This window comes from Callithrix jacchus, chromosome 9 (genome assembly GCF_049354715.1).
Source record: "Callithrix jacchus isolate 240 chromosome 9, calJac240_pri, whole genome shotgun sequence".
Taxonomy (NCBI): domain Eukaryota; kingdom Metazoa; phylum Chordata; class Mammalia; order Primates; family Cebidae; genus Callithrix; species Callithrix jacchus.
In genome coordinates, this window is record NC_133510.1 from 43,814,966 (window position 1) to 43,959,144 (window position 144,179).

At 38.4% G+C, this 144,179-nt stretch overlaps 2 protein-coding genes across 12 annotated transcripts in view; both read right to left on the reverse strand.

Annotated features, from left to right (window-relative positions):
• Positions 1–1,467: 1,467 nt before the first annotated feature.
• BMAL2 (basic helix-loop-helix ARNT like 2) lies at positions 1,468–86,974 on the reverse strand. 10 transcript variants are annotated; one of them, XM_078339057.1, is made up of 17 exons: positions 86,721–86,974; positions 52,117–52,267; positions 50,994–51,035; positions 48,948–49,049; positions 33,463–33,620; positions 27,959–28,038; positions 26,156–26,248; positions 24,228–24,345; positions 23,269–23,412; positions 16,051–16,291; positions 15,465–15,571; positions 15,153–15,303; positions 14,163–14,221; positions 13,288–13,396; positions 8,778–8,856; positions 6,851–6,959; positions 1,468–4,987 (listed from the first exon to the last, which is right to left on the reverse strand). In XM_078339057.1, exons 1-17 carry the CDS (start codon positions 86,749–86,751, stop codon positions 4,851–4,853), a joined length of 1,911 nt encoding a protein of 636 aa, XP_078195183.1. In that variant the 5' UTR covers positions 86,752–86,974; the 3' UTR covers positions 1,468–4,850. The 10 variants fall into 10 exon arrangements, with proteins under 10 accessions (XP_078195183.1, XP_078195185.1, XP_078195182.1 ...); XM_078339059.1 differs by having other exon boundaries at positions 86,541–86,766; XM_078339056.1 differs by lacking the exon at positions 86,721–86,974 and adding an exon at positions 61,151–61,292.
• An 8,400-nt stretch (positions 86,975–95,374) lies between these two features.
• The window catches only part of STK38L (serine/threonine kinase 38 like), a 79,570-nt gene continuing 30,765 nt past the window's right edge, over positions 95,375–144,179 (reverse strand). The window contains exons 1-14 of one of the 2 annotated variants that reach the window (XM_054238244.2): positions 124,447–124,594; positions 121,661–121,708; positions 120,398–120,449; positions 114,106–114,228; positions 113,523–113,606; positions 110,164–110,287; positions 106,305–106,459; positions 105,850–105,952; positions 105,644–105,705; positions 103,260–103,377; positions 102,703–102,826; positions 101,638–101,733; positions 98,227–98,318; positions 95,375–98,135 (exon numbers count right to left, since the gene is read on the reverse strand). In XM_054238244.2, the coding sequence (XP_054094219.1) occupies positions 98,008–98,135; positions 98,227–98,318; positions 101,638–101,733; positions 102,703–102,826; positions 103,260–103,377; positions 105,644–105,705; positions 105,850–105,952; positions 106,305–106,459; positions 110,164–110,287; positions 113,523–113,606; positions 114,106–114,228; positions 120,398–120,427 (1,239 nt within the window). In that variant the 5' untranslated portion in view covers positions 120,428–120,449; positions 121,661–121,708; positions 124,447–124,594 and the 3' untranslated portion in view covers positions 95,375–98,007. Of the gene's footprint in view, positions 98,136–98,226; positions 98,319–101,637; positions 101,734–102,702; positions 102,827–103,259; positions 103,378–105,643; positions 105,706–105,849; positions 105,953–106,304; positions 106,460–110,163; positions 110,288–113,522; positions 113,607–114,105; positions 114,229–120,397; positions 120,450–121,660; positions 121,709–124,446; positions 124,595–144,179 lie in introns of those variants that run through there. The other variant, XM_035255999.3, reaches the window with a different exon arrangement.

Consider the following 144,179-nt stretch of genomic DNA (forward strand, 5'->3'; position numbering starts at 1 on the left):
AGAAGGAACAACAGAACCTTGTAATCCATGATGGGTGACTCCCTAGAATTGGTGTAGGTACTGCAATCACACAACGGAAAGTCCAGGTAGACCAAGTTGATCCCGAGGCCCAATCAATGCATATTTTGTGTGAATTACTAGGAAAAAGAGGCTCTCTTTCCACTGAAATTGTCGGGTATAAGAACAATATATGCTTGGAACTTCTGAGTGCCATGATGGGGAGAGGGTCCACCAGAAGATAAAACCAGCTCAGAGGAAAGCAAAGCTGAGAGATGGAAAGAGGAAGAGGCAGGAAGGGAGGGAGGGAGGGAGGGAGAGGCAGAGGGACAGATAAGGCAAATGACGTTGGAGTCTGATGTGAGCAGAAGGAAACCTTTACTGGTTAAACCACTGAGACTTTGCAGTTGTTACAGCAGTTAGTATACCCTGGTGAACACGCCAAGAAACATAAATAGTAACAGAGTTCAATGAACCTCTCTGCCCAGTGGTTTGAGGGCCCTGTATAGTTTCCTTAATCTATGTTTCCACATAGATGAAAAAGTAGGGAAGGGCACACTTTTTGAAGGAGATTCATTAAATTAGAAAAAACTACAAATGAGTAATTATAAAATATAATTTCACTCTTATTTACCACAGAATTTTAAAAATACCAATATACAGGAAAGTGCAAGTGAAATGGAAAAGAGCTAAAAGTATAAAAGATAAATCTAAACTCAAGAATACATGAGAAGTGACGTACACCATACATTCTCAAGTGAGTTCAGAAAGCATATCCCGTGCTGGACAGGTTTTCTTTCCAGGTCAGTTTTTATTGGCACCGCACCTAGAAAGCTCCCTACACCAAAGTTCTTACATGTCAGGATCTTCCTAGACCTTCCTTGGAAAGCATTTCTCATAAAACAACTCACATCAGACAGGCTGACTTACTGTAGGCACAAAAATCACAAATGCCTCTTGTAGGTGCCATGGAGCTTGGAAAAAAATGATCTGCTAATGAAAACAAAACATTCTAAAAATGGAAAAGTGGCACCTAGTGGCCACTTAGCAGTTTCTCTTTATGGCTTCTAGCTAATCCTAGATGTCAGCCTCTCTGTCCACAACATTGTGCTGGGCAAGTACGAGTCTCCCATTCCAGAGCCCAGCAATGACCTACCTGATGGGCAGATACCTCTTTGCAGCATGACCTGAAACTGGACACTACTAAACATGGTCTGGTAACTAAATATTGGCTATTTCTTGTACCTGTGCCCCACGTTTTACAGAGATCCCTCAAAGACTATGATGACAAAGACATCCTTTCCTGTTGTGACACTGTAAATAAACACTTCCCTTTTAATTCCATTTATTTACTAAAAATCTCTATTCTGTACTTTCCTGTTTGTCTTTGTTTCACAATAGATTTCCAAATTTAATGATGACCATATAACTCATGTCATTTGATTCCAAGTATCATCCTGCAATAAAATATCTGATATTTTAAAGTTTATTATTTTTAAAAGTTTAAATTTGGTAACATGGATAGAGACTCATAGTTATTTGATCTTACAGATTCAAGGATCAATAAATAATTGTTCTTTAAACACGGTATTTAAAGAAAAATATCCTTATGGTATAAACTTTGGTCTACTTCAATTACTACTTAATATAATGTTCTAGAGCAGCACTGTCCAATAGAAATATAATCTGAGCCACATGTGTAATTTTAAGTTTTCTTCTAGCCACATTAAAAAAGTGAAAAGATACAAGTAGAATTTTAATGTTTTATTTAACTCAGTATATCCAAAATATCATTTGAACATGTAATTAATATAAAATTATTAATGTGATATTTTATATTCTTTTGGTAATACTAGTCTTCAAAATCTGGTATGTATCTTACATTGACAGCACACCTCACTTTGTAGTAGCTGCACTGCAAGTGCTCAGTAGCCACTTGTGGCTAGTGGCTACCACACTGGACAGCACAGTTCTGGGTTCCACACTAATGCCTGAGTCCTGTGGATCAGAATCCCAGAATCAGAGCTACAAGTAAACACAGAGATCAAACCTTCTTCTAAAAATGAGGAAGCTGAGGCACAGAGAGTTTAAATGGCTTGAAGTCACACAACTAAATTCAGCCTCGACAGGGTTTTCTGATTCTAGGCACTCTTCCACTCCACTACATGAATGTAGTGGTAATTCTTAGAGTTAAAAAAAAGTCTAGAGTGCTGTTTTTATGATACTTTCATGCAATTTGTTGATACATTCTTTCTCACCAAAATTCAAAAAATTGATTTGTAGGAGAAAAAAGTAACATAGTGTATACCATAAAAGTATGTCACTTCCAACAGCAAAAATCAAATTTAGCTGAAGAAAACTAAAACATTTTGAAGGAAACTCTGAACGTGGGAGAGCTATGGTATCATACAATGCATGGATTAGATTCTGAGTCCAGGATGAAAGGATCTACAGAAAAATATTAGAGTGAATCAGTAAAGGATCAAACCATGCACAGAGGATTCAACTGGCTATCTGCCCACCTGATCTATGGAATAGAACAGCCTTCTCTTGCAAAGAGAAAAAACTGCCACTGTGTGAGGCAGCACTGGTCTGCCTCCAGAAACTCTGCACTTCAAATCCTGGCATCACAGGGTCTGCCCCTTCTTTTGAGGCCATCCAGCCATGATGGCCTATCCTGCTACCCCTGGTTTAGGCTGACTCTTTGGAAGCCAAGTCCAACCTGCAATGGTTCAGTCCCCTAAAAAGTGATATTGGTACACAGGCCCCTCTGCCCAATTTGGAGAACACATGGGATCTTTCATACTTCTTTAGACTTAACTATAATGCTTAGGCTGCTGCACACCAATTCTCCCCATCTTGTAGGATTTCTTTGACTTATTTTAAACCTGATGTCTCTCAGGTCCTCAAGTGTCGGACAAGGAATGGTGCTGACCCTCCATCATTGCTGGGACACCATATACCAATACACCCTTGCCCACACAGCCCCTCAACATTTTACACTTGAAGGAAACATTTGCTTGTGGTTATTGTCTATTGATATGTTTGTCATTAACATGTCTGACAGAAGTTCTAATCTATCACCTACAGCTAAAGAAATAGCATGCAGGGTCAAAATAATACTTTGTTTTGGTGAGGGGCTCTAAGGGAAATTTGTTGGAAAGATGGAGCACCATATAGAACAGGAAACTGGATTTGAACCCCACATTGAAGTCTGAGGGCTGTCCCATTAGTTCCCATCCTATCTGACTTTCATTTGTGAGGCACAAAAAATAATATATGGGAGCACACTTGGTAAGCTATGAAGTACTACCGAAGCAGAAAGTATTATAAAGTATGATCCCCAAGGTAGACATGCAGTATTTTAAATAATATTAATTCTTATACTCAATTTGAGCCACCTCTGGATTAATTACTGTTAAAAATGCTCTACAAATTTTAAATTATAATTAGAAAATTGGGTTTAAAATTATTTCTCATTGTCTCATAATTTAAAAAGTGTACTTGTCATTTGTTTAATTACCTTTGGTTACAGGCAATAACTGTAATTGCCTATTACCAAGAAAGCTACAACTAGTTCCCGGGTCCGTTAGTTAATCATTTAACCAGTGAGACCAATGTTTTCCCAAATGTGTATAAAGAAACTGGTTTATATACATTAAACATGTAAAACTCTAGGAATTTAATGTGTAACTTTACACAAGACATTTAACCTGCCCAGATCAATTTTTTTCCTTTAGGACGAATCTATCCTTAAGTATGTTTTCAATGTCAAAAACCTATTCTATCTATAATAGAAATCTTCAGTGGTTATATTAAAAGTAAAAAAATTTTTTTGAAACAAAGTCTCACTCTGTTGCCCAGACTGGAGTGCAGTGGTAAGGCTCACTGCAACCTCTGTCGCCAGGTTCAAGTGATCCTCTCACCTTAGCCTCCCAAGTAGCTGGGATTACAGGTATGTGCCACCATGCCTGGGTAATTTTTTTTTTAATTTATATTTTTAGCAGAGATAGTGTTTCACCATATTGGCCAGGCTGGTCTTGAACTCCTGACCTCAAGTGATCTGCCTGCCTCAGACTCCCAAAGTGCTGGGATTACAGGTGTGAGCCACCACGTCCGGCCTATTAAATCTTATATGCAAAGGTTAATCCCCAAGATCTAGGGCCCAAGATCCTTCCTTTTCTGTAAGTAAAGCTGAAACTCTTTTGACCTTCTCTAAGTTTTAAGTAAAAAAATCATCTCACTTTTAATTCATCTTAGAGCACTCAAGTGAGCATAAATATCCCGGTTCTGTGCTTGCCTAAGTCTCCAAAGACCAAATACAGTATTTAATGTGATTAGGACTATAAATTGCACTGTCCCTTTAAATGTTCAAGTACTCACTGTTTTCTTAAAGTGTGTAAGCCCTATCCTCCATTAAGGAAATTCGCAAGGAACGGAAAATGTTCCAAATCATACAAACCGACTATTATAAATGAATCTTAGACACAAAGGAAACATATCAATATATTACATTATCTTGACTCAAAAAAATTGCATCAAAAATAAAACAAAGCCAAAACAATATGTAAGTAGTATTCTTGGTTAGAAACGTTTTAGCAAAAATATGGCAACTAGTGGATTATAAGCCATTTCACTGAATAAAGGAGTCTATAATAAACTCTGGTTCTCTTTGGAGGAAAACATTTTTCCCCACATCCCTGTGACAGTAAGATTGCAAATCTATAAAAATTGGTAGATAGTTAATAAAAGATATAAATAATATCAATACAGTACTGAGGAATAGTTCAGACAGTTTTTCATAAATGAAATGCTTTAAAATGTTTTTCATTTTTGGAATCAAAAATCAAATGTTAGAGGGTCCACTGAATGTCACTGAAGTCCCCAGGGTCTCCAAGGCCCCCTTCTGCTTCTAAGTAATTCATAAATGCAGCCATGGCTGTGTCATCATTGTCACATAGGGCATCAAAATCCAACTGTGCACCATCACCTATGAATTAAAATAGAGGCCTGTGTAAGTAAAGGTAATCAGTAAAGTCATACATTTCACACATTTAGAGGTTAAAGAATGATTGTTATAAAAAATGGCAAAGCAAGGCTAGAATACCATACAACGTATTTTTGAAGGCAAAGTGTATATCTTAAGCTGCAGAAGGCTGATATATTTTTAAATGGGTTACCTAGTTTTATAACAATCTCTGTCAGATAAATTGCACCTAATTCATCTGCTACAAAGAAGTAAGCTATCTTTGAGTTCTCTAACAGGAAATTACACTGCTAAAGGGTAGAGATTCTCAGAGACTTGGAAGGAAGCTAGGGGACTGAGTGTATGTGTGTGTGTAACCCTTGGAAAGAGAGAATTTAATCCGCTTGTTAAAAAAACCCTATTTGTTTAATACTAAAATGAGAAGCCAGGGACAAAAGCATCTTCTAAAAATTTAAAATTTTCTTATAAAAGGGAGGTAAATCAGATTTCTATTGAAAAAAGAAATACGTAGGAACCATGGAGATGATAATTAATTTAGAGATAAGAGGTTTTAGAAATTAAGGGTTAAAATGCAGATAAAGAAGGACCAAAGGTTTTATATATGTGTCAAAGTACAATGGAACCTCAGATAACAAATATATTGTTCTATGTGTGTTTAAAGTGGATATCCAAGTTCCTTCAAGTCCTTTGCTTCTCTTTAGTGTATGCTTTAGCAGAGCAATGTCAGTCATGGAAGATATGAAACTATATACAATGGTTTGAATTTGTCCACTCAAATTCATGTGCTGGAAACTTAATCCCCAATGCAATAATGTTGAGAATTGAGGCCTGATACGAGGTAATTAGGTCATGAGGACTTGAAGGAACTTGGATATCCTCATAAATGAACTGTCATTATAATGGGAGTGGGTTAGTTATCTCAAGAGTGGGTTTGTTATAAAAGTGAGTTTGGCCATGTCTTGCTTTCTTGCTCTCACACTCTCTTGCCCTTCTGCCTTCCACCATGGTAAGATGAAGCATGAAGGTCCTCACAAGATGCCTGCACTATGCTCTTGGACTTCCCAGTACCAAGAACTGTGAACCAAATAATTTGTGTTATTACAAATTACCCCATCTGTGGTATTCTGTTATAGAAACATAAAACAGACTAAAATACCATGTCACTCAATTTACTTGATCTGGACTTTGCATAAACATTGTTAAAATGAATGATTACATCTTAAACATTTTATGACTTGTATCCTTTATAAATTCTTCGTCATTCTGGAGAATAAACCTTTTTTTTCTAGATAGAAATACCTTGGTTTTATTTAAATTGTATATTTACCAATACTCATAGCTGATTCCATTGATAACTGAATTCTTAATGACAGGACCATTAAGTGGCATCCATTTTAAGATCCAGTATAATTATTGTTATTTAGAATTTTGAAAGAAAAAATATTTATTCATTTACTTATTCTTTTTGAGACAGGGTCTCACTCTGTCATGCAGGCTGGAGTGTTGTGGCACAATTACAGCTCACTACAGCCTTGACTCCTAGGCTCAAGCAATCCTCCTGCCTCAGCCTCCTGAGTCGCTAGTTTTATAGGCATGAGCCACCATGCCTAGCTAATTAAAACAATTTTTTTTTGTAGAGATGTGTTGCTATGTGTGCCAGGCTGGTTTGAACTTTTGACCTCAAGCAATCCTCCTGCCTTGGCCTCCCAAAGTGCTGGGATTACAGGTGTGAGTCACTGTGCTCAACTGAGAAAAATCTTAGTTTTAAAACTATCTGCTTCTCTAGAAAATTCCTATGCCCAAAAACATGATTATGAAGGCGGTTTTGAAAAACAAAATGTTCAGCAGTTCCTAAAGAAAACTCACTGAGAAGTGGCTCATGGCTGTGGATAGCAACAGTACTCTGGTTTCGCCTGGTAGCCTCTAGCTCTCCCATTTCAGAACGACTTGGTGGAAACAACTCCTTATTTGACATCTGAAAAGACAGCCAGAGTAATAAACAGTGAGGTTCCTACTAGAATAAGATAAATACCTTTTTGCAGTTATCAGACAAGGGCCTGCTGTCAGTGCCACAACTACCACCATCAGTATGGAAGCTTACTTTTCCTAGTACCATGTGCCAAGCTCTCCACCTGCATTGTCTCATCTCATTTCTCAGATACCGTGAGGCAGCTATATTACAGATCATGAATCTGAAGCCTAAAGAGGATAATATCTTGCCAAAGGTGTTGAAGCCATGATTCTAACTCAAGTCTACCTGACTCCAAAGCCTGCATTGTTAAGAGAAATAACTGAAGGTACATATGTAAGGAAAAGTTTTGGATGAAGAAGAAGAAGTTCATGACCACAAATGCTTGGGGTCAAAGTTATTTCTGTTTTTATAAAATGATGGCAAAACTATATCTTATATAAAACTACTATGGGAAATACTTCTTTGGAGTGGGAAATATTAAACCAAATGCTGTTACTGAAAAGTTCTCATACTGTTATACAGTTACAGGCCAAACAATCTAATAATCCATGTAGCTCATAAAATAGGAAATCATTTGCCTATACTGTCTTATTGACATACTTTTATCTATAGAATGCCTATATAACGTACACTACTTAGGCATTTTTACTACAATCTAAATCTGTTTCTCGCATGCTACCTTGCACAAAATGGATACCCAATAAACATGTGCTAACTGTAGGAATAAAAGAATAATAAAGTAGAAGACATGATATTTATGTAAAAAGACATGACATATATATGTATACATATATATGTATTTTGCTTTTGCACAGTTGCAGTCTGCTGCTCAGGCTAGTGCAGTGGTGTGATCATAGCTCACTCCAGCCTCAAACTTCTGGGCTCAAGTGATCCTCTTGCCTCAGCCTCTGGAGTAGCTGGGATTATAGGCATGTACCACCATGCCTGGCTAGTTTTTCAAAAAGTCTTTTTTAGAAAGGAGGTCTCATTATGTTACCCCGGCTGGTCTTGAACTCCTGGCCTCAAGTGATCATCCTGCCTCAAGTCTCTTGAGTAGCTGAGATTATAGGCACAAGCCACCATGCCTAGCTCTGATATTTGTATTTTCAAGTTTCTGTTTGTTCTGGTCAGATAAAATTTCTCTTTTCTCCTGTAGTCTTACACTGCTTGATTTACATACCTGCTTTAGAGCTTTTTGTTGTCTGTGCTAAATTAGAATTATATTGTATTTCGGTCTTCCAAATAGCACTAGGCTTAGTAATTTTTGTATATACAATAATGCATTTCAAATAGCTAGTATCTGTTCAACTGAATTAAGTAGTATATGTATTTATCTTGTGGCTTCTATTTTTTAACCTTTTTTTCAAAGCTCAAGGTGTACATTTAATCTGCTGAATTGGAACCTATTTAATAACAATAATAAGAGCTACCACTTATTGAGCACTTACTATGTGCTTGGCACTGTTCAAAGAGTTTTTGTTGTGTATTTAAGCACTTAATTCTTACATTCCTCTAGGAGATCAGTGATATTATTATTTCTACTTCACAAATGAGAAAATTGAGGCACAGAAAGTTTAAGTAACAAGCCCAAGGTTACATCCCACTTAGTGTCATAACTTGGACTCAGATAATGTGCTTCCAACAACTTCACTCTTAACTACTATTCAGCAAAGTCACTTAAACATCACTGAGTGGCCAAAATGAGTTCATTTTCTTCTTTTTTTGACATAATGTCTTCTTTTCTTAAAAGAAATAATTAACAAGGAGCAAATTTTATTGTTCGTTTATTTCATGAATATTATCGTTTACAAGTATACTTACATTCCTGCAGTTTATGGTATGAGTAGCTTTCATTAAATCTGTTGGACTGGAATCATCAAGGGATGAAGAAGACTGTAACCTTTAAAAAGTGATACAGAAAACATTTTTTATTTGTAGATATTTCAGAAGGAAATTTTATCCTCTAAATACATAACAATCTACTGATAAAAATATAGTGAGGAAATTGAAACCGAGTATTATAGCAGTTTTTACATTTAGACTGACTTACTAGGTGCCAGACTTACTTGTGACTGTGGAATGCTGAAAAGCACTTCATAGTAAATAGAAAAATAGAGCTCTGAGGTAAACACTCTTGAGTAAATCGTATCATCTGTCAAAACAGCATGTGGTAAAATAGTAGAATAACACAGCACAGTTTCAAACAGGTGCTGGTGTCAAAAATCAGCTCCTCCTCAAGGTACTAAATGGCAGAACTGAGAGTAAGGGAAGATTTGCTAACATTTTGGAACCTTTTTAAAGTGGAAAATGTGCCATATTTTTACTATAATAGATCATTCTCAGGTAAAAATCAATGAAACACATACATAAAGAACAAAATGGTATTAACGCAATCTTATCTTATGTCTTTATGTGTTCCCAAGAAGGCAGTTGACATTGAGGTGTACAATACGATGGTTTAATGTACACATACTTAGTAAAATGACTGCCGCAGTTAAATAAATTTACATATTCATCACCCCCCCCCAGTTATCTGTGTGTATGTATATGTTGACAGCACCTAAAACCTACTCTCCTAGCAAATCTTCAGTGTACAACATTATTAACTATAGTTAGTTCTCATGCTGCACATTCCATCTGTAGACTTATTCATTCTACCTAATGGCAAATTTGTACCTTTTGATTTACTTCTCCCCATTCCCATGCCCTCCCTGCCTCTGGTGAACACCTATCTACTCTATTTTTATTTAGTCAGCTTTTTTTTCCCCCTGACATTCTGCACATAAGAGATGATGCAGCACACTTCATTCTGTGTGTGGCTTATTTCACTTAGCATAATGTCCTGTGGGTCACTTCATAATCTGAGACTTCTTTTTTTCTTAGTCTAGCTAATGGTTTATCAACTTTATCTTTTCAAAAACCCATCTCAGTTTCATCAGTCATTTCTATTATTTTTATAATCTTGATTTAATCTGTTTCTGCTCTGATAATTTCCTTCCATCGGTTGACTTTGGATTTAGTTTGTTCTGTTTCTAGTTCTGGAGGTATAAAAGTAGGGTTTTTTTTCTTAACATAGGTATTTACTGCTATAAACGTCCCTCTTAGAACTGCTTTTTACTGCATTCCATATGTTTTGATATGTTGTGTTTCCATTTTTATTTGTCTCAAGTTTTTAAATTTCCCCTTTGATTTTTTTCTTTGACTCACTGGTTATTCAGGTATGTGTGGTTTAAATTCCACATATTTGTGACTTTTCCAGTTTTCCTCTTGTTATTGACTTCTAGTTTCATAACACTGTGGCCAGAAAAGATACTTGGTATGATTTACATGTTCTTAAATTGTTTAAGACTTGTTTTGTGGCCTAATATATGACCTATCCTGGAGAATGTTCCAGGTGCACTTGAAAAGAACGTGTATTCTGCTGCCATTGGATGAAGTGTTCATGTCTTTAGTGTTGTTCAAGTCCACCGTTTCCATATTGATGTCATTTGAATGCTCTATCCATTGTTGAAACTGAGGTTTTGAGGTCCCCTACTAATATTGTATTGCTGTATACTTGTCCCTTCAATTTGGTTAATATTTGCTTTATACATTTAGGTGTTCCAATGTTGAGTGCACACACATTTTCGGTTTTTATATCCTCTTGAATTGACCCCTTTATCATTACATAATGAGCTTCTTTGAATCGTGACAGTTTTGCAGGGTGTGTGTGTTTGTGTGTCTGTGTGTGTGTATGTGTTTTAAGACGGGGGCTTGCTATGTTGCCCATGCTGGAGTGCAGTGGCCACTCGTAGATATGATAATAGTGCACTACAGCCTTGAACTCCTGGGCTCAAGTGATTCTCCTGTCAGCTATCCAAGTGGCTGGTGCTATCAGTGTGCACCACCATGCCCAGCTTAGTTTTTGACTCAATATCCATTTTGTCTAACGTAAGTATGGTCACCCCTACTCTGTCTTCGTTATCATTTGCATGGAATATCTTTTTCCATCCCTTCACTTTCCATCCCTTCACCTATGTGTATCCTTAAAACTAAATTGAGGGATCATGAGGTCAAGAGATCGAGACCATCCTGGTCAACATGGTGAAACCCCATCTCTACTAAAAAAAAAATACAAAAAATTAGCTGGGCACGGTGGCACATGCCTGTAATCCCAGCTACTCAGGAGGCTGAGGCAGGAGAATTGCCTGAACCCAGGAGGTGGAGGTTGCAGTGAGCCAAGATCGCGCCATTGCACTCCAGCCTGGGTAACAAAAGCGAAACTCTGTCTCAAAAAAAAAAAAAAAAAAAAACTAAATTGAGTCACTGGTTGGCAGTATACAATTGGATCTTGTTTTTTAAATCCATTCAGCCAGTCTGTCTTTGATTGAATAATTTAATCCATTTATATGTAATTACTGATAGTAAAGTACCTACTAGGCCATATTGTTCACTGTTCTCTGTCTGTTTTGTAGCTCCTTTGTTCTATTCTTCCTCTCACTGTCTTCCTTTGTGATTTGATGATTTTTTTGTAGTGGTATGCTTTGATTCCTTTTTCTTTTTCTTTTGTGAAAAAGAACTTATTTGTAGTTATTAGGAGGTCTACATAACATACCTTATCATTATAACAGGACATTTTAAGCTGATAATTTAACTTCAGCTGCACATAAAAACTCCACATTTTCTCTCCACATTTTATGTTACTGATGTCACAATTTATATCTTTTATGTGTCATATATTCATTAACAAATTATTGTAGCTGTAATTAAATACTTTTGTCTTTTAATGTTTTTATTAGAATTCAAAGTGATTTATGTACTACCATTACAGTATTAGAGTATTCTGAATTTGAATGTATTCTTATCTTTACAGAAAGTTTTAACTTTCATTTGCTTGTTAGCACCCTTTCAGTTTAATGTGAAGAATTCCCTTTAGCATTCCTGTAGGAACATCTCATGATGATTAACTTCCACGGCTTTTGTCTGTCTGGAAAAGTCCTCATCTACCTCTCATTTCTGAAGGACAGCCTTGCCACATGTAGCATTCTTGTTTGGCAGGGTGTTTTGTTTGTTCGTTTGCTCTTTACTTGCAGCACTTCGAATATATCATCCTATTCTCTCCTGGCCTGCAAGGTTTCTGCTGAGGTTTCTTTCTGATGCTTTCAAAGTCCTTTCCTTCTTTGACTTTTGAGAAGTTGATTATAATGTGTCTTGGTAAAAATCTCTTTATATTTAATCTATTTGGGGTTCTCTGGGCTTCATGAAACTGGAACCCCTGGGTTCAATGAACCTTCCCTTTTCTGAATTTCGGGATTTTCCTTTTTTTTTTTTTTTTAAATAAGCTCCTTGCCTCTAACTTTCTCTGGAACACCCACAATGTGTACATTGGTTTTCCTGGCAGTGTCTCATAAGTCCTGTGGGCTCTCTTCACTCTGGAAGTCCTATTCTGCCATCTTACTGGCATCTGATGTCACCCCTGTTCATGTTTTAAAATCACTACCTGTTCACTTAGCCTGATGGAAACTACCTCTCCCCTCATTTCTTTACTATTAATCTTCTGCATCTTGGCTTCCTTCATATTAGTTCCCTGGGCAGAAATCTGTTATTTAAGTCCCTCTACTACCTGACTTTACATTAGTTAAGAACCCTGACTGCTCACCAACTCAATTTCTCTCTCAACTGAGTCCCCTTGTTTTCTGAAGCCGCTATGATTTCTTCTACATTCTTACAATTCTGTCTTCCTGTTGAAAAACAGCTTATATCTGAAGTTATTTGAGTTGGCTTTTATGTACCTTTGTGAATCTTAAAGGTTTTTTCTTTTTTTTTTAGATGAAGTGTTGGTCTGTCACCAGGCTGGAGTGCAGTGGCGTGATCTTGGCTCACTGCAACCTCCAACTCTCTGGTTCAAGCGATTGTCCTGCCTCAGCCTCCTGAATAGCTGGGATTACAGACACATGCCACCGTACCCAGCTTATTTTTGTATTTTTAGTAGAGACAGGGTTTCACCATTCCATGTTGGCCAGGATGGTCTTGATCTCCTGACCTTATGATCCGTCAACATTGGCCTTCCAAAGTGCTGGGATTACAGGTATGAGCTATTGTGCCCAGTCTAAAGGTTTTTTTTTTTCAAGTTAGTATGATTATTTCTTGTAAAATTTCTATCTTTTTTTGTTGCTACTGTGAAGATGATAATATTTTCCATTACATTAAACTATCATTTGTATATAGGAAGACTACTGATTTTTATATTTTCCATTACATTAAAATGGCTATCATTTGTATATAGGAAGACTACTGTTTTATAAATACGGTATTTTAACTTTTGAAAATATTTGCAGCAATAAAACATTACCTCTGTAAATCCAGAATCTCATTTGCAATATCTGTTCCAATACTACCAGCACCAAGTACTGTTCCAGCAGACATTGCAGGCACACTCATACAAGATTGTCTAGAGGATTCTAAGTAACGGCAAGAGAAAACATTCAGTTGAGGACTTTTTCTTTCAATTCAAATAATTTCACACTTCTCTCCTTAAAAGAAACAGACTAGCTGCATCCAAAAATGTTAGAAAACATTCATCCTTATATTACATATGTAATTCATAATGCTCTTTGAATCAAACGTGTGGGAAGTCACTGAGGGCACAATCATGCCTTGTAACCCAGGAGTCAAGTCTCTTTCAACTTTAATCTCCACACTAAAGCCAGAGCAATACTACTTCAATGCTTCCGAATATTTTTATTTTTACAAATAATACTTTAATATATTCCTGTGGTGAAAAACTAACACAGATAAGCAAAAGCTCCCCCTAATACTTCTCATTAATCTGTCCAAGAGTGTCACAATTGACAAGGAACAATGTTAGCTGGTAGGGCTGAATAATGGATAAAACATCATTCCTGCTCTTAAAAAAACTCGGTCTACTGGAAAGCAAGTTGAATGAACAACTAATTGCAGTACAGTGCAAGATTATAACAGAAACGTAAGCAAAGTACTGTGGAAATTTCGAGGGGGATACGGTGGTACCTCTGGGAGCTTAAATGGGATATCTGTTTCCTGTTGAATTTAGTCTCTTCTAAACCAAAGCTGGGATTCCTATAACCCAATCTGTAGAACGCCTTTTAATTTCACCTTCAAATTTTCCCCTCTCCAGGACAGAAAAATATAATAGTCTTAATAATATATCTCAGTAATAAGTCTTTCATCATCTGAAACTAAACTTACCTTCTGATGATTGAGAGCTACAAGGAAAAAATCCTGCTTCTCCAGGCTCACTATGCCCCCTAGAATTAAAAACACCATAGATGATTTAATTTTCTAAGGTGAAGTAAACTGTTATGGCAGCTACTCTAAGCTCTTTTTTATTTGTCAATTTGTGGCTCATTTATGTTTTATATACACATATTGTTAGTATTAAGATCTTAATGTGCTAAGTATCATGGCATTTGCCAAATGCCCCATCCCCCTATAAAATACATGTTCTCACAGTAACAAACTCTCAGTTCACATACTAATAAAAAATAGGCAAAGATTATTGGGATGGGTGATAGGAAATACTGGAGGTATTAAACTTTTTGTGTTTTTTTTAAAATTATTTTTCACTCAGTATTGTAGATAAGAAAACAACTGGTTCAAGGAAACCTTATAGCAATTTCAAAGAGAAATTTACGGAAAAAAAGTAAGACTTAGAACAGGGCCATCCTAGCCTACTATAAAATCGGGAAACCTTGGCTCTCCCTTCAGGCTAACACAGCTACAGAACGGGGCTTGCTAAGCAACACCTGGGCTGGATTTCTGGTCTCCCCCGTCCTGGGCCTGCCTACACAGACACGTGTGGCACCCCAGGCTTACAAGATGTGCAGGTAAAAATGATGAGGAGGACAAAATAATTTCTTACAAGAGTGCACAGTAGAAGTCCATATCTGCATTGTTTACTTAATGTCCATGGAGGGTAGGAAGAAAATGCTTGAATGAATGCCTTTACCCTCACGTATTATATCAAGGAGGAATGTATTACAAAAAAAGAAAACTTTCAGCTTAATTCTGAGAACTAACGTCAATGAATAGTAAATGAATTACTTGAAAGATAAATATCAGGTTATAATAAAAGGCCAGAGGATCATACAGTTTTAATGATTCAGCAAGATGAGAGGAGAAAAGGGAAGATACTCATTTGAAATTAATATAAAGGTCTTAACATAAAAAATTACTTACAAAACTAAAGTGTTGACAGATACGATATATTCCAGTTCTTTCGTCCAAGGATTTGTGAAACTAAACCATTGGCTTTTTAAAGTTACAAAAGAGCCATCTTTTGCTCTGAATTTGTAGGAATCTGTAAGTATTTTCTCCTTACTCTGTAGAACTTAACGAGAAAAGATAATTATCAGCATTAACAGTCTACCCCTAAAAAAATCAACGTTGTGAGGATTCATTAAAATTACAAATTTCACAGGAATGGGAAATTAAGAGTGAAAGCTGTCATTTTAAATTCCCCAAAATGTATTCCGCTTGATGCGTACCTACCTGCTTTGTGCTTGTCAGTCAAATTACTATGGTCATCTTGATGAAAATATTCATAACAAGAAGTTCCCAAAAGTTCCTGAGGCAGATATCCTAAAATTGCTGTTGCCCTGGTTTTAAAATGGAAAAGAAACTTCAGAAGTGGTGAGTGTACTTCCTCTCAGAATACTGTAGGCCCACATGTGGCCAAGAGAGTAAGGAAGTGCATGGGGACCCATGCACATCACTGGGCTCCCCTTGGCTGTCCTAGACCCAGACTAGAGTTGCAACACAGAACAGACACCCAGGGATGAGGCCTCCACCCGATCCAGGCTGCGCTCTTACTAGCTTTTGCCAGTAAAATTGGGGCCACAGACCATGCCCAGTTTCTGCACCAACTGGCTAGGAGACACTCTTCCAAGTTTACATGTTAGCTTAAACAAATTTGCTAACATGTCCATATCCTTATTTCATTTAAAGTTTCTTTTTTGTTCTGAAAACACACACACACACACACACATACACACCCCTAGCAGTGCTACTAAGACATATCTTTAATAGCTTCAAATATCCCTTTGAAATCTAATCATTATAACATGTAAATGTTTACCTTTGATCTACATAGACAAATTTTCCATTCATTGCAAACCGGGTTATAAATTCAGTTGGTTTCACATTAATCTCTCCACTATTCTGTGGAACAATATATGGCTGTAATCTTCCAATGGCTACAAGGCAGGTAAAATTACTGTTGTCTTTCTTACTGTTCCTTTCTTCTTCCATTCCAACAATATTTGGAGGCCAGCTTCTCAAGTAACCAGTGCAGTGGACAGTATAGAATTTCCTATGCTCTAATTCAAAGATTTTTAAAAAGGACATTTGGATCATTATAAACAAATCATTAAATGTCTTATATTGACATCTATAATAGTTACAATTGTGCTATAAAATGCTCTTTAAATATGCTAAAATATGAAAGGGGAATGGTATTCCATTGAAAAGATACCATCGATTTTGTTTATTTCATGACTTTATTATTAATAGGTTATTTTTCTCAGGAACTAAATTGTATGTACTACATGAAAAAGCAAACAGGTTGCATTATTTTAGGATTAACTAGGTTTATGACTTAACACATTTCTGAGTCAATTTTTAAAATTACAGTAATTTACTTCTGTCAGAAAACATTAAACCTCATGCCCCGTTGTAATACTGTTTTCAGCTTAAGTTTTTTGACATATTGTAATATATTGTAACTTAGATTCAAAAGTATAAAAAGGCATTTAAGTCATTATGCATACATTCTTAAATTTCTTATGTTAGTGCTTATCAAGGTCAATAATTATATAAGGTTATTGCAGATTATAGAAACATCTTAACACTTGGAGAAATTTATAATGGAAGGTACAAAAATAAAATAAACTTCACTTTTTAGGAAAATCCCAAGCAATTAACTAAGAAGACTGTCAAGCATGTCCACCAGAAAAAAAATTGGAAATAATCTATATACTCCAATATCATGCTTAAGCAAAAAATGAATCCAACACTAGCATAAAAGATGAGTAGGATACAGATTATAGCATGCCACAAAAGTGATTTAAAGGTTAAAAAGTAGGGGAAAAGTCTGATAAAAATTATTTGAAACAGCTGTTTATGATAAGATTTAGAAAAGATTAGAACAATCAATGTTTTAAATTGGCACTATTTGGTAAAACTGCCACTACAATAAATCCTTTAAGGCTGGGCACAGTGGCTCATGCATGTAATCCCAGCACTTTGGGAGGCCAAGGTAGGTGGATCACCTGAGGTCAGGAGTTCGAGACCAGCCTGACCAACATGGTGAAACCCCATCTCTACTGAAATACAAAAATTAGCTGGGCATGGTGACAGGTGCCAGTAATCTCAGCTACTTGGAAGGCTGAGGCAGGAGAATCCAAGGAGATGGAGTGAGCAGAGATCATGCCATTTGCACTCCAGCCTGGACAACAGGAGGGAAACTCCAACTCAAAAAAAAAAAAATTCTTTAAATTTTTTTCTAAATAGAAAATGACATGAACTGTCATATAAGATAGTAGCTAACAATAATAGAAAAGATTTAGAGAACACTTTCTGCGTCACAGTCTATTTTAAGTGTTTTAAACTTATAACTCATTTAATCTTAATAGTTCTATGGGATGTTCTGGTATCTCCATTGTCTTAGGAAACTGAGTTAATGGCAAAGTCACAGCAGGTTCAGGGTGGAGCTGGGGTTAAAACTCAGGCTGGCTCGAGACTCTACTTTCTAAACCACTAATGCCACACAATTTACTGATAGTGAGTGCTCTGTCACCAAAGATGTTCAAATAGGAGTTGCCTGGGTGACAGAAAGGGAGGGGTACAAAGGTATTCCAGCCAGAGGGAATAAGCAATGAAAACTGAGAGTGGTCAGATGGGGCTGAAGCACGGGCTGCAGTGGGGAAGGCTGGAGAATAAAGCAGGAACAGAGGGCAGGTTGTAAGACATCCATAAAACCTTGTCTCCAACACCTAGCAAACACCACTCCCTTCCCGGGCCACAGACACCCTAAATTACAAAACTCCTTCTCTCTTCCAACCTCAAACCAGTCTTTATCACCTATTATTCCCGACCCTGTTTACTAGTGCCACAATCGACCCAGGCCGTTCAGAGAAATCTGGGGGTCATCCTCAGCTCTACCTCCTCCTAACAACCTCCCCTTTCACCTCCCGCTAACAACCCAGATAACACAAATGCGTTAAAATTGACTAAGTATGAATAAAAGTTTTCATTCATATTAACAAAACTAGAGGGCAGTTAAAAATAAAAGGGCTTATACATCAGGTTTGGCATTTCTGCAAACTTACAGATGATACTAAAAATATTCCACTCCACTGAAAATGCAGACTTAAGAAAGTCTATTTTTTATTTGTCATCTCATCACACAGAACCTAGCCTGTTACATTTATTTCTCTTACAACAGGTTACTATCTGTATTTCCAAATCAAACTTTCCCTCAATTCTCACTGTGAACATTTATTCGGTTAGAAATTTCTAGTTGGAGTTATGTAATTCTATCAACTGCAATTCATTTTGATCAGTGATCTAAAGTTTGTATTTTTTTTAAATTCCATTCAATCCATTTCCTGTTTAGAAAAGAAAAAGTGCTGGCAGAGTAATATTCTCAGGGCAAATAGGAAATGGATTAAAACTCTCATCCAAAACATTATTTAGATCTTTCTCAATATTGGAGTCATGAGGTCTGATCCTTGCCAAACTATTGACTTACACCGGTTCCACAGGCTAGGTTCAAGTGTCATCTACTCCATGATTTCTCAAGTGTGTGGGGGTGAAGTGAGGGAGAGAAAGCCTGTATTACCCTAACGCTGCCTTAATTTACAGGACATCCTTCCAAATTCCTTTATGAAATTTTTCCTCAACACGTTAAAGGCTGGGTCTCTCAGTTTGGTTATCTTGCTGTCTTCATTTGAATCCTTGAGGAAGCAGATCCAAAACAAGAATTCAAATATAGTAAGTGTATTTGAGAGGTGGTCCCAGGAAACACTGGCAGGAACTGGGAAGTGAGACAGGGAAGAGAAGGAAACTAATAAAGTATCTGAAACCTGTAAGTTCCTGGAGCCACAGGCAGAACTGGCTCCAAACACCCAAGGAAGAGGTCAGGCAGAGTCCCGCCGCTGGACTCCAGAAGCCAGTGGCACACCCTGTCTGCAGTGGTGGGTGCTGGGGGGATAACCCATGGGGCACTGACAGATGGCATCTGCCACACGTGCACGAGAAACAAGTGGATTCTGGGTGTACTGCTGTACTTCTTCCTCATGTACAATTATCTTATGAAGGTAAATTTAAGAAACACCTAAGAGATTTGGTAGCAGTCATCCATCCTTCATCAGCCTGCTATTTCACAAGTTCAGATACTTGAGTAATTGTCTCTCTACCTTAGAAGCATTTTCAAAGTTTGAGTCTATGACATTAAAGTTTGATTCAGGATATAAATAATTTTTTAAAACATCAATGTTGTTTATTTAAAAAAATATTTTATTATGGAAAATCTCAAACATAAGGCAAAATCAGAAATAAACTTTGGTAACTCATCTTGAGAAATCTTGAGAAATGGCCAGTCTTTCCATAAATCTTAGAAATAAGACTGTGATAGGAGATACAAGAAAATACAACTCAGGGAGGAAGCTTTAGCTCCAGGCTTGAGCACTGCTGTCCAGGGAATCCCTATTTTCCATTTCTCACACTCTCCAAGAATCTTGAGAAAAGAGTCTAAAGCAGTGGCTGTGAAAGTAGGATCTCTGGATTAGCTGTATCAGCCACACCTGGAAACTTCCTAGAAATGGACTCCACCTCAAACTGATTCTGTGTTTTAAAAATCGTTCCAGGTGATTCCAATGCAGACTGAAATTTGGGAAGCATTGGTCTAAAGGTGTAACTTAAAATGTATTTCTCCAGTGAACCTAAATTTTCCTGAATATCAGGGAGGGGTTCAAATGGTGACAGTGCATTTGGTTGGAGGATCAGGCCACAGGAGAATGAGGTTTTGCCAACAGGTTTCTGAATAGAAGCTCAGCCTGGATAGGTATTTATTTTCAACTTGAAGAATATAAATTGTTTGCATGTGGATATTGGTTTGAGAAGGCTGGGGAAGTTTACTTATGTCAGAAGAGAGAATGAAATCGGGAGAAGTAGCAGGAAGAATTAGATTAGGGTAGAGGGGAGAAAATACAGAGGCTGAAAATCAAGCCTGTAGAGGTGCAAGCTTTAGCAGAAAAGAGCAAGATGATGGGGTAGGGAGCAGAGGGCAAAATCAGGTTTCACAGAAGTAGAGGGTTACAATGGGCACTAATCAGACACCAACACAAACATGACTAAAATCCTAAGTCAGTCCATGTGGAAAATCTCCCAGAAGAAAACACAATTCAATCTGGTAATCTTTAAAACACTTACAAAATTTCACCATTCTAGTCTCTAATCGATTTGTAATTTGCAACAAACATGACAGACTTCAGCCACCTTACAGCAGTTGCACTGGCTGTTATGTTTTTTGCTCATACAGATTTCTGTGCAGATTTGGTGATTTACACATGATTGGACCATTATGGACAGATTAATTAGAGGTGAACCCTAGAAGAACCAACACCATGTTGGTTCACCTCTGGTTAAAGCCTAAGAATAAAACATACTACAGTATGACTCCTAGGACCATCCATAGAGAAGGAATATTCCTGCCATTGGAGACTATTTTCACACTACATGGCCACGTCCTACCTGGTCCCTATGGTAATACCAAGATGACTCATGTGGAAAGGAAAGCAGAGAGAACAGGCACTCTGGGGTAGTGACAATAATGGCACCTGCCATCTGCTCTACACTGTCCTAGGAGTTTAGGTGGACTATTTCCAACAGTGTTTTTAAGAGCTCCTAACATCGGTTGTCACTATGCCGGGAACCAGGCTAAGCACATGATGTGTATCAACTCATTTAATCCTGATAACAACCCTGAGTGGAGTCTATTATTCCCATTTTAGAATTGAGGGGAGTGAGCCCCGAAGGATTCAGAAATTTATCTTAAGTCACAAAGCAGAATTAGGATTTAAATCTAAACAGTTTGGCTCTAGAATGTACTCATTTACCTGCTGCAGCTAAACCAGAGTCCTGTGAATATTCTCATGTTACAGATATGGAAACTGAAGCTCAGAGGGATTAAGAAACTTGCTTATGATCACACAGCTAGCTTGTGGTAGAGCTAAAATCTGATCCCCACTGGTTGGATTTCACAGCCTCTTTACCTCCAGTTTAGCTGTGACTTCAAGCCCAGGAAGCTTCATATGTGACATTAGACAGCTCTCCACCACTCAGAGCCACCGGCAAGAGGGAAGAAACTGATGGTCCTTAAACAGATCCCCCTGAGGACTGCTGGTTCATTTCCATTTTTGTTTCTTTACAGTATAACACAGAGTAGGGGGTTTATGACTGATTGTGAATTTTACCTATTTTGACTTTCTGCAAGTTACTGAATCTCTCCAAGTCATTCATCTTTAATCCTAAAACAGAGATAAGAAAAGTATTTTCTGGGCTGGGTGTGGTGGCTCACCACACCCAGCACTTCTGGAGGCTGAGGCGGGTGGATCACCTGAGGTCAGGAGTTCGAGACCAGCCTGGGCAACAGGGCGAAACCCCGTCTCTACTAAAAATACAAAAAATTAGCTGGGCGTGGTGGCAGGTAACTGTAATCCCAGCAACTTGGGAGGCTTAGACAAAAGAATCACTAGAACCTGAGAGGCAGAGGTTGCAGTGAGCCAAGATCGTACCAATGCTCTCCAGCCTGGGAAACAAGAGCAAAACACCATGTCAAAAAAAAAAAAAAGAAAAGTATTTTCTGCTTAATTTACATTTCTGGTGACAATGTAAATTAGTTCAGACACTGTGGAAAGCAGTTTGGGAGTTTGTCAAAGAACTTAAAACAGAGCTACCATTTGACTCAGGAATCTCATTACTGGGTATACACCCAAAGGAAAATAGATCATTCTACCAAAAAGACATATGCAATGTATGTTCACTGCAGCACTGTTCACAAGAGCAAATACATGAAATCCGCCTACGTCCCTATCCATGGTGCATTAGATAAAGAAAGTGGGGTACATATACAACATGAATACTTCACAGCCATTATGAATGAAATCACGTCCTTTTCAGCAACATGGATAGAACTGGAGGCCATAATCCAAAGCAAATTAATGCAAGAACAGAAATCAAATACCACATGTTCTCACTTATAAGTAGGAGCTAAACATTGAGCACATAAGGACATAAACATGGGAACAACAGACACTGTGGACTATTAGAGTGGGAAGGGAGGGAAGGGAGTGTGGATTGAAAAACTACCTACTGGGTACTACGCTCACTCCCTTAGTGCAATATAACCATGCAACAAACCTGCACGCGTAGTCCCTGTATCTAAAATAAACATTGAAATTTTTAAAAAAGAAGAGTGTTTCCATGAGGATTAAAACACTTAGCAGAGTATCTGGCACAGGGCAAGTGTTTAGCAAATGGGTATTAGCAATGATCATTTTAGATGTTTGTCAAAAAAGATTCTGACCAAAACTTGTAAATAAATTGAATTTTGCAGCTTCATATAAATATCCTTTTAAAGAATAGGAAATCAAATCCCATGTTGAAATTTGCCAATGGAATTGTATATCTACTAGCTTAATATGCTCCTAGGCAAAAAAGTCATGAGATATTTTATAGTCCCTGAAATTTCCCAATTAAGTTAAATAGATGACTATTGGATCAACTCAAAAAGTAAACATAAGCAAGACAAATCTACAAAGGATCATAAGAAAGCAAATGAGGTGTTTACCAAAGAATCACCAGCTCATAAAAAAGTAAAATACCTGGAACATGCTAAGAAACTTTCACCAAAATTAGTAAAATCAGGCTCCTGTACTATGAAGTTTTTTTTTTAATCTAACTTTTATATTTTAAAAAGTAACAATGAAGTTTCATAGCAAAAGTTTCATTTCCATCTCTTGTCATTTTTTTCCCATTTGATATGGCCCAAACTACAATTTCAATAAAACATTAAAATCTTGAACAACAAAGAAAATATGTAATTACCTGATAAGTGTAAAAGATATGATGAACCAATCTAAATAATTTTGGTTTAAAAAAATCTGATTTTAAAGGTGCTTTTGGATTCAAATATTTCCCTTGATCATGTATTTTATTTTTTTCTGTACAGAAAATATTTAGGACATTAATTTTATATCTATGCTTTACACCACTTGACATTTCAAAATGATACCTTTCTTCTTTGAGTTGGGTAAGCATTCATGCTCTTCTTTGACAGAGATTTTACAACTCTTTATCCGACAGAAAAAAGACCGTCTTGAGCCAGAATACACACGTGTCCTTCCAGTGTGGAAATTACTGTGAACTTGCAAACCAGCTTTTGCAGCGGAAGGGGGCAAGAGAATAGATGGAAAATAATATAGACAAATAATTTTGAAATTTATATTCCTAACATTTTCAGATTATCTATTACTGAGAAAGGAAATCATTTTTTAAAGCAATGGCATGATTATACAGTAAACTCTGAAGTGAAACAACCAAAAAATGTTATTTGACAAACAATCACATTTTGATAACTTATAGTCATTTGCAATTTATCTTTCTTTTTTTGCCAAGCAGGGAAGAACAAAGTTAATTTAAGTAAAATGAAATAAAAATTCAATTAAAAAATGAAAAAAAACCCTCAACTATTACAGGAATCAATGGCATAGTATATCGTTTTATATTTTACACAATTATTTGGTACTAGGTATTTTCAGAGGAGAAAAAGAATACTTACACTTCCCAAACACAATTATACAAGGTCTTTCATACAGAAAAGACCTAGTCCATATAAAAAATAGAATAATTGTCTTTCAGCGTATAGCTAAATAACAGGAACTTTAGCAATTTTTTATCCAAAATGACATTCTTATAAAGATTTATTTGCATATGAAAAATAGCAAATAGGAGGCAATCATATTTTCCCCAAACAAAGCATCTTCCTATGAATGCATTTGTGTTTGTATGTCTGTAAAATATCGGAATTTTCTATATAGCTATATATATTTATTAACTATGATGTAAAGTTTACAAAATAAATCTCCTTTAGATAAAAGCTTAGTTAGCCATTTAAAATATATTATATAGCTAAACTTTTAGGTGATCATTACATTTACATAAAATGATAAGCACACAGAAATGGAAACTTACTTTTGGCATCTATTAGCTTTTCTCCTGGTGAAATATCAAAAGAAGAAAGTTGTTCCTTTACTTTGGCAACATCTTTTGGATGTAAGAAGTCAAATAAGCTTTGTCCAGTCAAACTAGCCTATTTATAAGGTAGACATTCATTTAAAATCAGTACCATGATTTTTCTACATTTTTTGATGCATACAGTAAATGTCCTTTTTTGTTAAAGGTTGATTTTTCTCAAGCTCAAAGATATGTCCTATGTGGCATTAACTTAGTGTTCAAAGCAGGGTGATACTTGTAGACAGAATAAAATACATGTGTATAGAACCATACCTGGATATACATAAACCATGTACAAACACTAGTTGCTAGTATTCTGCTACATCTCATAACGCTTGTTAACGCATGTTACTTCTAAATGATTGTGATTTATTTTGAACTTTTTTGTCCTTGTTAAAAGGAGAGAGATTACATCATAGTATAATATGGAAATCACGGAATATCTATGGCTTTATCAGACATTTACCATACTGTTTTAAAAATTACCATATTATTGATAAGTAAAATCCAACCCAGAATACCTCTCACTTCCCATTCCACCACTACCAATATGCACAGCATCCCCAGATCTATGCCTTTGCTGATACAGTCCCATCCCTTAGAATTCATTACTCCTTCCCTATACCCTGGCCACTGCAGCCAAATTGCCTTTGACTCCCTAGTGTTCCAAGACTTCCTTCTCCCAGCCTGAAATGTTTCCTCCCCTTCTCTACATCTTGCTTCTGACAAGCCTGGCAGACATCCTACCTCATGTGTAAAGCATTCCCTGACCCACAATGGCCACCCCTCTTCTTAATTCCTGTATTACCCAAGCAAACAATCTTAAAAAACCACAGGGCTGATTGACCAGCCGATACAAGTAGGCTGAATTGTTTGGCAGTGAGATATTTCACTCTAAAACATGCTGTGTGGTTAATAAGTCTATATCCAGAACTCTCTAAGGCAGATCACGTTTCTGAATCCGAAAAGCTGAGGACCAAACCCTTAATCATGGGAATCTCTACATGCCCCTGAGCAGCCAGTAAGTCTCTTAACGGCCTCTTATATGCAAAGTCAGTGTCCAGTAAGACTGGATTCCATGTCACTAACTTGAAACTTAAGTGCTACCCTAAATTGTCAGTTATGCATGTGTGTGTATGTTCCATCTCCAATTAGAACATGGAATCATGAGGTTTGTGTCCCCAGCTATAACCAGCTGCATGATTCATCGGTTTTCAATCCTCCTGTACATAGGCTCTTAATATTTACTTACTTCTGTAATTAACTCATTATCTCTGAACATCTTATAAACTAATGGGAGCTATTAAAAATCAAAGCTGTGATCTATCTGATTTCTAATGCTAGTTTATTCACTCACTTGGGTTAGTTTCAATGGTATAATTTTTGAAACCATATAGTTTCCATTAAATGGTGTTTAGTAATAAGGAGGTAAAGTACTAAACCAGTTAAATGAAAAAGATGTATTTCAGAGAGTGTTGACAGAGATTAGATCAAAGGCTGTCATGCAATGCATGTGACTTAATAATAAACTAGTAAGTGTCTCTTGGAGGGAACAGAGAAGGGTGACTAACGCTTCACACACTTTTACATATGACACCTCATTTTCATTTAGTCTTTACATCTTGAGAGACAGGTATAATCATTTTGACTTTTTCCATAGGAAAAAGCTGAGGCTCAGTAATATTCAGTAACTTGCTGAAGGTCAGAAAGGGAACACAAATGTCAGTAACAAAAATCCTTACTCTTTCCATCTCTCTTGGAGTTCTAACTTAGCAGATCTGAATCCCATATCCCAGTGGGAGAAGGCATTCAGAGAAAGAGCTTACAAATATGTGTTTGTTCAAAAAATTAAACATTAGGTGGAAAATATCCTCAGTTTTGGATACCTGATCGTAATTAAGTATTTTGGAGACTGACTTAGAAACGAAGAGAATTTTTCCTTTTTCACATCCAACCACAAATAGGAAGCCTTCTGCAGTCTAGGATTTAAAAAAATAAAAATGAATATTTTAAACTATTGTCTGTCTCTCATACACCACACACACACACACACACACACACACACACATTCAGATTCTGAGGAAATTATTATAGCAGTAAAACTACCAGAGTAGTCATGGAGCTAGTAAAATTAACTTTAAGAAATGTTCTTAAGGTGCAAACAGATTTATAAAGAATGTCAAGCTGAAATCCCATTCTAAATTAATGTGTTGGAGATGAAAAGTTCAGCTGCAGGATATTTAGTTGAGACGTTTCTTAAAAACTGAACTTAGGCCAGGCGTTGTATATGAGCCTACACACAGTACTAAATAAGCCTCTATCCCAACACTTTGGAAGGCAGGTAACACTTTGGAACTCACGAGTTCGAGACCAGCCTGGGCAACAATGGTGAAACTCTGTCTCTACAAAAAATACAAAAATTGGCTGGGCGTGGTGGTGCATACCTGTAGTCCCAGCTACTCATGAGGCTGAAATGGGAGGACGGCTTGAGCCTGGGAGGTAGAGATCACAGTGAGCCAAGATTACAGCACTGCATTCCAGCCTAGGCGACAGAGCCAGACCTTGTCTCAAATAATAATAATAAAAATAAAATAAAATTATATTTACCAATTCTACTATACTGCATGCAGAATAACGATTGCCTGTGGATGTGCTGAGGGAGGACTGTGCAGACTGGGGACAAGGAAGCAATGAAGACATCATACTGTATGCCTTGTTATCATTTTTGAATAATAATAAGGCATTACTGATTCTAAACTAAATTTTAAAAATTCGAATGTGTTAGCTACTCTCATAAGGTCTACCCAATAAATCCCATGAAGCAGCCTCCATGGAAGTGTGTATGTATGGCCACATAGGATGGGTCCGGTACTCCTGCTGGGCATGCTCTGCAGGGCAGAACCAGAGTTCCATGAAGGTATGACTGACAAGCATGGACAGACTGGTGAGAAAGCTTCAAAAGCAAACTGTATATTTTGCCACCTTCAAAAATCTTTTTTATCCACACGGTATCCTTTATATCCTTGCCATAAATGCTACATTTAAATTCAGCTGTTCAAATAAAAGAATGGCGTTTTTAATTAAAGGAAAAATGGACAAAAACATGTATGAAGAATCTTTCTATTTAATTCTACTATGGCTTAAAACTGAGCAGTCACACAGCACATGACCAGGACGTTTATCACCTCTGAGGGCATGAGAAGCCAATCACATGATCACAGTTTGCATGTCAAATGAACCTCTAGACTGGTGAATCTGAAAGCCATGCCCAGGAAGTGATGAGGACAGAAATGTGAAAGCCCTGACTAACAAATCTAAGTAAGCGGTGACTGGCCTCCGAGGAGTCCGGGATCCTGAGGGAACAGGATGCCAGGCAGACGGCTTTGGAGGAGGTGGTGATCGTGGGGAATACATCCTGTGTGTGAGAGATGGGTAGTACAAAATGCTTAGCGCAGAAGACAAGCTTTGCTCCCTAGTGTGGAAAGTGCCTTTCCTCTGTCTCTACTTTCATTAACACAAACTAGTAAGACATGGCTACTTCTCTATTTTGAATTTCTATATTAAAGGAAATGTGATATAATATGGAGTCCAGTAGGTTTGTAACAGGAAGAAGATGGAAGAAAATCTGCCTCCTATTCAAACAGCAATGAAAAGACATATACAACTTAGACAAGTATGTCGTTCGTTACCTTAAGGATTAAATGTCTGAGCTCATTATCTTGAATAAATGATGGTTTATAATTATTTCCCACACAAGAATTTGTCATGCCTAAAAAGAAAGGAATCAAGAGTTATTGGAAATATAGTAGAGAGGGCAACATAGTAAGTGCTCAATGAGTATTAGCAATGCTACTGCTGCTGTTGGTATTTTCTCTTTTGGCACATTCTAAGAAATTTTTTGTAATCATTTTCTTTTTTTATTTTATTTGTTTAGTTAGTTAGTTTGAGACAGAGTCTCACTTGGTTGCCTAGGCTGGAGTACAGTGGTACAATCTCAGCTCACTGTAACCTCCATCTCCTGAGTTCAAGCAATTCTTGTGCCTCAGCCTCCTGAATAGCTGGGATTACAGGTGTGTGCCAACACGCCTGGCTAATTTTTGTATTTTTAGTAAAGACAGGTTTTCACCACGTTGGCCAGGCTGGTCTTGAACTTCTGGCCTCAAGCAATCCACTCACTTCAGCCTCCCAAAGTGCTGGGATTATAGGAGTGAGCCACTAATTCCAACTAATCATTTTTTTTTTCTTCATCATCACTTGATTAAAATTTCTTTCTTTTAGACTGTGAATTCTTGGAACTACTTATTCCTTTATACTCAAATATCCACAGTAAGAGCTATATATAAAAACATCATAATAAAATGTACATGAAATAATATTCAAGAATCGATATTAGTAGTCCCCCCTTATCTGTGGTTTCAGTTGCCTGTGGTCCACCATGGTCTGCAAACAGGTGAGCACAATACAATATTTTGAGAGAGCCGGAGAGACCACGTAACCTTATTACAATATATGGCTATAATTGTCCTAGTTTATTATTGTTGCTAATCTCTTCCTGTGCCTGATTTATAAGTTAAACTTCATCATAGGTATATATGCATAGGAAAAAAACGTCCTGGCCAGGCGCGGTGGCTTAAGCGTGTAATCCCAGCACTTTGGGAGGCCGAGGTGGGTGGATCATGAGGTCAAGAGATCGAGACCATCCTGGTCAACATGGTGAAACCCCGTCTCTACTAAACATACAAAAAATTAGCTGGGCATGGTGGCGCGTGCCTGTAATCCCAGCTACTCAGGAGGCTGAGGCGGGAGAATTGCTTGAACCCAGGAGGCGGAGGTTGTGGTGAGTCAAGATCGCGCCATTGCACTCCAGCCTGGGTAACAAGAGCAAAACTCCGTCTCAAAAAGTCCTATGCCTAGGGTTCAATACTACCCATGGTTTCAGGCATCCACCAGGGTCTTGGAACATATGACCCATGGCTAAGAGGGGATTTCTAAAGTTATTTAGATAATTTCTTAGCTAATTAAAACTGATCATATAAATTACCCTGAATGGTGATATTCTGGAATTCTAAACAAATGTTATGGATTCATGAGAGTTTCCAGTAAAAAAAAAAAAAAAAAAAAAAAAAAAAAAAAAAAAAAAAAAAAAAACCTTTAAGGTCAATATGGAGACCTCTGTTTTGAAAATACACAGATTATTAAAAACATGTATAAAATATCAATGAAATAATTCATTTTCAGCCCTTAGCATAGAGTTATTAAATTAAAATGAGAGTCTCTAAAGCAGCTGAAGAGCTTGCAAAATGATGAAGAATTATCAGGTCAAAACCAAGGGAAATGTTTGATCTGAAAAGAGTAAGGGAAGCACCAAAACCATCTGGTCATGAGGGCATCTACCAACCCAGACATGCAAAGCCCTTTATGGCCACAGGGGGAGTATGACACTGCCCACAAAGCCAAGAAAGCTATCCCCAGGGCAAGGGTGATTCAGAAGCAAGTCAATTTTCCCTTCCTTCTATTCCCCAACCTTCCTGACTCCTATCCAATCTTCCTAGGGACTGTAAGAAAAGTTGCTTTTGCAAGAGAAAGGTGGGGTAACATCCTTAGACATTTTAACCACACGTTGGTCCTTGGATGCATCTACGGGCCAAACTCACCAAAGAACCAAGAGGTGGTGGCAAGGTGAGTGGGCAGGACAGAGTCAAAATGCCTCATGCTATGATTTGGTACAGTTTTCTCAGACTCCTAGCACTCTTAAGACCCTGGCAAAAGAACATCTCTTCTGTTGGAATGTACCTTCATCCTAGGGCTCAAGGAATTCTCCCAATGACTTCTTGTTAATATTCCTACACAGCAGCCTGGAGGGAGCTGAGGAAGGGAGCTAAGGAAGGGATGAAGGATGCAGACTCTGAGTGCTAGGCCAGGGAACAGCAAGCAATAAATCTATTCTGAGCAAGGTAATGGCATTTCAGGTCTGGCCTGCAGCAAGGTTGGCAGCGCACACCAGGCAGAGTGAGCTGTGAAACCCTGTAGGTGTAAATCAGCCAGCACAGGCCAGCCCTGACTCGGTGAGTGAGTGGGGATGTGCTTGGGAGAAAATGAGGGTAGTGAGAGCAGCACTAAGGCATGGCAGAGGCCAGCCCGTAAATACATGCTGTGCTGTCCACACACTTGCCCACACATTGGCTCTCAAAGTTCCCAGGGCGAAAACCAACAAGGCAACTTCCACAATGTTCACTGGGTTAAAAAAAAAATCAAAATGACAGTAACAACTCATCTTCCTCTTCTTACCCCACCCCCACCATTAGTGAACACTGTGCTATACTCTACATGCATTACTCTTAACAACAGCCCAGGAGGCAAATGCCTCATCCCTATTTCACCGATGCAGAAACAGGATTAGAATGTCAAATGACTTGAGTAAGTCACACAGCCATGATGGGAGGAAGCCAGGATTTGCACCGCAAGGTCTACCTTCAGGACGCATAGGTGTGAACCACTCCCCTGCGCCGCCTGGTCATCAGATCACAGACACAGGACTCATGCTGTGGAACAGGGCTACGCCAAATGTGGTCTGCAGACCAATGCCATCAGCAAACTGAGTGGTGAGGTCAAGTGCAGAATTTAAGAGTAAGCATTTACAGGCTTTTATAAAAATGTAACATTGCTGTGACAGCCAAGCCCATGATCGTTTCTTCATAACTAATTGTATTTTACGATGAACTGGGGTTAGATGGGAGGAACACCTGTTCTTCATCCAGATAATTTAAAAAGCACTGGTGTAGAGTGTAGTAAAAAAAATCCCTTCACCATCCTTCTGCCTTTAACCTAATTATGCTGTGGACCAAAATAACATGATCCACAGGCAGCCCTCTGTTGATCCGGCTTCTAAGCTTTTGCCAAACAAGTGTGGGGATACCCTGGAATGCAGATCCAGTTGCCTTAAGTACGGGTGAGCAGTGCTTGTGAACAGCACTGACCAAAAGATCTGGTCAGACTGCCAGGATGAGTACTTAACCATGTCACTTCTGCTTAGCAGAGCTGACAGCAAAAATCTACACCCTGTTTCAAGGAATATCCTCTGGACTCAAGACAGTGCCTCCTCCCTGCCGAGCTCCTCTCACTCACGCCACTGCTGTAACATTCATTACATTAGACTCTGACGATCTCTTCCTCCTAGTCAGACCACGAACTCTTGGAGGGCAGAGACCTTGCCTCATGAATTTTTATATTCTCGGCACAGAACAGGAAGGCAGTTGATGTGTAGATCATGTTTTGTTGAACTAGTCAACTGATTCATGGCTCTTCCCTTAGGTCCTCGTCCCTTAGGACTCTGCTAATATGAAAATACTCAGCTAATTTAGGGTTGCAATCAAATGGGCTAATTTTAGGGTTGCAATCAAATTTACAGTTGAGCCTGTAAATTTTCATTGCTGAAGGATTTAAGGAAAGTACTGCAAGTCTCAGCTGTGGGTAAAAGAGAAGCTTATTTCACAATAGACTGCTATGAAAATAAGATCTCCCATCATGCTCCCAACAGGACGCACCAGGAGTCCAGGTTAATGCTGTTCTCCTCTCAGCCACCCTAACTTGATTTGGTAAAGTCCTTGTATTGTGCCCAGATAATTTCCATTACCCTGAAATAGATTTCCCTTTTCCTGGCAGTGTCTGAGATCTAAACTAAGACCCTTGGTCATCCTTTGCTCACTCAATTTTTATGATTTTTGAGCCAAATTTCAATATAATCTTCTAGATCTTTACAAATCTGAACTTTCAGAGTCTCCTCTGGAGTCTTCAGCTTGCTACTTGGTCAGATCTTATCTTCTCAGTGGAAATTTACATCATCAGCATTGGTAAATCGAAAACTATTCCACTTACATCACCCTGTCCCCCAGGTTGGACTGGGGTTATTCCCAGACCAGGTGTGATTTCTACTGCACATGTTGCATGGTTCGGCTTTGTGTCCCTGGCCAACTCTTATGTCAAAAAATAATCCCCAGTGCTGGAGGTGGGCCCTGGCGGGAGATGACTGGATCACACTGGTGGATTTTCCCCTTGGTACTGTGTCGCAACAGTGAGTTCTCATGAGATGTGGTTGTTTAAAGTGTGTGGTCCCTCCCCCACCCTCTCCTGGTCCTGCTCCTGCCATGTAAGACGCCTGCTCCCGTTTTGTCTTCCACCATGAGTCAAAGCTCCCTGCGGCCTCCCCAGAAGCAGAAGCCATGAAGCTTCCTGTACAGCCTATGAAACCATGAGCCAATTAAACTTCTTTTCTTTATAAATTACCCAATCTCAGGTATTCCTTCATAGCAATGCAAGAATGCACTAAGACACATATACACATACACATTTATTACACTTTGATTTAAAATTCAAGCTCAAGCTGGTGAACTGCTAAAGCCAGAAACGATGACCGATGCACTGAGAGGCAGTGGCAAGGAGCTCCTTCTCCCAGCGTCTCACATATGTCAGGATACCCTGGAATGGCAACGTGTAAGGCGTCGTAAGGTACTACTCATAAATCTAATGAAGCTTTCAGGGAAACTGCAGAGTTTAAGGAAGTTTTATTTTTGAAGGATAGAAATCTCCCAGTAACTTAGTAATTACTACTATACTTCAGAACATTATTTTTCTTTTTTGAGACAGGCTGTCACCTAAGCTGGAGTGCAGTAGCATGATTACTGCTCACTGCAACCTCTACCTCCCAGGCTCAAGCAGTCCTCCCAGGTAGCTGGGACTCCAGGCACGCATGACCATGCTTAGCTAATCTTTGTATTTTTTGCCCAGGCTGGTGTTGAAGTCTGGACTCAAGCAATTCATTCGCCTCAGCCTCCCAAAGTACTGGGATTACAAGCATGAGCCACCATGCCCAACTCTACTTCAGAACTTCTAAAGAATTGAGAATTATGAAAGGCAGGTGGTATTCTCTTTATATTATACTTGAAGCAAAAATGTGGAGACTCTTCAAGGTTGCATAGTGAGTTTGATATAAAGCTTTTACCAGAATCAAGTTTTCTGACATCCAATTCAGTATTCTCTCCACAGAGACTACAGACCAACACCAGTGAATGCCTGTAAAGCTGAAAGACACATCCAGATAGAACCTCAACAGCTGACAGCAAAGCAAACCAATCAGAGACCTCACTGACAGAGGAGCTTTCACATATCTAAGTGTGGCAGCCGTCGTCAAACTCACCTTTCAAAGATCTCAAGTGTTGAACAGCCATTCTTAAAACTGTAAGTTTGTCCAGTTTACGCACCATGGGGTTGCACTGAGGGATCATTGCAGACAGTTCTTCAATCAGGTTATTCATTTTATCTCTCCTCCGCTTTTCAGTTTGGCTATGAGCTTCTCTAAGAGGGAAAAAGAACTTCCTTTATATTTACCAGTTAGCAGACCTAGTCACACTGTGGTGTCACTGGAGCAGAGGCTGAGCCCAGCAGGCACACACTGTTCTTCCTCTTAACCTGAGCCCTGCAGTTGCCACTGAGGGGAAGAGGAAAGTGCTGTGACACCAGGAATAGCATTCATAAAACTTGCTGCCCTTGGTCAGTCCCTTCCTACCTCATTCTCTGAAATCCTTCAGAACAGAGACATCTGTCGGGGAGCCCAGGGGGGTTTTCTATCTCTCTCCAATGTTAGAAGAAGAGATGGGTGCCCTTCTGTTCAAAGCCAACTATTCTCTGGTATTTGCATAAATAGTCATCAGCATCTTAACCTCATTCTTTTCACAGTTCCTTATCACGGGTCTATAAATGTGCTCAGGTCTCATCCCCTTGAAAAAAACCCTTTTCCTAATTCTAATTGTTTTTATTCCTGCTACTGTCTTCCCTCCTCAGCAACCTCCCTGAAAGAGTGCGGTTTCCACTCAGTTTTTCATTTCTCAGGCATTCTGTCCATCTGTAACATCAAACTTCCACAACTGCTGCCCCACTAAAACTGTCCTAGCAAACATCCTCCTTCTCTCTCACAATCTTGCTGACCCCTGCCTTGAATCTGACACTGCTGACATTTCTAATTCTCCACAGCCTCTCTGGCTCCTCGTCCTCCTCCACTCTCCCTGCTTGGCTCAGTCCCCTTGTCTCCTCCCCCAGCTCTTAATCCTTAAATACTGGTGTGCACAACTCCCTGCTCAGGGCTGCTCTCTCCTCACTCACTATTCACCCTGAGATCTCATTCCTTCACAAGGCTTTACAGCTACTCATAAGCTACTTAATTGCTCTTATAACCCTATCTCATTCATACTTCACTCAATTCCTGACCTTTGAAACTAGAATTACAAACCTAAATGATTCTCAAGAAATCTAAAGCTCAAGAAACCCCAAACTGAATGTATTCTCTGCAATCTACCCCATTTTCAATTCTTCCTGTACTACTTCTGGTTTATTCTTCGTTCTAGAGGGTTTATCTTGGTTGGTAACACAACTAGACTCAGTCTAGACCCAGCTTGTCCAAACCATGCTCCAGGATGGCTTTGAATATGGCCCAACACAAGTTCATAAACTTTCTAAAAAGATTATGAGGTTTTGTGTGTGTGTGATTTTTAACAGTAATGATAGCTAATGAGCTAAAAAAAAAATCTCCCTTTTGGCCCAGGGAAGCCAAAAGATTGGATACTCCTGTTTAGAACCTTTCCTCTTCACCCTAAAGAGCCAAATAATCACAAACTCCTGTAGATTCTAGATCTTAAAATATTTCTTAAATATGTCTTGTCTTCCTCTCCATCTCCTCTGTCACCACCTCAATTTAGGTTCATTGCATTATCCTAAAACCTTTTTTTTTTTCTTGGGGGGGGGAGGAGGAAGGCAGGAAGGAAGGGAAGAAGGACGGTAGGGAGGAAGGAAGGGATGAAGGAAGGAAGGAAGGAAGGGAGGAAGCGGGGAGGGAGGGAGGGAGGGAGGGAAGGGAATAAAGGAAATCAAGCAATGAAAGAGACATTGCCGACCTGGATCTAGAGGTTTACAAGTTGATTTCTTTTTTTGTGAGAGAAGGAAAGAAAAAAAAATAATAAGTAAAGGAGAGGAAGAAAGAGGAAGAGAAAGAGGGAGAGTAAATGGAAATATTGCTTTATTTTGAAAAAAATTGGGTATTAATAATGGCCAATCGAGAGAGAGACTCAAGATGGCGCTGTGAGAACAACCCAGGATTGGAGCCCGCGTTGAATTCGCAAACGAGACCCAAACGAAAAGTCAGCAACTACGCAGACGACCAGCGGACAAATCCACAAAGATGGGAAGAAACCAGCGCAAAAAGGAGGAAAACACCCGAAACCAGAACACATCGCCTCCTAGAAAGGACCAAAACTCCTCACCAGCAAGGGAACAAAGCTGGACGGAGAATGACTGTGACGAAATGACGGAATTAGACTTCAGAAGATGGATAATGAGAAACTTTTGTGAGCTAAAAGATCATGTATTAAATCAATGCAAAGAAACTAAGAACCTTGAAAAAAGATTTGAAAAAAGATTCGAGGAAATGATAACAAGAATGGATACCTTAGAGAGGAATATGAATGAATTAAAGGAGCTGAAAAACACAATACGAGAACTTCGCGAAGCAAACGCAAGTTTCAATAGCCGAATTGACAAAGCAGAAGAAAGAATATCTGAAGTCGAAGACCAACTCAATGAAATAAAACGAGAAACCAAGATCAGAGAAAAAAGCGCAAAAAGGAATGAACAAAGTCTCCAAGAAATGTGGGACTATGTGAAAAGACCTAACCTACGTTTGATAGGTGTACCAGAAGGGGACGAAGAGAATGAATCCCAGCTGGAAAATACTCTTCAGGACATCATCCAGGAAAATTTCCCCCACCTAGCAAGACAAACCAACACTCAATTGCAGGAAATACAGAGAACACCACAAAGATATTCCGCAAGAAGAGCAACCCCAAGGCACATAATTGTCAGATTCAACAGGGTTGAAATAAAGGAGAGAATACTAAGGGCAGCCAGAGAGAAAGGTCGGGTCACCCACAAAGGGAAGCCCATCAGACTCACAGCAGATCTCTCGGCAGAAACACTACAAGCCAGAAGAGAGTGGGGGCCAATATTCAACATTCTTAAAGAAAAGAACTTTCAACCCAGAATTTCATATCCAGCCAAACTGAGCTTCAGAAGTGAAGGAAGAATAAAATCCTTTGTGAACAAGCAAGTACTCAGAGATTTTGTCACCACCAGGCCTGCTTTACAAGAGCTCCTAAAAGAGGCACTACACATAGAAAGGATCAATCAGTACCAGCCATCCCAAAATCACACTGAATGCTAAAGAGCTTCAACATAATGAAGAATCTACAACAACTAACAGGCAAAACAGCCACTTAGAATCAAAATGGCAGTATCAAATTCACACATAACAATATTAACCCTAAATGTAAATGGACTAAATGCACCAATCAAAAGACACAGACTGGCAAATTGGATAAAAATCCAAAACCCATCAGTGTGCTGTATCCAGGAAACCCATCTTACATGCAAGGATACACAAAGGCTCAAAATAAAGGGATGGAGGAAGATTTACCAAGCTAATGGAAAGCAAAAAAAAGCAGGAGTTGCAATTCTCATCTCTGATAAAATAGACTTTAAAGCAACAAAGATCAAAAGAGACAAAGAAGGCCATTACATAATGGTAAAAGGATCGATACGACAAGAAGAGCTAACGATCCTAAACATATATGGACCCAACACAGGAGCACCCAGATACATAAGGCAAGTTCTTAATGACTTACAGAAGGACTTAGACTCCCACACAATAATAATGGGAGACTTTAACACTCCACTGTCAATACTAGACAGATCAACCAGACAGAAAATCAACAAGGATACCCAGGGCTTGAACTCAGACCTGGAGCAAGCAAACCTGGTGGACATTTACAGAACTCTCCACCCCAAATCCACAGAATACACATTCTTCTCAGCACCACATCACACCTACTCTAAAATTGACCACATAATTGGAAGTAAAGCACTGCTCAACAAATGCAAAACAACTGAAATCATAACAAACAGCCTCTCAGACCATAGTGCAATCAAGTTAGAACTCAGAATTCAGAAACCGACCCAGAACCGCACAGCTTCATGGAAACTGAACAACTGGCTCTTGAATGTTGACTGGGTAAACAACGAAATGAAGGCAGAAATAAAGAAGTTCTTCGAAACCAATGAGAATGAAGACACAACGTGCCAGAACCTCTGGGACACATTTAAAGCAGTCTCTAGAGGAAAGTATATAGCAATAAGTGCCCATATGAGGAGAATGGAGAGATCCAAAATTGACACCCTATCATCAAAATTGAAAGAGCTAGAGGAGCAAGATCAAAAAAACTCAAAACCCAGCAGAAGACAAGAAATTACTAAGATCAGAGCTGAGCTGAAGGAGATTGAGACACGAAAAACCCTTCAAAAAATCAATAAATCCAAGAGCTGGTTTTTTGAAAAGATCAACAAAATAGACAGACCACTAGCCAGATTGATTAAAAAGAAAAGAGAGAACAACCAAATAGATGCAATAAAAAATGATAAAGGGGAAATCACCACAGATTCCACAGAAATTCAAACCATCATCAGAGAATATTACAAACAACTCTATGCACATAAACTAGTAAACCTGGAAGAAATGGATAAATTCCTGGACTCCTGTGTCCTCCCAAGCCTAAACCAGGAGGAAGCTGAAACTATGAATAGACCAATAACAAGGTCTGAAGTTGAGGCAGCAATTAAGAGCCTACCTCACAAAAAAAGCCCAGGTCCAGATGGGTTCACAGCCGAATTCTACCAGACACACAAGGAGGAGCTGGTACCATTCCTTCTAAAACTATTTCAAACAATCCAAAAAGAGGGAATCCTTCCCAAATCATTTTATGAGACCAACATCATCCTGATACCAAAACCCGGCAGAGACCCAACGAGAAAAGAAAACTTCAGGCCAATATCCATGATGAACATAGATGCAAAAATCTTCAATAAAATATTGGCAAGCAGATTGCAACAGCAAATCAAAAATCTTATTCATCATGATCAAGTAGGATTCATCCCAGGGATGCAAGGCTGGTTCAACATACGCAAGTCTATCAACGTAATTCACCACATAAACAGAACCAAAAACAAAAACCACATGATTATCTCAATTGACGCAGAGAAGGCATTTGACAAAATTCAACAGCCCTTTATGCTAAAAACCCTCAATAAACTCGGTATCGATGGAACGTATCTCAAAGTAATAAAAGCTATTTATGACAAACCAACAGCCAATATCATACTGAATGGGCAAAAACTGGAAGCATTCCCTTTGAAATCTGGTACTAGACAAGGATGCCCTCTCTCACCACTCCTATTCAATATAGTACTGGAAGTTCTAGCCAGAGCAATCAGGCAAGAAAAAGAAATAAAGGGTATTCAAATAGGAAAGGTGGAAGCCAAATTGTCTCTATTTGCAGACGACATGATAGTATACCTAGAAGACCCCATCGCCTCAGCCCACAAACTCCTGAAACTGATAAACAACTTCAGCAAAGTCTCAGGATATAAAATCAATGTGCAAAAATCACAAGCATTCGTCTACTCCAATAACAGACTTAAAGAAAGCCAAATCAAGAGCGAACTGCCATTCGCAATTGCTACAAAAAGAATAAAATACCTTGGAATACAACTCACAAGGAACGTAAGGGACCTCTTCAAGGAGAACTACAAACCACTGCTCAACGAAATCAGAGAGGACACAAACAGATGGAGAAACATTCCATGTTCATGGTTAGGAAGAATTAATATCGTGAAAATGGCTATACTGCCCAAAGTAATTTACAGAATCAACGCTATCCCCATCAAGCTACCATTGACTTTCTTCACAGAACTGGAAAAAACCACCATGAACTTCTTATGGAACCAAAAGAGAGCCCGCATAGCCAAGTCAATTCTAAGCAGAAAGAACACAGCGGGGGGCATCACACTACCGGATTTCAAACTATACTACAAGGCTACAGTAATCAAAACAGCATGGTACTGGTACCAAAACAGAGATATAGACCAATGGAACAAAACAGAGGCACCGGAGGCAACACAACATACATACAACTATACAATCTTTGATAAACCTGACAAAAACAAGCAATGGGGCAAGGATTCCATGTTTAACAAATGGTGTTGGGAAAACTGGCTAGCCATGTGCAGAAAGCAGAAACTGGACCCCTTCCTGACACCTTACACTAAAATTAACTCCAGATGGATTAAAGACTTAAACATAAGACCTGGCACCATAAAAACCCTAGAAGGAAATCTAGGCAAAACTATCCAGGACATAGGAGTAGGCAAGGACTTCATGAACAAAACACCAAGAGCATTGGCAACAAAAGCCAAAATAGACAAATGGGACCTAATCAAACTCCACAGCTTCTGCACGGCAAAAGAAACAGTCACTAGAGTGGATCGGCAACCAACAGAATGGGAAAAAATTTTCGCAGTCTACCCATCTGACAAAGGGCTGATATCCAGAATTTACAAACAACTCAAGCAGATTTACAGGAAAAAAACAAACAAGCCCATTCAAAAGTGGGCAAAGGATATGAACAGATACTTTACGAAAGAAGACATATATGAGGCCAACAATCATATGAAAAAATGCTCATCGTCACTGGTCATCAGAGAGATGCAAATCAAAACCACATTGAGATACCATCTCACGCCAGTTAGAATGGCGATCATTAAAAAATCTGGAGACAACAGATGCTGGAGAGGATGTGGAGAAAAAGGAACACTTTTACACTGTTGGTGGGAGTGTAAATTAGTTCAACCATTGTGGAAGACAGTGTGGCGATTCCTCAAGGCCTTAGAAATAGAAATTCCATTTGACCCAGCAATCCCATTACTGGGTATTTATCCAAAAGACTATAAATCGTTCTACTATAAGGACACATGTACACGAATGTTCATTGCAGCACTGTTTACAATAGCAAAGACCTGGAATCAACCCAAATGCCCATTGATAATAGACTGGATTGGAAAAATGTGGCACATATACACCATGGAATATTATGCAGCAATCAGAAATGATGAGTTCGTGTCGTTTGTAGGGACATGGATGAATCTGGAAAACGTCATCCTCAGCAAACTGACACAAGAACAGAAAATGAAACACCGCATATTCTCACTCATAGGTGGGTGATGAAAAATGAGAACACATGGACACAGAAAGGGGAGTACTAAACACTGGGGTCTATTGGGGGGAAAAGGGGAGGGCCAGTGGGAGGGGGAGGTGGGGAGGGATAGCCTGGGGAGAAATGCCAAATGTGGGTGAAGGGGAGAAGAAAAGCAAAGCACACTGCCATGTGTGTACCTACGCAACTGTCTTGCATGCTCTGCTCATGTACCCCAAAACCTATAATCCAATAAAAAATTAAAAAAAAAAAAAAAAATGGCCAATCAATGTTTCATTTAAACTAATGGGTAGGTGTGATGTGGTATTGACAAGAATGTATATTTTGTGTATTTGAAGTGGAGAGCTCTATAAATATTTATTAAGTTTACTTGTTCTGGATCTGAGTTCGAGTCCTTGATATCCTTATTAATTTTCTGTCTCATTGAATCTAAGTCTCCTATCTGGGTGTTAGGATCGTTAGCTCTTGTTGTTGCATTGATCCTTTTACCACTATATCTTTGTTGCTTTAAAATCTATTTTATCCGATACAAGAATTGCAACTCCTGCTTTTTATTTATTTATTATTTATTTTTGCTCTCCATTTGGTTGGTAAATCTTTCTCCATCCCTTTGTTTTGAGTCTTTGTGTATCCTTGCATGTGACACAGGTCTGGATGTAACATGCCGTTGGGTTTTGGCTGTGTCTTTTAATTGGGAATTTAGTCAATTTAAATTTAGGGTTACTGCCATTTGATGTTGACTGGCTGTTTTATCCATTTGTTGGTGTAAATTCTTCTTTATGTTGGTGCTCTTTACTTTTTGGTATATTTTTAGAAAGGCTAATACTGGTTGTTTCTTTCTGTGTGTAATGCTTCTTTCAGAAGCTCTGGTAAAGCAGGCCTGGTGGTAATAAAATCTCTGAGTTCTTGCTTGTTCATAAAAGATTTTATTTTTCCTTCAGTTGTGAAGCTTAGTTTGGCTGGGTATGAAATTCTGGGCTGAAGGTTCTGTTCTTTGAGGATGTTGAATATTGGCCCCCACTCTCTTCTGGCCTGTAGAGTTTCTGCCGAGAGATCTGCTGTAAGTCTGATAGGCTTGCCTTTGTGGGTTATCTGACCTTTCTCTCTGGCTGCCCTTAGTATCCTCTCCTTCGTTTCAACCCTGGTGAATCTAACGATTATGTGCCTTGGGGTTGCTCTTCTTGAGGAATATCTTTGTGGTGTTCTCTGTATTACCTGGGGTTGAATGTTGACCTGCTTTGCTAGTTTAGGAAAACTTTCCTGAATAATATCCTGAAGGGTATTTTCCAGCTTGGATTCATTCTCTCCGTCGCACTCAGGTACACCTATCAAACGTAAATTTGGTCTTTTCACATAGTCCCACATTTCTTGGAGACTTTGCTCATTCCTTTTTATCCTTTTTTCTCTAATCTTTTCTTCATGTTTTATTTCATTAAGTTGGACTTTGACCTCTGATATCCCTTCTTCTGCTTGAACAATTCGAGTGTTTAAACTTGTGCATACTTCTCGGAGTTCCTGTATTGTATTCTTCAGTTCCATTAATTCACTCATACTCCTCTCTAAGTTGTCTATTCTCAATAGGATTTCATCAAACCTTTTTTCAAAGTTCTTAGTTTCTTTACGTTGGGCTACCACATGTTCTTTTAACTCACAGAAGTTTCTTATTATCCATTCCCTGAAGCGTGATTCTGTTATTGGGATGCGCTCATTCTCCATCAAGCCTTGTTCCATTGTTGATGTGGAACTGTGATCCCCTGTAGAGGGAGAGGCGTTCTGACTTTGAGTATTCTCAGCTTTTTTATGCTGGTTTCTTCCCGTCATTGTAAATATATCCTCCTGTCGTCTTTGAAATTACCAACTTTCAGATTAGGTCTCTTGAGTGGACGTCCAGGTTGTTAGTTCCCAGGGCCAGAGCAGCGGCGTTAAGACTGATGGTGCTTTTCTGCCCAGGATTCTCCTGTCGGGCTTCCTTCTTGCTTCCTTAGTAGGCGACTCTGCCTTCCCAGGGCTCCGAACCTCGGTCAGAAGGGGAACCGGTCTTGTTTACTCTGCGCCGAGCGCTGCTGCGCCGAGGTGCCAGCGGAACCGCTGTGCCGACCACGAGAGTCGCGCAGGCGACTCGTGTGTTTCCACCACTGGGGGATCTTCTGCTCCGTGAGCGACCAGACTTTGTCTGAAAGTGTGGCGTCCTCTAGTTCTCCGTGCTTTCCCTGAGAGCTGCAATCTCGGGATGTTCGGCCATCTTGGATCGTTCCCCTAAAACCTTTTAAACTGATGTTCCTTCCTCTCCCAATCTATCCTATGATTTCTGGAATTATCTAACAAAACACATCAAGTCACCTAATCCCACTGCATAAAACTGTTGACTGCATTTCCACTGCCCAATAAGACTAGCCAGATTCCCTGGTTACATGCCAAGGTTCTCTCTGACCTGCCTCAGGTCTTCAACTCCAGTTTCTCTCTTCCAGACTTTTCCTGACAGCTCTAAATGTTACACAGCAGCAGTGCCCGAAGATGTGCTCATCCTCATACATGCCATGCTCTCTCACATCTCCTCCACACCTTGCTCTTTACCAGACTTACAAAGTCCTTTACAACTACACTGTTGGAGAAATCCTGTTCTTTCTTCAAAACCCAGCTCTGTTATTCTTCTGGGAAGCTTTCTGTGATTACTGCATGATTAATCACTGCTCTCTCTAAGCTACCTCAGTACCTTTCATACCACTACCATTATTTCATCAACTCTAAGAGCCACCAACTGTAAGATGTACTATTATGTAAGGCATCACAAAGAAAGAAATGCTGCCAATTGACAGGAAGATGTCACTGATGATATGAAATTTCCATAGAAGATAAAATGTAGAGGGGACAAGTGTATCTTAGATTCAAGAATTACATGATTTTACTTCTCACAGTTTGCTGTAAATCCCTCTCCCACAACACACAGCAATTCCAGAATTTCTCTTTAAGAATAGTTTAGGGGGCAATCTGATGGGAAAGAGGGTAAATGGGAGACGGCCTTAATCTGTTTTTACAAAGACTTTAAATAGAATAAAAGAAAATATAATTTTTCCAGATGAAAGAGTAAGGAGGTGGGTAGGGAGGAACACTGATGAAGACTGTGGGAGCTAACACACTCCCTGCCCCAACCATTCACCCTTGGCAATGATACTCCTGGAGCAAAATACATACTGTTGGGTGAAATGGACAGGATTCAGATTATGTGTATTCACATAAAATCCAGTTATCTACTCATACTTTGTCCTATTTGTGAGCAATTAGATGTCTTTCTTCTTTTTAGAGACAGGGTCTCACTGTCACCCAGGCTGCAGTGCAGTTGTATGATCATAGCTCACTGCAGCCCAAGCTCCTGGGTTCAAGTGATCCTCCTGCCTCTGCCTTCCAGGGAGCTGGGATTACAGAGCAATTCGATTAAAATTAAAATGTTATAATTAAAAGAATATCGTAGTTACACTCTCACTAGAAGGATCACCTCTTCTTTCTAACAGTATTTCCCGTCAGCTTGGACAGCAGTGATGGATAGAGGAGCCTGACTCCAGGATGTCTAGCAGATGAAGGAGAACTCTCCCTGAGCCAGGATCTGGAGAGAGATGAGAGCAGGGTGGGAGAAAGTCCACTGTGGAGAAGGTGAATGATGATGCTGGGAGCCAGGAAACAGAGGGCAAGGTGAAAGAACCAGTGTCTGAATACGGGACTTGACTCAAAGGAGCTGCACGTGAAAAGGTTTCTGGAGGCTTTCTTTAAGGAAAGGCGTATTTATCCAGAGGCTAGCTCTCTGCTTAATAATTCATCAGAGCTCTGGCTCCTAATTCAGTGTAGAGTTACTGCCGCTTTGAACCCGGGCAGTATTTTGTAGAATCCTTTCAGGAAACGAAATAAATGGAGAAAAGGCAAAACTCTGATAGGCCATGTTGCCAGATGTAGAAAAATATTTTTTTGTTTTTGTTGGAAAATATGTTGAAATAATTGACAAAGAACTTATAAGGATGGGTTTCTAACAGTCAGATGCTCCTCATAAGTAACTCTGATTTGTTTAAATCATGAATCAATTTTTCCTTAGTGCTAAAGAAAATAAGCTTTTTCTCAAAAAAAAAAAAAAAAAGCTATACAATAGGTAGGATGGATTACTTTGAAGACCTCCTGGCCAACCTATATTGTTTAAGGACCTAGTATGAAAAAAAAAAAAGCTATTCTCAGAGAAAGTTAAAGGGATGAAAGCCAAAATGTTATCCAAATAGATAGAAAAGCAAGACAACAGCTGCCTGATAACAATGCTTCTCAGAACATATCAAGAGAGAAAAGCCTCATGTCAAGCCCAAGCCCTTCTATCTTGGCATCACCCTTGCCTTAGGCTACAGGCTTGCCTTTATCTACCTTTCCACCCATCACGTACTGTCTCAACAAATCAATGTACCTGAAAGCCTTCATTTTAACTTGGTGTTCACCATCTTCCACACAAAAAAGCAGGATAAAATATCAAACTACATGAAATAGCTTTTCTGTAATTCTTGAGAAAGAAAGAAATGGGAGATTAAGTCCAATCATCCTAATTCCTATAAAATCTTTAGAGGTACATGCTTCCTTGAGCACCTAATGACCTGAAATGATTATTAGGGTGCATGAACCATTCTCCTCCTAAGGCTGACAGGCAACCCATTCCCGTAAGGATAACAAAAGTTATGTTAACTGATAGTACACAATAACTGGTATGCTATTTAGATATGATCTCACAGCAAACTTAAGCAAGAAAGAGATTTTCACAGAATTAACATTAAAGTTATTAAGATCATTGATGGTCTAACCAAAAACTTTAACATAGCTGCATTAAAACAGCCTGAAAATGGATTAAGAATCCCAGACCTGCCAGGCGCGGTGGCCACTTTGGGAGGCTGAGGTGGATGGATCACGAGGTCAAGAGATCGAGACCATCCTGGTCAACATGGTGAAACCCCGTCTCTACTAAAAATACAAAAAATTACCTGGGCATGGTGGCACATGCCTGTAATCCCAGATGCTCAGGAGGCTGAGGCAGGAAAATTGCCTGAACCCAGGAGGTGGAGGTTGCGGCGAGCCAAGATCACGCCATTGCACTCCAGCCTGGGTAACAAGAGCGAAACTCCGTCTCAAAAAAAAAAAAAAAAAGAAATCCCAGACCTTTAATCAAAAGGAATTTATTTTGCCTAAAGATCCATCTAGATGGTAAGAAATATTGAAAACTGGGAAGTCCTGCCAATAATATTAATTTTCACATTAGTATAGTTCCTAGCATCAGAAATGTACTCACCAGACCATTGTTAAAATGAAATACATTGGTGGTGATAGAAGACTTTCAGCATTTAAAAATTATACAGGCAGAGTAGCTTTTAAAAATATGTAATCTTAAAAAATTTATTTCTAAATGTATCATTTCTATGGGAGATTTGAAAAATTCCAGGAAAAGCACCCATCATGCCACCTGGAAGTAATCATAGTTAATATTCTAACGTATCTCCTTCCAGCCTCTCCTAAACATGTAGATACATACAATCTACATAAATAAGTAAATGATTATTTAACTTGCCATGGTGTGTGGGTGCCATGTAGATGTTCACTTAACACCCTAACATATGTCTATAGAGTTTCAAATATTCTTGAATAACATAATTTGAAATGATTAAACAGTAGCCCACTGATTAGTTATATCATAATTCATTCATTTGCTATTGTTGGATATTTCAACATTCTAATATTTTCAATATCATAACTAATACAGCTAATAATACTGTAGTATGTGCATCTTGAATTATACTCTAGGATAAATTCCTAGAAATACAATTTATGGATAACTATTTTAAGGCTTCTGATTCATCTTAACAAATTTCCTTCTTTACAGATTTTTAACACTGAACATTTTTCAGGCTTTGAGAAAAGTCTGGCCTACTTTAGAACTGTTTTATTAAGTTGAACTCTTTTGAAGTTTTAATATTTTTCTACTTAAAAAAGATAATACTTCTAGAAAATTTAATCAAATATATGAAGAGATGCTTATAAATATTCCAAATAAAAAGGACAACTAAGACTCCATTTTGAATGAAATATAGGCATTCTTTCTAAATCAACCAAAGACAAAGCTAGAGGCAGACGCAATCTCAAAATATTCTCCGGCTTTGCTACTTTTCAGACGTTCCTCTTTTTGAAACATGCTTCCTTCGATTTTTGTGTGCCGCTCCCACTTCAGATCCCTGCCTTCTCATATTCTGCGCAGGCTCCCCCTTGTCTTTTGCCGTCTTTAGGTCAGAACCCCCAGAGTATATCCTCAACGCCCAGTCCCCCCACTCTAGGTGGTTCTCCCAGTGACGTCACCCATATCATCAGTTCAAGTACGTTTTGTGCATTAATGATATCTGAATCTCTAACTCCAGGCCAGGCCTCCACCCTGAGCTCCAAGTCCTCATGTCCAACTTCCTGCTTGAAGGTTCCATAAATATCCCATTCTTAGTGTGTCTAGAACTGAATTCATCATTTTTGCCTTAATCTAAGTGAATGAAAATACCACCCTCCATCTAGGAGCCCAAGACAGAAAACTTGGGCACACTTTATATTCTCTCCCCAATCAACAATCATGAAGTCCTAGAGATCCTATCTTCTAAGTGTGTCATATGTCCCTTTCTTTCCCTGCCCTTCCTGTCTAGGGCCACTCTCTTTGAACAGTGCTGAGAAAACCCTTGGCAAAAGCTATTCTCAGTTGTTCTGTCTGTGGGGTTTTCCTCCTTCAGCCCATCCTCCATGCTGTTTCCAGGGTGATTCTTTGAAAATGTAGGACTGTACCAGTTGCACCTACCAGGATGGCTATAATCAAGCAACTGAAAATAACAAGTATCAGTGAGGCTATGAAGAAAACAGAACTCTTATACACTACTCATGGGAACGTAACATAGGCAGCCACTGTGGAAAACAGTATAGCAGTTCCTCAAAAACTAAACACAATTATCATATAAACCAGCAACTCTCTCAAAGGCATATATCCAAAAGAATGGACTCAAACAGCTATTTGTATATCAATGTTCATAGCAGCATTATTCACAGTAGCCAAAAACTGGAAATAACTCTAACAGAGGACTGAATAATTCAAAGATGGTATATACACACAGTAGAATACTATCCGGTCTGGCCATAAACAGGAATGAAATTCTGACACACGCTATAATACAGATGAAACTTAAAGACATTATGCTAAGTGACATAAGTCAGACACAAAAGAACAAACAGCATATAATTCCACTTATGTGAAATACCTGGAATAAGCAAATTCATAGAAGCCAGAAAATACACCAGAGGTTAGCAGGGGATGCGGGGAGAGGAGAATAGGGATGTGGGGAGAGGAGAATAGGAATGCTATTGTTTATGGGCACAGAGTTTCTCTTTGGGGTGATGCAAAAGTTTTAGAAATAGAGGTGATGCTACAATACTGAATATAATTAATGCCAATTAATTCTACAATTAATAGTGGTTCAAATGGCAAATTTCATGTTATTTATGTGTGTGTGGATATATATATTCACCATAATAAAAGTGAAAAGGTGCAGAGGCAATCAATTCTTTAAAAAATAAAAATCTGATCAAGTTCTTCTCATCTCATACTTAGAATTCTTCACTTTTCCTACCACATTCAAGATAGTTTTCAGATTTTTCAGTTCAGCAGATCTTTCACGACTTAGTTCGTGTTTATCCCTCAAATCTCGAGGCTCACTCCACTCTAAGTGCACCCTCTGCTCTATGGTGACAACCACTCATTTCCTGAGCAGGAGTATGCAAGTACATTCCGGTACATCTGCATAGTTGTTCTTTCCTCCTAAAATATCTTCTCCACTCCTGCTCTTAGAATCACTTCTTCTCTTCTGTTTTAAATGTACTTTTATAGAGACAGGGTCTCACTCTGTCACCCAGACTGGAATGCAGTGGCATGACCATAGCTCACTGGAGCCTCGAACTTCTGGCTCAAGTGATCTTCCCACCTCTGCCTCCCAAAGTGCTGGGATTACAGGCATGAGCCATCACGCATGGCTGTAGACACATTTCTATTCTTTACTTAAAACTTAGCTTCAGTCAACTTTTCCAAGAAGTATTTAAATGTTGTTTAAATGCCCAACTTTATTTGCTGACATAGTACCCAGGGTTTCTATTTAGTAGTTATGATAGTATAAAATAATTGTTTGTATCTTTTCCAATTGCACAAGTTTCTTGTACCTTTGTGTCTCTGTCTCTCCTAGTCTACTGACTGTCACATATTGACTCTCACCTATTGACTGGCTTTCCTGCACTGAGTCCTGGGGAAGGACACTATATAATCAGCAGCACCTACTTGGACATCCACAATTTCATTAAAGGGAATAGAAAATGGTAGGATAAAGGAAGGACTGGGGCAGGAAGGAGAAGCTCTGGGATAGGTGATGAGCACATCAGTTTATGTTTTCACTGCTACTCTATGCCCTCTTCAAGTAGGGGAGTATGTCAAAGACGGTCCAGGACTTACCTGCTGCCACCGAAGGCTGATATTTCTATCCTTGTTGAAAGAAGATAGGTAAGGGGATTCTGAGAAACCTTTTCCACCATTTTTTCTGTCATGATTCCTGACCTGGAAGGAAGGAGGCCTTGGGTCACCCCCTACCCAGATGTTCTGGGAATGGACAGCAAGACTGTCAAATGGAGATAGTAGCCTACTCTGTCCAGTTACCCAGTGACAGGAAGCTGGGTGAAGTGGAGAAAACACCACATCTAGAATCAGGCATTCTACCAAGCTGTGTGATGCAGGGCAAACAGCTTGACATTTCTGAGTTCTAGCTTCTTCCTTTTCTAAAATGTGAGTAGTTACCTAAATAATCTTCAAGGTTGTTTGCTGCCCAAAAAATGCCAGTATTGTCAGTACTTTGCATGTTTCTTATATTTTTGCTAGCACTGACCTCAATTTCCAATTCAACCCCAAAACCACTGCAAGATCTCATTTGTGCCCCTCATGTGGCACAAAACTGGGCTACCTCAAGATTCCCTGTTCCCACTTCAATTGCTAAAATCATATTTAGATACCAAAAAAGAAGAGTGGTGCTCATGATTCTGAAGAATAAGGAAGAAAATAAAAAGAACTAATAGTCACTTTTAGCTCAAGATAAGTGTGGGCTATTGACTGATAATTTAGGATGGAAAAGAGCTAGATAGTCTGAATAGACTGTCACTTCATCAACTGTAGTTTTCAGAAGCATCCATATTAATAGAAGAGATATAGACCAATGGAACAGAACAGAGGCATCGGAGGCAACACCACAAATCTACAACCATCCGATCTTTGACAAACCTGACAAAAACAAGCAATAGGGAAAGGATTCCCTGTTTAATAAATGGTGTTGGGAAAACTGGCTAGCCATGTGCAGAAAAAAGAAACTGGACCCCTTCCTGACACCTTACACTAAAATTAACTCCAGATGGATTAAAGACTTAAACATAAGACCTAACACCATAAAAACCCTAGAAGAAAATCTAGGCAAAACCATCCAGGACATAGGCATAGGCAAGGACTTCATGACTAAAACACCAAAAGCATTGACAACAAAAGCCAAAATAGATAAATGGGACCTAATCAAACTCCACAGCTTCTGCACAGCAAAAGAAACAGTGATTAGAATGAATCGGCAACCAACAGAATGGGAAAAAGTTTTTGCAGTTTACCCATCTGACAAAGGGCTGATATCCAGAATTTACAAAGAACTAAAACAAATTTACAAGAAAAAAACGAAACAAGCCCATTCAAATGTGGGCAAAGGATATGAACAGACACTTTACAAAAGAAGACATACATGAGGCCAACAAACACATGACAAAATGCTCATCATCACTGCTCATAAGAGAAATGCAAATCAAAACTACATTGAGGTACCATCTCACGCCAGTTAGAATGGCGATCATTAAAAAATCTGGAGACAACAGATGCTGGAGAGGATGTGGAGGAATAGGAACACTTTTACACTGTTGGTGGGAGTGTAAATTAGTTCAACCATTGTGGAAGATAGTGTGGCGATTCCTCAAGGACCTAGATATAGAAATTTCAGCAATTCCATTACTGGGTATATACCCAAGGGATTATAAATTGTTCTACTGTGAGGACACACGCACATGAAAGTTCATTGCACTGTTTACAATAACAAAGACCTGGAACCATCCCAAATGCTCATCGATGATAGGCTGGACAGGGAAAATGTGGCACATATACACCATGGAATATTATGCAGCCATCAAAAACGATGAGTTCGTGTCCTTTGTGGGGACATGGATGAACCTGGAAACCATCATTCTCAGCAAACTGACACAAGAACAGAAAATCAAACACTGCATGTTCTCACTCATAGGTGGGTGTTGAACAATGAGAACAGATGGACACAGGGAGGGGAGCATCACACACTGGGGTCTGTTGGGGGGAAATAGGGGAGGGACAGTGGAGGGTGGGGAGTTGGGGAGAGATAGCATAGGGAGAAATGCTGGATATAGGTGATGGGGAGGAAGGCAGCAAATCACACTGCCACGTGTGTACCTATGCAACAATCTTGCATGTTCTTCACATGTACCCCAAAACCTAAAATGAAATTAAAAAAATGAAATTAAAAAAAATAGAAGAGACTAAGAGAATAGAGACAACCAAAAACAGTAGAAAACCTTTCAATCATTTATATATGGCTTGGGAAGTGCTTCAGTATTTATATTTCAATAACACTGACTCTGCTGTCGTGGGAACTAAAGCTAAAGTATAAAGTGTATTGGAAAGAACTGAGTTAAAAAGATCTAGGATGATTTACTATGTCCTTATCTTGACCCCCAACTCAGAATTTTTCCCTTTATTCATGATGGAGAATTGTCAGCAACTCTCACATTTATGTAAAGTACCAGCCTAAGATGCATTGCTCTAGATGGCTATCATTATTTTTCCTTAATGTTTTCTAAATTTTATATCCATTTATTTAGAGATGGGGTCTTGCTATGTTGCCCAGGCTGGTCTCAAACATCTGGGCTCAGACGAACCTTCTGCCTCAGCCTCCCACATAGCTAGTACTGTAGCTGTTTGCCACTGTACCTGGCTTGCCCTTATGTTTTCACCATATAAACTCTAGCTTTGGGGAAATCATTAAAGAACATTTAGGACTGAAGCTGCAGGGGTAACAAAAATAAATAAGGAGATGGTGGGTATTCTCAACATTGACTTTATTAGCAATTTGACTTAATAAATATGGAAAATAAGAGTTGCATATTATTAAACTGACCACAGATAACCAAGGGTTGGTTACTCCATACATGATGAGTAAGGTGAGAAGTAGTAATTATTATTTTAAATCAAGCATGCAAGGTGTTCTCCTCGTGTTTATAAGTATTTTAATAAGGAAGGCAAGTATCTTGCCATGATCATAAACATTACCCAAATTAAACTCATGTTCCTATGTCTCTATCAGACTCCAGCTGACCCTCCTAAATACCTTTCTTCAGAGCTGGATGGAAAATTTCCATGTCAGTCATTGACAAAGGTAGCAGTTGGGTGGATAAGTAATCTCCCCTTCCCAAATGTTACCATGAACTTGGAAATAATTAATGATTTTAAAAGGAATATTTTCCTCTTCTCAGAGAGTCAAAGATCTCACCGGGGTTAGAGGAACAAATTCACTTACTGGGATGGGTCTGAATCACTTCCTTTGCGTTTTCGTGGAAACTCTGTCATGTGTGAGCTGAAGGATCCCATAACTGTTGGTCTTGTCCCTGGACTCATGCGACTAGAAACCACAGGAGCAATGCACTGGTTCTCCTCTCTCAACACTTTACCTATGGGGAGCAGAGTAAAACAAGATATTTAGTTTAAATGTTAACTTTTACCTTTTACATATCCGTATCACACATTTTAAATGACTTTTCTATCTTTATATTTTAAAAATATCAGCCAAGGCCAGGCATGATGGCTCATGCCTTAATCCCAGCACTTTGGGAGGCTGAGGTGTGTGGATCACCTGAGGTCAGGAGTTCAAGACCAGCCTGGCCAACACGTCAAAACCCCCATCTCTACCAAAGTACAAAAATTCGCCAGGCACAATGGCGGGCATCTGTATTTCCAGCTACTCAGGTGGCTGAGGCAGGAGAATTCCTTGAACTTGGGAGATAGAGGTTGCAGTGAGCTGAGATCATGCTACGTACTCCAGCCTGGGCAACAGAACGAGACTCCTCCAAAAATAAAAAAATACACACACACACACACCAGCCAAAACCAACATAACAAAGAATGAAAGACTAATTATGTACACTCAAATATTAATTAAATATGCATTCGTTAGTCCATGTCTTTAAGGCTTTTTCCCTATATAATTGTAAAAGAAGTTTGAATATGGTAGAAAATGCAGAAACACAGAAAAATAGAAAGGAAAAAACAAATTTTTTCCCCAATGTTACAATTCCAATGTTACACCAACCAATGTTACAATTCTTTTGAGATATTTCTTCTTAGAATTTTTTTCCATAGTTATCATTAAGGTAATCGAAATCATACAGTATACAGTAGTCCCCTCTTAACTGCAGTTTTGCTTTCTGTGGTTTCAGTTACTTGCAGTCAACTTCAGTCTAAAAATATTAAATGGAAAATTCCAGAAATATATCATTCATAAGTTATCAATTGCACACGGTTCTGAGTAGCATGATGAAATCTCGCACCATAGTCATCCCTCTGTCCAGCATATCCACGCTGTATCTGCCACCTGCCTGTGAGTTACTGAGTAGCTGGCTTGGTTATCAGATCCACTGTGGCGGTACCACAGTGTTGGTGTTCAAAGAACCCTTATTTTGCTTAATAGTGGCCCCAAAGCACAAGAGTAATGGTGCTGGCATATTATTATAATTGTTCTATTATTAATTATTGTAGTTAATCTCTTACTGTGCTGAATTTGCAAATTAAACTTTTATCATAGGTATGTATGTACAGGAAAAAACTCATATATGTAGAGGTTGGTATGTTATCTGCAGCTTCAAGTATCCACTGGCGAGTCTCAGAATGTATCCCCCACGGGTAAGAGGGGCCAACTATAGTCAGCTTTATTTATGTATCATTGTGACATAATAACTTTCCAGTTTTATCACAAATTCTTTATAAATGACTCTAATGGATGCATAATACAATATCATGTAGCTGTGTCCAGTTATATAACCACTCTCCTATTGCTAGAATCTACATTTAATTTTATTTGCCAGTACAAATTTATATTTTGGTATATAAAATGTTTTATCTACTTCTGGTTATTTTGGATAGTATCCCAAAAATGGGTTAACAAGATCAAGAGACATCAATAATGTTTTTAACTCTGAATTGCTAAGTGTGATTTTAAAAATTCCTTTTTGCCTCAAGTGAGGTTTATTAAATGTTTTACAAAATATAAAAATCAGAATCACTGAACCAAAATAACCTATAGTCTAAATTTGAGTCCTGTAATTAACTATATTTCTCGTATTAAAATGCATATAAAAAGTTTAAAGTAATTTGTATCAATAACACAGATTGAAAATATATAACAATATTTACAAGGAGAATGTAATAAGTTTACAATAATAGTGAAAATTTTTTAACACATCTTTAACAGTAACTGACAGATCAAGTACTAAAAATAATGATACAGAAGATTTAATTGACACAATCAGTGAGTTTGATAATAATAGACATATATGGACCACTATGCCTAGCAGCTTGAAACACCAGTGCTAATTGTTTTTGGCCAATTATGGTGCATTTATAAAAACTGACAATATACTGGACCAAAAACCAAGTCTCAAAGGTTTTGACAAATTGATATCATACATAAAAAATTGTCTGATTACAGTGTAATTGTGTTGGAAGCCAGTAACAAAATGATAACCGGAAAATCCCTATATTTTTGTAAATTAAGAAACCCACAAATAATTTATGAGACAAGAGGAAATTCAAATGTTAAATTACAAAATATTTGGAATTGAATAATAAAAATGTGTGGAGATGCATAAGCATTACTTAGAGTGAAATTTTAACAATATTTTAAAAAAGAAAGATTGAAATTCAATAATAATTTAAGAAATCAGAAAAAGATCAGTAAAATAAATCCAAAGAACTAGAAGAAAGAAAATCATAAAAATAAGACCAGAAATAATGAAATAGAATATAAGCACATAGAGTGTAGATCAAAAAAGCTAAACAAAATTTCTTCCAACTGATTGGAAATTCTAACAACTTTATGGCAAGGTTTTTCAAAGAAAAAAAGTGTACAAATAAAAATAGTAATGAATATGGGGTCATAATTTAGATTCTCTATTAATTTAAAAGATAAAATGTCATTAAAATCATGCTAAATAGTTAAAAATTTAGAAGGAATGGAAAATTTTTTACAGAATTTTAACTTACAGAAATTGAAACAAGAAATAAAAACCTGAATATTCCTATATTCTTCCTTACACAAACTATTCCACTATATGAAAAAAGAGGGACTACATTGACCCCCAACTTTGTTAATGAGGCTTACATAATTTTGATATTAAAACCTCGAAATGACAGTACAAAAGGAAAATTACAAGCCAATCTCATTCACAAACAAAAATAAAAAATCTTAACAAAATATTATCAAACAAAATTCAGAAATGTATAAAACTATCTACTATGACTAAGATAGTTTCATCCCAGAAATGCAAGAGTGGCTTCATATTAGTAATTAATGAACATAATTTACTATAGTAATAGATAAATGGAAAACTACACAAGCATCTCATTAAATGTAGAAATATTAATGAAGAAATATTGAAAGTGTTCTTTTTAAAATCAGAAACAAGAACATCCTTATTTAATTCTATATTAGAAGACCTCACAGTAGAGTAAGGCAAGAGAAATAAAAATGAAATATAAAATTAAGAAATAAAATTGCTTTTCTCTTATTGGGAAATAACATAATTGACTACATAGAAAACCCCAAATAATCAACATATAAATCATTAAAGTTAGAGGATATAGCAAGTTGGCTGTATATAAATCAATACATAAAAATTAATTGCCTTTCTATCCAAAGTAACAAAATGATATTTAAAACATAGAATTTATAAATAATCTCAAAAATACATAGTAACTAAAGAATAAATAAAATAAATGTGTAAGGTCTTTATGGAAAAAAAACTATAAAACTTTATTTAAAAACACTTAAAAGATCCAAATAAATGGAAAGATATGCCAGGCTTTTGAATTGGAGGCTTCAATATACTAAAGATGTAAATTCTCCTAAAATAGATGTGCAATTCCCCTCAAAATACTTAATTTTTGGTGGACCCTCTCGAGCGGGACACACAACTATGCAAACTGTATATAGAAGAGCAATGGGTCATGAATAGTTAAGGAAAAGGTGGAAGACTGGCCCTATCAGACCTCAAGACATAAAAAAGACCACAATAATTAGGACAGTGTAGTGCTGGTATGAGGATAGATGAATGGAAGAGAACAAAGAGCCCAGACATGTATATATGCACATCTGCTAAATATCAAAGGTGATATTTCACATCAATATGGGGAAAAATCACTTTTTAATAAATGGTCTGGGACTAACTACTTTTCTCTGCGGAAGAGATGAAACTGGACTCCCTGTGTTATACCAAATACAAAAACAAATCCAACTGGATTTGAGACCTAAATGTAAAAAACAAAAATAGAGAAAACTTTTGCTATGGTTTGAATGTTTGTGTCCCTCCAAAATTCATGTGGGAACTTAATTCCCAGTTCAATAATATTAAAAGGTAGGGCCACTAGGAGGTGATTAGGCCATGCACACTCCACCCTCACCGATGGGATTAGTGCCACCATAAAAGGGCTGAGAGGACAAGTCTGTCCTTTCCATTCCTTTGCCTCTTCTGCCAAGTTAGGATGCAGCAAGAAGACACCATCATAGAAGCAGAAGGAGCAGCCCTCACCAGACACTGAACCTGCCTGTGCCTTGATCTTGGACTTCCCAGCCTCTAGAAATGTCAGAAATAACTACCTGTTGTTTATAAACTACCCAGCCTAAGGTGTTTTGTTATAGCAGCACCAATGGACTAAGACAACTCTAAAGGAGAGAGTATTTTTGTGTTATTTCATAGAAAGAAATTCCCAAGATAAAATGTAAAAATAGTAAAGGAAAAGATTGTTAAATGTGATGATCTTTAAGCTAATGTTGATTAAAAGATTCTATAAAGAGAATGAAACCATAAGCCACAAACTGGGAAAAGATATTTGTTAGACATATAAACAACAAAGGGTTAATATTTAGATTATTTTCTAAAGAATGGCTTTGAATCAATAAGAAAGAGACCAATAACTCGATAGAAAATTGGATAAAATACTTGAATAGGCACTTCAAACAAGAAATTCCAGTTATCAACACATGAATGAAGATATTCAATCTCACTGGTAACCAGGAAACTGCTACAGAAACCATACTGATATACTAATATATGATGGCTACAGTTGAAAAACTTGATAATATCAAGTGTTGGTGAGGATGTGGAGCAATGGAAATGCTCATGCTCTGCTAGCAGGAATATAAATTGGTACAGCCACTCTGGAAACCATTTTTGCATTACCTAAGAAAGGTGAACACATGCATAACATATGACTTGGTATTCCACTCCTAGGTATATGGAAAAATTCTTACTGTGTATGAGCTGACAGGTACAAGAAATGCATTAGCACCATTGCTTGTAATTGAACAACAACAACAAAAACCTGAGAAAACTGGAAACTTTAAATTTCCATCAGCAAAGTAGAAATATTGCTTATTTACTGAATAGAATACTAACAGCAGCAAAAATGAAGTCCAGCTATACTCAACATGGATGAATCAAAAAATATAATGCTGGTCAGGTACAGTGGTATATGCCTATAATCCCAGCATGGAGACTTGGAAGGCCAAGGTAAGAGGATCACATAAGGCTGGAAGTTTGAGACCAGTCTGGGCAACACAGTGAGATGCTGTCTCTAAAAAAAAATTAAAAGTCAGCCAACCATGGTGGTGAGCACCTATAGTCCTAGCTACTCGGGAGGCTGAGGCGGGAGGATTAGAGTTGGGGGTTATAGTGAGTGTGCTACACTCAAGCCTCGGTGACAAAGTGAGACCCTGTCTTCTAAATTAAAAAAAAACACACACAAAAATCCATAATGCTGAGAGGAAAAAAGTCACAGTAAAAAATACATTGCATGTTTTAAATAATTTATATAAAGTTCAAAACCCAGTAAACTGAAAAAAAAAGTAAAATAATCAATTTTTTAGGGCTATCTCAATTTTTTAGAGTTTTTTTTGTATAGAGATATCTCCCTACACAGAAAAGCAAGGGGTAGTTAAGACAAAAGTCGGAACAGTGGTTCTCTTTGGGAAAAGAAAGTGGGGTGGGGGGTGACCATGAAGGATGCACAGGGACTTCTAAGGAATTCATGTTCTGCGTCTCTCACAGATCAATATCTTTATTCTTTAAACAACACACATTATTTTTCCCATTTACACAGGTAAAATAGATCTCACAATAAAGAAGTGGGGAGAATAATTTTACCAGTGATTGTGGGTCACTTGGAAATTAAGTTTCCAGTCTAAGACCTCTCAAGACTTCTAGGCCTGGATTCTCTACATGGGACCAGTTCAGGATCAACACATACCACATGAGCTCAAATATGGTTTCAGCTCCTAGACTTCATTGGATTTTGATGGATTTTAATGGATTTTGAATGACTTTAGCTCCTAGACTTTAGTGGATTTTGAATGACAGAATACCATCTATCTCCACAGAAAAAGTGCAGAGAATTTCTTTTATCAAATGACAAATCAAAAGGAAAAATTCACTCCCATTAAACCATAGCATACCCTGGAATATGGAATACCAGACCCCTGGCCATTCCCCCTATGTCCAACACACACTGCAAGCACATTATTTCCCTCACATAAGTTCAGAGACAGAAATAAAACGAAGATTTTTTTTTTTTTTGTCTCCCATTCTGGGAAGCATGATCTTCACATGTTTCTATCCTACGTCCTTATCAACCTTTAAATAAGAAATGTGAATTATATTTAGGCAGGCAGAATAGTCTTCTCTTCACAAAATAAAAATCTGAAGCTTTAAGAATCTTTAAGTCCTTTAACGGGTGGGGAATATTGCCTTATAATTAGCTATGCTCCATTGACTGTATGTCAGCAGAAGTGCATTCAAAACAGTGGGCTTTCTATAATCAAGAGGAAAATCTGAGTTACTGAGACTAGTTAGTTTTAGCTGAAAGGATCTGTTCTTTGGAAATAATCTCCATGCTGTGGATTCTTATTTTTGTTAGGAGGTGACTCATAATTTAAAAAGTAAAGATTTCATTTTTAACCTTCAAATTTACTTGACTTTCTGCCTCCACAAATATATCTGCAGAAGATGAGACCATGTGTTAGGAACTGAAGTTCAGCCTCATTTTTATATAACTCATTTTGGAGGTATATGATTTAATATTTTGATATTGTCTTTCCTTGCTAAATTGAGTCACTTCTCAGTGGTGAATGTACTATATGTTATTTAACACACAATAAAATAATACAGAATTTAGGTTAAGCAAAGATACTGTGATTGCCTTTTTACAAAGAAGTTTATGATTTGACTTAAAAAGATTGCATTAAATATCACTCCACACTATGTCTGTCTCCCTGCTGACGGTAATCAATCTTGCAATATTTCAAAGGTCTACTATTTAGAATCAATTCTTCAAGGAGGAAAATAAATTATGATAAAGGAGCAGCTGTTTGGAAGTCATAACCTAGGTAAGCCAAGTAGCCACTTGGTGTAGGCTCATAGTTACAAAGGGGTTCAGATTTGGAATTTGACATTCTGCTTGAAAGAGAATATGCACTGCATATATGCACATGCTCACACACATTCACAGAAGCCATGGCAGGATGGGAAAAAATCATTTTTCATAAAACTTTTGTTCTATTACCTACTTTCATAGCCAATAGTGTGCTATATATTAAAATTCCTATAAATTTTCATGATCTTGTAAATAACTTTTGGTTAAAAATAATTTATTCTGTGTAAACATTTGAATTACTTCCTTGATAAATGAAAATGGCCTTTGCTTCTTAACTTCTGAGAGTCCAAACCCAGAAAATCTTTTTGGTCCCATCTACCCACTACCTTTTTAGTAAAAAAAAAAATTTTTTTTTGACAAATCACTTAATATAACCAACCCTGTTTCTTTAAGATGGAGGAAATTTCCGACAAACCACATTTGTTTCAGAATCAAATAAGAATGTACATGAAATCTGTTTGAAAATCAGAAGCCTGTGGACGCTAATTAAGTAACTAGCTCAGCAAAAATGCATTAACATTGTTGGTGAGCCATTGCAGATGCCTAAGGTGTCAGGAAAAGCCATTGAGTTAATGTTGTTGCTTTTTTTTTTTTTAATTATAAAGCTGTTAACCTTTTTATTCTGAAATCATTTCAGGCTGGCAAAAGTAGTGTAAAGAATTCCCACATACCCTTCACTAAGATTCCCCAAATGATAATGTCTTTCTTAACCCCAGCATAATTATCAGGATCAGGACATTAACACCAATACACAATTATTATCTAATTTACAGACCTTATACACATTTTGTCAGTTGTCCTAATGTCCTTTTGCTGGTCCAGGATCCAATCCATGATCACACAATGCATTTAGTACCTGATACCTGCCCTCCGTTTCCTTTCATCTGTAATGGTTCCTCAGGCTTCTTTTGTCTTTCTTGAGACTTTTGAAGGACACTGGGAAGTTATTTTGTAGAATGTCCTCCAGCTTAAATTTGTCTGACATTCCCTCATGACTAAATTTAGATTGTGCACTTTGGTCAAGAATATCATAAAAATGATGCTGTATCCTTCTCAGTGCTAAATGCCTTCCCTTTTACATTTTACTGCTGCTAGTACTTTTCTTTTTTTGAGATAGGGTCTCCCTCTGTCACCCAGGCTGGAGTGCAGTGGCACAATCTCAACTCACTGAAACCTCCACCTCTTGGGCTCAAGCCATCCTCCCTCCTCAGCCTCCTAAGTAGCTGGGACTACAGGCACACACCACCACACCCAGCTAATTTGTTTGTATTTATTGCTTCATTAAGATACTGCTCCTCTGGAATGCAATGGTGTTCAGCTCATGGAATCAACACAAGCGGCAGAGGAAAGGTTTATGAGAGCTTCCATAAGGCTATATGTTCCAATACTGGAAAGCCTTTGAGGACCACAGCAGGCTTCTTTATCTTTATCCCCAAATCCTAGCACGTGCCTGACACAGTAAGTTTTTGTTTGTTTGTTTTTGAGACAGGGTCTCACTTTGTTGCCCATACTGTAGTGCAGTAGTGCCATCATGGCTCACTGCAACCTCTACCTCCTGGGCTCAAATTATCTTCCTATCTCAGTCTCCCAAGTAGCTGGGACTACAGGCACACACCACCACACCAAGTTAATTTTTTTTTTTTTAATTCTGTAAGGGTTTTGTTGTGTTGTCCAGATTGGTCTCAAACTCCTCACCTCTCAAAGTGCTGGGAATATAGATAGTCATGAGCCACCATGCCTGGCCCCACAGTAAGTATTGTGGGTTTGTTCAGAGACCAAGTTACATTCACTTTATTACCCCAGACATCCAAAAGAGAATCTGAAAGATGTAAAATCAGAACTTCCAGTTTTACCTTCCTGGGCTGAAGTCGTAACGCATTTCATCGTTTCTGCAACAAGAAACATGGAAGTAAGTCCCTGCTATCCCTACTTCACAAACAAGGAGGCTTACTTTCTACCATTACTTCACTTTTATCATTTTTCTTTCACAGAAGAAAAGATACTTGATTGTCTGCTTTGGAAAAAAGGCATTGTGTGGTATAGGATTTGGTATCCTGGAAATCCTTCTAGAATGACAAGCAGTCACTGTTTTATAGGTTTGTGCTAATGCATTAAAAGGGAAACCAAATACTGTTTCTTACTATTGACACATTACTTTAAGATGCTTAGTCACACAAAAAATAGAAATGAAGTATTAACTGGCGCTATTCAAGAAGAGTGCCATGCATAGATGGTATTATACATAGTATAGATAGTATTACACATAAATTACATTTGAAAAAGCTTTTGCTCAACAGAGATTAAAAATATTCTATATTTCATTCACAGTATTTAAGAACCTAATCCAGGTAGTAGATACCTTAAAATGTTAAGAGTTAATACCTACCCTCAAGAAGTTTATAATCTTGTGTATTTTTGTACATGTATAAGTGCACAGACATATTAACCAAATACGGAATGAAGGTAGATCTAGATAGAGGTACACACTTGTGCTGCAAGAACACAAAGGGCACTTAATTCTGTTTTGGGGAAGGGAGTAATATCTGAACACATTTTTCTGGATTGACAGTTTAGGCTTTGAGAACACTATGAACAGGAGGTAGTAAGTGCATTCAGTAAAATCCTATGCCATCATTTAAAATGATGAGTATAAATTTTATAAATACAGAAAATGCCCTTTAAGGAATCTCCACACTGTTTTTCTTAGTGGTTGTACTAGTTGACATTCCCACCAGCAGTATAAAAGTATTTCCTTTTCACCACATCCCTGCCAACATCTATTATTTTTAAATTTTTTGATTATGGTCATTCTTGCAAGAGTAAGGTGATATCACATTGTGGTTTTGATTTAAATTTCCCTAATCATTACTGATGGTCAGCATTTTTTCATATGTTTGTTGGCCATTTGTATATCTTCTTTTGAGAACTGTCTATTCATGTCCTTAGCCCACTTCTCCATGGGATTGCTTTTTTCTTGCTAATTTGTTTGAATTCCTTGTAGATTCTGGATATTAATCTTTGTCAGATATATAGATAGCAAAGATATTCTCCCACTCTGTGCGTTGTCTGTTAACTCTGCTGATTATTTCTTTTGCTCTGCAGAAGGTTTTTGTTTAATTAAGTCCATCTATTTATCTTTGTTTTTGTTGCATTTGCTTCTGGTTCTTGTCTTGAAGTCTTTGCCTAAGCCAATGTCTAGAAGGGTTTTACTGATGTTATCTTCTAGAATTGTTATGGTTTAGGTCGTAGACTTAAGTCCTTGATCCATCTTGAGACAATTTTGTATAAGGTGAGAGATGAAAATCCAGCTTCATTCTCCTAAATGCAGCCAGTCAATTATTTGAACCATTTGTTGAATAGTGTGTCCTTTCCTCACTTTATGTTTTTGTTTGCTTTATCGAAGATCAGTTGGTTATAAGTATTTGGCTTTATTTCTGGGTTCCCTATTCTGTTCCTTTGCTTTACATGCCTATTTTTATACCAGTACCTTACTGTTTCGGTGACTATGACCTAATAGTATAGTGTGAAGTCAGGTAGTGTGATGCCTGCAGATTTGCTTTTTGCTTAGTCTTGCTTTGGCTATGTGGGCTCTTTTTGGTTTCATATGAATTTTAGGATTTTTTTCCGAGTTCAGTGAAGAATGACGGTGGTACTTTGATGGGAATTTCATTGATTTGTAGATTGCTTTAGGCAATATGGTAATTTTCACAATATTGATTCTACCCATCCATGAGCATGGGACATGTTTCCATTTGTCAGTGTCATTTATGATTTCTTTCAGCAGTTCTTTGTCGTTTTCCTTGTAGAGGTCTTTCATCTCCTTGGTTAGGTATATTCCTAAGTGTTTTATTTTCCCACTACTGGGTATCTATCCACAGGAAAAGAAGTCATTATATAAAAAGGACATTTGCACATGCATGTTTATAGCAGCAGAATTCACAATGGCAGAAATATGAAACCAGCCCAAATGCCCATCAATCAAAAAGTGGATAAAGAAATTGTGGGGGGTGTGTGTGTGTATACATACACATACCTACATACACATAATGGAATATTACTCAGCCATAAAAAGAAATGAAATAATGGCATTTGCAGTGACCTGGATGGAATTGGAGAAAATTATCTGAAGTGAAGTAATTAAGAAATAGAAAACCAAATATCAAATGTTCTCATTCATAAGTGGCAGCTAAGCTATGATGACACAAAGGCATAAGAATAATACAATGGACATTGGGGACTCACAGGGAATGGGAGGAAGGGGTGAGAAATAAAAGACTACACACTGGGCACAGTGCATACTGCTCAGGTGATGAGTGGACAAAGATTTCAGAAATCACCACTAAAGAACTTATTCATGTAACCAAACATCACCTGTTCCCCCAGGAAACAAAAAATAAATGCTTATGTAATGATTAGTTTTAAAAAGGATGAAAGACTAAGAACAAACAAACAAAAATAATGCAATTTGCAACGGAGAGAAAAAACATACACAATGAAACATTTCCAGGAGTTTCATCTCAGTAGCCAATCGAAGGATTTTTCTCCTTTTTACTTTCCTATATTGTTCCAAACTTTTCTAAGTATCATGTTTTACTTTTGTAAGACATACACGCAACCTGGAGAAAAGAAGACATATGGACTATTGAAGGATAGCAAGATCAGTATGGGTGGCCACAACATAAAACTGATGCGAGATCAAGCTTGAAAGGTAGATTGCACTAGTTCATGGAGGGCCCTGGATGTAATACTGAGGGGTTTTTGGTTTTTTTCTATCTCATTTTAGGTTCAAGGGATATATATGTGCAGGTTTGTTATATGTATAAACTTCATGGTTGCTGGGGTTTAGTATACAAATAGTTTTGTTACCCAGGTAGGGTATCCAATAGGTAGTTTTTCAACCCTCACTCACCCTTCCTCCCACCCTCCACTTACAAGTAGGCCATGATGTATATTATTCCCCCTTTTGATTCCATGTGTCCTCAATGTGTAGCTCCCACTTATAAGTGAAAACATTCAATTATTTGGTTTTCTGTTCCTGTGTTAATTTGCCTAGGATAACAACCTCCAGCTTTATCCATGTTGCTGCAAAGGGCACGACTGTATTCTTTTTTATGGCTGTGTAGCATTCCATGGTGTATGTATCACATTTTCTTTATCCAGTCAAACACTGATGAGCATCTAGGTTGACTCCCTGTATTTGCTACTGTGAATAGTGTTGCAATGAACATATGAGGGCATGTATCTTTTTGGTAGAACAATTTACATTCCTTTGGGTATATACCTAGTAATGGGATTGCTGGGTCAGACAGTAGTTCTAAGTTCTTTGAGAAACCTCCAAACTATTTTCCACAGTGGCTGAACTAATTAACATTCCCATCAGCAGTGTGTGAGTGTTCTCTTTTCTCCACAACCTTGCCAACATCTGTTATTTTCTCACTTTTTAATAATAGCCATTCTGACTGGCATGAGATGGTTTCTCATTGTGGTTTTGATTTCTATTTCTCTAATGATTAATGATGTTGGGCATTTTTCATGTTTGTTGGCTGCATGTATGTCGTCTTTTGAGAAGTGTCTGTTTATGTCCTTTTCCCATTTTTTAATTTGGTTGTTTTTTGCTGGTTGATTTAAGTTCCTTATAGATTCTGGATAGTTGACCTTTTTGGATGCATCATTTTCAAACTTTTACCCCATTCTGCAGGCTGCATGTTTACTCTTTTGATAGTTCCTTTTGCTGTGTACAAACTCTTTAGTTTAATTAGGTCCCACTTACCTATTTTTTGTTTTAGTTGCAATTGCTTTTGGAGGCTACATGATGAAATATTTACCAAAGGCTACATCCACAATGGTATTTCCTAGGTTTTCTTCTAGGGTTTTTCTAGTTTTAGTTCTTATATTTAAGTCTTTAATCCACCTTGAGTTGATTTTTATATATGGTGAAAGGAAACGGTCCACTTTTCCTTTGGAAATGTGGACCAATCTTCTGCATATGAAGATTGGAAATCGTTCAGTCTTCTGCATATGGCCAGCCAGTAATCCCAGCACAGTTTATTGAACAGGGACTCCTTTCCCCATTGTTTGTTATTGTCAACTGTGTGTCCAAGATCAGATGGTTGTAGGTGTACAGCTCTACTTCTGGGTTTTCTCACTTGTTCCATTGGCCTATGGGTCTGTTTTTGTACCAGTCTCATGCTGTGTTGGTTACTGTTGCCTTGTATAGTTTGAAGTCAGGTGGTATGATGTTTCTGGCTTTGTTCTTTTGGCTTAGGATTTCTCAGTTCATTTTTTGGTTCCATATGAATTTTAGAATAGTTTTTTATAATTCTGTGAAAAATAATATTTGTAGCTTAATAGAAATAGTACTGAATCTGTAAACCACTTTGGGCAGTATGGCCATTTTAACAATATTGATTCTTTCTACCCATCAGCATGGAATGTTTTTAGCAGTTTTATAATTCTGTACAGATATTTCACCTCCCTGCTTAGCTGTATTCCTAGGTATTTTCTTATGGCTACTGTGAATGAGACTGCACTCTTGATCTGGCACTCAGCATAGCAGTATGAATATGCTACTGACTTTTGTACATTTATTTTGTATCCTGAAACTTTGCTGAAGTTATTTATCAGCTTAGGAACCTTTTAGCAGAGTCTTCAGGATTTTCTAGGTAGAGACACATTATCAGCAAAGAGAGATAATTTGACTTATTTCCGATTGGATGCCTTTTCTTTCTTTCTCTTGCCTGTTTGCTCTGGCTAGAACTCCCAGGACTATGTTGAATAAGAGTGGTGAGAGGAAGCATCCTTACCTTGTTCCAGTTCTTGCTTTCTTTTTTGAGATGGAGTCTCCCTCTGTCACCTAGGCTAGAGTGCAGTGGCATGATCTTAGCTCACTGCAACCTCTGCCTCCTAGGTTCAAGTGATTCTCCTGCCTCAGCCTCCCCAATTAGCTACTACTACAGGCATGCACCACCACATCCAGCTAATTTTTTTGTGTTCTTAGTAGAGATGAGGTTTCACCATGTTGGCCAGGCTAGTCTTGAACTCTTGACCTCAGGTGATCCGCCCGCCCCGGCCTTCCAAAGTTCTGGGATTACAGGCATGAGCCACCACACCCAGCTGCCTTGTTCCAGTTCTTAGACTGAATGCTTCCAGCTTTTGCCTGTTCATTATGATGTTGGCTGCAGGTCTGTCAGACATAGCTCTTATTATTTTAAAGTTCGTTCCTTCAATGCCTAATTTGTTGATGTTGACTGCATTTTGACTCTGACCTGTCATATGAGGTCAGGTATGAATTTTCCACTTGTGGTGTCATGTCAGTACTCAAAAAGTTTAGGATTTTTTGGCACTTCAGATTTTGCATTTTTAGATTAGGGCTGCTCATCCTATATGTTTCCAGAAGGCAATTTGAAAAATTATATCCCGGGGCACAAACACATGCTGTCCTTTGATTTAGCAATCGACTTCTTTGAACTTATCCTAAAATTATTAAAGATATATTTAAATACTTTTGTACAAAGAAATTAGTAAAAATACATCAGCAGTGTAAACCAGAAAACAATCGAAAAGCTTTGACAAACGAGGGAATGGCTAAAAAATTAGGGTGTAATGTGATGGAGTCCTCTGCTGACTTTAAATACAATGTTTTCAAATTATTTATGAAATAGTAAATGCTTTAAATATATTAAATTTTATATGGCATATTATTCACTTTAGTTTTAAAATATAATGTAGTAATAGAAGTTTGAGATAAAGTAGGGTCAACCAATCAGGAGACATTTATTGTCATCGAAAAGGTAGACTGTTACTTGCTGTTACCAAGCAGAGTGTGCATGCCACACCACTGAGGGTGCCACAGGGGAAGCACTGTGTCAGTTAGAGGAAGAGAAAGAATGGTGGGCAAGAGTCTTGATTCTGGTTTCTGCAGGAACAGGTGAGGCAGGCTAAGCAAGCTTGGAATTGGCTACTTTGAATAACTTCAGCAGACTCTGGGAACAGGGGCTATCCCTTCACAGAGATCTGGTATCTGGCTCTGAGGTGATTAGATTAGACAAATAGTAGCCCAGACTGTAAGGGCTCAATAAAAGAGATGGTTGGATAGTGGGCTCTGGACTAGTTGGTTTATATTCTACTATCTCTAGGTATTGGCTAATCCTGGGAGGGACAGTCCCTCCAAAATCAGCAAGGCCCAGATATCAAAGCATCAGAATATAGAAAATAAAAGACATGGTTAAGACATTTATATTTTTCTTAATTTACCTTTTCTTTTTCTACAACTAACAGATATTACTTTTTTAAATTCAGAAAAATAAGGCCAGATGCCAGGGGCTCATGCCTGTAATCCCAGCATTTTGGGAGGCTAGGGAGGATTGCTTGAGCCCAGGAGTTTGAGACCATTCTGGGCAACATAGTGAGACTCCATCTCTACAAAAAAATTAAAAGTTAGCTGGGTGTGGTGGCACACACCTGTAGTCCCAGCTACTTGGGAGGCTGAGGCAGGAGGATCCCTCCAGTATAGGAAGACGAGGCTGAAGTGAGCCGTGTTCATGCCACTGCACTCCAGCCTGGGTGACAGAGCAAGACCCTATCTCAAAAACAAAACAAAAAAACAAGGCCAGGTGGCAGCTCATGCCTGTAATCCCAGCACTTTGGGAGGCTGGGGCAGGTGGATCACCTGAGGTCAGGAGTTTGAGACCAGCAGCCAACATGGTGAAACCCCATCTCTACTAAAAATATTAGCCGGGCATGGTGGCACACCTGTAATCCCAGCTACTCAGGAAGCTGAGGCAGGAGAATCACTTGAACCTGGGAGTGGGAGGTTGCAGTGAGCTGAGAGAGCACCACTGCACTACTACACTCCAGCCTGGTGAGAGAGCAAGACTGTCAACAATAACAAAAAAAAGAAATATACTAAAAAGTTTTCTTGTGTTATTCACAACCTTGGGCATTTCTTTGAAAGGATAAATTGATATCACTATTCCAAGAGCCGTGTATATGGTCCTCCTTGTTTTTTAAACCCAAAGAACAACCATGGACAGCTGATGCTATGAACTTTGTGTTGCTAAAGGTACGAGACCATATTGAGCCACTTCCGTGGAACATTGTCATGTTTTCCCAGACAGTCAGGACAAGGAGTTTCTAATCAAATGCAAGATTTCACAGTGGCCCTTTTTCTGTACTGTGGAAGAGAGGTCTCTTGGCAAAAGTATTTAAGGGACTTAAGAAAGAGCCTTCCACAAGCATCACCTGCCTACAGACGATTCCCTTTGTGGGTGAGGGATAAGTGTACTGATTTCAGAAAGTGGTAGCCACGTGGCTTTGATTGCCTATATTCCATACCTTATAACTGATTGAAAGCATTTGTTGGTGCTGTGTTTAATGCTTTAGAAATAACTGTGGCATTAAAGAGTCTATAAAGGGTTGTTGCTGGAGGCAGGGAACAGCCTTGTAGTCTGCCGAAAGCACCTGCTTTTTCACAGGGAGTGACTAAGTAGACTTTGACAACCTATACCAACTTCTGAGGACTTTTCTAAAGGAAGAACTTAATAACTGTGTGAACTCCATAAAATATCCACTGGTCAGGATGCCTAGCTCAAGATCAGATGCAAGCCCCTGCAATGAGAACACTGTCTCACACCCAACACGAGGAGCTCACGACCTCCGCTGACCAAGGACTGAAAGGCAAAAAGGCAGCACCAGGCACAACAAGAGCATTTTTGTCCAGCAATTCCCCTAACTCACTGTGCATGGCTTTAGGTAAGTCATTTACCCTCTCTGTGGTCATTTCCTCATCTGTAATATAGAAGTTATAATAAAGACCAGAGTGACCTCATAGAGTGTTTACAAAAAAACACTGAGACAAATGTTTAAGAATTTTGGAATCTATGAACTTATATTGGGCAGATATTCAGTAATACATGAATTACTTATCTGAGTTGAGGATAGTGGGCTTTTGACCAGGTATAAGATCCAAACGGACACTAGTGTACATTTCCATCCTCATATAAATGGTCAGACTGAAGGGTGTAAATATTAAAGCTGATTGAAGTCTGAGTGAAATTAAGGGGTAGGACTGCTGTGGAGCAAGATGAAATCAGAACTATAATGCCGGGTAATTCAGATTTCCACATGAAACTCCTCATATAATTAATGAAATATAAATTTTTCCTTCCTCTTTTGAAGAAGGCAGTATGAAACCATCAATAATCAGACAAACCCATGATTCAAAATCATAAGCACTGCTGTGAATTAAAAGTAGTACTCTTGAGAATATTCAATATGCAAACTACCAAGAATTTAATTATTGTACAACAGCTTTGGTTATTTCATTCTATTGCTTTAAACCCAACTGCGGGCCCCACTGGTTTAAAATGACATGAAATATGAAATATGAGGCATTCCCATGAGCCTCATCCCATGCTACTTTCACTCATAACCCAGGCAATGGCCTCAGAGCACTGATGACACTGCCCAATCAGCTCAGGTCCCCCATGGCTCTGGTTCTCCTTGCCTGGAATTCCCTGTTTTAAATTCAGGTTTACTCAGTTTACACTTACTTGTCAAGATTAAGTCAGATGTTCCCTCCTACAAGAAGTCCTCTCTACCCACTGTTTCCCATCATCAAAACCTGCCACCTGGGAGCCCTCAGACATTATACAGGGGCACTTTGTAATTGATGCTATCATTGATCTCATCCCACTTCATTTAATTCTCTTTTTCCTAATCTGTCTCCCTCACCAGGCATAGCTCCTTGAGGGCTGGAACCATGTTTTTATTTCCAGTTTAACGCAATCCCTGACACACTGCCCACACTCAACAACTGAGGAAATGGTGGATTATTCAATAATTTGTGTTAAGTCAATTCTCTAAGGGTATTCAGAAAAAGTTAAATCTCTATTTCTCCCTATTTACCATCATGAATTTGTGATGGATAAATGAGTTAAATGTAAAGAAATAAAACCATAAAAGTATAAGAAAACATATATATATATATATATATATGAATAGTCATAATCTTTAAGTGAGGAGAGAATTTTGAAATCTAAAAAGTGGCTTTAGGTAAGTTAAGCCACATCTGTACATTTCATTACGTCTTCATTTAAGAAAAGAAAAACATAAATGTTAGCTTTTTTTCTGTTAATTTCAATCTTTTTGGTATCGCCCTATCAGTTTTGCTATTATGCTATCAGTATCCTTCTGGATTCAGATTATATCTATCTCCTCCCTAAGCCTCCCCAAAGCAGGCTATGTGCAAAAGTGACCACAAGAACATCACCATCTTCAAGCCAAGTGACTGGCTATCATGTTGAACAAAAAAGCCAAAGAGAGAACAGCAGGGAATTTATTCACTATAGCCGTATTCAACGCAGGCAAAGTGAGAGCCCAGGCAGTTAGAGGAAGGTAAAAGGTTGACACGAGCAAAGAGATATGAATGGTTGGAATAGACTCAGACAATCACTCAGCAGGTGGGAAAATTTAACTAATCTGGATTGGGAGTAAAACTGTAAACAATGCCAAGGTATCAGAGAGCCCCACAGATTATGCTGTGCTATCTTCACCATTTAAAATGAGCCACAGGGGATCTGGTTACCTGATAATGACACATCTTTCCTACCAGTATGGATAGGCCAGGGAATCTCCCAGGATTGCTCAATGTAACAGCAACATACATTTTAGAGCATGTCTAAGGTAAGATGTGGATTTGCTTGTATTGCTCATTCTGGACTGTGTACTAAGGACGGCCTTAAAATCAGCAGGTGCCCTGGATCTCTTGCACATTTCATACTAAGGTTGCTTCTTCCTAGCTGATCCTAAGGGTGTGGCACTCAGGGTAAAACAAACCAACTGCATGGATGTGAACATCAGAAAAATGATATTTATGTTCTGAACCTTAGAATATATTCAAACCAGTTTTCCAGTTTGCAATACAACCTGGTTGAAAGGACATGATTTTTAAAAAGCTAACCCATTCCCCTATTTGGATGGCCACCAAATGTGAGTGGGAGGTACTTATCAGCTGTGGTCTTATAACGTCCTGCAGATCAATTAGTAAATATTCCTCAAGCACCTACTATGAACAAGAAGCTGAGCTGAGGGCTGGGGATATGATGGTGACAAAAGAGACTAATCCTTCATGGAACCCAAAAATCTAACAGATCTTCCCGTGTATCCTGCAGTTCTACCAGGTACTCATCAAAGGCTTTGAATGCCTCTGGTGGCATAGGCAAATGAAGGAGAAGGCCAAAATTATTGAGAAATAATATCATTTATGCATACAGTGAAGAAAATGCAGCACGTAATCTTGAAGTTTTGATGTACGTAGCCATATCACTTCCCTGTGTGATATTCAATGCCAAAGATGTTGGGTCTGTCTCATACTTGACTACTGTACTAAACTACTTGTAGTCTGTTTAGTGTTGCTATGGAGACTAGGTAATGTATCAAGAAAAAAGGTTTATTTGGCTCATGATTCTGATAGTGGGAAAGTTCAAGATGGGACGTCTGCTTCTGGTGAGGGCCTCAGGCTGCATCCACTCAAGGTAGAAGGTTAAGAAGAGCCAGAATGTGCAGAGATCACATGAGGAGAGTGAAAGCAAGAGGGTCGGCTGCACTAGGCATTTTAACAACCAGCTTTAACAAACAATTAAATAGAGTGAGAACTCATTCACCCTCAAGGAAGGACATTGATCTATTCATGGAGTATCCACCCCATGACCCAAATACCTCCCATTAGGCCCCACCTCCAACACTGGAAATCAAACTTCAACAAGAGGTTTGAAAGGGAGAAACATCCAAACCATTGCAACTAGACACCTGTGACTATGAATTTGAAGAGTCTTACAGTGTATTTTCAAAAACCATGACATCAACTGGGAGCCACAGTCTGACAGTAGACTATGGGAACAGAATGCTCTCTCTAGCATTGGTGGACAACAGCCACATAGCCAAAGAAAAGTGAGAATCATGGCAAAGGGTAGAAGTAAAACTTTGACAACAAAGGTATAGGCCGCCAGGGGCAGTGGCTCACACCTGTCTAGCACTTATGAGGTCAGGAGTCCGAGACCAGCTTGACCAACATGGAGAAATCCCTATCTCTACTAAAAATACAAAACATTAGCCGGGTGTGGCGACGTACACACCTGTAGTCCCAGCTACTCAGGAGGCTGACGCAGGAGAATCGCTTGAACCTGGGAGGAGGAGGTTGCAGTGAGCCGAGATTGCGTCACCGCATTCTAGCCTGGGCGACAGAATGAGACTCTACCTCAGAAAAAAATTAAAATAGAAAACAAAACGAAGGTTTAATCATCACATTCAAGAGTTATGATAAAGTAGGAATAAGTAGGAAGGTAAAGTTTATAAGACAGAAAGGTCAGAAACATGGCAGGGAGTTTAGTATGAGTTGAATTTGAACAAGCAGTTCAGAATAAGGACAAAAACAGTTATCAAGTCCAACAGACTAAAATGGCTCCCAAGATCATTCATTTGTTCACACATTGTCTCTCATCTGATGGAATAGAAAAATGGAAGGCTTTTTTGGCTAATTTTTTAAATCTATTATTTGATTCAACTATAAGTACTGCCTTTTAAATATTTGGTTTGATAGGGAAAAATAAACTAGTCTTACTCTTAAACATTTGGAGAAAATCCTAAAAACATACCTGGTTTTCTTATTTTGCAATAAAAGATTAATTGCAATAAAAGAAGGAAAAAGGAACAAAAGAAATTATCAGCCAGGCATGCTGGCTCTTGCCCATAATCCTAGCACTTTTGGAAAGCCCAGACAGGCAGATAGCTTGAGCACAGGAGGTGGAGACCTGCATGGGCAACATGACAAAACCCGGTTTCTACAACAAAAAAAGTACAAAAATTAGTGGGGCATGGTGGTGCGTATCTGTGGTCCCAACTACTCCAAAGGCAGAGGCTGATACAGGAGAATCACTGGAGCCCAAGGCCGTGGAGGCTGCAGTGAACGGTGATCACACCATTGCACTCCAGCCTGGACAACAGAGTGAACCGTGTCTCAATAAAATAAACAATAAAAAAAAGAAATTATCTTGTCCAATTTACTTATCTTACAGCTAAGAAAACTTAGGCTCAGAGTGGTGAAATAATAGGCCAAGCTGTGTTTTACACCTTAGTTTAAATAAAAGAGAAAAAAACAGACATTAAAAACAGAGGGAAGGCTTCCCTGAAGAAAAAGAAACTCCACCTGTGAACAGCAGGGTCAGCCTGTGCTGAAGTTCAGCCTGCCTTTACTGACAACCTGCTCTGTGGGTTTCAGTCTTGCCTAGCCAGCCCCATGGTTGCATAAACCAATCCCTTGCAATTAATCTCTTAATATGTATTGCCTATTGGTTATGCTCCTCTGGTTGAACCCTGACTAATACACATGGCAAACATCACACAATTGTTAAGTGAGAGACCTCAGATGCTTTCAAAGTCAAATTAGGCCAGTATGCCGCACTCCCTCCCAGAAGTTTTAGACATCGGCACTCCACAGAAATGGAACCACATCCAAATGTGCAGACACTAAAGGAATGCAATCTAGGGCAAGGTTAAAAGCTCTGAAGGCCACTCTGCCTGGGTTCAAGCCCTAGTTCTGCCACCTTAACCTTAGGCAATGTACTTAAATTCTCTATGACTCAGTTTCCTCATCTGAAATATGGATTAACAATAGTACCTATCTCATCAGTTGCTGATGATTGAATGAGTTATACCATGCAAAGCATTTAGAACACCTAGCACATAGTAAATACTCAATAAAGATTAGGAATTTTAACTTTTTAACAGAACCAAAGAGAGTTATAGATGCTGAGCTTTTGAAACAGGGAAAAGAGGGAGGAGAAATACTCATGATGACTATAAGGAAATTGGAGTCAAGGGAGGAAATCACTCATTTGTGATGCAGAATATAATCAGAATGATATAAGCACTGAAGAATGCTTCCCTGACTATGACCATTCTGGAAAAGGCCAGCATTTCATAGGCATTATACCTAATCCAGGGATGAGCAAAAGCAAGAAATCACAGTTGATCAGAATTTCAGTTCCATATCAATACAGAAAAGTTCCCTAACTTGTTCCAGGGCTGATTGATCCCCATGGAAAAGAAGAATGCAGGATTTAACATTTTCAACATCAGCAGGCTTTTCCAAAGACACAAAAATGTATTTAGATTTGAATGGTCCACACCGAGTTTACTATTATATACTGGAAAATACAGCTCAACAAAATACAATTCCTGCAGGTTATGAGCAAACAGTAGACACAAGGTGGGTCATTATCATGATTCACATTAGTCAGACATGTTGGAAATGCCAAATTCTACACAAAGCCTACAAAACATAGGTGATTCCTAACAACTCAAGTAGCAACAAGATGAGACACCTTCTGTTTAACTTTGGAGGATAAAAGCATCAGTGTTCATACAAATATTTGTATATCTTTTCACTGAATGGTGATTATTCTAGAAAAAAGGAAAGCGCCTTTAAAAAAAAAAGGAAGCAGGACACTGCAACAAGCAAATGTTAAAGTTTTACAAATACAATGTTTAAGCAGAATGTAGATTTTATTTTATTCTTTTTTTTTTTGAGACGGAGTTTCGCTCTTGTTACCCAGGCTGGAGTGCAATGGCACGATCTCAGCTCACCGCAACCTCCGCCTCCTGGGTTCAGGCAATTCTCCTGCCTCAGCCTCCCGAGTAGCTCAGATTACAGGCATGCGCCACCATGCCCAGGCGCGGTGGCTCACACCTGTAATCCCAGCACTTTGGGAGGCCGAGGCGGGTGGATCACGAGGTGAAGAGGTCGAGACCATCCTGGTCAACATGGTGAAACCCTGTCTCTACTAAAAATACAAAAAAATTAGAATGTAGATTTTAAAAGCAATAAAACCCAAAGTGATATCTAGGGCTTTAATACAATCCAGGCATAACACGCCCTAGTAACGATGTTGTTCATAATCCAAAGTTGCTTCCTAAAAAAGATTTAATGAAAATTATTTCTAAACCTTTTGCTAAATAATTTGCCCTGGATGCCTTCAAGGCTTTGAAGTGTGAATTGAACATCCCTCTAAGATCGGGCTATTTTGGTTATGACGGTATACCACAGACGTGGCTATGATTATTGTTGAAAGGAAGTGATAAGCCAAAAGTACTTTCAAGTTGAAAACTAAAGAAAAGAAGAATTGTCCTAAAGAAGACACTAGCAGCAGGATGCATGGAAAATTGGATTTAGTCTCTCTTTTCTAGGTCAGAGTGGTTGCCCGGGTGACTTGTTATAGAAGAGATGGCCTACCTACAGTGCAATATTGTTTGTTTCCATGGTAGTATAAGCACAGCCTATCTTTGGGTGCCATGTAAACTCAGAGAGGAAATTTAATTCTCCAACCAGGGAGCTGATACATGTTCAAGGAGAGAAGACAGAGCTGCAGATTGTGTTCATTGTTTCATCAAAACTTTTCTCTAGATCTTTAACAAAACAACTATTAATCTTGATAATCTACTATTTTTAAAATCTATTGATAACACATTCTGTCAAGTATTCAATCAATTTCAATCCTATCTACTGTATAGATGGTATAAATTCAATCTACAGATCAGATATATACTGATCTAGCTCTTAAAATCTTCATTTCTATAAAATATACTTAGAGCTTAAGTACTCTATAGACACAATAATATATTCTCCCTATATTCTCTGCTTCTAAGAAAAAGAGGTGATGTATTTCGCTATATAGAAAGACTTTCTGTTTACAAGTAACTTCTAAGCCAGAGATCCTCTGCACTGTAACCGAAGTAAAATAAGAACAACTGGCTGGTTGCAGTGGCTCATGCCTGTAATCCCAGCATTTTGAGAGGTCAAGGTGGGCAGATCACTTGAGGCTAGGAGTTCGAGACCAGCCTGGCCATCATGGTGAAACCCTGTCTCTACTAAAAAAAATACAAAATTAGCTGGTTGCCGTGGTGCACACCTGTGGTCCCAGATATTTGGGAGGCTAATGCATGAGAATCACTTGCACCTGGGAGGTAGAGGTTGCAGTGAGCAGAGACTGCACCACTGCACTTCGGCTTGGGTGACAGAGTGAGATTCTGCTTCAAAAAAAAAAAATCTCCTGTCACCACACTTAGGTGTTTCCATGAGTGCTCTCTTCATATTAGGAGTATGTTCTGACGCAGGGCACTGGATTTCTTATTGTTTATAAACCTTCATTAAGTGTTTGTACTGGAAGTTAAGGCTAAGGGTCTTCAGCTTTGTCCCATGGAGCTGCACAGGAAAAGTCTGTGACCATTTTAAGTTCTTTTCTGCAAGCATGACTGGAGCACATGCCCCTATCAAGGGCACAGAGTGATGGGAACGGAAGGGCAACACAGGTCATTATGCTGAATAAACGTGGAACGTGCAGATACCTGCTTCCCAACAGGCTGCCATGGAAATAAATGAAATAGTATTTATGCTTTTCAGAACAATGTGAAGTGTATTTAAAGACAAGAAGTAGCTGCCTTAACCAAAACCAGCAGCACTTCAAAAAGCTTATCCAACATGATCAAGTAAGCTTTATCCCTGGGTAGCAAGTTAGGTTCAACATATGCAAATCAATAAATATGATTCATTGCATAAACAGAACTAGAGACAAAAAAACACAGGATTATCTCAACACCTTTTCATGATTATCAATTTTTGATAAAATTCAACACCTTTTCATGTTAAAAATCCTCAATAAAATAGGTATTGAAGAAATATACCTCAAAATAATAAGCACTACCTATAACAAACCCACAGCCAACATCATACTGAATGAGCGCTGGAAATATTCCTCTTGAAAACTGGCACAAGACAAGGATGCCCTGTCTCACCACTCCTGTTCAATGTAGTACTGGAAGTCCTGGCCAGAGCAGTCTGTCAAGAGGAAGAAATGAAGAGCATTCAAGTAGGAAGAAAGGAAATCAAACTATCCCTTTTTGCAGATGATATGATTCTGTATCTAGAAAACCCCATAGTCTTGGGCCAAAAGCACCTTAAGCTGATAAATAATTTCAGCAAAAATCTCAGGATACAAAATCAATGTGCAAAAATCACTAGCATTCCTATATACCAACAACAGTCAAGCTGAGAGCCAGATAAGGAATGTAGTCCCATTCATAATCGCCATAAAAAGAATAAGATACAAAGAATACAGTTAACAGGGAGGAGAAAGACCTCTACAATGAGAATGATAAAACACTGCTCAAAGAAATCAGAGATGACACAAACAAATGGAAAAACATTCCATGCTCATGGATAGGAAGAATCAATATTGTTAAAATGGACATACTGAGGGAAGGTGTTCTCTTTCCGGGTCCATAGGGAGATGTAGATTTAAGGGCAAGAATTTCCCAGCACCATGCCCTCAACCCATCTCTCTCCATCTGGGAGATTTAATGATTTATGTTTGAATTTCAAGGGACCGGGAAGAAACTAAGAGTCAATCATCCCAGTGGATGTTTAAAGGAACTCCTTTCACTGGCCAGAGGAACTTGGGAAGGTGGGAATGTCTCCCAGGATAAATTCCCCTGCTCCTTCACCCACACCGGATTTCCAGCATTCTGGAATTGCCTCTCACATGCTGGGAGCTCCCTTTCCCCTCTGAGATCTCCCCTCTGGAATCCCTCTTCCACACTCTTCCTGGAAGTTTTTCTCTTCTTCTTTTTTCTCTACCTAAATAAAATCACCTTTCTGCAACACTTCTTGGGTCCGATATTTACTTTACAAGTGTACGGTGCACCTGCAGTGGTCCTGTCGCTTATTCTTTAAGAGATTGGAGACCAAGAACCCACAGCATTCTCTTGGGGGAGCGTGCCTCACCAGCATCCAAGAAAAAAACCCAGTTATAATACTATCCAAAGCAGTTTATAGTTTCAGTACTATTCCTATCAAACTACCAATGACAATCTTCACAAAACTAGAAGATACTACTTTAAAATTCATATGGAACAAAAAAAGCCCGAATAGCCAAAGCAATCCTAAGCAAAAAGAACAAAGCTGGAGGTATCACCATTGCCTAACTTCAAATTATACTACAAAGCAACAGTAATGAAACAGCATGGGAGAGGTAGAAAAACAGACACATAGACTAATGAAACAGAATAGAACTCAGAAATAAGGCTAAAAACCAACAACCATGTGATCTTCAACAAAGCTAACAAAAACAAGCAATGGGGAAAGGACTCCCTGTTCAATAAACAGTGCTGGGATAACTGACTAGCCATATGCAAAAGACTGAAACTGAACCCCTTCCTTACACCATACTCAATAACCAACTCAAAATGGATTAAAGACTTAAATGTAAAACCCAAAACCACAAAAACCCGGAAGACAACCTAGGCAATACCATTCTGGACATATGAACAGGCAAAGATTTCATTATGCAAAACACCAAAAGCAATTGTGCCAAAAGCAAAAATTGATAAATGGGATCTAACTAAACTAAAAAGCTTCTGCACAGCAAAGGAAACTATCAACAGAGTGAAAAGACAGCCTACAGAATGGTAGAAAAGTTTTTGCAAATTACCCATCTGGCAAAGGTCTATATCCAGCATCTCTTTGGAACTTAAACAAATTTACAAGAAAAAAGCAAACAACTCCATTAAAAAGTGGGCAAAGGCACAGAGGGATAGGTACAGTCTGCACCACCCTGGAGCCAAGAGTCTTTCACACCACCTGTCCTTGCACACATACCAAATGGAACAGTGGCCATCCTTTCCCCTCAAACATACTACCTTAACCTCTATCTCTTGGGACTTAGCCTGCCCTTCCCTCTCATTTCCCATTAAGTCTGAGAGGCAAGAGCTAGATTAGGCAAGGAGGTGGTTGGCCAGAGATGGGGAACAGCCAGGTGCCCTAGTCCTCTGATGTTTCCTCCATGCTGCTTACCATCTCCCTAGGTACTCACAGCCTTCTCTTGGGAACAGCTGGGGCCAGTACTGGGTCACCTAGGAGCTCAATCAGCATCTCCTCCTGAGTCCCAGGGCCCCTGCAGTTCCCAGTCTCTTCAGTCCTGCAGCCCTTGCCTCTTTCCCACAGGTTCCACTTTATATCCACCTTTTCCTTTTGTTCAATTTTTATTTTTACTTTTTTAAATTATTAAATGATGTGGTCTATGAAAACAAATAAAAATCTGACGTAGGTTTTAAAAAAAAAAGTGGGCAAAAGACATGAACAGACACTTTTTCAAAAGACATAAATGAGGCCAATAAGCCTATTAAAAAAAGCTCAATATCACCGATTATTAGAGAAATGCAAATCAAAACCACAATCAGATTGCCACCTCATACCAGTCTGAATGGCTATTATTTAAAAGTCAAAAAATAACAGATACTGGCGAGACTGCAGAGAAAACACTGTTGGTAGAAGTGTAAATTAGTTCAACCACTGTGGAAAGCAGTGTGGCAATTCCTCAAAGAGCTAAAACAGGACTGCCATTCAACCCAGTAATCCAATTACTGTGTATATATCCATAGGAATATAAATTGTTCTATTATAAAGACACATGCGTATTTCATTGCAGCACTGTTCACAAAAGCAAAGACACTAGACAAAGAAAATGTGGTAAATAACCACCGTGGAATACTATGCAGCCAAAAAAGAATGAGAACATGTCCTTTGCAGGAACATGGATGGAGCTGGAGGCCATTATCCTTAGCAATCTAATGCAGGAACAGAAAACCAAATACCACATGTTCTCACTTGGAAGTGAGAGCTAAATGATGAGATCACATGGACACATAAAGGGAAACAGCACACATTGAAGCCTGCTGGAGGCTGGAAGATTGGAGAAGGGAAAGGATCTGAAAAAATAATGAATGGATACTAGGCGTAATACTAGGGTGATGAAATAACCTGTACAACAAACCCCTGTGACACGAGTTTACCTATATAACAAACCTGCACATGTACCCCTGAACTTAAAAGTTAAAAATAAAAAGATAGTAGTAGTTCTCTTTTCAGGAAAGAAAAGGAGATGAAAGAAAGAAGGGGCCCAGGTAACTTGCAGTGAAGACTAAAACCTAAGAGCCAACCATCTGGCAGGAACTAGGAATCAGTAAGTTTTCTGGTTCTTACTAATCAGAAGTATGCCATAATTTGCCTTTCAAGGTGATTTAAAAGCTTTGTTGCCAGGAACCAAAAAGAAGATGCATGTATCTTTCCTTTTGTCAAGTAGGAAAATCATCTCTGTGTAAGGCAGGCTGCCTGTGTTCACTGTCCACGCTGCATCATAGACCTTGGAGAGGAAGCCCAGTAGAAAATAATGAAACTTCATGGGCCAATTCTTTCTTTTTTAGTTTTCCTATCCACAGCCAAAGGATACTAACATCAGTTCTTCTATGCATGTCACTAATGATTTTCCATTTCCATGTCTACTCTGTTCCCGGGAAGACACCTTCCCCCAATTTTTTTTTCCTGCTTCTCCAAGAATTATCTTTCCATCAATACTAAAGTTAGCCCCTTCTCTGAAAGCCTTCGGTGGTTCCCTCCTTCATGAACTAGATGTAATTTCTCCCAGCTGTGGGGGAGAAGGCTAACTCCTAACAGCCCATATGTTGTACCATATTCCTATCCTGTATTACAAATATTTTGGCTGCATTTCTCACCGAGCCTAACAGATTTTGTAAGCTCTTTAACCCCTTCACCTGCTTGTTCCACTTCTGCTTCTCTGTTTGCCTAGTAAGTAGTGTGTATTTAATGGATACTTTAAGAATGAAGTAACCCCTTCCACACCTTAAACAAACCATCCTTCATTCAAAATCTGCAAGCCTTTATTAAGCAATTAATAGGTGAAAGAAATTGGAGATTATAAAGATGAGTAAGAACAAATTCTGGCCTCCTAGTAATGTGCAACTTAAAGGTGGAGCTAAGAAACCAAATAACTTGTGGCAAACAGGTACAAGTGTTATCACAGGCACATGCAAAAAACTACAGTGTGAAAATAGGAGGGGAGAATAAATTCAGTTTGGAAGTGACAAGGAAGTTCTGGAAAGGTTGGATGAGGAAAAGGGGAAATCATTTGTTGAAGGTCAGAGTTCATTAAACAGTTTGTAATCATTATCTCATTGAATTCTCACAACCTTCCAAGTTAGGTATTTTACCCCTATTTTACAGATAAGGAAATTGGGGCTCAAAGAAGTTTTAATATTTGGCCAAGTTTACATAGCTGATAAGTAATGAAACCAGAAATCGCAAGCCCAATGGCCTATTTCCAAAGCTTATACTGATTTTCCTACACCAGATCTTCTCCACACATACAAAAAAAGTGACAACTGTGCTCAGCCTTCAAGCCTGATTGGTTAAGATTTTCCAGGCCCATCTAGTGGGAGGGCAGGGGCATTCCAGGAACAGCCAACAGCCTGAGGAAAGGTCTGGAGGTGGGAAAGTGTACACCACGTTGGGGAAAGGCAGGTCCCTTCACATAATTGAGTAGAGGATATATCAGAGGGACAAACGTGGAGGCACTTTGGTCAAGAAGGGTAGTAGATGGTTCTCTACTTTCCCTATGCTTGAAAAATATGATAGTGTATTTCGTCTACTTAAAAATGCATGAAATGTTGTAAGTGAAACATTTTGAATGTCTTGGAAGTGATTGTTTTATTTCAATAGTCTTAACCTTCAATTCTAAATATACTTTAATGCAAACCATAGAGTAGAAAAATGATTCTTTACATTTCCTTTTCCTTTAGACTTCTTTTTCATCTCTCTGTAATGATACTATCTAGAGATTTAAACCATAAGTTTAAAGACTAGAGAAAAGAAATACAAATAATTTAGCTACATAAATATCAAATGTCCTATCATGTCAACCATTTGAGTATTTTCTGGTGAGAATGTTAACACTGTATAACTGAACTGATTTTAAGAAGTTTAAAAATATTTTAAGTTTAAAAATACTCTTTTTTTTCAAGCTGGAGTGCACTGGGACAATCTCAGCTCACTACAACCTCCGCCTCCTGGTTTCAAGCGATTCTCCCACCTCAGCTTCCTGAGTAGCTGAGATTATAGGCATGTGCCACCAACGCCCAGCTAACTTTTGTATTTTTTAGTAGAGAGAGGGTTTCACCATGTTGGCCAGGCTGGTCTCGAACTCCTGACCTCAGGTGATCGGACTGCCACAGCCTCCCAAAATGCTGGGATTATAGGCGTGAGCCACCGTACCCAGCCAGGTTTAAAAATATTTTAAGTTGGGCCAGGCATGGTGGCTCACGCCTGTAATCCCAGCACTTTGGGAGGCCGAGGCGGGTGGATCACGAGGTCAAGAGATCGAGACCATCCTGGTCAACATGGTGAAACCCCGTCTCTACTCAACATACAAAAAAAAAAATTAGCTGGGCATGGTGGTGCATGCCTGTAATCCCAGCTACTCGGGAGGCTGAGGCAGGAGAATTGCCTGAACCCAGGAGGCGGAGGTTGCAGTGAGCCGAGATCGCACCATTGCACTCCAGCCTGGGTAACAAGAGCAAAACTCCGTCTCAAAAAAAAAAAAAAAAAATACAAAAATTAGGCCAGGCACAGTAGCTACTCCTGTAATCCCAGCACTTTGGGAGGCTGAGGCGGGTGGATCACAAGGTCAGGAGTTCAAGACCAGACTGGCCAACATGGTGAAACCCCGTCCCTACTAAAAAATACAAAAATTAGCTGGGCATGGTTGCTCGTGCCTGTAATACCAGCTACTTGGGATGGTGAGGTAGGAGAATTGTTTAAACCGGGACCCGGGAGGCGTCACTGCACTCCAGCCTGGGCTACAGAGCGAGACTCCATCTCAAAAAAAAATACAGAAATTAGCCGGGTATGGTGGTGCACACCTGTAGTCCCAGCTACTCGGGAGCCTGAAGCGGGAGAATCGCTTGAACCAGGGAGTTGGAGGTTGCAGCAAGCCGAGATCGCGCCACTGCACTCCAGCCTGACAACAGAATGAGATGCTGTCTCAAAAAAAAAAAATTTATGTTAAAAAACTGGGTGGGTAAATGGGATATGGTAGCCTAGTGTGATTCAATATAAATAGTATGTGTCAGGGACCAGTAAGTGTGACAGCACCTGACTAAGAGAAGGAAACAGGGTGGGGCAGGGCATGCATAGCTAAGAATTGCATAAATTATCAGTAAATATCTAGAAATACTACACGCTACTACAGAGTATATATATCCCACCTGCAGTCCCAATAACGGCTTACACTGAAGGCTCTTAGTTCCCACAGGCTCTTGCCACTGGGAAGGGGCGAGGCACTGGGCAAGGCAGGGGCTACAGAGGGATGGGATGCTTAGAACCAGGGGAGCCACTCCAGGTAGTAAACCTGAAAAAGCCAGGGCAGGGAATCACTGTCTCACAGAGCAGGCAGATGTCTCAGGTACCTTTGCTTCCTGCAGGCACATGGCATACTCTGAGGCCCCTGGTAATGCTTCTGTCTATGATGATGCTGACTAATGACCCAAATCCCAAGCACCCAAGTAACTCAATTGTCACTGCAGAGAAGTGGAGGTCTTCAATTAATTAAATGGGACAACAGAAACTGGGGCTCCTAGAATGAATTGTTATTGGCTCATTTATGATTTTCTGAACACGAAAAAGAGGGATTTTAAAAGGATGCTACCTCAGTGTCCACAGCACAGAACAACACCATGCTTTTTAGAACCAGGGAGTCATTTCACAACGATAAAGTACACTGAAATCACTCTTATCCTACTGACATTTTGGCTTTCCCTATACATTTTAAACATTAGTTTTTGTTTTTCCTGGAGTCAAACTTTGATGGAGTGTCAGTCCCTCCCCTCCCCTCCCCTCCCCTCCATCTCCTTCCTTCACTCTCTCCTTCTTCCTTTTCCCTCTCCTCTCTTTACTTCACACTTGCCCACCTTCCTTCTTCTCCCTCCTCTCTCAATCTTTCTCGCTTCCCTTCTCTCTTTTCCTCCCCCTTAAATATTAATTAGCCCATCCTAGTTTATCTTGAGTCAAGCATTCCTGGCTAAAATTTTGCCCAAGGATCCATGCCAGGAACAGCAGCTTATGAAAGATTGATTGGGACATGACTTTTGATTTCTGACTCACAAAATGAATTTAAACCACTATAATTGCAGAACTACACATAAAAGAGTTGGATCTTATAATATCATAGGCGAAAACATGAAATGGTAAGAAAAGGGAAGAGGAGAAAGCTGCCCTGCCAATGCCTTGACCCCAGATCATCTCTGGCCAGCAGTCTTGGAAATGTGATGCTCCCCAAGACCACCCTCTTCCTAACTCCAAGGATTCTGGAATCATTTATCAGGAGACCCAGTCACTTGGCAGCATGCTCAATTTCGGTGTTTACCGTCTAAAACAGATGGGATGGGGAAGCCCACAGTTTGGCTTGCACTGTTAAAACAAAAACCTTAGACCCAGTTTTGTAGAGGGCCACCAACTGGCCGGGAGGCCTGTTTATGTTTTCCCTCTGGGGATAGGGAGAAAGAGTAAAAATATACATACATTGTATTTTTCCTAGAGCCTTCCATTGAGAATTTTATTTTCTTTTAGATAAACAGGTGTCTGGAAGTGAGCACACTTGCTCATTAGCACCACCAACTCAGATGAGAAAGAAACCAAAGCAGTATCATTGACCCCCATGGATTTTAACTAGTTGTGTCACATCCTGGCTGTATAAATGTGAGCCAGCCTCAGTTTTCTCATCTGTGAAATGGAGATACCACCTACATCACAAAGCTTCTGTAAGACTAAAGGAAGCACCCCTTGTGAAATGTCTGGGACATCTTAGGTACTCATCAAACCTTCAGGCTCTCCCAGCCTCCACAGAAACATTGCTACCCTTAACTAAGAAAATTCAAGTGTTATTATTCCCAACTTTACATTTGATATGCAAAGAGCAATCTAAAATAGTTAGATAAATAACAATAAACTTTATCTAAAAGCTTGTATGTTCTAGGTCCGTAAGAATTCTCTGGGGAAAGTTGTTCTTTGAATTAGTAGGTGCATTTTCTTCCTTCTTTCTTTCCCCCATCCTTTTCCCCTTCCCCTTCCTCTCTCCTTCCCTTTCTTAATGGACCAGACAGGACTCACCAATTTCACAAAGCAAATTGGAGTTGTAAATTAATAACTACATTAAGCTAATGTTTTATGAAATACTATTTCCTCAGCATCCGGCTAAGCATTTTATTTGTATTCATATCTCATTTAATCCTAGCAATCCTATAAGGTGGACTGCATAGTTATCTCTATTTTACAGATGGGAGAACTTAGACTAAGGGAATTCAAATAACCTGGGTGACACAGACAGTAAAGGGCAGAACTCAATCACAAGACAGAGCAAAAAGGGGGTCAGAGCTTAACACCAGACATGCCATCTTCTATTCTCAACAAAGGGTTTACCTAAAACTACTCATATTCAAATGACGGTATTTCTCAAATCTTCCCACGATCTAAATTCCCACAATTATATTAGAATTTCGAAAGCCACCTCCTCTCATGGCCTTATTTCCGAGAAGTATCTAAAACTCTACCACCTTATTCCAAAAGGAAAGGGGAAAATTAACCGCTTCCCTGAACTTCTCTGCCAATCTTCCTTTGTTATTTCTGTTTTCCTGCCTCCCACTGGTCTTAACAGCTATTTTATAATCATTCCATAATTGTGAGCAGTGGTCCCAAAGGCCCCGTTGTAAGAAACCACAGAATACGGCCGGTGAATACTAGCGAGATGGAGAAAGCACAGCAAACTCCCTACTCTGTTCACAAAAATACCTCAGAAATATATCATCGAACAAGCTAACTCCACTGACGACTTTCCTGAAGCTGCAGTGGTAGAAGGTGTCGCTGACGGAGGGCTGTCGCGGTCCCGGAGTGTAGCCCCCAGTCCACGCGCACCTGCCCGCCTGCGCGCTCCTCCGCGGGGCAGCGGTTCAAGCAGGGAAGCCGCGAGTGTTTTCAGCTCACAGGGGAGTGGTTCGCATGACCCGGGTTCCGTCCACGGCTGCTGACAATTGTTTTACACGAAAGAAAGAAGAGACGTAGAAAGTCCCCGCGGCAGTGCAAGCCTGGCCGACGCCGAGGCGGGCGCCCAGCGGTGGGCGGAGGCGGCTGATCCCATCCCAGGGTGCAGGGTCCGTGGCCGGCTCCCTTTAGCCAATGCAGCTGGCTCGGGACCCAGACAGACACCGCGTCCTGAGCGCCCGCGGCGACCCCGGGTCCCCTCCCCACATCCCGCGCCCTCGGAGGACGCGCTGGGGGCCGCGCCGCACCTGTGCCCCCCGGGGCGGCCTTGTTCCAGCGCCCCTCGGAGGCGACGCCGGGCCGGAGGGGACAGGGGCGGGCGCTTCCCTCTGCGCAGAGCGGGCAGACCTGGCGTCCCAGCGGCGCTCCCAGAGCGTCAGGCGCCGCGCGCCCACCCGGGGCGGCCGTCTCGCAGCCCGCAACCTCACCTCCCGCCGCAGCCTCCTCTTCCGCCGCCATCGCAGGCTCCGCAGCCCCGCGGCTGGCAACATGGAGGAGCCCCGGGCCCGCCCTGCCCCGGCCCAGGCGGAGGCTCCAGAGCGGGGAAGCGGGGACTGGCGGGCCCTGCCCGGTGCCGCGGCGGCCGCCACCGCAGCCCCTGGGCGCGCAGCCGACGCCTCCCCGCAGCCCGGCCGGCCGCGGTTACTGAGCATGCGGACTGGGGCCAGCCGCCCGCCGTTCTGGGCGCCCCGGGGCTCCCCGGCGGGAACGGGACCCGGGCGAAGGGCGGAGTCGCCGCGGACACCGCCCCGCCGAGCCCTCCCACGAGCCGCAAGGCGCTAAAAGGCCAGTTGAGTCTTTCTAGCAACCCGCCCATTGAAAACAGGCTTCCATGCTCTTGGTAGGCTTTGCCCCGGCGTTCCGAAGACTGCAGTTGTAGACCTTCGGGGCAGAGGTAAAGGGTGAATGAAGATCCTTGCACGGCGGGCTAGCGGAGGGCACGGGGCCGGGGTTGGGGAGGGGTTGCTGGACGAGAGACCCTGCTCTTTTCTGCTTAAGGAAGGGCTTAGCTGCAGAGACGAGGGTGTAGAGGATGGAGAGAGGGTCCCCAAGGAAGCCGTTTTGCCGCCTGGAATGGTTGGGTAAATCCAGAAACAAAATCTTTTGGGGATCACTTCACAGCCCTACATCCTTATGGCTAATGTCTAGAATACACTGGTTCGCTGCCCTCCCACTGCTCCCTGTTAAGCGCTCTCTGAATGAAGAGACCCCCTAAACATGGCTGTCTACTCACCTGGCTGCAGGTGGGCTGAGTCGAAAAGAGAGTCAGTGCAGGGTGGTGGGATCAGAGTTGTTTTTATAGGTTTAGGGTAGGCAGTGGAAAGTTACAGAAGTTACAGTTTAGGGAGGTTTTTGCAAGCTGGGAGGGGGTCGTTGGGTCTGGAGTCACGAGGTTGACTAAGCTTGGCTACAAAGTCCAATTGCCTTATCAATTGAGGCAGGAATAAGGAACAATAGAAGAATGTCTCAAGTTAATTAGGCGCTGCAGGGGTGGATCATTCTTCCCCTTTTCATGGTCTTCCAGTTACTAAACATTTTCTGATTCCAGGAGGCCATCCAGAGCTGTATGTGTGGATCATGAGGGTCACCATGGCTCGATTTAGGGTATTGTCTATGGTGTGGCCAGTTTAAAGAAACTTGCAGTCCCTAGACCCAAGTAGGCTTGGTAACCTAGTAGAAGTAGTAAAGGAAAGGCACAATAGAGAAGACACAAAATCAAGCTTTGCAACCAGCCTACATATAATAATTTTCCTACAAGGACTCAATTCCAACGTCTTAACCAGCAGCTTATGTGTCCTCAGGGCAGTACTTAGGGCCATTGTTAGAGTCTGGGCAAGGGGTTTGGAAGTATGTTCCCAAGACGAGTAGGCATGACAGGAGAAAACTGTTGCAGACTTAAGCAGGGGACTAGGACTGTATGCAGCTAGAGGTAAGGGACAGCTGCTGAACACTGTGCTGTCCTCAGTAACACACACCAAGACACATCCCTAATCAAAACCATTCTTGAAACATCTCACCCCTACCTTTGACTTGGAACTCCACCCCAAATTCTGCCAACACCAACTTCTCCTGGCAGCTCAGAAACAGTAATTCCACAGAGGGCTCCCCCGAGTTGTGTTCAAACCTTGGCTTTCCAGACAAGTGTATGCTATTTTGAGGTGGTTTACCAACGGGTAAGAGGTAGAATCAATTAGACCTGGGCCTTAAGATCTTGGTTAATATGTATATACTATTCTATACGTGGCCTTGCTTACAGTGCATTTTCCCTTATTGGCTTACAACCTCTTTCTTAATTCCTGTCTTAGTAGGGAAGCAGAAGTACAGAGATGATGAGAACTTTGGCGAGGATCACTCGGCTGGTAGATAATAGAAGCAAGACCATGAAAATTAGGTTTCCTTCTTAGGAGTTCCTATTGTGGTGTCCAGTAAGCTTGCCTGTGAATCATTGCAGTCGCCATTTCTTAGAAACAATGATTCATTTCCACCAAAGTCTAAAAGCCAGAGAAGGGGAATCCAGAATCTAAAAGACGAAAGCAGAAAGGGTAATGGCACAAGCAAAGCCAGCCCACAGGATTCCATGGGGTGCAACCCTCTCATTGTTTAATAGGTGTTCCCTTTACTGCTCAGGTTTAAAGCCTGCTTGCTCTTTTCTTTATGCTCTAGAGCTTTAGTTTCTAAGACACGATTTTTTTGTTTTGTAAAGAGGGGCTATGTATCCCATAGGATAAGGCAAAGAGACACAGTGTCTTGCCAGATGGATAGGAAGGTAATCTCATTTCCAGTGAGTGGTTTTCTCATATTTTCTCCTTGGAAAGAAAATGTGAGAAAGGTGATTGAGTGATTTGCATAATAGAATGCAGGATAATTTGTATAATAGAATGCACACAGTCCATTTTGGTCAGCATGGTTCCCCTGCCAAAAGCCCCGAAGCAGCCTTGCTCTCCAGGAATCATGGCTTACCTTTAACTTAATTTGTTCGTTGATCTTCTTTCATTGCTAAGTACTCAGGCAAGAACAAATATTTTAAAGGTGGAACAAATATTCCATTGTCCATCTGGAATTAGGAACCACTGCCTCACAGCTGTAAACTCTTGTCTTTTTAACCTCCTGCTGGGATTGTAACAATATAACTTAGTTTTGGTGGGGAGGGGACTAAAGCCACTTAGAGATTTTATTTGGTCCAAGACAAAAAACCAACAACAACAAAAAAACCCCAAACCCAAAACAACAAACAACCACACCTGATTCAGAGTGTAGCTAAATTGAAGATACTGTTTTCAATGATGAATAACAATAAATAACACAGAAGCCAGGAAGGGGAGAGAAGAGGGGGTGGAAAACAGTAAGGAGGAAAAAAAAAGGATATATATGTTTACTGCCATTGAACTGTACACTTAAAGTGGTAAAGATGGTAAATTTAAAAATAAATAAATAAATAGCAGCTACCCATTATTGATGTCCTACGTGACTGGGAAAATAAATTATTAATGTTTCAAACTACCTTTTCTTCCTACCCTCGCTCCAGCATCCTGTGGAGGGTGAATCCTGGGGAAGATGCTTGGATTTGTTGGGCAGATTGATGAGTAAGTGCAGTTTGGAGAAACAAGTAGGCCAACACTCTCTTATATGTGTTTGGAGGGGGGGCGGTCTGTGGTGGACTTCCGGTATAGGAAAGATCAGGTTGAGCGTGGCCTAAGGGAAGGAAAAGCAGAGAGGTAACTGGAGGACAGTCCACTGCTGAAAGAGGGAGAGGTGGTAAAGGAGGTGGTGGTAGCTGCCATAAGCTATAAAAATTTGGTATCTTTATTTTTAATTTTTTTTTTACACAGACTCTCACTCTATTGCCCAGGCTGGACTGCAGTGGCACAATCTTGGCTCACTGCAACCTCCGCCTCCCCGGGTTCAAGCAATTCTCATGCCTCAACCTCCTGAGAAGCTGGGATTACAGGCATGCGCCACCACACCCAGCTAATTTTTCATATTTTTAGTAGACATGGGGTTTTGCCATGTTGTTCAGGCGGGTATTGAACTCCTGGCCTCATGTGATCCACCCACCTTGGCCTCCCAAAGTGCTGGGATTACAGGCATGAGCCACTTCACCCTGCCAGGAAATTTGAGACCTTTTAAAGGGAGATTTAGCGAACTTCATTGTGTAATGCAAACCCTCTTACATTATTTCCCTGGAAGATAACAACTTCAGCCAAAGCTGAATTCCTTTTCTCAGTGCTTTTGGATCATATTTATGTTTTTATTAAAAGTGAAAACATTTTGAGATTGGCCTTAGGTGGAAAGCAGGGCCACCCACAAAAATAGTCATTTAATTCACTTGTTCACAAACATCTATTGAGTGTCTGCTGTGTGCAAGGCACTGTTGTAAGCACTGACTTGTATTTTACCTACTGTGCATCAGTTACTTTATATATATATATATTCTCACAAAAACCAATGAGCAGGTATTAGTTCCTTTTTCCATTAGCTCAGTGGTTCCCAAAATTCACTGTGCATGAGAATGTAAACAATGTTAGATCCACTTCCAGAAGTAATGATTTAGTAGGTTTGGGGTGAATCACAGCAAGTCCTTATTCCCTTTTTTTTTTTTTTTTGAGACGTAATCTCACTCTTGTCGCTCGGGCTGGAGTGCAGTGGTGCAATCTTGGCTCACTGCAACCTCTGCCTCCCAGCTTCAAGCAATTCTCCTGCCTCAGCCTCCTGAGTAGCTGGGATTACCCAGGCACGCACCACCACACACGCTGGCTAATTTTTATACTTTTAATAGAGACAGGGTTTCTCCATGTTGGCCAGGCTGGTCTCAAATTCCTGACCTGAGGTGATCTGCCTGCCTTGGCCTCCCAAAGTGCTGGGATGACAGGCGTGAGAGCCAGTAAGTCCTTATTTCAAATGTGCTCCCTAGTTGATTTTGAAAGTTGCTCTGAGTACTCTAGAAAATACTGCTTTAACTTGTCAAAAATGAATTTTCTTAAGTCTGGGTTTTTGCAGTATGCTATGTACAAGGGGGAAGCGGCGGGGAGGGAAGCAGTGTTTCTTAGAGGACAGGAATAGCAATACACTAAAATTCTGAGCAAACTGCAGGGAAGGACAAAACTTAGGACAAGAATGAGGAAATAGTTGTGCACACATCTTTTATGTGTAGTTGCTTACACTTCTTTTTCCCTTAGGGATTATGTGTCTGTGTGTGTATAAGTCTCAGTGACTCAACTGATGTTTACTTTTGCAGATTTTAAACACTCTTAAAGCAGATAGAATATCCCAAGTCTTCCTCGGTCCTCTCAGTATCATATAGAATGGTACAAAAGGGTTCTCCAAGTTCTGTTCCTGATTTTTTTTTACCCAAGAAGACAAAATGGTCAGGTGCAGTGGCTCATGCCTGTAATTCCAGCACTTTGGGAGGCCGAGGCCAGCAGATCACCAGAGGTCAGGAGTTTAAGACCAACCTGGCCAATATGGTGAAACTGTGTCTACTAAAAATACAAAAATTAGCCAGGCACAATGGCAAGCACCTGTAATCCCAGCTTCTCAGGAGGCTGAGGCAGAATAACTGCTTGAACCTGGGAGGCAGAGGTAGCTGTGAACCAAGACCGTGCCACTGTCCTCTGGCCTGAGCAACAGAGCAAGGCTCCATCTCAAAAAAAAAAAAGGAAAAAAGATAGTAGGCTGAGTATTGACAGTTTACCTTTCCTACCATGAATTTCTCCCTTTGGAAGAGACTTTAAAAAGTCTTCCTGTGTTTAGGAGTTTGATCATGAATGTTTTAATAAAAAGGTAAGTAATTCAGATAACTTGATGTTAGCAATCTCACCTGAGAAATGTTTTTCATTAGTCAAAGATCTTCCCAATTTCAACAAAGCAATTGAGCTAATAGTAATTAGACCACCCCGCCCTTGACTGGATCTTGGGAGGAAATAAATTGATGAGGGTCCCTATTTCTGATAATGAGCTCTGGAGGAGTTGGACCAATAAATTATCTACTCTGATTAATAGGATCTGGGAGGAATGGCAAACGCACTAAAAAGACCAAGGCCTGTTTATATGATGTCATCCTGTTGTATGATTTCCAGACACCCAATTCTATTCTGGGAAAAACGTTAATGGACCAACCTTCAGTTCCTATGTAGGCAACAGCAGATCCAACACCATAATCTAGGTACCATGGCTTCAGGTAAGAATCACTGTAGTAAAGCTGTGTGGCATCTTCTTGATTACCTAGTTTGTCAGAAGCACCCTAATCTGATTCTGGTATCCATGTGGCCGTGTCCTTTAGGTGAGCCTCATCCCAGTAGGAGGGATGTGATGCTTGATTAGTTTTAAATCAACTGCCCATCAGGTACTGGTTTAGGACTATATGGATGGCGGTGGCTCACACCTGTAATCCCAGCACTTTGGGAGGCTGAGGCGGGTGGATCACGAGCTCAAGAGATTGAGACCATCCTGGTCAACATGGTGAAACCCCATCTCTACTAAAAATACAAAAAATTAGCTGTGGCGCGTGCCTGTAATCCCAGCTACTCAGGAGGCTGAGGCAGGAGAATTGCCTGAACCCAGGGGGCGGAGGTTGCAGTGAGCTGAGATGGCACCATTGCACTCCAGCCTGGGTAACAAGAGCAAAACTCCGTCTCAATAAAAAAAAAAAGATGCGAGGGTTACTTTGCTTAGAATGCCTCTGGAAAATATTTTCCTTGCTCTTAAAAAGCAGAGATGCCAAGGCTAGGGATGGTGGCTCACATCTGTAATCCCAGCACTTTGTGAGGCCTAGGCGAGCGGATCACCTGAAGTCAGGAGTTTGAGACCAGCCTGGCCAACATGGCAAAACCCTGTCTCTACTAAAAAAAAAAAAAAAAAAAAAAAAAAAAAAGCTGGCTGTGGTGGCACACACCTGTAATCCCAGCTACTTGGGAGGCTGAGGCAGGAGAATCACTTGAACCCAGGAGGTGGAGGAGGTTGCAGTGAGCTAAGATCATGCCACTGCACTCCAGCCTGGGCAGCAGAATGAGGCTGTCTCAAAAAAAAAAAAAAAAAAAAAAAAAACAGGGAGATGCAGAAGTGTTTGTTTTTTTAAGGCTTTACATGTTGTGTGAGGATTTGATGCTTAGAGTGTCTGTAGCCATCTAGATTCTCTGGGAAAACAAGACTAAGGACAAAGCCAACACAATTGTCATGACAAAAGTAGAAAAATGGAAAGTGGGGTCTTGGTATGGTTGCCCAGGTTGGCCTCAAGGGATCCTCCTGCCCCAGCCTCCTGAGTAGCTCGGACTACAGGTGCATACCACTGCTCTTGTGCTCTTGGATTCCTTGACATTTCTGAGATGCTAAAATGACTACTCTGGAAGCTCTCTATCTTGTGTCTTACTGTTACATAATATACGAACTTTCCTTATCATTGAAACCATTTTTACTTGTGTTCACTTGTAGTTAAAAGTATGCAAAGTAATAACTCTGTCCCTAACCATGTATACTCCTGAGATCGTAGAAGCATGTGAGCTATTTTTTCAATGAAGTTCACTTTGAAGGAGTAGGCAACACTGAACTTGGGTTCAAGGGCAATTTATTACTTGTGTTTTAGGCAAGTAATGATCACTAGGCCTCATGATCATCATCTATAAGATGATGGTAATTATGTAATTACAGAGTAGTTGTAAAAAACAAATTAGTGAAGGCATTTTATGTACAAATATATGTTCTTTGTATCACGAGATGTTTTTGAAAGATGAATTTAGAGTCTCCAAGTTTGCTGTAATGCCTAAATTTTAACATTCACTGTTTTCACTGTTGTGTCTTACAATGACATTATTGAAACAATGTATGTCAAGGAACAGTTGGAGAGAAATAAGGCTGAATGGGATTTTCACTGGCTCCCTTGAGGCTCAGTAGAAAAAGTCATGATTGTCAGTGTCTTCCACAGAACAGGAGGTAGTGGTACCTGGGCCACTTATATTCCTATGTTATTTTGACACATTTTCATCAATTTAGTGCTTGCTAATTAGTTTTGACCAAGTTGGGTAGTTGTATATAAGCTGTACATCCAATAAGTACGTAAAAAGTGTAGCCAATATGTTTTTAGCTACAGATTTGGAGATTTTTAAATATAAACTTCAAATATTTTGTTCTTGATGTGATTTTCAAGTGTAAAACTTGGTCAGTAATTTATATTAAGTAGTCTTTCCTGAGTTTTGGGTAACGCCTATCTCAAAACTCAAAAATAGAACCAAAAAACCTCACCAGCAGAAATTTTGTAAACATAGTTTTTATTCGTCTTACCTTCAATGAAAAAGTCCCGCCACCAAAACATTTTTGAAACTCAGTAACTGAACACCAAACTCATTAGCCTGATGATTACTTTTCTAGACAAGTGCTGAATTATATTGCTTTTAAAAAAATAGGTAAGATATACTTTTATTATTTATTCTTTTAAGTAGCAATATTCCCTCACATTTTTTTCATAAAAATCTAAAATATCTCTAGTAGTCCCAAGTGTCTTATATTTGTTCTAAGCATTTGTTTCACTAAGATTTTTCAGAAATAAGTGCACTTCTAAAGAGAAAATGAATTTAAATAAAATAATCATGGCTGTAGCAAAACAGTTATTTTGAATGTTTTGAATTTTAACAATTCAGAGAGAATGTGTTTGGTAGCCAGGGACTTCTACTGACTAAAATCTCAGTTCATTTATGTGTAGATCATTAAAAGACAGCTGCTGCTCCTGTCAGTAAAGAACTGACTGATTAATTGTCTAAGGTTTTCTACAGTAAAACACCAAAAATAAGTGTACTTAAAAATATTTAACATTTAGAGATTTACACAAAGCTCTGCAGCTGTTTAAAAAACAGAAAAAATATAGAAATAAATGAAACCCCCATCTTAGGCCTTACCAACCAAAGAACATTTTTAATACCCCACACTTATTTTCCATTCACTAACTAGCTTATTAAATCAGCTATATACTCTATTCAGAAGTGGCTAGTTTATAAGCAATTCCTTATTTTCAGACAGCGCAATGCTTCAATACATTTAAAGATTTAAAGCTATGTTAGTAATAAATGCATAAAAGAAAAATAACATAACTTGCTTTAATACAAAGGTTTTTAATAAAAAAGTCAAAGTCTACATTAAATCAGGAAATTGATAAATCTGAATTATACAAGCTTTCTATATACTTAGAAAAACCAAAAACACAGTTTATAATAAAACTTTTTAAATTCAAAATAGAGTCTAATTTAAAGAAAATGTCATTATGCCCAGTTGATTAGATAGGGTTTTATCACTTAAATTAAATTATTCACCTGAAATATGGGAAATGTATAATAAAGAAAATTCAATCTCAAGGGTACTTTGCAAATTATCTGGTTAATTTGCATCACGAATCAAATTCTTAGCTTCCAAAGGGCAGACACAGTCTTTAATTGCTTTTAGATAGGCACTTAAGAAATGCTTTTGATGAGGAGAAAACCTTAAAGATTGTGAATCACTCTGTTAACTCCAGGGAAGAATGAGACTCTCAACAAAGTAGCTTTCCAGACAGAACTATCCTTCCAGTGCCAATTTGCAAGCTTTTTCTGGTAATAAGAATGAGGGAACTCAAAACAAAAAAATGCTCTATTCTTATGCAATTAAAAAGTAAACTTAGGTAAATTAGTTTCTTTTTATCAATCTCTGTCAGTTTGAATTAATGGCATTTTTCAATACCATTTCAAGAATGGTTAACCACACTAGAACTAGAGAATGTTGCAATTACCTCGTATCTTACCTATTCATTATCACACTAGCAAAACAGTCCTTTTAAAAAAATGAATAAATAAAGGGGGGGAGCAATGTGGGGTAAGGAAATCTCATAAACTTTAGCAAAAGTTAATATTATTTTAATTAAGGGCAGTTATAATTAGAAAAATTAGAGTTGGTCAACTTGAGGTATCCCCAGGGGTTTTAATAGCTCTCTCCTAAATACTCAAAAAATTCCGACTAGAAAAATGGAAATGAACTGTTAGATAAACACCTAAGTACTCAACAAATATTTTTAAAAGAAACAAAAAAATAGGGAAGTGGGAGGAAACAGGATGGCCTTATGAAAACACTGTGGAGCTACCTATCAGCAACATTTATAAAAGTTTTTGTAGATTTGCATAATGCTCCTAAGCAACTCTTCCCCATTAGGAAGACATTCCTACAAACAAATCATCACTTTAGATTTTGATCATAAATCATTTATAATGGTTATCATTGTTGTATAGTTTTAAAATTCCATCCATTAACAGTTAAGACAAACATTGGGCCATTCTTTGCTAGCATATTATTCCTTAACTAGTACTAATGAAACCAAAACCTCAGAGTTGTTTGAATTAGAATTAAAAACCTAGAAAAGATTATTTAATTCTTAGGGCGATACCCAAAGAATTTGATGCTGACATTATCTCCCCTGTCCTCTCATCACAACCCCCTGGCCTGCATTTACTTCCTTAATTCCATCTATATTCACCACAGTGATATAGCTAAACATGAACAATATTGCCCTTAAATAAACTGACCTCTATCAAAGATCTGTCAGGTCTGCATACAGCATTCCCACAGGAAAAGAAAATTCTACTAGTTGTGAGCATCCACTGTTGAAGATCTTTGGTACATTTGGAGCATACGAAAATAATGGCACAATAATACAAGTACTATCAAAGGAAACATTTTCATCAAAAGAAATAAAAGTTAACTAGCTATGATATTTAACAATTTTCTAGAAAACCAAAGTAAATAGCTTTTTGTTCTCTACAAGTCCATTTACATAATAGAAGTTTGACATTTAAAAAAATAGTTTAATAAAAATACACTAATTCTACAAGCAGCCTTCATGGTCATTTCTTAAATTCAACTCACCATAATCAAATTAAAATAATGCCATGTCCTCTTGTTAAAAAAGAAGTCCTCTTGTCACAAGAAAATCAACTTTACATGTTATATAATACAGTACGTCTCCCTATGAGTATACAGACTACATATATAAAGGTCATCAGTATTTCTGAATGCAACATAAATATATTAGTGGAGTGCTTGAGTGAAGGTGTTAAACTTCCTCTTTCTTATTATAAACTTGTCGCTCCCTACTGTGGAGTTTGTGTAATAACTTGATGATAAATTCTATTTTTTAGAGAACCAGTGAATTTCTTTTTAAATTTCTTGAAACCATTACAAAAAATGTCTTCATATATATTCTACAGATGTCCAAACCAATAGGGCAATGTTCTAACACCAACTATGGAAGATGGCTTTTACTGATTATCTAGACCCATAGAATTGCAGTAAAACATCAATACTGCAGTTACCTACAGGTTAGCCTATGTTGCTTTAAATGATATGTTTCTCCTGAATTGATTAGAGGTGTTACAGTTCAAAGCCACAGCACACACAGGCAGAATGGACCTTAATACGCATGTAGGCAGTGCAGTTAGAAAGGGATGTCCATTCCTTTTATTCCAGTACCTTCGTATAATAAAGTTAACAAAAATAATAAAATATTTAAAAAAAAAAAAGAGCCAGCTGGCACTGCCAACCAATTCCTATAGTAGTCTTAGAAATCCTAATCCTGTAGAATTTCCTCTTGTAGTCAATAAGCACCACCGTCTTCAGGAGTATTTCAGTGTATTGTTATCTACGCCGAGCAAGCCTGGTGATGCAGCTACCTGAGTTCTCTTGGTTATGGGCAAATGTTATCTTCATTCATAATTTCCCAGCTTTCATGTAGGTGGGGATGGAGCCACGTTGAGTCAACCCTTCAAACCTTTTATAGGTATAATTGAGAAAAACCCAGTCTTTGGATTTGTAGTCCGGTTCTGTGGTATTTGGCACTAGAAAGAGAAAAATTAAAGGAATTTCATTAGTGAAATGCCGTAATCTTCGAAGATTTAATAGTGTTAGTTACATTATAGATTGTCTTACCTGGTTGTAAAATATCAGATTCAGGGAAGTCATCAAAATTTGAAGTATCATCAATGCTTTTGATCTCTATAGGGATTGCTGCTGGCCTTTCCCTATAAAAAGGTATTGAGTAGGCATGGTAGGTAACTTTTCTGAAACTCTCAATCTCCAACAAATAATTCTACTTGTAAATTCTGTATACTATTCTATAGATATTAGAAAAGTCAAAGAAATTTATTGTGGATCTGAGAATAGTTTTAGGGAATTCAAAATAGTTGAGTATAATTTTTTATTAAAATGTTTTCACTTGGAATTTTTAAAAATCTTGTGTTTTTAATTTTTATGATTATGTTGTAGGTATATGTATTTATAGGGATCATGAGACAGTTTGATAATGACATGAAATGGGTAATGAGTACATCGTGGAGAATGGGGTATGCATCCCCTCATGCATTTATCCTTTGAGTTACAATCGAATTACATTCTAAGTTATTTAAAAATGTACAATTTTCTCTTCCATACTTTAAGACCTTGCTAAGAGAAAAATGAAAAAAAAAAAAGTACAATTAAGATATTATTGACTATAGTCACCCTCTTGTGCTATCAAATAGTAGGTCTTATTCATTCATTTTTTTACCCATTAAGCATCCCCACCTACTTGCCATTTTATATCTCTGTACCAAGACTTTCTCATACTATTTTTAAAAAGTGAGCTAATGAAAAGTAAAAGAGGTTTTATTTAAAAGATTGTATAATTGTATAAAGTATGTGAGATATTATAAGAACTGATCCTTCTTAATTGATTTAGGAATAGAATTCTAGTAGCAATCCATAAATTAAAAATCATTTGGGGAAATGAGGGGCACATAGGTGAAGGGACTATTTGTGATGAAATCTGAATATAAAAACTTCTGTCATATAAATTTTAAGAGAATTAAAGATAGTGAAAAAGAAACCAGTCTTGCAATCCTAGCACTTTAGGAGGGTGAGGCGGGCAGATCATGAAGTCAGGAGTTTGAGACCAGCCTGACTAACATGGTGAAACCCTGTTTCTACTAAAAATACAAAAAAATTAGCCAGGCATGGTGGCACATGCCTGTAATCCGTTACTTGGGAAGCTGAGGCAGGAGAATCGCTTGAACCAAAGGAGGCAGAGGTTGCAGTGAGCCAAGATTGTGCCACTGCACTCTAGCCTGGGCAACTGAGCGAGACTCCATCTAAAAAAAAAAAACCCAGTCATGAAAATGCCTTCTTATCATGCTAAAAAGTTTATAGAGATAGTTAAAAGAAGCTATCAGTTTTTATTACTTCTGTTTTTTCAACAAATATTTATTGGATTTATTAGGTAGTAAGTTTACCAAATTATATAAACCCATATATATTTTTTACCAGAATTATTCCAACTCATTTATACTTAATGTACTAATTTAATAAACCTAGTTTAGTGGAAAGAACCCTGGAGCACTGAGATCTAACCTTTCTGTTATTAACTAGCAGTATGACCTTGGCAGGCAAGTCCCTGTGCCATGACTATTCCCTCATTGTAAGACTAGGAGAACTGGCAGTCTCTAAGCATCCTTCCCACTGTAAAAGGGGGGATATCATAGTTCTTTCTATTCAGTTAAGTTGTGTGTGTATAGTATTATACAGCATAATGATTAAGAGTTAGGCCTTCCACTAACTCTTAATCATTATGCTGCCTGGATCCAATCTAACTGCCTGGGTTCAACTCTAGCTTTTTCATTTACTAGCCGCCCATTGTAGGCACATTACTTAACTTTTCTATGCCTTAGTTTCCTCAAACTATGCCTTACTTTCCTGCAAAACAGGGATAATAACAATTCCTACTTTATAAAGCTTATATGAGGATAAGATGAGAAACACAAGTAAAGTAATTAAAACAGTACTGGATACACAATAAATGATTTTTTAAAACTAGCTATTATAATAGGCAGAGTGGGCTGGGCACCTGTAATCCCAGCACTTTGGGAGGCTGAGGCAGTTGGATCACTTGAGCTCAGGAGTTCAAGACCACCTGGGGCCAGGCGCGGTGGCTCACGCCTGTAATCCCAGCACTTTGGGAGGCCAAGGCGGGCGCATCACAAGGTCAAGAGATCGAGATCATCCTAGTCAACAGAGTGAAACCCTGTCTCTACTAAAAATACCAAAATTAGCTGGGCATGCTGGCGTGCACCTGTAATTCCAGCTACTCGGGAGGCTGAGGCAGGAGAATTGTTTGAACCTGGGAGGCAGAGGTTGCAGTGAGCCGAGATTGGGCCACTGCACTCCAGCCTGGTGCCTGGCGACAGAGCAAGACTCTGTCTCCAAAAAAAAAAAAAAGACCAGCCTGGGCAACATGGTGAAACCCTATCTCCCCAAAAACAAACAAACAAACAAACAAAAAAAAAAAACCACAACAAAATTAGCTGGGCATGGTAGCAGCGCCTATAATTTCAGCTACTTATGGGGCTAGGGTGGGAGGATCACTTGAGGCTGGGAGGCTGAGGCTTCAGTGAGCCATGATCAGACCACAGCACTCCAGCCTGAGTGACAGTGTGAGACCCTGTCTCAAAAAAATAATAATAATAGGCAGAGTCCCTAGCACACAGCAGGTTCTCCAGTGAAGATCTGTACCAAGGAAATGACACATAAGCTGTCTTGGAAGATGCAAAGGAGCTAGCTAGGCAGGGTAGAGGTAGAGATAGTGGGGAGAGGGCATTTCAGTCAGAATGAATAGTGAATGGCCAAACTTGGAGGTGGGAAGAGGAGTAGGAAAGGCCACTGAGATGCAACTGCTGCAGATGAGGCAAGCACTATACGCTGAAGTCCTAAGAAAGCAGTGAAGGCTTCTTCACTGTATTCCAAGTATAAAGGGAAGCAGGAAAGTGGCGTGGCCTGATTTATGCTTCTAAACCATTGCCGTGCGGAGAACAGATTAGAACTACTGAAGGTAGTTTGGCCATAAACTGAAAAAAGGCCAATGCTCGCAATTAACAACTGTAAGCAAATTCTTAAAAGTTACTTGTATTATTTAATGCCCCCCAACTAATGTTTAAAGGGACTGTACCTTACTGTAAATTAAGGAGACACTATATGGTGTATTACAGCAAGGACAAAAATGAGAAGTCACAGTGTGAAATGTAAATATATCTTTCATATGCTAACAGCCTTCACTGTATGAGTATGAATATAAGAATTTAAACAGCTGCCCAATGTTCTTCCCTGAAAGTGAAGAGAAGGCTATAGCCTAAAATGAGTCATTTAGCTATAGCCACAACAGTTCCACTCACTTACATAATCCAGAAAATACTGGACTTAATGACATTATATGTTACTTTTGTATTTAACTAGCAGAAAGAGAGGTAAGTTAATTGCTAACTCTAGAAATTCGTTTTTACTCAGACCTCTCCCATTCAAAGCCGAGGAACATACCTTATGTGCTCCCAGTCCACACCTTCAAAAAATGGATGACCTTTTATTTCTTCTACTCCACTATTTCCAATTCTGTTTTCAGAATCAATACAAAATCTACAACATAGAAACAGAGAAATTATCATACACAAGTTAAATCTAGCTGGATTACTTCAAATATTTTTTTAAAGCAGTATAATATTTTTCTTTTTATTGATGTTAACTATGTTTATTGTAGCAAATGTGAAAGAAAATGAAGATCATCTGTAATAGCATTATTTAGAGATAATGACTATAAATCTTCTAATCTTTTATAGTATTAAAAATACTGTGTTGATACTATAGTTACGTTAGGTCTGCTTTTTTTACTTGATATACTGAGAAAATTTGCCAAAGTCACTAAATATTTTTCTATAAATTTGTTTCCTAAAACTTGCATATGGAAATACTACAGCCAGTCTACTATTGAGCCCGTCCAATATTGTTGAACATTTAAATAGTTCTTAATATTAAATACCATGATAAACATATTGTACCTAAATCTTTACACATATCTGACTATCTGCATAAATAAAATTCCTAGAAGTAGAACTTCTAAATCAAAGGTCATATATAGTTTAGGGATTTTTAAAAATAGTATGCTGCCAACTGGCTATTCCCACAAGTTGCCCCAATTTATAATCCTTCCAGCCATTCACACCAGTACCAAAACACTTCATTATTAGTTGAGGAACACATGGAAATTTTTGCTTACAAGATTTCACATATATACTTTTCATGACAGGAATCTGCTACTAACATTTTCCCTTTTCTCTTTAATGGAATCAGGTCATTGCATTCTAACAGAAGTGACCTTTTGCTTTTACATACATCAGTAACTGAAGCAATACAAGACCTCCTCCCTCTTTTTAATTCCTGCATTTCTCATACTTCCTTTTAAGAGTTTACATTTTTAAAAAACCTTTATTGATCTCTTTGTATACATCAGTGGTATCTGCTCTTCCCCTACGAAAGTGAAATGAGTTGTTTAGGTACTTAAGAAGTTTTGAAGATACTATTAACTCCTGTAGGTATTGAACCACTAACCTGAGAATTAAGTCCTTGGCTTTCTCAGATATAGGTACCTCTGGAGGAAATACCAGAGTTTCTTTCCAGTTCATCACTTTTCTATACGTTTCTTGAGGTGTTTCAGAGCAGAAAGGTGGATATCCTATGTATCAAAGAAATCAAAAATGTTTCATCGGCTTTGTGATCAGTGAAGTTATACCTGCCAAACGTGCTATAAGAAACCAAACCGAGTGCTCTATTTCACAGTCAAAAATGCCACCATTCATCAATTTACAATAAAATTGCTAATAAAGTCAATAAAATTAAAGATTTAAAGCACTGCCTCCTCTTTTACATGAAAAGCTATACAGGTAACAATTTATATACATGGGAGTTTGGGTTAAATACTTGCCTACCTGAAACAGGATCCCTGGAGAGCTCACTGGTATTGATCAGTATGCATTTAACATTGAGGGGACATTAGAATTAAGTTTTAAAACTTCAAATATTTTAGTCAATTATATCTGTAATATGTTCAAACAATGGCACTCAAGGAAATGTATATATTTTGTACATAAATGAATGATAAAACATACCTATTAGCATTTCATACATAATCACTCCCAAAGACCACCAGTCACACAATTTGTTGTAACCAGTCTGCATGAATACTTCTGGAGCAATGTAATCTGGTGTCCCAACTGTGGAATATGCCTACAAAGGAGCAGCTTGTCAAACCAGCATTCTTAACATTTAAAAAGTATATATCTGAGGATGGCTTACTACAGGAAAAAGCAATATAGAGAGGTGTTAAATTTTCATTTATATTTATTTCACATGTTTATCATGTGCAAGGCTTAGTGGTAGGTAGTGAGTCAGATAATATGTTATAGACTATTATTTTTCAGTCTACTTACTTTCCTGAGGGAATGCTGAATTAGTTTTCTTTTCATCACTTCGTTGAACAAATATTTATAGGGTGTCCATATGTGCCAGGCATTTTATAAGAATATATCATTTCTGCCGTCCCCTAAGAAGCTCAATTAAGTTATTTATATATATAGCCTTCAGTCTATTTCAAATAGAATGAAAAAGTTGAACCTAGAAGACCTGGCTTCCCCACTCACTACTAATGTGTTCTTTGGCAAATTATTCAGTTTCTCTGAGGCTCAGCTTCTGCCTACATAAAATTGGAATAATAATACCTGCCCTAATAGAGTTGAAATGAAAATGAAACAATAAAAGGCATGTGCTTTGTAAACTACAAACTACAAAAATAAGCATGAGGTATTTTCATTAGAAATGTAATTCCAGGGTACTGCTTATCTATTAGGAAGCTATGCAGTTTTGACTTCTTAATTTATATAAAATCTTACAAAAATGATTTCTACAAGGCAGTAATTCTCAACTAAGGGTAGTACTCTTGGGGCTATGGTAAATGTATGACTGCAGAGTTTGTCATCTCAGTGACATGACTGGTATTTAGAGGGCATGGGATCCAGGTGCTAAAAATATTTCCTGTCCCAAACACTGAGTTCTCTCTACTTCTCCCTTGGGAAACACTTGATCTAAGGCTTGGTGACTGTTGGCCATGAGAATAATAAAACACACACCTGAGTAATATTGTGTAAATGGGGGGTACAGAAATCCCCTACCATATTTTTAAGCAACATTCAGTTTTTCCCTTTAAAAATAGGAAATAAATATAGGAAATACTGCAATTATTCTCAATTGCAAAATTTGATCTAAAATTGGCATATTTTAAAAGTAGAACAAAGTTTTTCTCCTTAATGCATAACTCAATACATTTAAAAATACAGAAATGTGGCCAGGCGCGGTGGCTCAAGCCTGTAATCCCAGCACTTTGGGAGGCTGAGGCAGGTGGATCACGAGGTCAACAGATCAAGACCATCCTGGTCAACATGGTGAAACCCCATCTCTACTAAAAATATAAAAAATTAGCTGGGCATGGTGGTGCGTGCCTGTAATCCCAGCTACTCAGGAGGCTGAGGCAGGAGAATTGCCTGAACCCAGGAGGCGGAGGTTGCGGTGAGATCGTGCCATTGCACTCCAGCCTGGGTAACAAGAGCGAAACTCTGTCTCAAAAAAAAAAAAAACCAGAAATCTTTTTACAAGCATAGGAAGTTTGCAATTACTTAGATTAATGAGATAATAAACTCAATAACACAAAGGTCATTTTATTTGGTTTTACAGGGTATTAGACTATTATTTTTCAGTCTATGTACTTTCCTGAGGGAATGCTGAATTCGTTTTCCTTTTATCACTTGGTTGAACAAATATTTATAGAGTGTCCATATGTGCCAGGCATTTTATAAGATATTAGGAAAACAAAATCCAAAGGCACTTTCTTAACCTGCAGAATGTTCATGGACCATATTAACAGAACAAAGGGAAAGAGGAAGAATGGGAAGCAATTCTATTTGCTCAGTTATAGAGGGGAAATAGTATGGGGTTAAAAATAATGTAATTCTATATTAAAGGAGTAAATTAAGTTTATCTGGGGCAACGCCAGCTTTTTCTAATTTTATCTGTTTACATCCCAAACTTCTTACTTTGTTTATAAAGAAGTTCTTAGAAATAACCACCTTACTTGCTGATTGTTATTTGTTGTATTAGGATTTGTAACACAGATATGAAAAATGGAAATCACAGGCATTCAATGCAACCAGAGTCACCTCAGTGAGTTTTATTTAAAGTGCTAATTTCTAGTAAACAGCTTACTCATAGGTATGCTCAGTAAAGTACTGTAAAGTTATAAAGTAAAAACCAACATTTTGCTTTACAGGCAAGGCAACTTAACAGAAAAACAACTAAGAAAACTGTGTGATTCCAGAAAAAGAGCTATCATTGTTAGGCAGTAAATAGTAATCATTATAAAGATACAAATAATCAAGTTAAAACCAGATAAGATTTTAGAACCAAGGCACAAAATTCTTTCTTAAAAACATGGTTGACTCACCAGTTGTCTTCTGTTCTTCTTCCAAGTTTCTGCTTTCCTCTTTGAGTTCATGTTTTGAAATGCTAATTTCAACAAAAACAAAATCACACATTTACATCTAAAATGCAGTGGATTAAGGAGTGAGGAAAGGGAAAGAACCTTCAGTTCTCTACAGTACTGAATTAAACCAGCTACAATATCTTAACCAGGAAAAAAAAAAAACTTACAGAAGTCACTTGGTGGGTTGTGTGTGAGATTTCTATAAAATTCAGTCCGGTGAGCTTTCTTTAATCCAGTGCATAAACCAAAATCAGATAATTTTACATGACCCTAAAAAAACCCAGTAAAATCAGATTATATTAACTTTGAAAACAAAAAGCCTTATTATAAACTCCTCTGTTAAATGCCAATTATAAATACTGTTAGCTTGGGATTTATACAAGTAAAATGTAAAATTATAAATATCTGATGATGATGATTTTTAAATGTAGAAAATGGAGGGAGATAGAGAGCCATATTCCCTGTTATCATTTCATTCCCAAGTCCTCTCCTAGTGCCTTATTATATAAAATAATGTTTAGCAATCATCTAAATTGCAGTTGTGGATTTCCAATCACAAAATCAGCTCTAATGCTCTAAAAATTAATCAACAGCCTAGTAATTCAGCAGTTTATTCACATGCCTTGGCATCCAATAAAAGGTTGTCTGGCTTAATATCCCGATGGATGAAACCCAACTGGTGGATCGCATCTATTGCCAGAACAGTCTCTGAAATGTAGAACTGTGTTTCCTCTTCTGTCAAGGTGTCTTTCTTCATTAGCAATGTCATCATGTCACCTAAATAAAGGCAAGTTAAATATATTATTATTAAAAATGTCTCAAAGGTGGAATAAAAAGCTTTCCTGAATTTTTTTGGGGGGTGGGGGGCGGACAGAGCCTCACTCTGTTGCCCAGGCTGGAGTGCAGTGATGTGATCATGGCTCATGTCAACCTCCGCCTCTTGTGTTCAAACAATTATCGTGCCTCACCCACCCAAGTAGCTGTTATTACAAGTGTGTGCCACCACACCCAGCTAATTTTTGCATTTTTAGTAGAGACACAGTTTTGCCATGTTGGCCAGGCTGGTCTCGCACTCCTGGTTGCAAGTCATCTGCCTGCCTCAGCCTTCCAAAATGCTAGGATTACAGGCATTTTGGAAGGCTAAGGTAGCCTAGCTAGCTTTCCTGTTTTCATTTATGATCTACCCAGTATATTTCTAACCATATTTTGGGCCAAATAAAAGTGCCACTGCATAAACACAAGTATCATGACATACAATGTTTTTAAGGCAGAGACTATATGAAATCAAATCACAACAGAGCTGATAATGAAGTAATATCTACCACTCAATTATAGAATTAACTGCTGAGGAAAATGTCAAACTGCAAAAAAAAGAAAAAAATCAGAATAAGTATTCCTGGAAACCAAATATATTCTTCTTTTAGAGTTTAGTGGGACATTATCACACTAAAAAAGGCACCTACTTTTTTTTTAATTTATTTTTTTATTTTATTCTTTTATTTTCAAGGAATTTAAAAAGTTTTAACTGTTGTAAACACTGCGCACTTACATGTGGGAACACTCCCATGTGAGACCCCCAAGTAGTGGGTCACACCATATGGTTGAGCTTGATCCCGGACACAGGCCCCCTGTTGGGGGTAGTCGAGCTATGGGGAAGAAGAACTGCAAGAAAGCTTATGTGATCTACAAAAAATAGCATGAGTTATTACTCTATTGTGCTGAGGTGATGGGAGGCACGGTGTCCACTTTTGGTTCTCTATTCATTATAGTTTCTTCTTAAAGTTATGACTTAAATCTTCAAAGCAAACTGTAGTAAAAATTGCTTTGTTTATGTCTTTCCTGCACCTGGACCCTTGATGTGGTATTTACAATACTGCTTGTGACTTAATGATTTATAACGTAGCCTGCTATTTTTTTGTGAAACTCCTGCCCTAGATAAATAGTTTCTTTTAAACTTCTAAACTTAGATATTGCACCTGGATTCTTGTGACTGATAATTGCACTCCCCCCCCGCCGCTTTAACCCGATTATGTATCTCCCTGTTCCCAGCATATTTATCCAAAATATGGTGATTTGTGATTGTATTGTAAAACTTTCTGTTCCCCTTTATCTCATGAAACACTGATCCCATGACGTAAACACTTCTACTTGTAATGTATATAACCAGACCCTGAGTTCAATAAAGTTGTAGGTGAAGCATCTGACTTCTCAACCCTCCAGACCCTGTCTGTTCTTTCTTCTTCTCTTCTGAGCACCCGCCTTTCCAGGTTGGGACCCTCTTGCTGGCCAAGAGCCCCCCAGCAGACGTGCTGACACCCACAACAACACAGAATTGACAACTGATTACACCGGCAGACGTGCTGACACCCACAACAACACAGAATTGACAACTGATTACATCTTTTAATATGTTTTTTGAGGCTTTAAAAAGAAAAATAGGGGGCCAGGCATGGCGGCTCCCACCTGTAATCCCCACAATATTGGGGGGCTGAGGTGGGCGGATAACTTGAGGTCAGGAGTTTGAGACCAGCCTGCAAACATGGTGAAGCCCCATCTCTACTAAAAATACAAAACAGTTAGCTGGGCATGGTGGCTGGCACCTGTAATCCCAGCTACTCAGGAGGCTGAGGCAGGAGAATCGCTTGAACCCAGGAGGCAGAGGTTGCAGTAAGCCAAGATCACACCACTACACTCCAGCCTTGCCAAGAGAGCAAGATTTCGTCTCAAAAAATAAAAATTAAAATTAAAAAAACAGGTAGAAGTATTATTTGCCCTCCATTGCCATTCTTTTCCCCTTGCCCTCTTTGCTAAGCAATGATTATGATGGATTTGGTGTGTATCCTTCCAGCTTATTTTAAAAACGTTTTCATATACACATATATTTAAAAATAGATTTATAGTCTTTTGCAGTTTTGAAAAATTTACATAAATGTTATCAATCTGTAATCAATCTGTACATGTAATTCCACAGCCTGGTTTAGTCACTATACTCTGTTTCCGAGATCTTACTGTTGAACCAGATATAGCTTACGACTTAACTTCTGTAAAATATTTCATCACATAAGTGATAATGCCAGATTTGACCATCCATTCTTCTACTGATGGGCATTTATCTTGCATCAATTTTTTACCACTGTGACATATGATGGAGAGAATCTCTAGAGAACACAACTGGTTGTGGAAGTGCTGAACCTTAGGACACATGCATTTTCAGCTTTACTGGATATCTCTAAACTGCTCTTCATAAAAGTTAGAGATAATTTACAAGAGGACAGTTTCCCCCATAGCCTCACCAATACTCAGTACTGTAGATGTTCAGTGATTTTACTGATCTGAAGAGTATGACATGGCATCTCATTTTTGTATTAATTCACATTTCTCTGAATACTGGTGAAGTTGATCACTTTCCTATATATTTACGGACTAGACAGAGTTTCTCTTCTGTACATTGTCTATCATTTGCCCTTCAGTTGTCTTTTTCTTTATTGACTTATTTTTCTTAACTCGTGACTTAAGATATAGTTTGGCTATCTACCCCTCCCAATCTTATGTTGAAATGTGTCTCCAGTGTTGGAGGCTGGCCCTAGTGAGGGATGTTTGGATCATGGGGACAGATCCCTCACGAATCGCTTGGTGCCCTCCCCACAGTAACAAGTGAGTTCTCACTCTATGAGTTCTTAAGAGAGCTGGTTGATTTAAAAGAGAGCCTGGCATCTCTCTTGCCATGTGACACACCTGCTCTCTCTTCACCTTCTACCATGAGTAAAAGCTTCCTGAGTCTTCACCAGAAGCTGAGCCGATGTTGGTGCCATGCCTGTACAGCCTGCAGAACCATGAGCCAAATAAACCTCTTTTCTTTATAAATTACACAGTCTCAGGTATTTCTTTCAACAACACAAAATGAAGTAACACAACTTATAAACAATCTAATTTTATACAGTGAACCCAGAATGGTAATACTTAAAATGTGCTAATTTTATCATTCCTTCAAAATAATCTGTTTTGTGATCAAAATGAACATCAATATGGTAGTAAATATTTTTAAACTGTGACTATGTAAAGCCTCAGAGCAAGGAATATAAAAGTAAAGTTCATCAATAATCTTTTTTTTTTTTTTTTTTTGAGACAGAGTTTCGCTCTTGTTATCCAGGCTGGAGTGCAACGGCGCGATCTCGGCTCACTGCAACCTCTGCCTCCTGGGTTCAGGCAATTCTCCTGCCTCAGCCTCCTGAGTAGCTGGGATTACAGGCACACGCCACCATGCCCAGCTAATTTTTTGTATTTTTAGTAGAGATGGGTTTTCACCATGTTGACCAGGATGGTCTCGATCTCTTGAGCTCGTAATCCACCCACCTCCGCCTCCCAAAGTGCTGGGCTTACAGGCGTGAGCCACTGTGCCCGGCCAGTTCATCAGTAATCTTATTACTGCATATAAAGATGTGCTTGTATCCTTCTGTCATTGATACCATGTTTGCTTTTACCTCCAGGGAGAAATTCCATGATTAGATAAAGATTCCTCTTATCTTGAAAACTGTAAAACATCTTCACCACCCAGGCACCATCTGCTTCTACCAAAATATCTCTTTCTGCTCGAATATGGGCCACCTAGATGAATATATTTTTGGAAAAAATTATTGTAAACACATCATACGTTTGTCAAGCTCATCTCTTGCACTTAACCATCCATAACAGTAATGAAAGAAAGATGGAGTTTCAGAAGATTTGAAATATATATATTCATATTCTCATCAATATGGAGAACCTCAAGAAATAGTTTATTTTAGTTTATATCTTTTAAGTCTGAAAAGGTGAGGTCAACAGATATATTATGGGAAGCTAAGGCCTCTGAGAACAAGAATCACTCTCAAAACTTTTTAACTAGAATCTCTACCCAGCCTGGCTTTGTCACATACATTTAGGGCACTATTGTGACTTTTAAAGTTAAAAGTAATAAATAATGCCCTGTAAATTGGTACAGCAAAGCCAAGCTTGGCTAAAAATAGCAAACTATTTTTAACTGTTAAAGATTATGTTTTTTTTTTAAAGAAGTAGTAGGCCGGGCGTGGTGGCTCATGCCTGTAATCCTAGCACTTTGGGAGGCTGAGGCGGGTGGATCACGAGGTCAAGAGATTGAGACCATCCTGGTCAACATGGTGAAACCCCATCTCTACTAAAAATACAAAAAATCAGCTGGGCACAGTGGCGCATGCCTGTAATCCCAGCTACTCGGGAGGCTGAGGCAAGAGAATGGCCTGAGCCCAGGAGGCGAAGGTTGCAGTGAGCCGAGATCGCGCCATTGCACTCCAGCCTGGGTAACAAGAGGGAAACTCCACCTCAAAAAAAAAAAAAAAAGTAGTAACAATTATAGTAACTTTATATTAAGTTATTATAATATAAAACCTCTATCATATCTACAAATGGTAGCTACAGCAAATTCATGTAACTTTTGGGGGTTGTGCTACTGATTTCTTGGACACATAATCACTAGAGATACTATTATGTGAAAATGTTATGGACTGAATATTTTATAAATTGGATAATTGATGGGGTTGGTATAACTGGTCAATTTGTAGGTGATTTTGCATTAATATATTCACATATTTTTTCCAAAGGTTAATAATAAGATTTGATTTACGCTTTTGCTATTTTCACTGTGCACTATTATAAACTCTGGTCCAAAGCACATGAGAACATAAATTTGTAAATCTTTTCATGATAATAAAATATAATCTGCTTAAAATATCTATTTGGAAATATTGCCTAGTGCAGTAAATACTCGGAGATCAAAGCGTAAGAGCTGAGGAGTAAGAACTTGTTTTCTGGCATGAAAATACTTTATAATTTCTACGGATCTGTTTCATTAACTGAAAAATGGTAGGAAGAGTGCCTACCTGTTACCTTTCATTAAGCAATTTAAGGTGGTAAGGAAAAGTCCTAAACTTTGGTGTTGCATCTGGTGTGTAAAAAAAACAACTACAAAATAAACTTCGCTTGATTATTTTTAAATGATTATAAAGGCAAATTAAAGGATATGTTTCCAAAATAGGACCCAAATGTTGGAAAGTATGACTTGTGTTAATCTGGTACCACAACAGTGGGGAGATTAGTTGCTACTTAATTTTGTAGGGTGGTTTGCATTAAAATGAATGTGATGAAAGTTAAAATCTTGATATATTAAAATTGAGTAGAAAAAAGGTTTCTAAACAAAATTCAGTGGTAACAAATGCAAATTAATTCATACAAAAGGAAAAAACAACCTCAAAATGCAAAAACAAGAAGAATTTGGGCTACAGTGAAATTTCTGCGCCCCCCACCTCCTCACAGGAAAGAGAAGTGGTCCAGAGGCTCCTTAACTTCCCACAAAATATTCTAGACCAAGGGCTGTCCAGTACAGATGTAATACAAGTCACATACGTAATTTTTTAATTTTCTAGAAGCCACATACAGAGTGAAATTATTTTTAATAATGTAGTTTATATAACCCAATATATCCAAATATCATCACTTCAATATGTAATCAATATAAAAATCATTTAAATATTTTATGGTATTTTTTTTTCTGCACCAAGCCTTATTTGCTGGATATCTCAATTTGTGCCCAGTAGGGTGGCTCGTATCTACACTACAGCTTGAGCTAATTGCTTCCTTCTGTCCTTCCTATTAAACCCTTTGTAGGACTAACACCATTATGGCTAAGTTAGATTCCTATTGACCTGCTTGTCTCTGAGGCTATGCATCTTTACCTACATCCTTACTCCCATCATTATCTACAGTTCTCTAATCCAACTCAATATCTCAACCTTCCTTGCTTTCTAAACGTCTTCCCTCTGGAGAGCCTGTCATCAACAAAATCCCCTATAACCCTGTCTCTGGATGGTTCCTATTACCTTCTTACCCTAACTGAAACTAGGGTGAAAGATCACCCAACTATGCTAACAGGTTTCACTTTAAATTCATGACTGCAAAACTCAGTGAGCCTTCAACTGCGTTTCCTTAGCAGATCTGCTTTCCCATACCTAAAAATGACCATTTCACAACTTTTCTCCTTAAATCTTCAAAAAGTCATTCCTTCTTTACTCAAAGCTCACCCCCTGGAACTGCATTAAGGCACAGGAAACATGGAGAGAGCCCAGAATATTTACAAAGTTACAGGCTTTAGAAATACGTAAAATCAGCAAAACTCTCAGAACACTAGTTTTGATTATTTGATATGTGATAGGGGTTGTGGGTGCTGAAAACTGTCCTTTATTTTCACTGTAGTCAGAAAAGGAGGTATTTCAGAAGTTATGGACTGAATGTTCGTGCCTCTTTAAAATTCATAGAGTAAAGCTTTAATCTCCACTGAGGCTGTATTTGGAGATGGGCCCTTAGGGAAGTAATTAAGGTTAAATGAGGTCATAGGGGTAGAATTAGTGTCCTTATAAGAAGAGACACCAGACACTGGAGTGTGTGTCCCCACACACACCAAGGAAAGGCCATGTGAAAACTTAGTGAAAAGGGGGCTGTCTGCAAGCCAGGAAGAGAAGCCTCACCAGAAACCAAAACCTGGATGAAGCTTCATTTTTGACTTGTAGTCTCCAGAACTGTGAGAAACTAAGTTTCTCTTGTTTAAGCTAACCAACCTGTTGTGTTCTGTTATGGAAGTCTATGCGGACTAATACATAGATTATAAATTTGGAAGAAACCTTAAAAGAACTGAGAAACACCAAAACAGGCCATCAAAAAATTAATAGCTTATGTAGTAAGATGTGTAAATTGCTTCTTAAAAATTCCAACATAAACACTCTAACATCTAGTCAGTGGATGCTCCTTTATATTACATGTGTTAAAGAACTCATACCTGCTCTTTTTCAAGCATATCAGCCTTTCTCAATATCTTCATTGCATAGATATGGCCTGTATCTTTCTTCTGGACCAACCGCACCTAAAATATAAAAACATGTTATAAATATAACAGTCATTACTATTTGTTCAGGAATCAAAAGTAGCTTCTCTTAAAGAAAGCAGGAACTTGCCAGTGTTGGTATTTGAGGAATTACATACACACACATATATTTATTTATTTTAGATGGAGTTTCACTCATCGCCAGGCTGGAGTGCAATGGTGCGATCTCAGCTCACTGCAACCTCCACCTCCTGGGTTCAAGCAATTCTCCTGCCTCAGCCTCCCTAGTAGCTGGGATTACAGGCACCTGCCACCATGCCCAGCTAATTTTTCCATTTTAAGTAGAGACAGGGTTTCACCATGTTGGCCAGGGTGGTCTCAAACTCCTGACCTCAGACGATCCACCCACCTTGGCCTCCCAAAGTGCTGGGATTACAGGTGTGAGCCACCATACCCGGCCAGGAATTATATCTTAACACACATTTTAATTATCCTAAGATACATATTTGCAGCAGTAGTGACTTAAAAAGAAGCACACCTCTCCAAAAGCTCCTCTTCCTATAACTTTCAGAGACTCAAAGTCATCCAAGCCAAGTCTGGTCCTTTTGAGCCGTAAGAACTCTGTTTCTTTGCGAGCGTGTTGTGATCGACGTAACTTTTTCTATTAAAAAAAGATAATTTAAAAGGATGATTTTATAATCAGGTTGAAGGAACTTACAGCATTAAAAGATGATACACATAAAAATAAATGATACCACTAATATGTAAGATACTATTAGACTAAAACAATTTAAGGAAACTTAAAAATTTTTTTTTTCTTTCTCTCTGTCCTTATTTTTTAGTGGAGGAGGGGGAACTTTTTAAAATTTCTAACAACCTCCACTCTCGAGGTAGAAAGTTAAATATCTCACTTAACTAGTCCATCATATTTGTGTATATATGTATAACTTATTCTTTATATGGTAACAATTCTATAAATAAAAATTAAATGTTAGTAAATTTTAATAGTATGCTGATACTGATTTTTATTGTCAGGAAATATGCTTTGTTTCAATTCCCTAATTTCCAAGGTTGCTCTTTCACAACTACTGAGACTTGTGACAATAATGGTAGTATTTCCATAGAGATTTACTTGAGGTAGAATTTACTCTTGGGCAAATTTTAATAAACTGCTTGAGACTTGGCATACAACTTCCTGAAAATATAAAATTGCAAAAACAATTACAAGAAGTCATTAAAAGTCATTAAATTGGCTGGGCATTGGTGGGTCACACCTGTAATCCCAGCACTTTGGGAGGCCAAGACGGGTGGATCCCCTGAGGTCAGGAGTTCAAGACCAAACTGGCCATCATGGAGAAACCTTGTCTCTACTAAAAATACAAAAATTAGCCGGGCTTGGTGGTGAGTGCCTGTAATCCCAGCTACTTAGGAGGTTGAGGCAGGAGAATTACTTGAACCCGGGAGGCGGAAGTTGTGGTGAGCCAAGATCACGCAACTGCACTCCAGCCTAGGCGACAGAGTGAGACTCTGTCTCAAAAAAAAAAAAAGTTATTCAAATATCCAAGTCAGCAATTTCATAACTGATTCTAAAAAGACCACAAAAAATAACTGCCATTAATAAGTAACACTGTGAAATACCTGAAGGTTACATATGGAACAGGCATTTATTTTATTGTTCTAAACTTAATTTTTCCCCATTACCAATCAAAATTCTGTTTTTGACATTGCTCCTAGTAGAGGTAACACTAAGTGGAAAACAGTATCAGTGAAAAAAATTTAACTCCTGTTCATCTTCAGCTGACTTCTATCAAGCTTTTAGTGGTTCAGTTAGGAGAGAGAAACAAATCAAAATGACAGTAACAGCTTAGAAACACTGCTTCTAAATGCAGCTCATGGTATAGCCCCTCCCTACTCCTGTGTATATCTGTTTTTAAAAGGGATAGGTGAACTATTAATTAGAAATATGTAAACCTGTATTATCAATGCAATGGAATTCTGATACTTCTAACAAAGTTGATCTAAGAAGTTGAAATCAAGAAACTATGTCTTCAAATAGCTAAATGAAGTTACACACCAAGCCCGTGTAACTTTTTATGTAAAAATTATGACAGTAATGAAGGATAAAAATCAAGTACACAAATTAACAGGCTTTGCCTAATGTCTTTTCCCACATCTGATATTGATTATAAACTACAATGATACTGTGGAAAAAGTAAGCAAGCAACAATGAAAGATAATCTTTTTCTGTAAGAAGTGGGGCAGGCAGGGCACAGTGGCTCATGTCTGTAATCCCAGCACTTTGGGAGGCAGGTAGACCACGAGGTCGGGAGTTTGAGAGTGAGCCTATCCAATATGGTGAAACTCCATCTGTACTAAAATACAAAAATTAGCTGGATGTTGGGGCATGCACCTGTAGTTCCAGCTACTTGGGTGGCTGAGGCAGGAGAATTGAGAATTACTTGAACCTGGGAGGTGGAGGTTGAAGTGAGCCTAAATGCGCCACTGACTCCAGCCTGGGCAACAGAATGGGACCCCATCTCAAAAACAAAACAAAACAAAAAAAAACCCTGAGGCAATAAATAGGCTGATACAGTGGCTCACGCCTAGAATTCCAGCACTTTGGGAGGCTGAAGAGGGTGGATCATGAAGTCAGGAGATGGAGACTATCCTGGCCAACATGGTGAAACTCCATTTCTACTAAAAATACAAAAATAGCTGAGCATGGTAGTGTGCACTTGTATTTAGGAGGCTGAGGCAGGAGAATCGCTTGAACTTGGGAGGCAGAGGTTGCAGTGAGTCGAGATCATGCCACTGCACTCAGCCTGGGCTATAGAGCGAGACTCCATATCAAAGAAAAAAAAGGTGATTCAGGAAATTAAGTAACTACGATAAAGATATAATAAACATTACTCTATTCACCTAAATACTATCCAGACCTAGTGGCTAGTTTAAAAAGCAGATTTCCCTGATTATGGAATTACAGTGATTTTTCTCTTTTAAACATGTTTCATGGAGCTAAAACTACATTGATATGATCAAGAAAACAAAAAATGTGACCTAAAGCAATAGGGAAGACTATTTTTTGCTTCTTTTTACATAAATGCAATGACGAATACCCTTTTTTGCCCATAGTAGGTGTTCAAAAATATCTTTTGAATAAAAAAATGAATTACTAGTAAAACAAAAGATCTCTCTAAACAGTAGCTGATTTTAAATTTTAAGACTAATTTTTAAAAGGCCACTTGGTGGCACTATAGCATCATGTTCTTTATGGAAGTAGTGAGGAGGTTTTGTTTTGTTTAATTACATAAATGAATAAGTATAAGAATTTTGAAGGATATTTTGAGTCTCTCCCTTTATAGATTATAAAACAGGACAGATGGATATAGTTGCAGAAATCCTGCCTAATCTGAATGGAAAAGATGACCTTGCTATACAGTTTCATAAATTGTCTAGGAGTTTGTATAATGCAGCAAGGAAACAATTTATGTGATTTGGGGCACAGCCATTTAATAGCAAAAGGAGAGAGTCACAGGTGAATGGAGCACATAATTCTATAAAAATGAGCATCACCTATAACATTGTTACATTACTTAAAAAAATATCAATTCCGTGATTTTAGTCTTAGAATCAGTGTTGCAGTCCAGAAGTAGCTGAAGCAAATTCATGTTAAAAAGAAAAAGAAAAAAAGCTGTTTATGTATCTACTAACAACCTGTATAGATTAAGTAGCCTTGAAAGACAAATAGTATTCTTGTGGTAATCCCATCCTTTCCTCTCCAAAGAAGACAACAAAATCGGTGGACAGTGTAACATTTCACACAAGTCTCTTTTATAGCTTGTACTTGCTTATTTTCGTTTTTCATTAAACAACATTCCATGTTGGATGGGATTTTCTTAAGTAAGATGAAACTAGAAAATGATTTTATTCCTTTCTCCATCCCTTTTTAAATGGGTGCTCCTCAAACTCTCGATCTGTAGGGTGGCCAGTGTTTGCATAAGATAGACAGTGCATACAAACGTTTTCAGATGTAAAAGGGTTCAGCTAGCAACTTCATTTTATTTTTATGAAATTATTTTATTTTTTATAAAACCCACCCCACATAAAGATAGCTGTGATGTCCTTTATATTAAGGTTGAGTTTGTCTATTTTATAGAATTTTATATAATCCAGGCTCTAGCATGGGGCCTAATGAACAAACCTACGGATATATTTGATTTGGACTCCAAGTTGTTTTTCGAAACAGGTGATTGGTGATTCCACAAAAAAGTCCAGATTTCCAGCTTCTCTGAACAAACAGGGCCTTGGTCACAGGGGCCAAAGGTAGCAAACCCCTTTAGATAAGCCTTGATTCCCTAATTTGTCAGTCCCCATCACTGATGCCAGTCCCAAGGAGATATGTCCAAGTAGGCTGGGACTCTTGTTTTATTACAGCAGTGTGAAAAGTGGTATGTCTTTGCCAACAGATAAACTGAAGATCAATATTTAGGAAAATGATAAATCCTTTTAAAAAAGAAAATAGATTAATCTATTTCTTTGTGGAAGCAAAAAGAGTCATGTAAGTTGAATATGAAAACAGTATATCCGGATCAAAAGAATATATATAACCTAAGATGCCACTATGAAACCAATCTGGCCAGCTTGTCCCACTTATGTCGCACGCTTAGTGCTTGGGCATCTGTTTTTATAGTCTCTTCCCTATATTTCAAATTAAGATCTTATGTTTAAGATTTCTATATCAAAATAATGATGTACAACATATTAATATGAGTATATGGTTATTAATTATAAGAATTTTATATTAATGACATGTAAATAAGATAATTTTAAATGTAAAAACCTTTGAGTCAACTGATTAACAAAGTTACCACCTTTTGTATGAATAACAAAATACTGTATTTGATTTAAACATTGCAACTATAAGGAACAGGTACAGTCCTAGGAACTGTACAGGGAAGATAAGATATTGATTTGATTTCAACTAATCATTTGATGGTCTACTCTTTAAATATAGAAACTCTTTTCTCATCACTGAAACCATTATACTTTTTTTTTTTTTTGAGACAGTCTTACTCTGTCACACAAGCTGGAGTGCAATGGCAGGATCTCAGCTCACTGCAGCCTCCGTCTCCTGAGCTCAAGTGATCCTCCCACGTGAGAGCCTCCTGAGTAGCTGGGACTACACAGACAGGACACCATCCTTAGCTAATTTTTAAAATTTTTTGTAGAGACGAGGTCTTACTATATTGTCCAGGCTGATCTTGAATTCCTGGGCTCAAGTAATCCTCCCGTCTTGGCCTCCCAAAGGGCTGGGATTACAGGTGTGAGCTGCTGCACTCAGCATGTTAAACTAATCAACCTAGGCTGTGACTCCCTATTGCCCAGTACTAAAATATACCTTTCTTACTAAACTATTCTAAACCTAGCTTTCCGTGGTGTGCTACGAACTTACCTATTTCCTTTTATTACATCCTTTATAGCTCAAATGTAAATTCATTATTCTCTATATGTATTCATTATTTTGTATACACCTTTTACCTCTAATGTAAATACTACCCATTCTTCAGAATCTAAATCAATTGTTACTTCTATGAAATCTTTTCTGGTCCTCTGAATCAGAGGAAAAGTCTTCTGTATATTTTCAAAGTTCACCACAGTCTATCATATGTACATATTTTTACATACACTCACGCTCTCTCTCCTAATCTAAAACTCCTCGAGGGTAAACGCCATTGCTCATTTATTCAAATATTTATTCTAGCTCTCTGCCAGCCAGCTGTGGAGATGTAATGCTCAACAAGACGTTATAGTGTCTAGTCTCTGGGAAGACTCTATTTTAAGGCTCCTATGGGGACAGGAACAGTAGAATGCAGAAGTACCTTGAGAGGTTAAGGAAGATTTCCCAGTGGTAGTGATGCCTGACATGAGGCCTAAAGCTGCTTCTTTGCCCAGGCTGGAGTGAAGTGACATGATCATAGTTCATGGCAACCTCGAACTCCCAGGCTCAGGTGATCCTCCTGCCTCAACCCTACCACGTAGCTAGGACTACAGGCACACACCACCACGCAATAAAGATACTTGAAGAATAATGGGAGTTGGGTAGGAGTAAGGAAGAGTTCCAAGCAGCAGAAAGAGCATGTGAAAAGGTCCACAGGCAAGACAGGGAAAATCAAAGAAATTCATACTGGTCAGCATGGGGGACGGGTGACAAGAGGCAAGGCTAGAGAAAGATAAGCAGAGGACAACTAGTGAATGGTCATGTATACCAACGTTAAAGAGCTTGCCCACATCCCAAGATAAGGGAGCCAGGGAAGGATTATTAAGCAAAAGAGTGACGTGATCAAATCTATTTTTAGACTGATTACTCTAGCAGTCTGCAGAAAAACTGGGTGTGGGAAAAGGGGAGACCAGCTGGGGACAGTTATTCTTCAGGTTAAAATATATGGTAGTTTAAACTCGGGTAATAGCACTGGACTAGAGAAGTAGATGGCTTTAAAAGAATATTTAGAAAAAAATTTAGAAGAGTTAACAATTAGTTTATTCCTCCTGGAGCCTACCTTTCTCGTTCTACACACCTAAAATACAGCAGGTAATGTTCTCTAAATATGTGTTCTTGGAATTTAAAAAACAACAAAACAAACAAACAAAGAAAAAACTGCTTCCTTCTAAAGATATCCATAAAAGGTATCCATGACAGCAACAAAGTAAGAAGCCCATATTCAAATGATAAAATCCACATTATTTAAGTTATAAAATACCTGATGTCAAATGAATGAAAAAGTCACTGGGGATGCTTTTGTAAAGGAATTATAGGTAATTAATTACATTACCTCTTCATCTGCTAATCCTTCTTCTTCCATGGCCACTTCTAACTTCTTCTGCCTTTTCAAAGGAAAAAATAATTTAAAATTTAAATACATTCCTAACTATTGCTACTTAAGAAATACACATTTATTTATTCAAGTTAACCACTTCAGTCTGCTATGCTATTAAAAAAAAAAAAAAACTTTCAAGTTGGACCAAGATAATCACTAAAAATAGTTTTCCTTCTCAAAAAACAAACCCAGATTTTGCTTTCTCATACTGGCCAAATGAAAAATTTACTTCTAAAGCTTACTTCACTCTCCTACCTAAATGAACTGTTGGCAATAACTGATGTTCTAATATGGAAAACACTGCTATCTAATGTTTAATGCACCAAAATCATTAATATTTCTCAATGTTTATATTAGAAATATAAAAAGATGACTATAATGACTAAAAGTAAAAAAGTTTAAGGTAGATATCCCTGGTTCTAACACTTATTAGCTAAATGATCTTGGCTAAGTCCCTCACTTAAACTTTAAGCTCAGTTTTCCTTCATTTATTAAGGAAAAATGTTCAGTACAATTGTGTATATTTTATTGTATTAAAATTCTTTGAAAATTGGAAAGTCATACGTGTATATTTTTAAAAACCTACTAGCTACCAGAACATCTGCTTTTCTAGGTACAGCCAGGTTCAATTATTCATTTTTTTTTTAAATGGCATCTTTGAAGTTAGTTAAGCTAAGCATTTGGGGTGAGGGCAGTGTGGATGAAGTAATTAAAGCTAGAGAGATGGCTGTAAAACACATTTTGCAACTCATTTCCAAGTGAATATTAGTATTTTATTTCTATTGTATTAGTTTTCCCTAAACATAAACCTAGCAGAACTCCTCCTAATTAGTTTTGGAGTGTGTCAGAATAACACTTCAGTTTCCAGGATTTGGATATAAGGATTGAAAACCTCCCACAAATTTTTTTATATTTGTTATTCATGTCTACATGTCCAAAGGTAAGCTTTTTCCTAAACCATCATTAAGATCACTTATTTTTCCTTCTTATGGAAGATTTATAACATTTAAAGCCTGTTGATACATCAGCACCTCACTGGAGAAGATGAGGCCTAAGAGCATATTCTCCACCACATGCTCCCTCAGTGCTTGTCATAGGTACCTACCTTGGTGCTTATTACACTGATTTTTATATTTTATTTATGCATTATTTCCCCTAGGCCCCAACCCTTAGAAGGGAATATGCTCCTAACGTCATATCTGTGCTGCCATTACCTACCCCTAGGCACTTCAGTGCTGCTTGTTGAATGATTTCCAGTTTTCTCCTCTGCAGAGAGAATCCAGAGAGTAAGAGGACCATTATTCTGGGAGGAGCTATCAACATATAAGCAACTTTATTCTTCTGTTGAATTTCCACTGCCCCTTTCCTCAATCATTGCCAAGACTTAACACTTCTTGAAATAATTCCTCATTCTGGAAGAGATACGGTAACTTTTATCCATTTCTACCATATCTAAACAGGAAGGTCCATGACTTTTGTTGTTCATTTTTAAAAAAGTTTTCTAACTAAAATACTCTTATGCTTTGCTCTGATTAGAAATTTATTGAGCATGTGCATTTATCCAATTAGTTAAGCCTTAAAAATACATCACATGTTTTCTTAAAACATAAGCTTTTAGAAAATGAGCTAATTGTTTGACTTGACTTCCAGTGGCACCAAGCTGAGACTACTTTTTTTTTCAATAGTGCAGATAATTTTATTCTTACTTTCTTTTATTTGTTAATAAAAAGCAAACTGAATTACTTTAACACTGCAGCATGTAAAGACAATGAACCTTTTAAATTCTGATGAACTTTTTTAAGTGCCTGCTTGTTCTTCCTTGTCTTCTACTTTATTCACTTTCCCAGGATGATCTGATCACTTCCAGAGACTTTAATTACCCTTATAATTCATTTAATTATTGATATATTTAGATTAATTTATAACTTATTTTGTGATATTTTGGTATTTCATTCATTTTTTCCATTTTTGGTACTTCAGTTTTTCTTTCTCTCTTGCATTATTTTGAACGGACTTTTTTTTTTCCTCGTTCCAAATTTTTCCTTCTACTAGTCTGGAAGTTACAAACTATTTTTATCATTTTATGGTTACTCTAGAAATTACAACATAATTTGTCAAACTCTGAAGCTAATTTCTATGCCCTTTCTACTAAGGTCATTAAGTTAATTCTAATTACTTATTTCCTGAATTGTATTCTTCTGTCGGAAAATATTATACTTTAATTTCTTTAATGTGTAAGATATTATCACTATTATTTCTGTTGCTTTTTAGAATTTTTGTTGAGATTTATCCACCTGCTTACCATTTAGATCTTCTGACGGTGATCACTTTCCTTCTGCCTAAATGGAACCTTTTGGAATTTCTGCTGGTGCTCTTTTTTGTTTGTTTGTTTGCCTCTGCTCCATTTTCATTCTTCTCTTCCCTTTCAGAACCTTTGTAGATAGGTTAGCTCTTCTCATGATTCTCCATGTTTCTCAACTCTCTTTCACATTTTCCTATTCTGAGTTGATTTCTGAATAATTACTTATTTTCAGAATAAGTAATTCTCACCCTACCTGTATCTAATCTGCTATTAAACTAATTCTCACCATACCTATATCTAATCTGCTGTTAAACCAGTCCAAAATTAAATTAGACTCTTCCTCTCTATTTCATTTAGACTGTACCACTCTTAGTTTGCCCAGGCACGACATTTCAGGGGCAACATTGACTTGTTTCCCTCACATTTCATATTTGGCTAGTAGCCACATTTTGTCAGTCTTTCTCACTTGTCAGTTCTCTGTTGTCATTGTCACAATCTTATTCAGGCCTCCTTTTCATTTACCTGGACTACATCACAAGTCCTTCCTGTTTCTAATTCCCCACTCGGACCCCAAACCATTCTCTGTATCACAAACAAAGTTATCTTCCAGAGGAACACTTGTGATCATTTGATTCTTCTGCTCAAAAACATCCAAGGCTCTCCACCACCATGAAAAGAGCTACATTAACAAAGCATCCAAAGCTCCCAGGATGTTGAAATGTGGCACATATTGTGCTTGACCCAAATTGGACACTACCTGACCTGGTGATTTCCTCTGTCTCTAATATCCTTCCTCCTGCTCTTTTGCCTCCTTCTCCTCCCTTTTATGCATGTATAAATAATATTCTTCCTTTAGCGCCCAGTTTAAATGCACCACTATTTATGAAGCTTTCCCAATTGCCTTAGTCAAAAGCACATTCTCCCTTCCTTGTTCTTATTTTTAATGATATTATCTTTACTCTTTCATGTAATCTTATAAGTTTTCTTACTGTAAGTTTTCTAAAGGCAAAATAACATGCCATTCTTTTTTTATTCTTCTATTCCCACTGATGTGCACACACCACTGTAAATGTTTTTTGGATTAAAGTCATTCATAAAGCATTCCCCCCCATTTTTTTTTAGATGGAGTCTCACTCTGTTGCCCAGGCTGGAGTGCAGTGGTGTGGTCTTGGCTCACTGCAACCTTCAAGTGATTTTCCTGCCTCAGCCTCCTGAGTTGCTGTGTTTACAGGCACCCACCACCACACCCAGCTAATTTTTTGTATTTTTACTAGAGACAGGGTTTTACCATGTTGGCCAAGCTGGTCTTGAACTCCTGACCTAGGGTGATCTGCCTGCCTCAGCCTCCCAATGTGCTGGGATTACAGGCATGAGCCACCACACCCAGCCAGGCATCCCTTTAAAAGAAAATATACAGACATATAATTTCATGTTTGGAAAAGGTTTAAAACATACTTGACATGTGATATAAGTATATGGATGCACAAGACTTGGGACACCTCAGTGCCCCAAGTGCCTCACAGAGTACCTCACTCTGTGAAAATAAAACAAGTGTCTATGTGCACTGATAGTACAAGAAACTTATAAACAGCATGAAGGGACCCATAATATTCATATTATTCATGGAAAACAAGCTTATACTCCACTCACAGCACAACAGCTTAATTAACTAAAAAAAAGTTTTCATTAGCCGTTACTATACCTGGTTTCTCTCTCTTCATGCTGTAAAATTAGGTTGCTATAAAAATTCTCCAATGTGAGCTTGGCTACAGTCACTCTTTCCCGGGTATGGTTGCTCATAGGAAAGGTTGTTGTAGTCCCTGCCGTCATTGCCATAGCAACGGAAACTGAAACAACAAAGGAAACAAATTATTCAGTAGGAAAAAAACCTATCTTTTATAACAAACTCTGAAAATGTTTAATTTTAACTAAGAAAAATCCTACCCTGTTAACACATCCAAATATTTCACATTATAAATAATACAAAGCTAGTGGAGAAAGAAAAAGCACTATTTCCAAAGCAAGAGAAATTCATATTGTGATGACAAAACCAGGAGTGAATGACAGCAAAGAAGAACCAGTGGCATCCATACATAATATAGACACATTCATATACACTGTGTCACATTCAATAAGCATTCAAAACAAGAAAAGTTCCATCTACTTTGTTGTTTCATTACTAAATAAAATCTGTAAGACAGTACTAATAGTTATATCCCTGATAAATGCCAGTCCAAGAGTTAATGTAGTTTAGTTAAGTAGCTTCTGCCTTATGAATTCTATGAAACATGAAATGTATCAAATATGCATATAAATACCAGTCTAATGCAATTTTTACATATACTATATGGGGTAACTACTTTTAGAAGCAGGACTCTTTGGATAGGGCCATAGCTGCCCCATTTCATTTTGAATTCTGGGTTATTCCAAAAAGTGCTATAACAAGGTATAGTAGACTTCTCCAGACTGTGCAGCCCATTTCATTTTCAAATGAAACTCAAATGCCTATAGGAACCAAGAAGGAAATGGAAATGTATGAATGAAGCCAGGTAACAAGAGGGAAGCTTTGTGGCCTTAACTAGATGATATATGTCTGCTTAAAGGCATTCCAGTGCCAACTTTTAGAGATTACTGGGCCACCCAAAGTACTGGTTCAAAGAAGATAATCTGGACTATTAGATAAGGAGTGTAGCAAAATGTCTGCTTCAAAGTGGGGAAGACTGAACTCTGGTGGCTGTGGCAGGTGGGCACTGACCCTAAGAGACTTGCCTACCACAGCACTTCTGGACAAAAAGATTAGAACAGTTCATACATTAAAGAGGCTTTGCTCATCTAGATGAAAATCATAATAGACCACTCCAAAGAAGATCGAGCTTGCCAACAGTGACCATCCAAGGCATTCTTAGTTGAAAATCATTCACCCAATCTTGCCATTTATGTCCCAATATCCATCTTGTTTAATTACATGAAGATACAGAGCCCTATATGTGGATCTGAACTGGACTAGATTCCAGGGCTGATGGAAGGAACCAAAAGATGTCAAGCAAGACAAGTATAGGTTGGAAGCAAACAATTATCTATGGCAAACTCCCAGTTCTACTGTTGTCCTGTTGGGGGTTTATACCTCAGTGTACTGCTTGAGCCTCAGAATAATTATGTCTAAAAAGGAATCTACTGTTTTGGCATTATAAATCTGTTCCTCTGCTGACTGCTTTAAATGTTTTCATAATGAGAAGCTGATCAGGTCACTTGTTTAGAATCATTCATGGCTCCTCATTGCCTACTATGAGCTAAATTAGCTAAACATAATAAATAAGAACAACTCACATACATTGAATGTGTGTAAATATCAGGAACTTTGATATTTTACTCACTGATGTCCCCCTTTTTCTCTCCTGAGAATATACGATAGAGGCACCTGCCATGCATGACTGCATTTCATCCTCACAACAGCCCTGCAAAGTAGGGAAGTGAAGTTTGAACGGTCACATAGCTAGTGTGATGAGGAGTTAGGACTCCAACTTGCTATCCTTTCTATCATTATCTGCTGTTCTTCCTCACCACTCATTCTTTTCCCAACATACCTGGCTCTTTCAGGCCTCCAATCTTTTGCATGACCTATCCCTGACCTATCCACGACTCTCTCTGCAGGAATCCTGCTGATGCTTTATAGCCCAGTTTAGCTGAAGTCTTACTGTGGTGACTTCTCTAACATGCTCTATCGGAAGAGGCATCACATTTCTCATTTTTTTGTGCATGTTCTCCAACATTGGTAGTTTGGCACTGGTGCTTATCACTTCTAAGAAAAATTCAACCCTAACTCTAACAGTTATTCCACCAAATCAGGAATGCCTCCAGGCAAGAACTCTTTCAGATTCATTTTTCAAAACTCCCCACAACAGTACTGTCTCTGACACAGAGTAGGCATGAATGAATGAATGAATGAATGAGACAATCTATTGATGGGGGGGCGCTGCAGGAGTAGTTGAAAGAATGAGCCAACAGTAAAGTACTCTATAAAGAATGGCTAATAAGCAACAGTAGAAAAAGAAATTACAGAAGGTAGAAGTTAGAAATGAAAAGATCTAATCCCAGCCTTGCTGCTAACTGATCATATGGTCTTATTCAAATCACCAGAACATCCTTAAGTCACTTCTCCCAAAACAGGGCTTATAATATTTGCTCTGCCTGGTTCACAGACCTAGTCTAAGGCCATTTGAGATAACACACAGGAAGGCCACAATGGCATATACAAATGTAAGATACTATTCTAGGTACCTAGTTTAATCTTTTTATTGTGATAAATCTTTACTTATAATGAGTATTATTTTTAAAACAATAAGTAATGAAAAATAAACTCAAGAATTATCATGGCCAAGTAATTTTTAAGAATTTAGCTGGCTGGGTGTGGTGACTCATGCCTGTAATCCCAGCACTTTGGGAGGCCAAGGCAGGCGAATCATGAGGTTGACCAGCTTGGCCAACATGGTGAAACCCCGTCTCTACTAAAAAAATACAAAAAAATTAGCCAGGTGTGGTGGCACGCACCTGTAGTCCCAGCTACTCAGGAGGCTGAGGCAGAAGAATCACCTGAACCCAGGAGGCGGAGGTTGCAGTGAGCCAAGATTGCACCACTGCACTCCAGCCTGGGCGACAGAGTGAGACTCAGTGTGGAAAAAAAAAAAAAAAATTAAGCTGCTCTTACTGGATTGCTATCTAAGACAATCCTGCCAAACCATTTTTGGAAATTTCAGCATCATTGGCCTCATGTTCTGTGTTTCGGGATCAGATGCAGAAAGGTCAAAGAATGCCAGGCACAGTGGCTCATGCCTCTAATCCCAGCACTTTGTAAGGCCAAGATCACTTGAGGTCAAGAATCTGGGACTAGCCTGAGATCTCGTCTCTTAAAAAAAAATTAGCTGGGTGTGGTGGTGCACACCTGTAGTCACAGCTACTCTGGAGGCTGAGGCAGAATTTCTTGAACCTTTATTCAAGGTTACAGTGAGCTGTGATTGTACCACTGCACTGCAGCCTGGGCAATGGAGCAAGAACCTGTCTCTAACTTAAAAAAAAAAAAAAAAGGTCAAAGAAGGAAAAGTGAAACAGGGACGGTACACAGAAAACATCTCTCAAATCAAATAATAATTGTTAATTGGGGCTTGGAGTGGGAAGGGAAGAATGGACTGGAAATTTAGGAATTTATGCAAATTGATGAAATCCAGACTATACAAAGTTAAATAAGTTTCTTACGGTAACACTTCCCAGCATCTTTCGGTTTTTATTGTTGTTGTTGTTGTTGTTGTTTTGGAGACAGAGTTTTGTTCTGCAGCCCAGGCTGGAATGCAGTGGCGCAATCTCAGCTCACTGCAACCTCAACCTCCCAGGTTCAAGGGATTCTCCCACCTTAGCCTCCCCAGTAGCTGAGATTACAGGTGCACGCTATTGTTTGTATATTTAGTAGAGATGAGGTTTCACCAAATTGGCCAGCCTGGTCTCGAACTCCTGTCCTCAAGTGATCCACCTGCCTTGGCCTCCCAAAGTGCTGGGATCACAGGCATGAGCCACCTTGGCCGGCCTTCCCAGCATCTTTAATATGCTAACATGCATTCTAAACCCTCCAAAAGAGGATAGGTATACAATTTGTAGTAGTATTATAGTGAACCTCCCCTAAGCATATAAAATTGAAGTTCATAGATACTTCTCTTCCAATGCTTTTTGGTAAACAACTGCCTGTTACTTTTTCAACAAACATTTGAGGTGAAGGAACCTTAAAAGTTCCAACAAAGAGCAACACCCTACAATTGTAGAATGATTTCTGACTTGCCTTCTATTTGTTCTAGCAAACAGATACTAGTGAACAGAGAAAATGTCTGGAAGATCTATAGCCAATAAGAATTTATAAAGTGGTTTGCCTCTTTACAGATTTGCCTTTACAAAAAAATCAAGACCCAACTCTAGTTGTCCAAGGCCTTATGTATTTCTTTCAAAAAGTGAGTGGTGAAAAACAAAAAATAAACTTTTATAGTACCTCTTGAAAAAAGCACAAAAAATAACGCATCACTCACAGAGTTATGTTGTTCATAGTTATGCTTGCAGAAGCTGGAGAGAAAGTCATATGTGGTCTTGGAGGGAGCTGACTGTCTGCCAAGGGGACTTGTCAGGCAGGCTGCCCTGCCTGGTCTGCCAAGCTGCAAGATCTGGCCCTCTGCTGCCACTGTCTCAGGGCAATCAAATTCTGAAATCCACTTTATCCTAACAAAGTTCACAGAAGACAAATATACAGGATAGAATGGCAACGTATTGATTTACACAGTAAGAAACTGAGTGACAAAAAATTAGGTTCAGAAGATTGCTTGGCAAGCATGGCATCAAAACAAAGAGAACTGTTATTCAATTTAAATGTTTAATGACATCAGGATGAGGCAGAATCTGAAAAACACAAGGCTGATGGCTATCTTGCCTAGGGTGCCTAGGCCCACTGGAGAGTGGCTGTAGGAGATGGTGTGCTACTGACCAGGACTTCCAAGAATGAAGCCAAATTGGGGGCCAGAGGTGGAACTTCTGAGGAACATTATTGAGCAAAACTTTTGAGGAAATTTTTGTGAAACATAAAGAAGTGCTAGGGAATTCAAAATAATCCCAAATAACGAAATTGTCTGCATTAACAGTATAGAAACAGTGGCACATGTCTATAGCCCCAGCTACTCGGGATGTTGAGACAGAAGGGTCATCTGGGCCCAGGAGTTTAAGGCTGTGGCACACTATGGTGGCACCTATGCATAGCCACTACACTCTAGCCTGGGTAACAGAGCGAGACCCAGGCTAAAAAAACAAAAACCCAACAATATAAAAATACATATGAGGTCATTTTAGATAAATATTTATGAACCTGCGGTCTTCATAAAAGAAGATAAACAGAAGATGAAGTTTCTGCTATCATAAGAAAGTGTAATGAGTTTTACTCCAAAATCAGAAGTGGATGATAAGTAATGAAATACTACTTTGAGACACATATAATTTAGTCATGATTATGATGTTCTTTCCATTGTAGTTACACAGACACGTATGCCTTGTATAAAAACCAAGTAAAAGCAAAATCTCTTCTATTTATCTTTGTAATGAAAGCATCACAGTACCTGGCAAAGTGCTGGGCACACAGTAGGCATTCTGTAAGTGATGGTAACTCAACTCTAAAGTAATGGATTTTAAATTATATGTGTGTTTCATATATAATAATTTCATTTGGATTAAGAAATACAGAATCATTTGGTATTCTATTAACCTTCAGAAATACATTTGCAGAAAAAAACAAAAATCCCACCCTATGCATGATTATACAGTATCTTTGTAGAGACTGGCTTTAAAAACAATAAAAATTTATTTCCTTTTTACCAGACACAAACAGACTTTAAAAATTTTTAATTATACAAAACTAAGAAGTGATCAAATTATTACAAAGAATGGTCTAGATGACTGGCACTTACTGTATTGCAAATTTATTCCTTTAATGGATTTAACACTGTTCTTTTTCTTTTATTAAAGCCCTTTCTTTGGCCAGAAAAAGAACAGGATACAATTTGCAAGTCTAGAATTCCTGGACTGATAAAAACAACACAAGGTGCCCTTGAATTTCCTGTTCACGTGTGTTTTCTCCAGACTGCTCTATTCATTAATGGAGACACTACCAATAGTTAAGTCCAACATTCTTTGCTTTATCAAGCCTGGGGAAAGGAGATAACAAATCTGGCACTCAGGCCATTTATAAATAGATGTGATATCTCCAACCATTTACCATCAAACTTCTAAAGGAAGAAAATAGAACAGCTTTACCTGGCTGTAAAACAAATTATTTAACTGGTGGTTTCACCTTAGTTTTCACATACTACATTTCAGAGGAAGGAGTGCCCTTAATGCTACTATATTGCCTTGTAGTATAAAAATTCCCCTAAAGTCAATTCTCTAGTTGCAATCACACTGCCCTAGTCCTCAGATTGGACACAGTATAAACTGGATCCCTAATGAAAAGGCAGCCACAGCGTCTTTCCTTTGTGAGGCACAGTCTAAAAAGCAAGAAATTCATAGTCAGGTGAAGATTCAAATCCCAGCATTAACTTTTACTAATTGTATTATTTTCAAGCAACACTTAATGCAGATACATACTATGTTGACTGTATGAAGTGCTGAGAAGACTGATAAAACACAGTCCCGGCCCTTAGGGAGTTCATGATATTATGAAAACACAAAGTAGGGAGAAATCAGCTCTTCAAAAGGAAGGGTAATCAAAGATTTAATAGAAGAGGTGATGCCTGAACTGAATCTTGGAGGGGAGGAAGGGGCTGTAGTAGGCGTTCACCAGTCGGATGAACTCACAGAGAAGGAAGAGCTAGCTGTAAGGCATGAAATACACTGACACACTTAAGCACACAGATAGACTGAGCATTTTTGACTGCATGGCAGAAGATGAATGTAGAAATAAAGACCTTTTTTGTCATGTTAAAAAAATTATCGTGAGCATGAATCACTCAAGGCTTTTTAATTTAGTGAAAACCTAACAGCAATTACAGAACATTTATTGAGTGTTTACCCAAGTACCAAGAATTCTTCTAAGAATATTACATTCTTAGAAGCATTTAATTCTCCTAACCAGCCCTCAAATCTGCCTGATTTGAACTTTGGATAGATTATGCTGGTACGGGGGTGGTGGGGATGGCCAAAAGGCTGGAAGTACAGATTAGACTAGAGGAAGTAAATCTGCTCAGGAGGCCTCAATAACAAATAGTCAAGGCTTACAACCCGGTAGCCTGTGGACTTACTCTGTTTTTGGTTTGTGCTACAATTTAGAAAGTAGAAGGTTTCACATGAAAATCCAGATTTCTGGTTCCTCCTGAAACGTCTCATCTGGTCACAATGAGCTCTTGTTCCTGCCTGCACACAGACAGCTGGAGCAGAGCCACAGCCGGCCCCTTATAATAAATACCACATTCCACCTGACCACCACTCTCGCAATCCCAGACTCCTTCACTCATTTTATTACCCACCTGCTTACTTTATGGTACATTTGAGATTACAGAACAGTGAGGGCCTTATTAAGATAGTAGCAGAAGTGATGAAAAGAAGCCTCAGTCAACTAGAAAGACTGAAATCTCTAATTATTTCTAAGTTTCAGATTTGGGTGACTGGGTAAATGATGCTACCATCAATAAGGTCAGAAAGTATAAGAAAAGCTAACTTGATGGAGAAAGAAAGTTAGTTTAAGGCTGATCCTGTCTGAGTTATTTAATCTGAGTCAGGATCCACATTTCTAAAATGGAGATCATAAATGCCAACCTTATAGGGTTGATATGATGCTTTGATGGTGGCAGAGCACAAGATGAAATGCCAGATTGCCTGGATCTGAATTTTGGCCCAGCCATTCACTAACTGTGTGACTTTAGGCAAATTAAACTTTAAACTTTCTATGTGTCAAGTTTCTTGTTAAATAAATATAATAACCACCAACTTGTGTGCATGCTTATTATGTTAATATAAGACTTAAGAGAATTCTAAGTTAGCATTTGTAAAAGGACTGAGATAAGTCATGGGTTTGATAAATCAATAAATACATGAAAAATTTTTTAAAATTACCTCCTGGCTCATGTTAATGCTTAAAAATTATTAATTTTCTTCCCTTCCCTGCTCAATCTTCCTGCTCATCCCTACTGCTATGGGCTGCTACCATAGTAAGTTAGTTTGTAAATTTAGTCTCTAATAGATAGTCCCTCTCTCTTCCGATCTTAGCCTACTTCATTTGACAAATGAGATTGCTTTTAATGGAGAGGGGAGAAAAATGCATCAAAAAGAAATATTTAAAGTAAATAAAGAACTCTTGATAGAAGCCTTACTATAAGTAGTGACTTGGGGTAGAACTAGAGGTAGAAGTGTTCCATGGAAGAACCATTTCTCTCACAAAAGAGAGATTGTCATGAGGCAACGCACACCAATATATTTATAATCTCTTTACTGTGTCTGCTGTTAATAGCTTTTGTTTTTGTTTTTATTTAGCATGGCCCTCTCCATGTGGCATATGCCCGGATCACTAGACCAGAGGGACACATTTCATTAACAGACACACTTGTCTTTGCTCTTTCTGTGAGTCTTAAGGTTGGTGATAATGGCACAGTGGTGCTGAACTCAACATTATCATTTTTATTTTCAAAACCCTTTTAGAAATAGACAGTTTTCCTATGGACAAAAACATAGTTCAGTGACTGACTATATGAAAGATCATTTGGCTACAGTAATGCTATCCATGGCAGACTACCTGGCTTTATTAGTCCAAATAATTACTAAAAATTCCTCTGAACCTAATTTTTTTTTAATTTGCAATGAGAAGGGAAAGTGTTTATAAACCAAATGTAAACTATTAAACTAAGAGGTAAATTTACCAAAGGAGCAATTTTATTTAAAATTCTATTTACCAATCTTAATGTTTACAGTATCACCCTGTTTTTCTCAAGAATATTTAGAAAGAAGCAGTCTACTCTTATAATACTTACACAATTGTTCATTGCCATATGCCTATCTAGTAATGCATTAGATTTTGTCTGCAAAAAAATGCTCGGCTGAATCTACCACATCATAGTTAACTTTAAAAAATTACCTCAGGCAGGGCAATTAGGGCTCAAGCCTGTAATCCCAGCACTTTGGGAGGCCGAGGCAGGTGGATCACAAGGTCAAGAGATTGAGACCATCCTGGTCAACATGGTGAAACCTTATCTCTACTAAAAATACAAAAAATTAGCCAGGCATGGTGGCGCGTGCCTGTAATCCCAGCTACTCAGGAGGCTGAGGCAGAAGAATTGCTTGAACCCAGGAGGCGGAGGTTGCAGTGAGCCGAGATCATGCCATTGCACTCCAGCCTGGGTAATAAGAGCAAAACTCCGCCTCAAAAAAAAAAAATTACCTCAGCAGAAATGCCATATAACTTCAAATATTTATAATCTAGTACACCTTAGTGGGGAAAAAAATCAATGCCAACTTTTAGATAGTAGAGGCACCCTTAAAAGAATTTTCTATCAGTTTCTATTACTGTCACACACAAGCACATACAAAAAAATAATTGCTTTAGCTGACATAAAAGAGAAAAAAAGCCACAATTTGCAAGAAGGGGGAGTAAAGGGTAGGGGGGAGGGAGATGATGGGTAATGAAGGTGAAGGGAGACCAGAGTGAGTATGTCAACATTATTAAAGGAGGAAATATTCAGAGGTAAAACAAAACAAAAACAACTGGGAAAAAACAAATTTATATTATACACACACACACACACACACACACACACACATATATACATATATATATAACTAAAATGATGTATATTTGTTACTCATATTTAATTATAAATAAATATATATAGAGAGAAAAATTTATAGAATTTATAAAGATGAATTAAGTAGCCTAGGGCAACTTTTGGAAAGCATGAGAGCAAGGTGCAGGGGAAGACAGACATTACAGTGATCTAGAGAATTTGGGACCAGCAGATTTAAACTATGGCTCTGAAGTGTGGGTTTGGATGAGTGAGATGATAGCTAGTGTACCTAGAAGGATCTATCCTTCCCTTTGCCTTGTCAGTTGAGCCATGCTTCCATCTATTAATACGTCCAATAGGCTGACATCATAAGGTTTTTTTTTATTTTTCACTTCTGTTATAAAGAATATGGGTCAGTTAAAAGTAAGACAAATGATTTTTTAAGTAGTGAAATTTAGAGTTTAAAATAAATGTATACTTTAAAAATGTTAACTTTAAAGACATAAACTTAGAAATGGAAAAATAATACTGTTCACAAACGTAGCAAGGAGGAGGAGATGGAGTACAACGTTTACAAAATATGTAAGAATAATCTTGGCCAGGCATGGTGGCTCATATGCCTGTAATCCTAGCACTCTGGGAGGCTGAGGCAGATGGATAACTTGAGGTCAGAAGTTCCAGACCAGCCTGACCAACATGGCGAAACCCCATCTCTACTCAAAATACAGAAAAATTAGCTGGGCATGGTAGCACACACCTGTAATCCCAGTTACTTGGGAGGCTGAGGCACAAGAATCACTTGATCCCAGGAGGCAGAGGTTGCAGTGAGCTGACATCACACCACTGCACTCCTGCCTGGGTGACAGAGCAAGACTCTGAAACAAAACCAAACCTTGATTTTAAAAAGTCTTGGCTTTTAATGAGGTAACCTAATCATAGATTGTGGCAGGAAGAGAAGAGGAGAAGACATTCAATTAATAGTATTGGAACAACTGGTTATCCATTTTGGGAAAAAATCAAGTCAGATTTCATTTCAATCTGAAATGCAAAATAAATTGCAAATGCTTCAAAAGGACAAGCATAAAAACTAAAGGAAGGAAAGAATGAAGCAAGGAGGGGAAGAAATAAAAGTTAAAAAAATTAAACTTCAAAAAAATTATAGGAAAACAAAGATGAATACTGGATCTTCAGAAGGAACGGGCTTTCTATACTGGATCTTCAGAAGGAATGGGCTTTCTTTTAAAAATCATCACAATGAAAACTTATACTGCATTTCATTATACAAAAATTGGGAATATACATATGTATATACTGTGTATCAAAAAGATTAAAAGAATAATTTGGAGAAAAACACTGTAAAATAACAATGTCTAAGTATACCTAAAAGAAGGCCGGGTGTGGTGGCTCACACCTGTGATCCCAGCACTTTGGGAGGCTGAGCTGGGTGGCTCTTTTGAGGTCAGGAGTGCGAGACTAGCCTGGCCAACATGGCAAAACCCCATCTCTACTAAAAATATTTTTAAAAAATTAGCCAGGCGTGATGGTGTGCACCTGCAGTACTGCTACTTGAGAAGCTGAAGCAAGAGAATCATTTGAACCTGGGAGGCGAAGGTTGCAGTGAGCCAAGATTCCATCACTGCACTCCAGCCTGGGCAACAGAGTGAGACACTGTCTCCAAAAAAAAAAAAAATATATATATATATATATATTTAAAAGCATATATTTAAAATGTATATATTTATCAAATAAGTACATACATAGCTAGTTCAATATTAAAGTTGTAAGGAGACAAAGATGCTAATAAATGGATAAATAACACTATTTGACAATAAATAGGAATAGTTTAAAATGTTCAATTTAACTAGTAAATCGAAGACATGGAAACTTTAAAATAATGCAGTATGTTCCCTATATGAAAGTAGTCACAATTTAAGGGGAAAATGCCCCCTTAGTGAGGTCCAGTCTGTCATGAGGTACCTTTCTATCCACCATATGCACTTGTGTTAACTGGCAGAGATGTGACCCTTTCTAATAGGCAATACAGTAATTTATACCAAGAACCATAAAGATTTTTTATTTTTTGACATAATAATTCCAACTTTAGGAGTCTATCCCAAAGAAATAACCAAAATTGCAGCAAAGATTTTTTTAATAAAAGCTTTATTTTAAATAGCAAACAAATTAAACCAAATGTTTAAAATTAAGTGAAATGATCGATGGAATGATGATAGTATAAAATATCACAGAAAGAACACAGAATAAAATTTTCCCTGCAAATTTTAACAACATGAAAAATGTTAAGTAAATAAGTAGGATATAAAGTTCTATTTTTAAGTACAATATGAACTCAACTATACAAAAATGGGGAAGTTAAATTGTGATGTAAAAACAATGTGAAATTATGGATGATTAAATTTTGTCTTTTATCACTTTTTGAATTTTCCAAATTTTCAATAATGGGAAAACAGCCATTTTTATAATCAGAAACAAAACATTTAAGTGTGATCCTGGGAGAGTGCTGGAGGTGGAGGAGGTAAAGGGGAATCAAGTTGCACTACTTTTCAGCACAGAGAGGTGGTTTTTCAGGTACCACTGTACTTGGATTTTTTTTTCCTATAAACCAAATTCTTAGTTCTGGTTTAGTGGAGGATTACAAAGAACAGCAAAAAAAAAAAGAGAAATGGATGTCATGGAACAAAACCAAAGACAAATGAGAATAATAATAAAAGGAAATTTGAAGAAAGTTTTCTGGTCAAATCTTACACTTGAGCTTTTAGGGCAACCATTTTTTGGTGGCTTATACCCACCTCTGCATATCTACAAGGGCTCAAACTATCACTCTCTTCTCAAATAGCTTTTCCACTGGTGACTAGAAAGGCCCATATCAAAACAAAAAGCACAACAGCACAAGTGTTAGCTAAATGATCTTCAAATTTTATTTAAGGTAAAGGAAATTCTCCTTCAAAATCATACAAAGAAGAGAGAGACAAAGTGAATGCTCTAGTTAAGGAAGATGCCCACTCTCCCACTTTATTCCTTCCTTGCCTGTTTTAAGGGAGATAATGCCTGATTCAAAACATCAGTATGCCCAAAGTGCATATTTAGAGCTAAAAAGTGAAGGTTTGGTGCGTGTGACCAGAGAACAACTATTGAATGTACAACGCAGGAAAAGGATGAGTGGTGAGAGGTGGGGACACCCTGGCAAAGGGAAGGGGAGGAGCAAGCTTGGGAAGCAACCTGAACTCATAAACCTATACAAAGCTTGGGCAGCTTGGAACACCTGCTTTTCATTTTCTCAAAAGGAATGAGAGAGCATGAGACAGACAGACCAACCAGACACTTGCCCGCACAACAAAACTTGAAATATACTGAGTTAAGTGAGGATGTAAAATATAAATTTCAAATACAAACTTAAATTTTAATTTTCCCATTCATTCAAAGCTTCTACATCACTAAACAGCTTCAGGAGAGACTTACAAGCATTCCTCAGTTGTACCAATTACTTTTGTATTTCTTAATTTTAATTTTTAAATTGCTGTGGTTTTTTGTTTGTTTTTTTGTTTTTTGAGACAGAGTCTTGCTCTGTTGCCCAGGCTGGAGTGCAGTGGCACGATCTCGGCTCACTGCAAACTCCGCCCCCCAGGTTCAAGCGATTCTCCTGCCTCAGCCTCCTGAGTAGTTGGGATTACAGGCGTGCACCATCATACCCAGCTATGCTGTGTTATTCTGTTTGCTCTTCCTTTTCAAATGAAAACCACCCCCTGAAAGAGATCAGACTAATGTTTTAACAACTTAAGAGCCAGAAGCAGCAGTCCTTTAGGGGTGCAAACCATTAGATAAGACTAAAATTAAAATATGGTATCACAAAGCTTACAATTTTAAGACCTAAGTAGCTATGAGCTATTTTTTATTATTTTGAGTCATTTCAACTCTCCCAAGAGACTTTTTTGACCATCACAAGTGACCAAAAAAAACTGTTCCCAACTAAAAGCAGACATACCATGTGACTCATCAGACTCAGATATTGTGTTAAACACACACACCATTTGACTTCCACAACCAGGAGAAAACGGAGAAGACATCCATCTCATTAAGATACCAGAATACAAAAGATTTTGAGGCAGGAAGGAAATTTTTATGTGGTAATTATAATTAATACCTGAACAGCTTACTACCTAAGCAATGAAGAGGACCACACCATTTTTTTAACTTGTGATCTTTAGAACACAATTCTGGATTATTTGGAAAACAAATATAGGAAAGGGAAAAAAATACCTAAAATGGAATAAAAAGTAGATTGTATAGTTGGTTGTCATCAAGGATATCCTGTAATTCAAGTAAATACACTGGCAAACCCTCCCATAAATCAGCTTATAAGTTCAATTCTATTTAGCAATTTTCTAGACTCTACTACAGGTCTAAGATTGCAAACTCAGTTCATCAAGAGGCAAGGCTGATAGAATCATAAAACTTGAATTCAATTTTAGTTACAGAAGCTGGTCACCATTAAGTGATGTACAGACTATCTTATCTGTCATTAAGTGAGAGAAACTATATTACCTAGTCCATCTCCCTCATTTTACGGACGTGAGGCCCAAAGATATTTGGCTATTTAGTGGAAAAGCTTGGATCAGACCATGTCACTTAACCTTCAGGTGAAGCTCCCATTCTAGCTGAGTCCACAGTGCAGTGCCCACTCCAGGATACTGTACTGCCCCTGCAGCAAAGTTGGATATCAGAACACTGATAGCCAGGGCTGAGTCCTGGATTATGTAGCATCTATTAGCCCTAACTCTGATGTATCAAACACTGATGTCCAAATCTAACACTAAGTCACTGTTTCCTATCTTATGATTACAGATCTGTGGATCAAACAACTGGCTTCTGCGTGTTTTCTTCGGATGACCAAAAAAATGACAATTTCATCCCTAACTTGCTGGAAACCAAAATATTATGACTAAAGGTTTCCTGAAAGCTATTAAGATTTCAATTATAGAAGTTGATCACCATTCAGTGATGTAGATTTAGCCTGGGACTCTACCTCTAAATGTAGAGTTAGCTGTGTGCCCCAAAGTTGGGTTCTCAAAATCTTATACAGTGTTATGGGGGTCATGGGAACTCCTTGTTCAGGACCCTAAGTATGAGGGCAAACTTAAGTGTACATATATTCAGATTTCTAGAATATGCCATAACAAGAGGTGAAAAAATTTCTAAAATATAAAAATGTACTATTTTCTTTCCAAACTGGATGTATCTTCTGACCCATATGTAAAAGTAAAATGTTGCATGTAAAAATGTGAAAATATCCATAAGTATACAAATTACAAAGTGAAAGTGACCTCACAATCCTACCTCCCATAATATCCAGTTTTAACTGTTGAGTAAAAGACTGGAGTTACACTCCCTGGATTTAAATTCTGGCTCTGCCACTTACGAACTGTGAGAACTCTCAGGGTGTCAGTGTTCTTATCTACAAAACAGAGATAATGACAGCATATAAAAATTAATAACTATTGAGTGTTTTACAAAGCATATTGTTCCAAGCACTTAAAACATATTAACTAATTTTAATCAAGTGACTGACTGATATGTGTTAAAGCCCTTAGAATAGTGCCTAAGACTCAGTCAAGTACTCATTAAATGTTAACTATTGCTATAACCTTCCAAAACTTTAGTGCATAAACACACACACACACACGTTTTAATACAAATGGGCTCACATAAGCTATTATGTAAACTGCATTTTCAAAAGGTGTTCAATATTAATATGAATAAATCTGCTTCATCCTTTTAAAGGAGCATGTAGTAATAATAGTTGCTAACATATAATGAGTTATTTGTGCTAGACATTGTGCTTTATGTGTATCATCTCATAAATCCTTTAAAGATATCCTTAAAAAGCATGTACCAATTTATAGAAGAGAAAACTGAGACTTAGCTGGATTAAGTTACTTGCCCAAGATCATATAGCTAGATGCGGTGAAGCCAGCTTTTGAACCCTAGTTTCTCTTAAACTAAGCGATCAGGCATATTGCACCTTCTGTTAAGTGCCATAGTTTTAAACTAACGTCCACTAACAGATGCTTAGGTGGTTTCCATTTTTAGGGGGTATTTTTAGCTATGCTATAATAAACATCAAGGATCACAGACTATGTACTCTTTCTCTTTTCCTTATTATATACTTCGAGATGGGCAACTGTTGAATAAAAAAAATTCACATTTAAAATTCTGATACACACAGCCAGACTGCTTTCCAGAGAGAAAATTGGCCATCAATAGTTATATGAGAGCACCAACACTAGGCAATGTCCATGTTTTTAATCTTTGTCAGTTTGATAGGTTAAAAGAAACCTTAGTTTCGCTTATACATTCCTCTGACTACAATGACTTAAACATGTTTTTATATATTTTAGATAACTATTTCTTTTTTTATAAGCTGCTTAAGACCGTTGCCCACTTTTCTATTGAAAAATTCATTCTTTAAGAGATTCCGACTATAACTGAACAATGTAATTATCATTTAAATAGATGACATCATACCATAATGCCAATATTTAAATAATTTCAACTTATACAACAGAAGAAAAAGAGTGTGATTTAGCTTATGCAGGAACTATAGTTATTATATTAGAAGTAGACACTTTCCTATAAATCAATAGGACCAAACCAAAACTAGTGTCACCCTACTCAAAAGTTGAGAATGTAAGTAGAAACCATTTCCAACCTAAGATTTTCTGTTATTCAGATGTGACATTAAGACTTCATTGTTTATTTATTTGGACCAGTATATATCATTTCTTTTTAAAAATTAATGTCAATTTACTCTTTGGTTTTTTTGTTTTTGTTTTTGTTTTTGACACAGTCTCCCTCTGTCACCCAGGCTGGAGTGCAACGGCATGACCTTGGCTCACTACACCCTCTGCCTCCCGGGTTCAAGCAATTCTACTGTCTCAGCCTCCCAACTAGCTAGGATTACAGGCGCCTGCCACCACACCCAGCTAATTTTTTGTATTTTTAGTAGAGACGAGGTTTCACCATGTTGTCCAGGCTGGTCTTGAACTCTTGACCTCAGGTGATCCACCTGCCTTGGCCTCCCAAAGTGCTGGGATTACAGGCATGAGCCACTGCACCCAGCCTCAATTTACTCTTTGACAGAAAAATTCCCAGCTTAGATCATGATTGTCTGGAAAGCAACTAAGCATTATCCTTATCTCCGTCCTTATCACCACTGTCACTGTCATCATGGCTACCATTTATAAAACACCTTCTGTGTGCCAGGCAGTACACTGTACATTATCTTATATAATCTTCACAACAGCTCTATGAGGTAGGTACTATTTCTCCATTTTGGAAATGGGAAACTGGGGCTCAAACAGGTTATTTGCCAGAGGCCTTTCAACTGGAAAACATTGGAGCAGCTGCCTGCCTCATTGGAGAGCTGTTGTTCTAATGACCCATGCCTACTTTTTATGACCAGAGTCAGTTAAATAAAGCTAAAGCTAAAAATAAATCTGTAGCTTCCTAAAGGCAACTCAAGAGAATTACTGGCCTTCTCTTACATTATCACCTTATATATTCTTAGTAAATCTTAAATGGTTTTAGAATTCTTTGTTTTAAAGAAACTTAAAAGGATCAACATGTCTAACTTTGTAACAAAGACGAGGCTGTGTTGCTCCTCCCCTGATTCAAACTGCCCTTCTTGCCAAACAGCTCCATACACTTTTTAAATAGTTTTATAATCTGTTGGAAATCTATGCAATTATTTCAGACTATTTAAAATACATGTTGTCTATCTTACGCCTTCTTCATTCACTTATGTAAATAGGAAAAAAAGTATCAGAATGCTTTCTAAATGAACAGGAAGATTAACCAATGTTGAATGGCAGCCAGAATCCTGGAAAAGATGCCATCACAGGGAGTCAGGGTTGAAGTCCAAGTTTAAGGTGCATCTAGATGGGTTCCCAGGACCCCTGAAGTAGCCTCAGGAGGTCCAAAAGAAAAAGTTCCTCTGGCACATTCTCCTAATGGTGACAATGGAGTCCCTCTCATCTGCTTGGGAGCCTTACAATTGGAGAGTTCTTACATCTAACCTAATTATTTCCCACTGAAATTCAAACCTAATTCATTTATTTGTTCTCTATAAAAATGAAAAACACCACTGTAGCAAGTAACTTGCTCAACTTTGCACAGAAAATAAAGATAGCTGGAATCAGTACTGATTTTCTTTGATTCTCTTTCATTGCATAATCAAAAGTTCTTATTTTGCTAAGGGAAGAACTACTTATCTCCCTCAAGAAAACTGTGAAACTGATTTGAAAATAACATTGCCTTTCTGAAATGTTCATGACTACTATATATCTTAGAATTTAGAAACAGAAACCCTTCATAGTACTTTTAAAGGTCTTTTTAGTAAAAATAATAACCATGGGTAACTTTGATCAACTGCTTCTGTGTCAGGTACAGAACTAAAGCTTTAACATGCATAATGTTCTTTCATCTTTATAGTTCTATAAAGTAGGTGCTTCCACATTTACAAATAAGGAAGTAGGCTTAGTTAAGTCATCATCCCAAAGATCTAGCCAGTAAATTGAACCTGTCTCCCTAAGCTCAGAACCCTCAGCTATATGGTCTCTCATCAGACTTTTATTTTTTAAATGTGTATGCTTCCCTTTTTATAGTATGTTGTTCTAGAAAGCATAAGTTCTTTATAATAAATTATATTTTTCTCATCTCTTTCCATTATAAATCTTGTCGAAAAACAACAACCTCACTGTTGTACAAAACTAGAGAGTCACACTTAAGAATGTAGTAAAAAAATTTTTTTTTTCTGAGACAGAGTCTCACTCTGTTGCCCAGGCTGGAGTGCAGTGGCATGATCTCGGCTCACTGCAACCTCTGCCTCCCAGGTTCAAGTAGTTCCCCCTGTCTCAGCCTCCCCAGTAGCTAGGATTACAGCTGCCCACCACCAAGCCCAGCTAATTTTTGTATTTTTTCGTAGAGACAGGGTTTTGCCATGTTGGCCAGGCCTGACCTCAGGTGATCCATGTTGAACACCTGAACTCAGGTGATCCACCTACCTTGACCTCCCAAAGTGCTGAGATTACAGGCATAAGCCACCGTGCCCAGCCAGCATTTTTTTTAAAACTAAGGGAAAAAAATATGTTTACTAAGACTTAGAAGCATGAATATAAGTATACAGCTTTTGCACCAGAAACAGTCCATTCTGAGACTCTGTTCATTTAATCCATTTATTATCACAACTAACCATTTTATTTTCATAGCTGTATAATAAAAAGATGTTCCTCAACTTTCAGTAGGGCTACGTCCCAATAAACCAATCATAAGATGAAAACATTGCTAAGTAGAAAGTGCATTTAATAGTGGCAGCAGAGCAGACATTCCCCAACTTAAAATTTTTCAACTTTATGATGGTCTGAAAATGAGGCACATTCAGCAGAAATCACAAGGACCACCTTGATGGGCTTATATTACAATAAACCCAACCTAAAACTGAAAAATCATAGGCAGGGACTGTCTGTATTTTGACATCTGTTTGGGCAGGCCCCCTGCTCTTTTTCCTTTTTTATCCTCCAAATTCTTATACTTTCTCATGTGAATTCTAGAAATCTACTTATAAAGTTCAATTTAAATTACTGTGGAGATTTCGATTTGGTATCATCTTTTGAGAAGAGGAAAAGCATGATTTACACTATCCAGCCTCAGTTGATTTCAGTTTCAGGGCTGTCTATAGCTACTTTGCCAAGATATTTCTGCCAGCTAAGAGACAAGTATTCAAATTGAGAGTTAAGGTTTTTAAAATCCTTTAAAAAAATTGCATCCAAACTTGGAGAGTCTGTTGATTATAGAAAACAAAGATATTCAACATACCTAGTAGGTAGTGTTTGCAAGACACACAGGCTTTCAGGGTGACCAAATAAAGACAAACCTGGAAAAAGCCAATTATGCTAATAGTTCCATTGGCTTTAGGTAAGGCCAAATAATTACATCACTAGCACCTGTCAATGTATCAGGCACTATGATAGTAGGAAGAGACCCAAATAGTAAGATAATATGAGCATGCTAACATCCCATAAAATTGTTGAAAAAAAAAAAAGTTAAGACTAACCCATATAAACAATTAGCACATAAA

What these genes read in the sequence shown, in the direction of transcription:
- BMAL2 (XM_078339059.1), bottom strand. Translation starts at nt 86,751, where the DNA reads ATGGCGGCGGAAGAGGAGGCTGCGGCGGGAGGTGAGGTTGCGGGCTGC. An exon ending in ACCCAACTCAAAGAAGAAAG is followed by an intron (nt 16,292 to 23,268) that starts GTATCATTTTGA and finishes TCTTTGAATTAG; the next exon opens with AGCATAGGAAATTCTATACT. An exon ending in CAGCCATGAGCCACTTCTCA is followed by an intron (nt 4,988 to 6,850) that starts GTGAGTTTTCTT and finishes TTTAATTCATAG; the next exon opens with GTGATGGTGCACAGTTGGAT.